Source organism: Python bivittatus, unplaced genomic scaffold, assembly GCF_059951505.1.
Source record: "Python bivittatus isolate LINGU-HERP-01145 unplaced genomic scaffold, Pbiv_v1 ctg000650_np1212, whole genome shotgun sequence".
Lineage (NCBI taxonomy): Eukaryota > Metazoa > Chordata > Lepidosauria > Squamata > Pythonidae > Python > Python bivittatus.
The window spans coordinates 1751838-1891733 of record NW_028277093.1 but is presented as its reverse complement, the minus strand read 5'-3'; the positions used below and the strand labels follow the sequence as shown (position 1 = coordinate 1891733).

The following is a 139896-nucleotide window of genomic DNA, read 5'->3' as shown; positions in this document are numbered from 1 at the left end:
TGGGCAGCATACAAATTTAATAATAAACAAACAAAGAAACCCAAAGAAATACAACAAGAATGTGGCTTGGATAAAGGAGGTAGATAAAAATAAAAAAGAAGCTGAAATGAAAGAACTTGTAAGAACAGCAGAAATGGTGGAGAAAAGGGCAAGGAAGATCAAGAATTCATCAGATGAACTGCATGGTTTTTGGCTGAAACATCTGACTGCTCTGCACCCACTCATTGCCAAGCAGTTGAACAAGATACTGCAAGGAGGTGAAATTGAAGATTGCTTAACATCTGGCAAAACCTACCTGATATTGAAAGATCCAGCAAAAGAGGCAGCACCAGGCAACTACAGGCCAGTTACCTGCTTAACCACAAGACCTGGCAACGGCTAAGAGCAGGAAAGTTGAAGAAAGAGGCAGAGGGGCTAATTCTGGCTGCACAAGGCCTCGCCATACAAAGCCAGAATTGAGAAGGCAGCAAATGCCGCCTCTGCAAAGAAGCTGAAGAGACAGTGGACCACCTCGTTAGCTGCTGCAAGAAGATCGCACAGCCTGTTGACAAACAACAGCATGACAAATAGCAACAATGGCACATTGGGATCTCTGCAAGAAATACCACTTGCCTGCAAGCAAGAACTGGTGGGATCACAAAAGAGACAAAGTCATAGAAAATGAAGAAGACAAAGTGCTCTGGGACTTCAGAATTCAGACAGACAAGCATCTGCGGCACAACACCCAGACTTAACAATTGTTGAGAAGAAAGACAAGAAGTCTGGATAGTGGACCTTGCAATACCTGGAGATAGTAGAAGAGAAGAGAAAGAACGGGAGAAAATCACGAAATACAAAGACCTGCAAATAGAAGTAGAACGACTATGGCAAAAGAAAGCGAAGGTAGTACCAATAGTCATAGGTGCCCCGGGTGCAATCCCAAAACATCTGGAGCACCACTTGAACACCATCGGCATTGACAAAATCGCCATCAGTCAATTGCAAAAGGCAGCCTTACTTGGAACAGCTAATATCCTGTGAGGATACCTTTAACACCATTAAACAACTTCTGCCTATCCCAGGTCCTTGGGAAGGACTCGATAGGCAGATAAAAATGCCAAATCCAGTCTAAACATCCGGTTGACTGTGAAACCAACAAGAACAACAATACAGGCAGTTGTCACTTACTGACCACTCATTCAGTGACTGTTTGAAGTTATGACAGTGCCGAAAAAATAACTTTACAACCATTTACGACCTTCGCAATGTCCCTCAGTCACATGCTCACCATTAGAGTCAGTATGCATTGTCCTGTGCCTGACCTGTCATTCTTCCTCCCCCCCCCTCCCCCAGCCCTTGCAAATCAGATGGATTGGAGAGGAAGGGATTACAAGACAGTAAGCTGTTTCCTCTTCTACACATCCAAACCAACGTGATCGTGCCGCCTGTGGGAAAGGGCCAGGTAAAGGAGAGATTGCCTACAGAAATTGCTTGCTTTTTCCTTCCTTCCCCCTTGCAGAGTGGAGAGAGTGGAAAAGAAGAGATTTCAAGAAGGCAAGCTGTTTGTGTAGTGCGCTCACAGTTCCCAGCCCAGGGCTGCCAGCACAATCGCATTGCTTTCGATGGGTACAAGACAGTAAGCAGGCACTCAAGCATTCCGAAGGGCTGAGGAGGGTTAGGAGGCAAACAAAAGCCGAAGGTGTGAAACTGACCAGCGTTGTCTCTTTCCAGCCAGAAAGCACAATCTCAGTCACGTGATTTCCCACTTAGTGACTGTTTCCCTTAGGGGCAGAGTTGCCAGTCCCAATTAGGGTCTTTCAGCGAGGACTACCTGTAATGTAACAAAGATGGAGACTGCACTCCTTCCCCCCCTCTCTGATGTGACCCAGAACCCGCTCTTTGCCTACTCCGACCAGACCCACACTCACCATCTCTGCCTGTGGAGAAAGTCCCCTGTAAACCTATCTGGCCAAGAGAGGAGGAGCCTCGCTCACCCACATCTAGCACAGTCCAACGGCAGCACTAAGAAAGAAACCACAACACAGCAGCCAGGTGAGAAACCGCAACATTCCAACCTCAATCAAGGACACGCCCCTGATTATCTCGAGGTTCCATCTCCCCAACAACGGAGGTCCACACTCTGTGGCTGCTTCTGAAAGCATGGCGTTCTCCCTAACAATGAGAATGGCCCATATACATCCACAAGGACCTGTGTAGCTTCCCAGATCCTGCTTTCCCATTGTTCCAGGGTCCTCTTTCATGCAAAACAGGGGCCCAACTATCACTGAATAAACAGTTGGTGTTTTCTTCTCAGTGCTGTGCTCTTTCCTTCTGACCTTTCCTATGATATTAGGAGCTTCCCTTCTGCCTTCAGCTGGAGACAAATAGTGGGTAAGTCCCTTCCTTCTCATTCAGCACTTTGGGGAAGGTTAGAGCCGTGACACAAAAGCAGTTTGGCAAGTACAACTGTGACATTCCTCCTAATTGCTGAGACACAGAACTCCCCATAACCTGAATACTTTCCCAGAGGAAAAGATTTTGGAGTGGAAGGAGCATCAGCAGGATGGCTTGGAGCAGGTGCTGTCTCAATGACATGGACACCAGGCCCAGGAGACACCAAAAACTGAACTTCCTCCAAGAAATTACAAAATGGATTTCTTTGATATCTCAGGAGCTTAACCTACCACAACATCTCAGCTGCTCTCCACCCTTGGACGGCACCTCAAGAAAGCAGGATGATTTCTCAGGAAAAATCCGTACCTGCCATGCTGGGATATTTTGTGCTCTGAGCCTGTCTGCACATCTAGGTCTCATCCTTTGGGTTCTCCAAGAGAGGGCTGTATCGATGGCCCTTGCCACAGCCTGCACAAGACTGGAAATGCGGTGGCTGTCCATGGACAGAGTGGTGTCAATAAACTCTTCAGTCAGGGCCTCCAGAATCCTCTCCTTCTTGCATCTTCTCCGCCATTTTACTGACAAAGCATGTTTTGAAAGCAAGCACTTAAAGGCTCCTAGTCCAAACTTGTTCATAGCACCGTAAAATGCTTCAGAATTCTCATTTTTAACCTTTTTCTCCTGATGAATTAAGAAAGAAAAAAAGCCATGGATTTGCTTGTTGGAGAACATGTCATAAGACAAATTCAAAGTGAGGTCCCACAAAGCTGTTGTGATCCAGATTTTCCCCACAATGGGTATACTGAATATATTGACCATGATCTGTAAGGTTTTTATGACACCATAAAAGAAACGAATCTCCCCATAATAAATGAAGACAGTGACATTGTTCCACATGAATAATATTTCAAAGGGCAATAATGGGATTTCCACCTTCAGTCCTTGGATCCTCAATGAGAAGGCGACACAAATTGCATCCCTGGTTAGGATTGGGGTCAAAGTCCTCGTGAACCTTTCTCCGTTTTCAGTGTCTGGAGAAACGAGGCTGACCCAATTCCACCCAAAGTGCACGAGTAATTTGGCAATCACTTGGTAGAGATGCTCTTCTTTGGGGACCACCCGATAGACAAACGGGAAGTGAGTTTTATCACTCAGAGCTTCAGAAACAAAACCGTAGCTGACCTAAGAGAGAGCAGAAAAAGGATTTTCTGGGGAGAAGATGATGCAGGTGAGAGAGGCAGGAAGGTCCAACATGGGAAGATCGGATATTGGCAGCTGGGCAATGGAGAGAAGGAGATGCGAATGGAATGGAGGGAAAGGTGTGGGTTCCCAAAAGAGAAAGAGAGAGAAGGAGAGAAGAGGGAGAGCAACAGAAGGGCTGATTCACAAAGACCAAACCGAGCACACCAAGCACATGTTTAGAACTTCAGTTTGAACCCATTTATTCTTCCACAATTTAACATCTTTTTTGTAGAAAGAAGAAAAAAATGGAAGAATTGGATAGATTGGAAGATTGCCAAAGGAATGATGTTCCAGAGCACAACATGTGGAAGAAGGAACTGAAGTTACAAAACAGCTATGCTAAAAAACAAAGATATATGTTCAAGCATACGCTGGACACCCATCCTTTGGAGATCCTTTCATTCTCATTCCGGCACTTAGCAGGGACACCAAGAAGATCCTTCACTGAGACAACTTCAAGAAACCAAACTCAGCCTAGGAGCACACTGGGCTTCCCAGGGGTCCACAAGACAGAGAATATAGGAACTCCTCCCCAGCGCTGTCCTTCTTTATGTAGAAGGGGAAACTAGCCATTCCCATGCACCCCTTGGCTTCTCTAGGCCAATCTGAGCACACCCCAGTTCCAGCCTACCTTGATTCATACCTGTGGGATTTTGTAGATGCTCGACATGATGGAAATCTGACTGGAAGCATCAGTTTCTGCCCCTTCAATCACTGCCACCAGGCTGCTCCTCCTTCCACAGCTGTAGTTGGGAACACTTGCTTCCCGGGTGAGAGCAGGTCTGCCATGGCATCATAGGTCATCCTTGCATCATAATAGGTATCATAGAAATTGTAGCCCAGAGTGACATTGGATAGGAGCCTGGGGTTTTGGTTGATCTCCTCAGTGGCAAAGAGGAAGGACAGGAGAAACCAGAAGACAAATGGCCCCGCCCTGAAGTAAAGCACAGGGGTCATCTGGTAATTTCCATTGCAAGCCAACTTATGACATCTGTAACATCACTGACACTCTTTCAACGCACAGTCCTATACACATCTGCAGCGTATTTATTCTGCAAATTACAGTGAGCCATCTTGGCTCTACGGGCAAGAAGAGGGAGGCAACTCACCAGCATTGCAGGACCCCAAGACAGACCCTTCTTGGCAACAAAGCATGTGTGGCCTTGGCTTAATTTAGGAGCAGAAGGGCTTGTTCTCTGAGGTAAAAAACTTCATGGAACCCTAAAACCAAAACCTTCAGAGCCCAGCTTGGTAGGCCCTGAAAAGTGGAAAACGGAATAGTCCTTGATGGACTGGGTGGTTCATGTCTATGAAAAAAGAACCAGTCAGTCATTCTCTCTCAGCCCAACCCACCGCACAGGGTTGTTGTTGTGGGGAAAATAGGAGGAGGGTGTATATAAGTTTGCTGCCTTATCTAAATCTAAAAAAATCTAATCTAATCTAATCTAATCTAATCTAAAAAAAAACCTTTCAGGGCATACCCAACAAGACTAGTGATGGGAGGCTTATAGAAGACTGCTGGGTGGAACTTAATTGGTGTTGCAGAAACAATCCCACCAATGTTTAGATCTCCTGACTGATAATAATTGTGCATCGCATTCCGGTCCTTGATGAAATTGAGGGGACATCTTCTCCCACCAGTTGCAGTGGGCGGCAGCAGAAGCAGCAGCAGCAGCAGCAGCAGAAGATGCTCCTGGGTCTTGATTACACCCACCAGAATCCCTTTTCTCATTGTAACACTTGATGGCATTTGAGAAAGCAGGCTCTGTCTCTCAGCAGAAGAGAAGGTGTCCACGACAGCTTGGCAGCAAAGTGGGGAGCCAATAGATCAAGTGGGAGGCTATCTCTGCCTGCTCCGAATCTCCTCCTGAATTCTCAGTGGCCTAAGATGAAGAATTTATCTGGGCATCTGCCTTCCCAGGCAAGGTTTGGCAAGACACTACAGCACATGGCTTTCCACGTTTGGGAACTCCGGGAGGATCTTTGGCCAAAATCCCTTGAGCTTTGGAGGAATGAGAGGGCCATGAATTAGTTTAATTACAAGGGAAGGAAGCATCTGCTACCTTGTGGCTCCAGAAGCAGGTGGAGGACTGGTGACAACATGTTTTTGAAAACTCACAAAATACAGAAGTCAAATGTGCATCTGTGTAAGATTGTAATGACCTTGAATGACATCCAAGATTGTCTTCAGCTGCTTCTCCTTAGGCAACTGTGGGACAAGGATGCTGATACCATGGTCCAAGAGTTAGGGCATATGTCCACTTTCAGCTTGCATCCCAGAAGATCAGGGAAGCAGGGTGTTTCTCTTCCTCTAGGAGAATCTAGGAAGACATTCAACAGTCTTAGACTTTTGGAGAACCTCATGAAAGTTCTTACAATCTTCTTTTGAATGATTTTCCACTTCCCAGGCTCCAAACCTCCAGGCCCAAGGAGGCCACAGGAGGATAGCAGGGAATCTCTTCTTTGATTTTCTCTCGGCAGAGTTGCCGTGAGCATTCCTTTTTCCTTGTCTTGCTTCCAAATGAGTCAGGATGGGCATGCTCCAGGTCCTGTCAGCCAAGGAATGTGGCTAGTGGGAATTAGGAAGTGTGCCTTTTCTGCTGTAGCCCCTGCCCTCTGGAACATTCTCTCTCCAGAGATTAGGATGGCGCCTAGGGAACCCGAAGATTTCGAAGGATGGCCACCACACTTCAGTAGAGAAGAGGGTGACCCGTTGAAGAGATGGGGGTTGCGGAAAGAATACAATGGGGACCCGGGAGAGTTGGCTAGTTTCCTGAATTAAGTCAGGATTTGCATGGGGACTTGTGGCCGGCTGTTCCAAAATGATGAGTGGCAGGTCCTGTACTTCTCACAATACCTAGTGGGCCACGTAGCCAAGTGGGTGGTCGACCTGCAGGAGGCAGAAGCGCCCGAGTTAGAGGACTTCCAAGGATTCATCAGAGCACTGAGAAATCGGTTCGAGGACCCTTGTGCCCGTGCCCAGGCAGAGGATGCTATCGTGGATCTCAAGCAAGGCTCCCGCTCGGTGACTGAATACACTCTGGAGTTCCAGCGGCTAGCGGCTAAACTTCATGACTGGCCCAAGGCATTTCTAGTTAAGCGATTCCAAAAAGGGCTGGACCCAAAGCCCTGCGAAATGGCTGTAGTGCGAGGCTGCCCGACCACACTAGCGGATGGATCGCTCATGTCTTGGTACTAGAGTCACAACTGTCTACTCTCCGGGGAACTGGTGCAGCAGCAGCACCGAAGGTGGCAAGTTCTCCCCGTCCACCGGCAATGAAGCAGACCATAAGAGTCGTAAGAGCGGGGACGAGCTCTCGGGCTGTGGGGAAGGTGTGTTTCCACTGTTTCCAGACCCTGGAAACAGATTGCAATGGATTTCATTGCGATCTCCCAGAGGGTAGAAAAAGAACAAAAGTGATTTGGACAGTTACGGATGTGTTTTCCAAACAGACGCACTTTATAGCTTGCAAAGCCATCCCCTCAGCATCTGAATTAGCAGCCTGTTCATCCAACACATCTATCGACTTCATGGATGTCCCGAAAGGGTGGCCAGCGACCGCAGAATACAGTTCACTTTGAAATTCTGGAGGGCGTTCTTGAGGCTGATTGGGACTAAGCAGGGTCTGAGTTCGAGTTTTCATCCACAGACGGACGGGGCGAGTGAACGACGGGATGCTGGACTGGAGCAATATTTGAGGTGTTTTGTAAATTGCCAACAGGACAATTGGGTGGACTTGCTACCTTATGCAGAGGTGGCATATAATAACGCTGTTCATGACAGTACAGGATTTTCGCCTTTCAAAATTGCTACAGGGCAAGACTTTGTGCCAATCCCGGAACTGCCTCATGAAGAAACAGGAGTCACCTCAGTGGATGAATGGGTTAAATAGATGTGAGGCCTGTGGCCAGTCACGCAAAAAGCTCTGGTTAAAGCGAGAGAAAGTTATTAAAAGTATGCAAACAGAAAGAGGGTCCCTGAAGAGAAATGGAAGGTGGGAGAAAAGGTCTGGTTATCAACAAAGAATTAAAATCTTCACAGGCATCCAAGAAATTAGGCTGTAAATATTTAGGGCCATTTGAGATTGAGAAAGTAATTAACCCCGTGTGGGTTCGTCTTAAATTACCAAAAAACCGAAGTAAGATCAATCCTGTATTTCACAGTGATTTATTGAAGCCATATAAAGAATCTGCTAAATGGCATCCCACACCACCCACGCCAGAACCTTAAATGATTCAAGGCAAACAACACTTCGAGATAAAAGACTTTCTGGATGTCAGGAGACATAGGGGAGACATACAGTACAGTTTTTAATACAATGGAAACATTTCCCCAAATCATTTGCAGAATGGGTAGCTAAGAAACATGTGAAAACACCCAATTTAATTAAGGAATTCTACAGGAGATATCCAGATAAACCCAAATAAATGTACAATGTAAATACTAACATATCTACAGTGCTGTGCAACCTATCCTAACCATATCCTATTATTTCAGGTCTCCCAAGACACTCATGGAGGAGCCACTTTCTTTGAAAGGGCGGCATGTCAGAACCTTCAGCAATCAATATATTGGCTTAGCAGTTGTTTGCTTCGTTTCTGCCATTCTTTAGAAGGGGGATGGGGAAAGGGAAAGTAGAAGGAATTGGTGTGATATCAAAGGCCAGGAAGATGGACTGTTATCAGTGGATAGGAATGTGCAAGGTCACACCTCAGTGAGAAAGAGAACTGGTGCGTGGAAAGAGGGGGGTGAGAAGTAGGGGGAAAAGTAAAAGGGGAAAAAGACATGGGTTCTAGTTTCAGCAATGCTTTGCTTAGGGTTGCATGTGCTGTGCCAATAAATGAAATCTTTTTTGAACCTGACCTGGGTTGCACAACATTCTTCTTCATTAGGATTTGAACATCACAAACCTGACACAACCCTGTTGACCTTTTGTAAGGCCTTGAAGACCTGGTGATGTGCCCAGGCCTGAGGTCTCGAGTGTGCTAAGAGCCCATTTCCTGGTTATGTTAATATTCATGGATTATAATTTTCTCAGCCACTGTACTTGTTTAATATTTTTTTGTATTGGGTTTCTAACTTGGTTTTAATTGATTTTATGATTGCTCACCGCCCAGAGTCCCTTGCTTGAGATGGGCAGCCTTAGAAAGTGAATAAATAAATAAATAAACTTCCATGGAAATTTCTACTAATTTTAGACTGGCCAACTCTCTTCTGTTTCATTCTCCTTGTCAGCTTCAAAGGTCAAAGATGCGACTCCCAAAGATCCCATGTGATAGTCGTATTCCTTCGAGGCACTGGCAGTTCTGGGGATTAGCCCCTGTAAGAACCGCTGTACTCAGTCCTCAATGAATGCAACTCTCATCGAAACTGATGGATGTTCAGAGACAAGTAGATGTATTGAGAAAACAGTAGTATACAGTTCTAAGGCAAAACGAAATAGCTGGAACTAAATTCCACACGTGCTAAACCCCAATTTAAAGTTTTCTCATTACCCCCTCCCCCCTGATCGTCAAATCCTTCCTGAGCAGGTTATCGGGACTCTTAGATTTCTTCCATTGCTGTGCCCTTAATTGTTCCTGAGCATTTGGAAATGGTTCATCAGCACCTAGCAGTCCTCGCTCTGACCTCCCCCCCAATCTGCTGGAATGGCAGAACCGCAGCAAACGAAGCAGTCGTGCGAAGTAGTGATCATGAGGATTCTGACATGCCACCCCTCCAGAAACAGGAGCAGCTTCAGTCTTCATGGCACAAATCTGGAAAGAGACTAGAGAAAGAGGATAAAACATAAACACAATTCCACCACGCTTGTTATTTAGGTTTGTCAGGGTATTTGCTATAAAGGTCTCTGATCAACCGGGGCACTTGGACATCACTCTCCGCCACCAACTTGCTCTGTGCCCCCAGGAAGTGTTTCCATCGCATGAGGAATTGCAATCTCCCCCTATGTATCCTGGCATCCAGAATTTCCTGCACTTCAAAGTGCTGCTGGCTGTTAACTATTATGGGGTCTAGTTACCCTTGCATGGGGTGCCATCTGGGTGATTCCTTAAATGGTTTTAAGAGGCTACAATGGGAAACTGGATGAATCCTCCTGAGGGACTTAGGTAATTTGAGTCAGAACGTAACAGGGTTAATAACTCTATCAGAAAGGGACCAATAAAATTGGGTCCTAACTTTTTTGAGGGCTGCAATATTTTAAGATAGTTAGTGGACAAGTACACCTGGTCCCCCAACTTCTACGGTTTCTCCAGGGAGTGTTTGCGATCGGCATACTACTTGTAATTATTCTGGGCATCTTGCAGTGCTGATTTAACTATTGGCCATAGGTCTGTTAACTGTGTGACCCACTCATCTATCGAAGCTATGTGGGGGATTTCTTGAGGAAGCTCGGGGAAAGCAAAAAAGTCCTGCCCCATAGCTACTTTGAACGGGCTAGGTCTGGTGCTCTGATGCACCGCAATATTATATGCAACTTCAGCGAATGGGAGCAACTGTGCCCACTTGTCTTGCTGGTAGTTTATGAAACATCTTAAATATTGCTCCAACACAAAGTTCAGTTGTTCAGAGGCTCCATCCGTCTGGGGTGGTTACTCCAACTCAAGGGTTGGCTTGATCCAATTAGCTTTAAGAACGCCCTCCAGAACTTTGAGGCAAACTGTACTCCACGATCGCTAATTATTTGGGTTGGGGTTCCGTGCAGTCTATAAATGTGTTGTATGAATAATTCAGCTAATTTGTTCACTGTGGGGATGTAGGCACATGCTACAAAATGCTCCTGTTTTGAAAACAAGTCTGTTAACACCCAAATCATTGTCTTTTTTTACACTTTTTTTACTTTTTTTTTACTCTTGGGTAGGTCCCAGAAAAGGACAGGTGCTGCCAATGGTGATTTAGCAGGCTGTATAGAGCCCCTCTTTAAATTGGTATTAATGAAGACTCTCAGTGCTCCCAACTCCTTGGTGGTCATTGACTACATCTTAGGCTTAGGAAATTTCACCCAGGTTCGATTTTGATCGCATAGTCTGTTGCCCGATGAGGGGGGAGTTGGACTGATTCTCCTTTGCTGAATACCTGCCCCAGGCCCCTGTGCTGCTCAGGGATTAAAGTCTTATCTCCAGTGTCATTAGGCTTCTCAACCTTCATGCTCACTGCCACCAGTGCCACCTCTGGTGGGTCTCCAGCCCTCTCCAGTGCTCGATATTCCCCATCTTTGAACCTCAAACTCCCACCTTCCAATTCACTTTGGGATTCCTCTGTTTCAACCACACTAGCCCAAGTATTCGAGCGTGGTTGGCCATCTGGGTTACTAGGAAGTTCAGAGTCTCCTGGTGCATAAAGATGATAGGGGTTTCCAATGTCTGCACCCACAGTCCAAGTCCATTCACAATTACTGGCCTAATCAGGCAACAGGTGCACCCGGAGTCCATTAGTGCAGTTAAATCTGCCTTGCGGTTGGTCCCTAACACCTTCAGTCTTACCCCAACCATCATGGGATCGCATTGCCTACTCACCATTTCTTCATGCCCAATTCCCTGCCTGCCCTAGGCCGTGCTTTAAAACAGGCAGCTGGAGTTTCCTGCCAGCAGAAGGTCTTTTGCAGATGAGTCACTCTCCATCCTCGCCAGGGTCTGGACTCGTTCTTCCCTTCCTGAGGCCTCCTTCCCCTTTCTCTCTCGTTTGGGTCCTCCTGTGGATTTCCCCACTGGCTTGCTCCCCACCGCAGTTCGCCGGTCCAACCTCTGAAGGCATTTCGCTGCATAGTGGCCTTCTGCCCCACCCTTAAAGCAAGTGCACGTCCCTTGTCGCGGCTCTTGGCCGCCCTCCTTCTGCTTCCTGGGTACCCACCTAGTTGCTGTGCCCGACGAGGTGGGGGGTGGCATCCAAACACTCCCACTTCTCCTTTTGACCACCATCCAGTCGGTCTCCAGATTTCTGGCAAAGGTGATCCACTGTCTCAGGGTCTCAGGGCATCCCCTGGCTAGCGTGTGCTCTAAGATCTCCAGCTGCAGCCCTTGTTGAAAACATCTGATCTTGACTTCTTCAGGCCAGTTCCATGCTTACCTGGCCAGTCTCTAAAACTCCAACACGTACTTGGTGACTGGCTAGGTCCCCTGTCTAATTCGCTCGTATTGCTCGTATATCAGTGGAAGTGTCATCGAACCACTCCCTCAAAGCCTTCATGAAATTGACAAAATTTTTCACTTCCCCTGCATCGGTTTCATGCATCTCTAGGATCCATTCTGCAGCCTGACCTTCCAGGAACCTTGACACCTCTCCTCGGAGGCACATTCACAGACGGACGGGGCCACGGAATGTCTTAACGGGGGATTGGAGCAGTACCTACGGTGCTACGTGGACTACCAGCAAGATGACTGGGTAGAGCTGCTGCCGTTTGCAGAGGTAGCATATAACAATGCAGTCCACAAAAGCACCGGCTTCACCCCGTTCAAGGTGGCAACTGGGCAAGACTTCGTAGCTATGCCCGAGCTATCCCAGCCGCCATCCCTGATTGGCTCATTGGACGCTTTGTTCACCCAGATAGACGCCACGAGGCAGGCCATCCAAACGGCGCTGCAGGAAGCCAGAGCAGAGTATAAAAAATATGCCAACCGAAAGCGACTCCCTGAATGGCAGTGGAAGGTAGGGGACCAGGTATACCTGCCACAAAAAACCTGAAACCGCACCAAGCGTCTAAAAAACTCAGCCCAAAGTTCATGGGGCCATTCCCAATTATCGAGATAATAAACCCGCTAACTGTCAAAGTAAAGCTTCCAAAAGCACTCGGGAAGATCCATCTGGTCTTCCATTACAGCCTACTGAAGCCACACCGACTGTCCAATGAATGGCACAGAGACGAGCCAGCCCTGGCACCGATCATGGTCAATGGGGAAAGACACTTTGAAGTAAAACAAATCCTGGACGCCAGGAAACACAAGGGCCATATCCAGCTACTAGTGCAATGGAAACATTTCCCAAGAGCGTACAGTGAGTGGGTAAACAAGTCCCATGTCAGCGCGCCCGAACTAGTCAAGGACTTTTACAAGATGCAGCCCGGGAAACCAAGGTAAAGGGAGGGGTTTCTCTTCAGGGGGGCAGTATGTCAGACTCAGCCGGCACGGCGAAAGCACCGCTCAACTTCGCCTAGCCAATTTCACCGCCTAGGCGCTAGCCGGGAAAAAGGGGAAGTGAAACCGTGAACTAATGACTGGCAGCCAGCAGCGTTTAACTCAAACTGCAAGCGGATACTTTATATCAGCGCCTGTTTCCCTCGAGCGCTGGAGACAAAGGAATGCGCAGAGACTCTGAAACGAAGCCATCAGCGAGCGATTGAGAACTCCCAGTTTTGCAAGCAACCAGGGAAACCAACAAAGACAATATCAGCACAACCCATAGACGGCAATCAGAAAGACAAAGCACCAGGCTGAATCTGCCATTTGGGCGAGGGGGGATTACTGCGGGTAATCTATAACTAAGCAACAGGGTAAAGCACGGGAACGGGGAACTATAGAATTCCATGTAAGCTATGTCAAGCCAATCCTGGCTTTGTCTGTACTTACTTACGTTACGCTTGAGTAAACTTCCTTGCTGAACACACATGTCACAAGAGTTTCTCTGAGACAAACGGGGTAAACCTTACAATGGGGAGGCGGGCAAGCGACGCAGAGCCGGAAGTTAAACGGACTTTCGTGGAAGCCGATGAGAAAGACTCTTGGGTGGCGGCAAATAAGGACTCTTTGCGGGGCATGGGGGCTTGTGGTGGCACGAGGGCAAGCTGTATGTACTGGAGGAGTGCCAGAGGGGGGTAATGGAGAGAGCCCATGACAATTTAAACACGGGGCACTATGGCTTCATGAAAACCTTCCATCTAATACGGAGGCAATTCTGGTGGCCAACCCTTCAGAAGGACATGGAAGCATGCACGGTGGGCTGCCCAACTTGTGCGATGGCCAAAGGGAGCAAGGGGAAGCCCCGGGGACTTCTCCAGCCGGTAGCGATGCCAGACGCCCCTTGGCAAGAAATCGCCATGGACCTTATTGTGGAGTTACCTGAGAGCAAGGGGAAGATGGCTCTTTGGGTAGTGACGGACTTGTTTTCTAAGCAAGCACACTTTGTAGCATGCCAGCAGGTCCCCACGGTGGAGAGACTGGCATGGATGTTCGTGCAACACATGTATCAATTGCACGGCACCCCCCGACAAATCGTGAGCAATCGGGGTGGGAACTTCGTCGCAAAGTTTTGGCGAGAGTTCCTGAAGCGAGTGGGGACTCAGCAAGCCCTCTCCTCAGGGGCGCATATACAGACGGATGGGGCCACGGAACGCCTTAACGGGGGCTTGGAACAGTACTTACAGTGCTATGTAGACTACCAACAAGACAACTGGGCAGAGCTGCTGCCATTTACAGAGGTAATTGATAACAACACGGTCCACAAGAGCATCGGTTTCACCCCATTTAAGGTGGCTACCGGTCAAGAATTCGGAGCCATGCCAGAGCTGCCCCAACTGGCGTCCCGGATAAACTCATTTGACAATTGGTTCACCCAAATAGACGCCATGCGGCGGGCAGTCCAAACGGTGCTGCAGGAAGCCAGAGTGGACTACAAAAAATATGTAGACCGCGAGTGGCTCCTTAAGTGGCAGTGGAAGGTAGGAGACCAAGTGTACCTGTCCACAAAGAATCTCATCTAAAAAACTTAGCCCGAAGTTCGTGGGGCCGTTCCCCATTGCAGAAATAATAAACCCTGTGACCGTCAGACTGGAGCTCCCCAAAGCACTTGGGAAGGTCCACCCGGTCTTCCATTGCAGCTAGCTGAAGCCGCACTGACCCTCCAACGACTTGCATAGGGACGAGCCAGCCCCGGCGTCGATCATGGTCAATGGGGAACAACATTTCAAAGTGAAACAAATCTTGGACGCCAGGAGGCACAGGGGGCAGATCCAACTGATGGTGCAGTGGAAACACTTCCCGAAAGCCTAAAGAGAGTGGGTAAGCAAATCCCACGTCAGGGCACCCGAACTGGTAAAGGACTTCTACAAATGACACACTGGAAAACCAATGTGGTGGGGGGGTTCTTCAGGGGCGGTATGGATTCAGCCAGCATGGCACAGCGAACGCCGCTGCTCAGCTACTCAGTTTCACCTAGTCAATTTCACTGCCCCAGGCACTAGCAGCGGAAAGGGGAACTTCAATCTCCCAACTGATTGTCGACAGGTGGCGGCACTTAACTCCAACCACAAGCAGATACATTGTATCGCCGCCGGCTTCCCTCAAGGGCTACAGATAAAGGGAAGCGCGGCGGCTCAGAAGCGCAGCAATCAGTGTGCAATCAAGAACGCCCGGCTTTACGTGCAACAGGAAAACCCAACAAAGACAACAATCACACAAACAATAGACAGCAATCATCAGCACAAAAGAACCGGACAGACTCTGCCATTTGGGCAAGGGGGGATTACTGCGGGTGATCGGTAATGGGGCATCGGGGTAAAGCGCGGGAACAGGGAACCTATGAAATATCATGTAAGCTATGCCAAGCCAACCCTGGCTTTGTTTGTACCTACCTACGTTACACTCTAGTAAACTTCTTTGCTGAACTTGCGTGTCATGAGAGTTTCTTTGGAGCTGAACGGGGTAAACCTTACACTCTCTATCTTGTCTAAAATCTTTAAAAAATAAGTCGTCCCACAATAGCGTATGAGAATTTATCTCATTCAACAGTTCCTGATCTAGCAATAATTGTGAGAATAGTTTTAGACACAAATTCACCCATCTACTACTGTTAAATTATTTGCTGAGGCATTGTTTTGCTAAAAAAGCATTGGACATGAGGACTAGTCTCCTATAATAGAAGATTATTGCTTTCTTTACCTTTATATTAATTGATGGAAGGCCCACTTCTCATCTCAGCGTTGCTGCTGGTATACATGGGGGTAAGGCTAAGATTGATCTCATGAATTTATTCTGGACCACTTCTAAATTCTTCTAGTTTACCGAAACCCCAAATTGGGGCCCCAAATGTCAACTTCCCCTGGAAGATCTCAAGCGCAAACTGTGCTAACCATCCTCCTTTTGAGTAGAAGAAGCAGCAAATGGCTCATTGATCTCAGGGCCGCTGTTCTCCTGATGCTTGGTGGGTTTTCCATGATAGTCTTGCAGTAAATGGGATACCCAGATACTTAAATGACCTCACTTGTTTGATCTCCTTACTGTTGGCCACAAATTGTGGTTTCAGCCCAGCCCTTTAATCCAATGAAAGACTGGACTCAAGAAACTCAGTTACTGATTTATTAATGCACCTTAGTAAGTGAGGACCCCTTCCCAAGAAGAGAGCCCCCAAAATAGAAAGCATAAATCTTTTGTACCTTTTCAAAAACAGCATCATAACCAGAGGTTACATGATTACCTTTTCAAAAACAGCATCATAATCAGAGGTTACATGATTGGTCACATAGCTGAGCATGTGCACTTAATAACTAACATCCCATAATAGCATAACACATTTTCCAATCATATCTGGTGGTGTCCATGACAGCTGGTGGTTTTCTGTATCTGGGACAGTTAGTGGTTTTAGAACATCTTTATTTTAGGCTTTATCTGAATACCCATCTACATCTCTGTTCCTGTTCTTCTGCTAACTGACTTCACACCTGATCAATATCTTCCTGTTCCAACTCTTTTGCAGACTTAACCACAGAGCTTGTTGGCATGTTTTGTTGAGGGGGGAATTAGCTCAATAGTCTATGACCCCAGTTTGACTCTAACTCTATCAATTAACTCCAATTTTGCTAATATCATTACCATCTAGTGTCCATCTATGTTTCTTTGCTCTATGATGGCAGCTGTGTGGCAGATTATAGGGACAGTCTCCAACCTGGAGGTGTCCTTGGGTAGCCTTCCAGGGGGCCATATGGGCCCTTGCCTGGGCCATCAGCAGGGATCCTTTGGCCCATGCCAGGTTCCACAGGGCCCTCCAGAAGGCCTCCTGATTCCATTTCCACTTGGGAGAATTTATCTTGCATCTGCCATACAGCTGCCTAAAATAAGGCCCAGGCAGTGAATCTAAGTCCTCATTGAACCATTTCTCCACAATGAGACAACAAGGATCACAAAGGTGACATGAGAGTGTTGACGGAGATTCTCTGCAGAACAGGAAGCATCAACACGTAAATCAACTTGAGGAACATCACCTGCATTCCTGCTTTTGCTGAAAAGTACTCAAGATGTCACCAACTTTGGCAGAGGGAAGAACACATCTGCCTACATAGATTCACCAAGTTTCACAAGGCAGGGCTTTACCTGCAGAATGGGTAGAACTCCACCTTGCGTGATGATGCCATAATATCCTGAAATAACGTCTTGGATCTGGAAGTGATCAAAGGTCAAGGAAAGTTCACAAAGTCCAGTAAGCCGTGTGTGACCTGTCTGAGATCTTCGAAACCTGTTTTTCCATTCCTGCAGCTGCTTCTGGAGCTGAAGATAATTGATGCTTCTCTACCTCGTAATTGGGAAAAATCTGTCCCTTTCTCTCCTCCAAACCTCAAGGGATTCTGCCCAGCCATCATCCCAGAATCCCTCAACGGGGAGGGCAGCCTGCTGCAGCGTCTCCTTGAATCATGCCTGGAAAGACAGATGACCAGATAAATGCTTCCTCTTGAGCTATCAAGTTCAGATAAGCGTTTGGAGAGGAGAGGGAGAGGCGCACTCGTGTGAGATGCAGAATTAACTCCCTGCCATCCCTGTGAAGCTGTGCTTGGATTCTGTCTCTTCTGGAGACGCCTCTGTTCCCTGAAATGCCACCGAGGGCTGCCACGAGGACTAAGCTGCTCCTGCTGCTCCTGCTGCTGCTGCTGCTTCTGCTGCCCAGCGGAGCCGTTGGGAGGAAATGCCCCCTTGATTTCAACGAGGATCGGGATGGGGTGTACAATTATTACCGCCCAGGAGATCTCTACCTGGGTGGGATTGTGTCTCTAAGAACAGGATGGATTTTGCCAGCACATTTCAACAGGCCTGACTTTAACCAGCCTGTATTGTAAGTGAATCTCTGGGGTGGATTTTGTACCACTTTGCACAGAACCTGCTTCCGTTTCCTTCTCCACCATCAACAATCCTCCGGGATGTTTTGTGGTCTCTTTTGCCTGTTTTCCTTCTGGAAAGTCACATATGAAACCATATTATTATTATGACTAGCACAGCAGCAGTAGTAGTAATGGTAGAGTTAGAAAGGGTCACAGTGGTCATCTCATCCAACACAGCTTAGCTAAAACACTGGATCAATGTTAAAGGCGTGTTGTTACTTTGTGGTTTTCTTCTTAATGCAGGAAAGGCTATAATTCGTACTGGTTCCTTCTGTCCTTTCTTTTTGCCATTCATGAGATCAACCAGAATCCCTGGGTTTTGCCCAATCTCACCCTGGGTTATGACATCTACGAGAACTATTTTCATACAAGAACAACTGCTGATGCCCTGGCAGACTTGCTCTCCACTGGGCAGGCAAATGTTCCAAACTACAGATGTGGAAGAGAGAAGAGGTTGCTGGCTGTGATTGAAAGGGCTGAATCTGACATTTCTGAGCAGGTTTCCACCATGTCGAGCCTCTACAAAATGCCACAGGTATGAATTGGGGTTGGGAGAAAAGCCAAACCTGGATCTGTCCTCCGCAGGAAGATGCCGTCACCATCCAGACGTCCTCACCAGGAAGCTGTCCTGGCCACCAAGACATCAAGTTGAAGGACACGTTTCTGTCAGACAGGGCAAACTCAGCTTATCCCCGGCCTTTGATTACCCTTCAAAACCAAAGGATGCTCATTTCTGAATTTTCCTTCCTTGGACACTTCTAGGGAAGTGATCTCTACAATCCCATAGAGTCTTAGAAGCACAGAATGGAAAGTTTGGGGATCTTCTTTCCAACCCCTGCCAATACAGGAATCTCCTGGAACAGCGTCCTCAACAGATGGCCACCCAGCCCATGTCAAAATGCCTCCAGCTCCTCCCGAGACAGTCCCTTCTACTCTTTGCCTGCTCTGATGAAATAACTCTTCCATAGATTGTAAGAATGGAGTGGAATGGATCGTGAGGGCATCTGCTCCACCTCCTGCCCTTTGCAGAAACCACTACTCCAGCATCTTGAAAAGACACTGTTTAAACACCTATAAAGCTCCCAATAGGGTTTTTTTTAAATATTATCTTCTTCCATCATAAAATGAAACCCTCCATATTTTTGCCTGAAAAATTTTCCACTTTCTGTTACTAGGTCAGTTATGGTTTTGTGTCCAACCGTTTGAATGACAAAACTCGGTTCCCATTCCTCTACCGGATGGTCCCCAAAGAAGATTACTTGTATTGGGGAATTGCCAAATTGCTCCTCCATTTTGGATGGAACTGGGTAGGCCTCCTTGCGCCAGACACTGACAACGGAGAAAGATTCCTGCAGACTTTGAACCCCATATTAACCAGGAGCACCATTTGCGTTGCCTTCTCAGTGAGCATGCCAACGACATACGAGATGTCCCCACAGAGTGCACCATTTAACTTGTGGAACCGTGTCAACGTTTTATTATGCTATGGGGAATTTCGCTACTTCTACAGCTTAATAAGCGTATTGCAAGCCTTTGTTGAAAGGCACGTCAAGCCTCTGCTGGCAAAAGTTTGGGTCACCACGGCAATGTGGGACCTCACCCTGAATTTATCCTACGAAATCCTGTCTCCCCGGCATCAACATGGTTTCTTCTCTTTCTTAATCCCGACTGAAAAAAGACCAAAATATGTTTATGAAACATTTTTCCTTCCTATGCAAAGGTTTGGCAGTAAGGCATTCAATTGTTTGTATTCCAGACACCTCTTCTCCATGAAAGGAAGGATGAGGTGCCGGGAGAAGGAAGGCCTGGAGACCCTGCCAGAAGAGGTGATGGAAAAAACCCTCTCTCTGGATAGCTACGGTATTTACAACCTTGCCTGGGCAGTTGCTCGGGCTTCACACGCTGCCTACTTGTCCCAGTCCAAGAGGAAAGCAATGAAGGAAAGGGATCACAGGCTGGTTCTTCAGACGTGGCAGGTATTTGGTTTCCTTCAGAAATCCTGAAGATGAGCCTTCGGGCTGGGAGGATATTTTAGATGGAGTGGTGAGGTTAGGCTTTCAATGTTCCTCCACCACATTGTGAAGTTTCTGGGCAGGCAATCTCCCACTCTACCCCCTTCTGGAGACTCCTGATCTGGAATTATATGGCACGGTGTCAACTCTATTTGTAGAACATCCTTTGGTTTCCTCTTTTCTCATGTTGTTCTTTTCTCTGCCATTTTAGCTTCATCCTTTCCTGAGAGATGCCCATTTCTACAATACTTGCATGGATGGAGTGTTTCTGGATGAGAAAGGGGACCTGGCTGCCAGATTCAATAGCATGAATTGGATGCCCTTTCCCAATCAGTCTTTCGGGGCTGTGAAGTTTGGGAGGATAGATAGACCGTGGGGGTCCAAAGATCTGGAATTCATTTTAGACCAAGAGGTCACAAATTGGTCCCAGCGGTTTAATCAGGTGAGCTGAGGCTGTTTATCTAAAGGCCTCCAACCTTTATCTCATTTTTCCAACCAGTTTTGAAGGGGATGGAAAATGGGTGGGGCTGGGAGGAAGCTTCTCTGGGGGTCACAATCTTTCCCAATGACATTGTTGGGCTCCGTGGATCAGAGAATGTGGTTCATTGGATCACAGAATGGGACTCCATGGTCAAGACTACCATGGATTAGCCAGGTTTTACTGCTAGTTGGACCTTCTTCCATATTTCTGTTCTTACTTTACAGAGCAAGTTGTGATTGGATGATTGCTGTCTACAACTTGTGAACAAAATTCCCCCTCCTAGTAGGCTAGTAGTTAAAACAATAAAGCTAGGTTAGGTGAGGCCGAAGGTCAGGAAATACAAAGGAGAATCCTACTGACATTGAATCCTAGAGCTGATATAGAAGCTGAATTCACACTTCACAGATCATTGATTTGATTAAGGTTAGATTATTGGGAAAGCAGTTATTGTGGTTTATACACCAGTAGTCATTATTTGGCCTTTGATTCCATCTTTCCCCCAGATGTTCCTATGGATGGGGTAAACTCAAGCCCCTCTCTCTAGTCCTAGCAAAATGGATTAAACACTGTACCACACTGCTGAAGCAATGAGGATGAAACTGAGCAAACTCAGGGAGGCAGTGAAGGACAAGAAGGGCTGGCGCAATATGGTTCATGGGGTCACGAAGAGTCGGACACAACTTAACGACTAAACAACAACCACACTGACAAATCTGCACAATTAACCAGTCATGGTTAATTCAATGACCATTATCAAAGTAGCTTTGATTTCATGTTGTGGGTGAATCCAGCTGTACCCAGAGCTACTGAGAGCTGGGTCATGAATGTCTTTCCCCTTTGAAAACCACCTCGCTTCTTGTCCATCATGATGTCTTCTAGGAGAAGGTTCCACAGATTATTATCAATGCTTCCACTGAAGATGCCACTCCTTTGATTCTTCCTGAATTTCCTTCCTGCCTCCCTACTGGTTCTCCTAAGATGGCTGAACTCCCATCCCCACATCAGGCATTCTGTTTACATATTCATCCTGTCCCACCCAATGCTGCCAATTCCTTGATTATTTGATCCTTGAGGTGGAAAGGGTTGGATCCTCTACTCTAATCCCTTCCTCAGTGCAGGATTCACTCGAGCATCTATAACAGATGCTCCTTTTTCTTCTTCCTTTTTCCAGCCTCCTTTTGAGAACTTCCAGCAAAGGAACAAGATGGTTCACCTTCCTTCTTCTGAGCTGTCGTTCAGTCGTTAAGTTGTGTCCGACTCTTTGTGACCCCATGAACCATATTGCGCCAGGCCTTCCTGTCCTTCACTGGCTCCCTGAGTTTGCTCAGTTTCATGCTCATTGCTTCAGTGATGCTATCTAACCATCTCATCCTCTGCCGTCCCCTTCTCCTTTTGCCTTCAATCTTTCCCAGCATCAGGGTCTTCTCCAAAGAGTCCTCTCTTCGCATTAGGTGACCAAAGTATCTGAGCTTGAGTTTCATTATCAATCCTTCCAATGAGCAGTCAGGGTTGACTTCCTTTAAGATTGACTGGTTTGACCTCCTAGCAGGCCAGGGGACTCTTAAGAGTCTTCTCCAGCACCACAGTTCAAAGGCATCAATTCTTCGGCACTCAGTCTTCTTTATGGTCCAGCTCTCACAGTCATACATTTGTTGTTGTTGTTGTTTAGTCGTTAAGTCGTGTCCGACTCTTCGTGACCCCATGAACCATATTGCGCCAGGCCTTCCTGTCCTTCACTGCCTCCCTGAGTTTGCTCAGTTTCATGCTCATTGCTTCAGTGATACTATCTAACCATCTCATCCTCTGCCGTCCTCTTCTCCTTTTGCCTTCAATCTTTCCCAGCATCAGGGTCTTCTCCAAAGAGATCTCTCTTCGCATTAGGTGACCAAAATATCTGAGCTTGAGCTTCATTATCGATCCTTCCAATGAGCAATCAGGGTTGATTTCCTTTAAGATTGACTGGTTTGACCTCCTAGCAGTCCAGGGGACTCTCAAGAGTCTTCTCCAGCACCACAGTTCAAAGGCATCAATTCTTCGGCGCTCGGCCTTTTTTATGGTCCAGCTCTCACAGCCATACATTACTACTGGAAAAACCATAGCTTTGACTATGCGGATCTTTGTCGGCAAGGTGATGTCTCTGCTTTTTAATATGCTATCTAGGCTTGCCATAGCTTTCCTCCCAAGGAGCAAGCGTCTTTTAATTTCATGGCTGCAGTCTCCGTCTGCGGTGATCTTGGAGCCCAAATAAATGAAGTCTGTTACTGCTTCCATTTCTACCCCTTCTATTTGCCAGGAATTGATGGGTCCAGATGCCATGATCTTAGTTTTTTTAATGTTGAGTTTCAAGCCAGCTTTTGCACTCTCCTCCTTCACCCTCATCAAGAGGCCCTTTAGTTCTTCTTCACTTTCTGCCATTAGGGTGGTATCGTCTGCATATCTGTGATTATTGATGATTCTCCCTGCAATCTTAATTCCGGCTTGTGATTCTTCCAACCTGGCATTTCTCATGATGTACTCTGCTTATAAGTTAAATAAGCAGGGTGACAGTATACAGCCTTGAGCTAGGAATCCCCATTTTTACAGCTGTCCATCAATGTTTAAGTCTCTCATGCTTGTCCTCTTGTGAGAAGATGACAAGATGAAAAAAGTGCCAACACTTTCCACAAAGCAGCAAACACACACACACACATTCCAGGCATAAACTCTCCTTTGACATAAAGAGAAACAGCCCAGGGAAACACAGATCCATGGAACAGATGAGTGTCTCATGACAGTGAAAAAAGCGGTTCATCCATGATTGATGCTCCTTCTCTTTTCGGTCAGTCCCTTCCTCGCTCCAGGTGTACCAACAGCTGTCATCCTGGCCAAGCCAAGGTGGTCCTGGAAGGAAGGCCTCTTTGCTGCCACGGGTGTGTCTTGTGTACAGAAGGCACCATCTCCACTCAGGAAGGTAGGGGACACCAGGGGGAGGGGCAGACCTTGAAGCATGAGCAGAAGAGTCAATGAAGCATTTTCCTTTAGGCATTTTCAGAAACAGGCTTGCCAACCTTGGGCAAAGGGTCTATAGAGAGGAAGGTAGATGACCTTGATGGAGGTATGCAGGAACCGTTACCGAGACAAAACAGGTAAAGCATTTATTAAGTCCACAACATCCAGATAATGTTTAGGAGTGGCTCAGACAGACACCTCACGTGGAGATGATTTCCTGGTCTGGTCTACCTTGTGGAGTCACAGGGCATCACAGGGGACGAGCAAGGCCAGAAAGCCCCACGGCATTGGTCAACAGAGGAAAGCTACCAAATCTGAATTGCAAACATCTGGATCATCACAAGATGGAAGCCAGGAGTTATTTTTAATATTTCTTGGCTGCCATCAAGTAATTGTCTACATTTACGTATCCCAGATCTGGCAGTTTCCAAAATAAGATAAATACTAATTTATAAACAATAATTTATCAATAAGCAACTTTTGGGAGAAAAGCTAGGTGAGTCACCATTGCCCTTCCAGCTGTCTGTGCAGAGTCCTCTGTGTTGAAGATCAGCCCAGCCTCTCAAGATCTTCAGGGGTGAGCACAGGCATTTGGTACAAATCACCATGATGTCAAAGTAATGGATCCTGCATTATGACATGACAACACAAATCCTAGCCTTTCGTAGCTGTGTTGCAATATGGCCGAAAAGGGCGTAAGTGGTTTGCATTGCAATGTCATGTTGTGGACTCTCATGGCTATGAGAATTGGGACTAGAGACTCAAAAAGGAGAGGATCTGCTCCTTTTTCTTTTTCTTTTTCTTCTTTTTCTCTTGCAAGCTTTATTAACTGGAGCTTGGCATTATAAGATCACTTGGAGACATGGTGGAAGGGGGAATGGACTGTGACTTGAGAGTAAATGCTGAGGCAAGAGCTAGCACAGGAATGCACTCAGGGACTGTGTAGCCTGGTCTTTGCAGGGAAAGAAGGCCAGCTAGGTGCTTACAATCAATTATAAAAAAAGAAAAAACCTTTAGCATCCCTGGCACCAGGAGCTCTACAACATTCAGGGGTTCTTAAACAGCCCAGTTTGACAGGCTACCAGAAGGCCATGACACATACCTCAGACACTAGTGATCAGAAATCCTTGCACCATCCCAGGATTTCACTGTAACTTTGTCAACTGAATCCCATCGGGGGGACGTATCCCAGTAGGGAAACTTGATTCAGCTAGGTCATGAAATATCTTCCCTTTGTGACCCAATTCTCCTGAAAGAGACCCCAGTAGCACACTAGCCACATCATTGAGAAAGGAGCGTGGATTGAGACAATGGAGTTCTGATTGACGAGAACCTGGAGTCGTATAAATTTGGCTATTAACCTACCTGGTGACATAGCTCCTAGGAGGCTCTTCCCCTCCTTGGGACATTTCTCTCACCTCCAGCCAGCCTGTTTCTGCTCCTGACTTCACTCAACCCATCATTTTGTTGATCTTGCCTGTTCTCCTTCCTCATCCCTACTAGGGAATTTTCAGCAAAACCTTCTCTTTTGACAGACCTGGATTTTGAGGCACAATACCCTACCCGTAACTGATTATATGCATCTTCAAAAGGAGTGCTTCATTATGGCCTGGTCAAATTAATATTAGAGGTCTTGACTGTTTTCTCTCCAGATGCAGAGCAGTGCACAAGGTGTCCAGAAGATCACCATCCAAATTTGGACCAAACCAAATGCATCCCCAAGGAGATAACCTTCCTGTCTTACAAAGAAGACTTGGGGATGATCCTGGCTTCCTTTGCCCTCTTCTTGTCTCTGGTGACAGCCTTTGTGTTAGCAATCTTCATCAAATTCTTGGAAACTCCCATAGTCAAGGCCAACAACCGGGACCTCTCCTACATCCTCCTGCTCTCTCTCCTGCTTTCCTTCTTGACTTCCCTGCTCTTCATTGGTCGTCCAAGGCCAGCTACCTGCCTTCTCAGGCAAACGTCCTTTGGCGTCATCTTCTCCATTGCTGTCTCTTCCCTCTTAGCCAAAACGATCACGGTGGTGCTGGCCTTCCTGGCCACGAAACCTGGAAACACCATGAGGAGATGGCTGGGAAAAACTCTGGCCCACTCTCTTGTCCTTTCTTGCTCTGGTCTCCAAGCTTTCATCTGTACCATCTGGCTGGGAGTTTCTCCCCCATTTCCTGAGTCTGACATGCACTCCCAGCCAGGAAAGATTGTCTTGCAGTGCAATGAAGGCTCTCTGACCATGTTTTATGGGGCCCTTGGCTACATGGGCTTCCTGGCTGCCATCTGCTTCATGGTGGCTTTCCTGGCCAGGAACCTGCCTGGGGCCTTCAACAAAGCCAAGCTGATCACCTTCAGCATGCTAGTCTTCTGCAGCGTCTGGGTCTCCTTTGTGCCCACCTACCTGAGCACCAAAGGGAAGTACATGGTGGCCGTGCAGGTCTTCTCCATCTTGGCCTCCAGTGCTGGGCTGCTGGGCTGCATCTTCTTCCCCAAATGCTATATTATTCTGCTACAACCTGACCTGAATACAAAGGAGCAGCTAACGGCAAAAAGTAAAGATGGCTTGAAAGTGAATGCAAAATAATCCTGTAATTGTTATAACCCTCTCAGGTGCCACCACATCACAGCTTGATTAGATATTCCAGGCAATTCAGTGGATCTGTTTGAAGTGATCCATGCCTTCCACCACTGGGGAAAGTGCATAGGACCAAATGTGCCTAGATCCTTTGGGGAAAAGGCACCATTGGGAGAGCTCTATTTCCTGACCCTCCGCCCGATGACTGATCTGATAATCTACCTTGAAGACAAGATGGAAATGGTAAAATCTTTTTCAAACATTAAAACACTCTGGCAAACTTCATTCATTGGGAAATGATTCCTTTTGATTGGATTTCTCAAGAACGTTCCAAAATTTGGATATTCAATATTTAGTTTAGTAGTTAAGGATGTAAAATGTGATCCTAAAGATCCTCCTTAAATACAGAAGTTGACATCACTCTCCTCACATAGAAGAAGAGAGACTGGCTCTACTTCTTGGAGATCCTGACCAAGAATGATGTATTTCAAGCCGAAGAAGGTGGATTCCAGTTGAATGGGAGGAAACAAATTCCTAAGAGAAGAGCAGCTGAGCAGCGGCACCAATGACTCTGAGATGTGGGTGAGGGACATTATTGGTTTTGACTGGGGATGGTACACTGCTGGAAGAGCTGAAGGACCAGGTTGGGGACAGATTGTCAGGGAGAAAATATATCTTTGTGGTTTTTAAGGGTAGACACCGAGGATGGCACAGAATCAATCGATCAGTGGACCCCCTAATGGTCATGTTTCAAAACTGATCACACCCTGCCTCCTGGGGGTCAGTTGAATATCCGAATCAAAGATATACTATTATATTGTGAGGAAAATATACCTTTGGGTGAAAGAAGCAAGTTTTTAGAGCCCTCAGATGAATGGGATCGCCTTAATCAAATTGAAACAGAAAGGAATGTGCAGCACCCTTGAAGGTGGTATGAACCAATTCCTTATCACAAACGTCCCTATAGCAACCAAGGCGTCTGTCTTGAGGGAGGATGCCTTCTTCCTGGCATTGGGCACCTTGAGCTAATTTGTTTCTTCTTCCTTGCAACACTATTGTTTTCCTTGTAGACAGCAGATAACAGAGGGGCAGAAAGTGACTTGAGAAGTATTGCTCATTTAGATATGCCTGAATCATCATACGAATATGTGTGCGTATGCGTTCTTTTTCCTTCCCATTCTTGCAGAACTGTATAAATCTCAGGGCCTCCATTTTGCCTGCAGGGGAGTGTCTCCCACTAACCCTTGGTGGGGTCCCTTTCCAGTATGTACTGTCTAATAAAAACTGCCGTGAAGCCTTGATTTTTTTGCATTTGTGTCCTGCGTTTTGATTCCACCATATTATGTAGGTTATACTGCTAATCTACTATGCAGCTTATCCTTTTAGTATACCACTACTATCCTACTATTACATCCATTACTACAAATACCCTAGCCTGCACTACTCTACCCTTTCCACTTACTCTGTCCTGTGCAACAATGAATTAGCCCGTCATCTGTCTCTTAGCTCACTTTTCTGTCCCACTGAGCTTGGCTGATGCTTTCCCTCCCCTCCCTTCCCCTCCCCTGGAGACTGGGTCCTTCTCTGCCTTTGGATACTGCCCTGCCTTCTTGTACTGTATTCAACTCTCTGCATTCCCGTGACCGGTCTAGATGGAGTTCCTGAGCCTTTTTTTGATGTCCTCAACCTCCGTGAAGTTCCTCAGACAGGAACAGCCTTGACCCTTCTGTTTGGAGGGGATTTTCTCTCCCTTTGGGGGGGGAGCACAGTGGGAGAAACGAGGAAACAATACAACACACACTTCCCAGCTTCCAGGAGCTGCTTACCAGGGGTTGTCGCTCAGCAGAAGACTTGGCTCGGCTGCAGGGTCCTTGGGGCTGTCACTCTGTCGAGTCACCCAGCGCTTCCCTCCTGAGAGCTCCAGAGGGGAAGACTAAGGGATGAAACTTCAAGGATCTCAATACAAATCAGACATGAGGAAGAGCTGTCCATCAGTGGAACAGGTTACTGGATGGAGGGGTTTCTTCCCTTCTTTGGAGGTTTTGAAACAGAGGCTGACTATCCATCTATCAGGGATGGTGTAGTCAATTCTGCAGTGTGCAGGGAGTTGGACTTGATTACCTCTTAGGCCATTCTATGAGAAGAGCCTTACCTATGTTGTACAGTGGGCCTCCCTGCTCTCAACATGCACAACCCTCCTTCTCCAGCTTCCCCATGCCCAATGCTTGAAGGCGCTGCTGTTTCACAGGCAGCTGTTACATCCTTCTGCTGGGAAAGGGCTTAAAGGGAGTGGAGGGCAACCGCTCTGGGGTTTGCCAACATTCAGACATTCTCTTCCTGCCACAATGGGCTGGAAAAACAAAGCAGTTGCCAGAACACAGGAAAGGAACTTAGGTGCCCTTTATCCATGTGAGATTAATTCAAGAATGAATTAGCCCATCACATGAATCCATCAAGAGAAGGCCTGCTTGGTGTCCTGTCCCCAGCTGAAGTGAGGGACATGGGCCAGACGGCAGGTCCTTCCAGTGGTGCAGCCCCAAGATGCCCCCGGGAGATGCTTGGTCCTCTCCCCTCCAGGGTTAAGCAGGACACCTCACAATATTTTCAGAAAAGGTCTTTGCTGGTGATGCCTAGCTGATGATTTTAAGGAACTACCTCGTGCACATTATGGTGTACAGTATGGAGATGTCGTCCATCACCCCATGTCACATGATTGGGGCAGTATAAAATTCTTTTCAATTAAATAAAATCAAACACTGCATCTCAGTCCTGTCCATTGTTTTAATGTCAGGGCATTTCAGATTTGGGGATAAAAGGAATCTATGAGTATTCATTAGGGATGTGCAAATCAGTGAAATCTACCTTGTAGCATTAATTCATTTGCAATTTCATTGCTCTTTGATTCACATTTCTGATTTAATTTGGAATATTGAGCCAATTGGACCTTGCCATTCCAATCAAATGGTCCACTCTTCATTTATTTAATTCAGGTATTTATTAATCAAATTTATATGGCCACCCATCTCCCACAAAGCGACTCTCAATTCAATTGATCAGATTCAGAGAAGAACATGTGTGCACATGGACAGAATCATCTGAACTGACCACATCAATTCAGAGCCATCCTATTCAATTTGGAAAGCTGATTCAAGCATTCAATCAAATATGAACTGAACCTTTGAAATGAATATTTGCACAGGCCTGTTAAGATGTCCTGAATCCAAAAAGACACCTGTGCAAGTTAGAAGTTCATTCTACTTGACAACATTCCTGTTGACAATGTTCCTGTGTGGGAACATGGATGCCAGCTGACCCAGCATATACAATTCAGCCTGAGTTGTGAAAGGCCAGAATTGATCCTGGGCTCTTCTCTTCCAAACATCTCTTGCAAACTCCCATGGGGGTGCAGAAATGTTGGCGGGGCTACCAGTTGCTGTACCTCTCCTGGTTGAGGAAGCATGTCCCAGTTCGTGGGCTTGTTGTACGAGCTTATTCTCATCCACTTCTCCTGTCAACTAGAATAATAATTTAGGTCCTCTGAATCACAGTCATCCAAACTGTTGCATATTTATTTCCAAAACAATCCCAAACAATCTTCAGTTGGGATTCAGGCCAGTTTATAGAACTGAGATGTCACCTTTGTGGATAATCTCTGGAGGGATGGAGATGGGAGTGGGAGTGGGGAGCACTGTTTGGAGAGGTTCTCCTCCTTCCTCTGTGGCCAGATGCAGTCAGTGTGGTAGGAGAGATCTAGTCCTCGGCCCCTTCGGTGTGGGGTGGCTCAGGACTGGGGTCTCTCACTGCTGCTTTTTAATAACAACATGAAACTAGTAGGCGAGGCCATTTGGAGGCACAGGTGGGTTATCACCAGTACACTGAAGATACTAAGTTATACATCTTCGTCCTTGGCCAGTCAGGCAATGCTGTTCTGGTGCTCACTGGCTGTGAGTATCTGGATGGGAACCCTAGCAAGACGGAGTGGCTTTGTGCTTTTGGCTCTCCTGGATCCAGCGTGATTTCATATTTGACTCTTCACAGGGTAGCACAGTCACTCATGCCTTGGCCCCTTCCCAGCTGGATTACTACCATGCACCCTACATGGGGCTGTCCTTGAACACCATCTGGCAATTAGAACTGGTTCAGAATATGGCAGTTCACACAGTTCTGGGCACCCCACAGCTCGCTTGTAAAGAGAGAAGAAACCAACAATGTCCAGAAAACAGGAAACCAAGTCTAATATTTCTATCCCGGTGTAACTACAAAATCTTAGGAGCTTCCCTTCTGCCTCCAACTGGAGATAGATAGTGGCCAAGACCCTTCTTTCCAGTAGTAATTTATGGCTGTGAGAGCTGGACCATAAAGAAGGCTGAGCGCTGAAGAATCAATGCCTTTGAACTGTGGTGCTGGAGAAGACTCTTAAGAGTCCCCTGGACTGGCAGGAGGTCAAACCAGTCAATCTTAAAGGAAATCAACCCTGAGTGCTCATTGGAAGGATTGATACTGAAGCTCAAGCTCAGATACTTTGGCCACCTAATGTGAAGACAGGACTCTTTGGAGAAGACCCTGATGCTGGGAAAGATTGAAGGCCAAAGGAGAAGGGGACAGCAGAGGATGAGATGGTTATATAGCATCACTGAAGCAATGAGCATGAAATTGAGCAAACTCAGGGAGGCAGTGAAGGACAGGAAGGCCTGGTGTGATATGGTTCATGGGGTCATGAAGAGTCAGACACAACTTAATGACTGAACAAGAACAACAAAAGACCCTTCTTTCTCATTCTGCGTTTGGGGAAGAGTTATATCGTAAATCATAATCATTTTATCATAATGAATTTGAGGTCAGTGTATTTCTGCAACTTAACCACTCATCAAACTATCACCATTCCCATTTGTTCATGAGTCTGAATGGCCCAACGATTTTTTCTACACTTCTCTTCTCATTCCCATCCACCTGTTCTGTCAAGAAGTGGAATAATTTAATTTCCCTGGATCACATTCATTCAGAACATAGCACGATTTCTTCCCCAAAATTCTTGTTCTTCCATATAATGCAGCAATCTCCCTCCAGGCTATGGATTCTAACATACATGGCTTTCTGATGCTCTATGGTGGAAGAAGATATGTTTAAAGTTTACACTCCCTATCTGGAAAATGCTTTAGAGCAGTGTATGAAACGTACCCAAGAGTTGTGGTTCCTGCTTACATGTCAAACCCCTAACAGCAGCTCATGACCAGAGAAGCAAGATTCACACAGAGTTTCATTAATCAGGTTTAATCAGGTTCTTGGAAACTGAATAAGCAAAATTTCTGCTTTTATGAGTGAATTCATTAAGGCAGAACCTCGGTGAGTTGTTTGCACCTCTTTTCAAAGAACCAGAAATTGAAGGGCTAATGGCCTTTTCCCCAAATAAGCCTGGCATTGAAACTGTCAGCCGTTTGAGGTAGACCAGACTTGAACACCAAAGTCACGAAGACTAAACTACTTTTATTATAGGGTTCCAGGAACAGAATCCTGCAACTCTGAATGTGCCTCCCCATGCCCCGCCTTTATCCTAAATAGAAGTAGGGAGGGTCAGCTCTGAGGTGTTTCTTCAATTACATTCCTGCTTTGCACTCATATTTCTCTTATAAGACCATTGTCCAGGCTGTGGCTCTTTCTCCTATCTGTCAGGGTTATTCTCAGCCCATTACAGAAACATCCATCTGATTTTCATGAGTCATGCTTGGAAACAGTCCCTTAACTTTCTCAGCCCCAGTGAATCTCTTATAGTGATGCTCCTTTCTATTCACCTCCTGTGGAATTTCATGCAAAATCTTCTCTGTCTTGGCTGCCCAGGATCTTCTTCAAACGGGACAGACTTGGCTGAGTTTGGGCAGAGCAACCTTTGCAAGTCTTCAGTCCACAAAGCTGGAGTGGGAACTTTGCTATGATCCTCCTGTACCCTCAGTGGGGAAAAAAGGGAGCAGCTAAAATGGCTTGCAGATGGTGAAGCAGTGATTTCTTTAAGCACTATGTAGAGCAAATCTACTTCTCCACCACAAGTACAATAATGCATACCTAGCTGACATTAAATTGCTAAATTAACACAGGTCCAGCGGTAAGTCCACTGCAGTTATTTGGCCTTCACTTTCAAGCCATCTCCAGTTTTTGCCATTAGCTGCTCCTTTGTATTTAGATCTGGCCTCAGAATGATAATGTAGCACTTCGGGATGAAGATGCAGCCCAGGAGGCCAGCACTGGAGGCCAAGATGGAGAAGACCTGCATGGCCACCATGTACTTGCCCTTGGTGCTCAGGTAGGTGGGCACAAAGGAGACCCAGACGCTGCAGAAGACCAGCATGCTGAAGGTGATCAGCTTGGCTTCGTTGAAGGCCCCAGGGAGATTCCTGGCCAGGAAAGCCACCATGAAGCAGATGGCAGCCAGGAAGCCCATGTAGCTGAGGGCCCCATAAAACATGGGGACAGAGCCTTCGTTGCATTGCAGGATGATCTCTCCAGGCTGGGAGTGCATGTCAGACTCAGGAAATGGAGGAGAGGTTCCCAGCCAGAATGTGCAGATGACAACTTCGATACAAGAACAAGAAAGAACAATGGAGTTGGCCAGGCTCTTCCCCAGCCATCTCCTCGCCTTACTCTCTGGCTTTGTCGCCAAGAAGGCCAGCACCACCATGACTGTTTTGGCCAACACAGAAGAGACAGCAATGGAGAATATGATGCTAAAGACAGTTTGTCGGAGGAGGCAAGTGGTAGTCCTTGGCTGACCAATGAAAAGGAAGGAGGACAAGAAAGAAAGGAGGAGGGAGATGAGGAGGACAAAGGAGAGATCTTGATTGTTGGCTTTGACTAAAGGAGTTTCCAGGAATTTCATGAAGATGGCTAACACAAAGGCTGTGGTTAAGCCAAAGAAGAGGGCAAGGGAAGTCAGGATGATCCCCAGATGTTCTTTGTAGGACAGGAAGGTTTGGATCTTGAGGATACATTGATCTTGGGCCTTATTTGGATGCTGATCATCAGGACATTTGGTGCAATGATCTGCATCTGAAAAGAAAACAGATGAGTGTAGCATGATTAATACCACCCTTCTGGAATAAATAGTATATTTTCCTCTACACATTTTCCATCTCTGGTTGAGTTCTGGTGCACAAAACCCAGACAGGGCATTGACTGACAAATGCTCCTTGACTGAGAAAATGCAGAGTACAAGGAACCTTGATCAAATTATTGTAATGAACACACTTTTGTCACTAGCAAAGCAATGGTACATGAAGAAAACCCAGAAGTTGACTTAAGGGAGAGAAGGGCTAGAAAGTGCTGGCTAGTGTCTTCAGCTTGATTTGGTCCCAGTGATGTTATAAATCCCAAATCCTACAAAGGGCGCCTGCAAACTTCGGTTGGTTACTTTTAATTGTGTCATTTGAGGATTGCGCCATAGATACTGGTTATTAATTTGGTTTGGGGTCCAATCCAACAGTCTGGGAGCAGGAGGTTTTAAGCTTCTCTTTCAGGGCTGACTCCAGTAAGAGAGGTCCTACTGTTCTTACCTGTCAACTGAAGCATGCTGCATGTGGACCAGAAATGGATTTATCCAGTGCAGGACCTTGCTAGTGGACCTCCATCCCCTAAGCAGTCACCCTGTCTATCTGCTTCATGAGCCTCTCCCTGATATTTGGGTTCAAACACTGTGTTTCAATCAGTTTAAAGGGACCTAAGGAAGTATTTCCTGATGTTGAGACCATATTGACTTTGTTTTGTTAACCTTCTGATGAAATTTTCATTTTAATCATTGTAAAATGATTTCCTCTTGCCAAATTTTTCAGTGCAACAATGGGATAGAATACTTGAACTGTAAATCTCTTGGAGCACACATTTCACATGTTCGTTAGTCAAGACAGTGAATGTTGTCTCAGAATACATCTCAGTGATTCTTGGCCCAGTTCACAAAGTCCTGCTCCTTGTTCAGGACATACCTACCTTCCTGAGTAGAGATGGTCCCTTCTGCGCACAAGGAGCAGCCGTAGCAGCAAAGCGGCTTCCCCTCCAATACCATCTTGGCCTCTCCAGGATGGCATCTCCCAGTACATCTGGAATGACGAAATGTCTAACAACAAGAACCAAAAAAACAAGAAAGGCATTGCCACCACCTGCTAGATGCTGTCCATGAAAATCCCCCCCTTATTGGGGAAAGATTCAGCAGGACAGGGAGCCAGTTTTCTTCTGGATTTTTGTAGGATGCTTTTTGCAATCCCGGACACCACAGAAGGAGAATTCTGCCATCCCCACCGAGAATTTCAATCAATTGAGAATACATATTTTTCTCTCTCTTGCCTCCCCTTTAAATCCAATGAATGCTTGTGGCTCTTCAACCCATCATTAACTATCATCTTCGTATAACAGAATAGCTCTTATTGCTTATCTATTTGATATGTAACCCGCATTTCCTCCAGAATCTCAGGATGGTGAACGTGGCCTTCCCTCCCCAGCTTTCCCCACGACAACACTATGAAGCTGATTAAGTTGAGCGTTAGTAATAGACCCACAGTAATTCAGTGAGTTTCCATGGCTGAGAGTGGTCTTGCACTCAAATCTCCTTAAACTTTACCCTATCACACTGGAACTTGATAGAACTTCCAAACAATTTACTCTTAAGGTTGTGCTGGGGATGGGGCTCTGATTTCAATACCCAGTCTTGCAGGCTCTTGCAGGGTAATCCAGAAAGATCCCCTTGACATTATAGAGGAGAGCTTAATAAAAACATCAACTCAGAGTGTGGCTGCTTTGTGAGGAAAAATAAATAAATAAATTCTATCCTGGAGGTCATTAGGAATGCCAAAGGGAAGGAGACTTCCAAAATACGTCTATTTTTGCTTTACTGATTACGCACAGGCTTTTGAGTGTGCAGACCATGCTGAACTGGGAATGGCCCTTAAAATATGGGTATACTGAAGAAATGTTGTGATGGCTTGAAAGCAACAGTTGGAATGGAATAAGGAGCAACTAGCTAGGAGGAGCAACTAGTTCAGAATTGGGAAAGGAGGGTTCCCCTTCTTTACTTAGCTTTTCTGCAGAATAGGTCAGGAGAAATGTTGGGTTAGAAGAAACAGACATTGGAATTAAACTTGCCAGGGAAAAAATCAGCCACAGCTACATGGATGATTTCACTTGGACGCCTGGACTTCAGAAAGACTTCAGAACTTTCTTCTTGACAGTGAAAGAAGAGAGGGCAAACCAGGTGGACTGCTCACTATTTAAAAAGCCAAGAATCTATCAATAGGCAAGGCCAAGCCAGTGGAAATAAACAGAGAAGAAATTGAAGAAGCAGATTTGATGGTTGTTGGCTTAAAAATTCACAGGGATGGTGATTGTGGACATGAAATAAAGAGATATCTGCTACTCAAGAGAAAAAAAATACGACAACTCTAGACATTTCTATACATATATGATAGAATTTGGGGTGGTTTTCTGAGTTTCTAGTCTTGTTTAGTGACTTTTCATTGTTTTTGTTGATTGTCATTTCCCCCCTATTTCTTAGGCATTTTTCTTTCGGATGTCCTTTTTAGGTAGTTCAATATAGAGTTTTTCTTTCTTTTCTCTTTCCTCTTTCCTCTGTAACCCTTCCTGTGAAACAGATTTCTTTCTCAAACTCTATATAACAGTAGTGATATAGTAATATAGTAATATTGCTAGTTACTTTAAATATAATATTATGTACTAGTACTTTTTTAAAAAAATGATCCTTCATGTCTTTTTGAACGTTAACAAATTAAAACAACTATTAGAATTTCACCCAAATGAGATGAATGGATTGTGCCTACCTGGTTAAAATGCCTGGACCACCCATCCTGGTCCAGGGTGAAATCCATCTCTGAGGAACCCCAACGTTGGTCTATTTGCCCAAACTTCACAGCATGGGTGGACTTATTGGGGTATGTCTCCCACTTCACAATATCAAATTCGGCCCTCAGCTCCCCTTTCTCATCCAAGTACACTCCTTTCAGAGAGGAATTGTAGAAATGGGTGTTTCCTAGGAAACGATGAAGCTACAGAGAAGAAAAACCAACAATGTCCAGAAAAACCGGAAACTAGGTCTAATATTTCCATCCTGGTCTGACTGAAACATCTTAGGTCTCATGGAAAGGATAATAACTTTTAATTGGTTTTTCCAATAATTTTTATTTTTAGTTGTTTATTTGTAACTGTTTATTATGTTTGTTGTTAATTGTGTGAGCTGCCCAGAGACCGGGCATCTATGTAAATTGAATAAATCAAATAATAAGAGTGAGATGGACAGTGACTAAATTTGAAATAGAAATAAATCATCATCATCATCATCATCATCATCATCATCCCCCAGTGAGCCACTACCTTGGCGTGATTGTGGGGCTTGTGTACTCTGAGGAGGATGAGAGCTATGCCAGAGGTCCAGCCATACTGGAAAGATCTCATCAGAGGAGCCAGGCGAAGTGTGTCTCTCCCATAAACAACATGGTGAGACATAATTTACAGAAAATAATACCGTATCAGCTGCCACCTGGATCAACAAGGACTGTGCTAGGTGTACTAGTTGCTGGACATCTGGTGACAAGTAGGGTACAGGACTCAGGACTGTTGGCCAGGCAACCAGGGGCAGCAGCTGCACAACTACTGGAAGAAAAGTTGATTACCCCTCACAAATATACAAAGAGTGAAAAGAAAGAAATAATGATCTGCTGTTACAAATCAAGTCCAATGAGAAGAGGATATCGGAAGAGAATGCACCACTTCTGGAAAGAACATCCAGAATCAGAAATGACAGAAGAGAGGCTAGCAGGTCAATGTTGATTTATAACACAAAATGAAGTGTTTACAGAACTGGAATTGGAAGAACTGCAAAGGTTTACCCAGGGCAAAGAAAGCCCTGGAAGCCTTGCCAGAATTAGCTCAGACAGTAGACCCTTCTCTTCAGAAAGAACAAAGCCCTCTCACTGCAAAACAAGAGGGATTGAAACAAAGAATAACCGAGCATCTAGAACAGCACAAAAACAACAGAATAAGGTTGCCTGCACTGAAGCTTGTTACAAAGAAACATGGAGACGTAGCCCAGGAGACACCAAAAATGGAACTTCCTCCAAGAAATTACAAAATGGATTTCTTTGATATCTCAGAAGCTTAACCTACCACAACATTTCAGCTGTTCTCCACCCTTGGATGGCACCTCAAAAAAGCAGGATGATTTCTCAGGAAAAATCCGTACCTGCCATGCTGGGATATTTTGTGCTCTGAGCCTGTCTGCATGTCCAGGTCTCATCCTTTGGGTTCTCCAAGAGAGGGCCGTATCGATGGCCCTTGCCACAGCCTGCACAAGACTGGAAATGCGGTAGCTGTCCATGGACAGAGTAGTGTCAACAAACTCTTCGGTCAGGGCCTCCAGAATCCTCTCCTTCTTGCACCTTCTCCGCCATTTTACCGACAAAACGTGTTTTGAAAGCAAGCATTTAAAGGCTCCCAGTCCAAACTCATTCATAGCATCATAAAATGCTTCAAAATTCTCATTTTTAACCGTTTTCTCCTGATGAACTAAGAAAGAAAAAAAGCCATGGATTTGCTTGTTGGAGAACATGTCATAAGACAAATTCAAAGTGAGGTCCCACAAAGCTGTTGTGATCCAGGTTCTCCCCACAATGGGTATCGTCTGTAGTTTAGAAACGATGATCTGTAAAGTTTTTATAACCCCATAAAAGAAACGTATCTCCCCATAATAAATGAAGACAGTGACATTGTTCCACATGAATAATATTTCAAAGGGCAATAATGGGATTTCCACTTTCAGTCCTTGGATCCTCAGTGAGAAGGCGACACAAATTGCATTCCTGGTTAGGATTGGGGTCAAAGTCCTCGTGAACCTTTCTCCGTTTTCGGTGTCTGGAGAAACGAGGCTGACCCAATTCCACCCAAAGTGCACGAGTAATTTGGCAATCACTTGGTAGAGATGTTCTTCTTTGGGGACCACCCGATAGACAAACGGGAAGTGAGTTTTATCACTCAGAGCTTCAGAAACAAAACCGTAGCTGACCTAAGAAGGAGCAGAAAAAGGATTTCCTGGGGAGAAGATGATGCAGGTGAGAGAGACAGGAAGGTCCAGCGTGGGAAGATTGGATATTGGCAGCTAGGGAGATGGAGAGAAGGAGATGCGAATGGAACAGAGGGAAAGGTGTGGGTACCCAAAAGAGAAAGAGAGAGAAGGAGAGAAGAGGGAGAGCAATAGAAGGGCTGGTTCACAAAGACCAAACCGAGGACACCAAACACACGTTTAGAACTTCAATTTGAAGCCATTTATTCTTCCGCAATTTAACATCTTTTCTGTAGAAAGAAGAAAAAAATGGAAGAATTGGATAGATTGGAAGATTGCCAAAGGAATGATGTTCCAGAGCACAACATGTGGAAGAAGGAACTGAAATTACAGAACAGCTATGTCAAAAAACAAAGACATATGTTCAAGCATACGCTGGACACCCATCCTTTGGAGATCCTTTCATTCTCATTCCGGCACTTAGCAGCGACCCCAAGAAGACCCTTCACTGAGACAACTTCAAGAAACCAAACTCAGCCTAGGAGCACACTGGGTTTCCCAAGGGTCAACAAGACAGAGAATATAGGAACTCCCCCCCAGCACTGTCCTTTATGTAGAAGGGGAAACCAGCCATTTCCATGCACCCCTTGGCTTCTCTAGGCCAATCTGAGCACACCCCAGTTCCAGCCTACCTTGATTCATACCTGTGGGATTTTGTAGATGCTCGACATGATGGAAATCTGACTGGAAGCATCAGTTTCTGCCCCTTCAATCACTGCCACCAGGCTGCTCCTCCTTCCACAGCTGTAGTTGGGAACACTTGCTTCCCCGGGTGAGAGCAGGTCTGCCATGGTATCATAGGTCATCCTTGCATCATAATAGGTATCATAGAAATTGTAGCCCAGAGTGACATTGGATAGGAGCCTGCGGTTTTGGTTGATCTCCTCAGTGGCAAAGAGGAAGGACAGGAGAAACCAGAAGACAAATGGCCCCGCCCTGAAGTAAAGCACAGGGGTCATCTGGTAATTTCCATTGCAAGCCAACTTATGACATCTGTAACAGCACTGGCACTCTTTCAACGCACAGTCCTATACACATCTGCAGCGTATTTATTCTGCAAATTACAGTGAGCCATCTTGGCTCTACAGGCAAGAAGAGGGAGGCACTCACCAGCATCGCAAGACACCAAGACAGACCCTTCTTGGCACCAAAGCATGTGTGGCTTGGCTTAATTTAGGAGCAGAAGGGCTTGTTCTTTGAGGTAAAAAACCTCATGGAACCCTAAAACCAAAACCTTCAGAGCCCAGCTTGGTAGGCCCTGAAAAGTGGAAAACGGAATAGTCCTTGATGGACAGGGTGGTTCATATCTATGAAAAAAGAACCAGCTGGTCATTCTTTCTCAGCCCAACCCACCACACAGGGTTGTTGTTGTGGGGAAAATAGGAGGAAGAAGGAATATATATGTTTGCTGCCTTGAGATACTTATACATACAGTAATAACAAATCTAAAAAAACCTTTCAGGACATACCCAACAAGACTAGTGATGGGAGGCTTATAGAAGACTGCTGGGTGGAACTTAATTGGTGTTGCAGAAACAATCCCACCAATGTTGAGATCTCCTGACTGATAATAATTGTACATTGCATTCCGGTCCTTGATGAAATTGAGGGGACATCTTCTCCCACCTGTTGCACTGGGCAGCAGAAGCAGCAGCAGCAGCAGCAGCAGAAGAAGAAGATGCTCCTGGGTCTTGATTACACCCACCACAATCCCTTTTCTCATTGTAACACTTGATGGCATTTGAGAAAGCAGGCTCTGTCTCTCAACACAAGAGGAGGTGTCCACGACAGCTTGGCAGCAAAGTGGGGAGCCAATAATGAAGTGGGAGGCTGTCTCTGCCAGCTCCGAATCTCCTCCTGAATTCTCAGTGGCCTAAGATGAAGAATTTATTTGGGCATCTGCCTTTCCAGGCAAGACTTGGCAAGAGATTATAGCACATGGCTTTCCATGTTTGGGAATTCAGGGAGGATCTTTGGGCAAAATCCCTTGAGCTTTGGAGGAATGAGAGGGCCATGATTTAGTTTAATTACAAGGGAAGGAAGCATCTGCTGCCTTGTGGCTCCAGAAGCAGATGGTGGACTGGTGACAACATGTTTCTGAAAACTCGCAAAAGTCAGACAAAAGTCATAGGTGCATCTCTGCAAGTTTGTGATGACTTTTAATGGCACCTAGGGCCATGCTTGGGGAGACATTGATCTGGGTCTTTGCTTGGATGCTTATCCTCTGGACCCTTGGTGCATTTCTCTGCATCTGGAAAGAGGAGAACCACTTCCATATCACAAACTCAAGCCTTACATACATAATAGTAATTTCTATAATTCTCTAATTGTAATAGATTATGTAAAGTCATGAGGAGTAGGGAAGTCAATGGTAGAGGACCAGCTTTAAGGTGATTGCAGTCCTTTTCTTGTTAACCCACGTATTGGCCCATATACTCACTGTGTTAGACTAAGACTGCGTCTTCTATGTGACAGCTCTTCAGATATTTGAAGACTGCTATCCTATCTCCCCTCGGTCATCCTCAGACCATGAGTAAATCCCAGGGCTGCAGGTTAGACTGGGAAGTCCAAAAAGCATCCTGGAAGAAAGCAATGGCAATTCTGTATGGTTGCCTGGAAAACTACACCTTTTGTATATCAAGTCACCAGGAATTGAGTTAGATCTGGAGGATATTTTTCCATTATCTTTCACACGTGATTAGAATACTCACCATTGTGACAGCAAGAGATGTGTTCAACATCACTTCAACAGACCGATAACCAAGTCACAAAGAACCCTACATATAAGCAAACATTGTGTTCAATGGGTAGAAATGGGGCAACTCTGAGGCTGAGATCAAGTTTGCTATGCAGAGATCCAAGAGAGAGCATTCCTGACCTTGGAATCCATGCTTGTTTAGCTGCAGCCAGCACCAACTGGAGGCTCATTTGAACTTGTAGACCTTCCATTCAATGGTGTTTTACAATGTCCATTCACTGAAGTTTGGATGATCCACCTGTTGTTAGGGATTTTTAAGCTGTTTTTTAAGATATGGGATATTTTTGAAAGGTATTATTATAAAATTATTTTGTCAATTGTTTTAATAGACTGGAATGTGTAACTGTCATTTCCCAGACTGATAAGGCTTCAGGAGACAGTTTTGTAAATAGCCACCTACAAGCTCCTCCATTATCAGTGCAAAGAATCATGTCCTCGCTGGTTCATAGGAAAGCTGTTAGGAAGAAATTACAAAAGCCTCCTCCCTAATATATTGTGGGATAAACTGGTTCTCCACTGGTAACTATTCAGTTATTAAAATTACTGTAACCCTATTGCTTTTACTGCAATAAATCTTGTTAAAGAAGACTCTGCAACAATCTTGTTTGAAAGAATTACTTTTGGTTGAAGGCAGCTACTTCTGAAACAGAGTAGACTTCTTGATCCTATCCCAAGAGAGGGTTATCTGCCTTACTTACTGCTCCCTCTAGCTTCTCTCTCTCTGGCAGGTACCTAAAAGTTTGCCTTCTTCAAAACGTGTGAATAATATAGAATCCCAGAGCTAGAAGGAGGCATGTCAGCCAACAAGCCCAGTCTCCTGTTCAGTGCAGAATCTAAATGAAAGCATCCCAGATGCTCCAGTTCTTCCAGTGAATCTATCCTTTCTGGGCTATTGGCTCCTCTGTTGAACTCTTCTTACTCATAGGAAGTTATTCCTGCCATTTAGAGTGAATGTCCAAGTTCTTCCCACTCTTTGGAGTCACCCACCTTCCACAGAGGAGATGGTTCCTTCTGTACACAAGGAACACCCATACCATGTTATTATTTTATTTTATTTATATGGCTGCCCATCTCAACCAGTGACTTTAGGCAATGAACAGAATGAAAATAAAATTAAAACAATTACAAAAATTAAAATATTGAACCCAAATTAGGATTACAACCAAGAAGCAGGTCCCTGCACACACACTCGGGGCCCCAAGCCCAGGCACAGAAACAGGTCTTCACGGACTTATGAAAGGCCAGCAGGGTCAGGGCCATCCTGATCTCCAGAGGGAGTATGTTCCAGACGGTGGGTTTGTTGTTGTTGTTCAGTCATTAAGTCATGTCCGACTCTAAGTGACCCCATGAACCACATTGTGCCAGGCCTTCCTGTCTTTCACTGCCTCCCTGAGTTTGCTCAGTTTCATGCTCATTGCTTCAGTGATGCTATCTAACCATCTCATCCTCTGCCGTCCTCTTCTCCTTTTGCCTTCAATCTTTCCCAGCATCAGGGTCTTCTCCAAAGAGTCCTCTCTTCGCATTCAGTGACCAAAGTATCTGAGCTTGAGCTTCATTATCAAAGAGGGTGGGCACTTCAGCAGAAAAGGCACGTCTTTACACATGGATCCAGTCATGTTCGGGAAAGGGAAATGTAAAGAGGTAGGGAAGAGAAGAACTGCTGTCTGTCTTTAGGGAAGTCAACACCTTTGTCCCAAACTTAAAACTGGGTAAGTATTCAACAGGCTAATTCCAGGGAACCTGGAACAGGAGTTTCAGCATAGAAAATGGGGGAGATTTTTCACTGGGTACCAAGATGATAGCAAGGGAATGATTACATGGAAGACAAAACTGCATAGCTACAGTTGTGGTGGCTATAAATTACTTCCAGTAAAGGCATCATGAGGGGTGTGGATATTATTTGGACTTCCTGGAAGCTGGAAGTAGAGAAAACTAGTAAAGATATTTCTTTATTCTGATCCTCTACAATTCATCTTACACTTCATTTCCTATTAAGTCTATCCTAACTGAAAATCTGCTAGCAGACATTGTGTTGTACCTAAGCTTAACCAATTTGACAACCTCCTCCTCCTCCTCCTCCTCCTCCTCCTCCTCCTCCTCCTCCTCCTCCTCCTCCTCCATTGTTGATGTTGTTGCCTTTACTTAAAGTTTAGAGAAACCAGAAAATGGATTACATCAATGCAGCTAGAACGGAAGGTAACCTAAAGAGGACGTCCAATCTCTACTATCAGAAAATGATACCGTCCCTAACCATTTAGTTAGTTTTAGTAGATGTCAAAAAGTTACAATGAAATGAATTCTCTTGCCCACCTGATTAAACCGCTTGGACCACCCAATCACATCTTCCCAAACTTCATGGTGCCAAGGGAGTGATTGGGAAATGTCACCCAGTTCATGCTATCAAACTTAGTGACCAATTCCCCTTTTTCATCCAAATACACTCCATCCATGGCAGTGTTGTAAAAGTGGACTCTGCCCAGGAAAGAGTGAAACTGGAATGAGGTATACAATGTCAGTGTTAAGAAAACAAGAATATTTGCTACACAGAAAGTCATAAAGAGGGTTTTTTAACTGGTGATACTGTTTTATCCAGGATATCAAGACAGGTAGAAACAAATGGAGATTTATAACTTTTATTGTTCACTTTCTGAATTAAAAACTTCACTCATACAATCACATGCCTGTGCATGTCTATCTTGCCATGTGTGCTAACTTGTTCTATTTGATGGCTGCAAAAAGCCATTGTGTCAGACTCATCTCCTAGCCTTGTAGACTGAAAACAATCATTCCAAAAAACAACTCTGTCAGGGAACTGATCAGTGATATTTAATAGAGGAAACTTAAGAATACAACACCAGAATTCCAGCAAGTACTCTACTCTCAAACAGGAGACCAATCTACAGGCAATCTAAAGCAGCAATACTCTGATCCATTTTCTTGGGTTTTGTTGGTCCGAAGTGGAATAGGCTTGGTTTGTTTTTGCTGGGTTGCTTCTTTTGTGGAAAAGAAGCAGCCTGCCCCTGTGGGTTGTTTTGATACTGCTAATAGAATTCTTATAAGTGTGAAAAATTATTTTCACATACCGTTCCATCTGGTTTTATAGTTCCCCGCATGATTTGACCAGTTCTACCTTGTGTTTTTTTTCCCCCACCTCATGATACCTTTCCACAGAGTAAGTGGTGAAGAGCATTATTAACAAATGAAATGCAAGAAAGAAAACAGGAGATGTTGTGTATTGATGATGTTACCTAATTGGGTAATGAAACATTTGCAACCAAACAACCAAGCTCAGGGAGCACCAAGAAGTCTATCATATTTTGGACACATAACATGGAGACCTGGTTCCCTTGAGAAGTCCATAATGCTTGGAAAAATTGGAGGAAAAAGAGGAACAGGATGGCCAATGGTAAGGTGGGTGGATTTGATTACCACAGCAATGAACGCACCACCAAGATATCTAAAAAGGCCAAATTGAAGACAGATCATTCTAGAGGGGGTCTATCAATATGGTCACTAAGATTCAACACCAATTTGATGGCACTTAATCAATTAAGAATAAAAAAACTGAATTGTGTCCACTAGACACCTGCAAGAATGTTTTACAAGGATTGGTTACTATGACCATACTGTTTTACATGTAACTCAGGAGTTTGACCATTAACTCTTATGATTTGGTCTTCTCTTATTACTGTGTTTGGAAATGACATCAGTGGAATTGTTAATATGATCCTGGATCAATCACTGTATGTTAAGGAGTTACATGTTCTTTATTATGTTTTCACTGGGAAGAAAGTTCTACACCTGACATGCTGCAATGGGTCATTGATATGTGTTGTTTGTCAACATTTGAATTAGTCCTTTTTCAGTGCAAGGGCAAAGAAGACTTTCAAGGAACATGAACTAAGTTTCTCGAGGCAATTGGTATTGCTAAAATAATTTTCCCCTGCTATGCTTATCAGTTCTGTTACTGCATTGATCCATCCTGACTCCAAATATCTCTGGAAATCATAGATATGGGTTTGAAATGCAGGACAATACAGTGGTTATGTGTACCTGTGTTTTTCCTTAGGATTTGCAACAGGAATGGCTCAGTCTCTTCATGGAAGGAGGCATGAACATTCCAAAAAACGTCAATTCCACTCTCCCAACAAAGCTTCAGTTGGCCACCTAAGGCAAGGTTCACATCTTAAGCCTAAATTAAACAACCACAACAGCTGAGTTCACATAACAAAATGGCTTACTATAAAATCCCAGAATGGATGGTTTGGAAGTGACTTTGGAAAGCATAAAGCCCAATTCCCGGCTTAGTGCAGAAATTCACTCAGTTGAGTCCTAGGTTGCAAAGATTAGAAGGGATCTTGGGAATTGTCTAGTCCAATTCTTGCCCAGTCCAGGAGTCCACCATACAGAAATGTAGAATGGAAGATTTGGAAAGGGTCAACTAGTCCTGGAATGGAAGAAATGGAAGAGAAATTATTGGATAATAATTTCCTATTATCTAGTCCAACAGCCTGTCTGGTCAGGAATCCTTGATGGTTTGGCCTGGTTCACACCGATGAGGCCCTAGAATATGCTAGTTTAATGCATTAACACTAATTAACCAACATTACTAACTCTCCATCAGAGTACACATATGACATCCCATTCCCTTTGCACCACCAATCTTTCTGCTTCTGATCCACAGTGGCTTAATGTAGAACTCACTAGGACCCTGGGTACCCCTGTTTAGGCTGGAAATGCTCCTCTACTATCCCACCAATTACTAAACTTCCAAGATAAATCTGCAACTGAAATTCAGCGAACAGCATGGTAGTTCAACCATTTTTTTTTTCAATTTTGTAGATGCCTGAGATTGGAGATATCAGATACAGCCCCTTCAGCAAGACAGAAGGTTACCCCTGTTTCCACAGCTGTAGTTCAGAATATTGGCTTGTCCAAGAGAGAGCAGGTCTGCCCTGGCATCATCAATCATTCTGGCATCAAAATAGTTGTCAAAATTATTGTAGCCAAGGGTGTTATTGGGTAACAATCTGGCATTCTCATTGGTCTTCAGGATGGCAAACAAGAAGGATAGAACATGCCTATATGATATGCCCCCTTTCCTGCAGTAAAACATATTTTTCATATATTTTCTATATTTGGTGGAGAACTCTGTATCACATTGCTGATTATTCAATTCATAGAATCACGGAGTGCCCAAACAGTGCAAGAATCCAAAGTAAAGATCCTCTAATAAATGGCTGCTTGGCATCAGCTTGAGGACATGAGACATGCCGCATGGAGATCCCACCAACTCCCAAGGTCATTGGATCCTTCCATGAACTTAAAGCTGCCTTTTCCTAACTTATTTCATGTCCTGCGCTTTGGGATGATAGAAAACAAGATGTAATTTTCATCTGTTTGAGATCCTTTCAGGAATCTGAAGAGCACCATCTTACCTTCCCTCTCCTGATTCAACTAAGAAGCCACATTTAGTTGTCCACATCCTGCTTAGTGCAGGAATCCAAATTAAAGTATTAACATTAATTAGACCATTAAATGTATTTGATGAAAGCATCCTTGAAAGATGTCTATCTAGCTTCTTCTTTAATACATCTGGTGAAAGGGAGTTCATCACCTGGTCCCATGTGGTATTTTTCCTATGTTGTCCAGAATGGGGCAAGTTTAAAAAGTTCTAAAAGAAGTAAAGAAATACATGGCTTTCAAGATCAAACTGCTCTGCCTCTTCAGAGGTTTTTCTATAACATTTCCTGTAACTGGAATCTATAACCTTGCACGCTAGAAACGTGGAGAGCAAGTCTTGACCTTCTTTTAGGTACAGGGGCTATCATATCCCCCCCCCCCCCTTTACATCTTTTCTCAGGTCCAACGGCCAATACTCTGTGCAGAGTCAGAGAGATGACCTTGAGGGAAATAGGCAAGAACCATTACAGAAGCAAAGAGGGGTAAACCATTCTTTAAGTCCTAGGAAGCGAGGTAGTATTTGGAAGTGACTCGGGTAGGGTCCTCCCTGATTCACTGGGCTATAAGATGGAGGGGAGGTAAAGCATGATTAGGCTTGCAAGATTCTGTTATTATAGTTTTTCTCCATAAGCATAGTTCTAGTCTTCCTATGCAGTCGATTTCCTGATCTTATTTACCTTGTAGGGCTGACACACTCCCAGTTCCTTCAATCTCTCAACACAAGGCTTACATGTCTACTCCCCTGATCATCCTTACTGCCCCTCTCTAAACCTGTTCCAATTTCTTTGAATCCATCTTAAAATCTGGTGCCCCAAATGGGACACAGTTCTAAGGGTGGAATTACAGAAGAGAGTAGAACCAGTACAGAAGAGAGGGCAGGAACAATACAGAAGAGATTAGACCTATTGCTTCTTATGACTTTTTGTGGTTTATTCTTATGAGCTAAAGATGCAGAGAGACTATAATCAATCTCCATAATTACTGGTGACTTTTGGAGGACAGGAAATAGTCCTGTTATATGGTAAAACAAAGATGAGAACAGCTAAGGTATATTGGGGGTGTTTTGAAGAAAGGATCTATATTGGAGCAGTTAGAGGATCACTAGATTTGGATACTGCTTTGAGTAAATTAAAATTTCCACTCTGACCCTTCCTCTGAGCAAAGTTGGGTTTCTCTGTCCTTTTTCCAGCAATGTAATTTCATACAATTATGAAATAGAATCTTAAACTCCTGTGAGTGATTGCGGAGAGACTGGGAAAGGAGTGGAAGAGAGAGTAAACAACAATCAAGAAATAGAGGATGAGTCAGTTGACAACTTAGCTTGAAAACAGCAACTCAGCCCAGGTGGAGAGAAATCTGAGAAGTTTTCAAACCATTCAGAGGGACAGTCTCTTAATTAACTCACCATAAATGAGGCTGAGAGATTCCTCTTACAGCCTCCAAGGTTCCGTATTTACCCCAGACTAGCATTAAAGAGACCTTACTGATGTCTGGGTACTTCTTGCCACCTTGACTGTGCCCAGTGGAAGGGGTTGGTCAACTTCTGTCATTGGAAGGAGCCCTTGAGACCATCAAGTCTAATGCCCAGCTCAGCACAAGGATCTAAATTAAACCCCCCTCTTGAACACATCTAATGAAGGAGATCCCAACACTCCAATTTAATTTTGGGAGGTGGTGATCAGCCCCCCAAAAGGATTCCATAACCGTAGCTTCACCATAAAAGGGCATGACTATGGAAGCAGTCCTAACTAATGTGGTCTCCTCAGTGTTCCTCTTTTCTACAGTACTATAAAAAAGCTAATATCATCTGGAGGTAGAAGTGTGTCCATAACAACCTGACACAAGGTCAAAATGATGACACAGGCATCAGGATGTCATCCAACCAATGACACCATTCCTGATTTGAATCATGGTGCAAATACAAAATGAGGTCATTGGTACGATGACATCATGATGCACATGTTAACTTTTTTGTGTGTGTCCTAGGTTCATAGGAAATATGTTACTGTAGATCGAAGATGACTCTGATCTACACTAATAGGATTAAAACACAATGGCAACCAAACTATCAATTACACAACTTTTAATAGGAGCCCCTTCTCTGGAACGATCGCAAATCATATCTTCCTCCAAAGGCCTCCAGAAGACCTAGGACTTGATGGATTTCTGGAATTCTAGCAGAGTTGGGATCACTCTAATATCCTGACTCTAATAGCCTGACACAGGAGTATTCCTTACAATGGGAAATAATTGGTGCCCACAATAATTCATCATGTTAGCCACTGCAAGGATGGACATACATGAGTTCTCATACACAAGATGCTTGAGAATGGAAAGTGGGAGTAGCTTTGGATGGGTGTTGGTTTTCAAATGCTAGTGCAGAGGCAAGTGAACAACATTCACACATTTAGGTCTTTGAGAAAAGGATGTCCCTGATGTTCAGACGTGGGTTCAAACTGTTGTCCAGATCTGGGTTCAGACTGTTGGAAGGGTGTTTGAAGATGCCAAAGGCAAAGATTAGCTGAACCAGAGAGTAACCATGTTTGAATGGAAAATAATTTCTTTGTAGGTTTGCCCAGCTCAGCAAGTAATCTCTTCCATAACTGTGCTGGATACTCAGCTTAATGAACTATACGATGAACAATCAATTCAAGGAAATACATAGAGTCTATCTGGAAGCAGAACCAGATGGGAAATATACTGTATATTCCCATCTGGAAGGGAGCAGGAGCATCCATGGGGGTGTGGGCAGGTACCAAAACTTGCAGCCATGACCACATGTTCAAAGCCACATTCCTTTTTTTTACCAGCATGATTCATACTGTGTGCATTAAAAAAAGGGCAAGGCTTTACTCATGCAGAAAAGTCACCATCTTGTCTTTTTTTACTTCTCCCTGTAGATGCCCCTGAAAGAGAGTAAGTGCAGCTCTAAGCTCGGATGATCTAAAAGAAGAAGCATCAATGGGCTGATCCAAGGAGGAGGAGGTCAAATTAGTCCTGACAGATACAAGTACCTGAGTTGAGTTGGGGCATGTACCGCCGTGATCAAGAACTGCCAGAGAATGACAGTTCTCCAAATTTCTTTTCCAAATTTCCTCCTTAAATGATAATAATATTCCGTGCCAAGATTGATGGAACCAGCTGGTCAGAATCCAAACTTTTTTGGTTATAAAATAGCAGAGGAAGAGTGTGTGTTGATCTCTGTGTGTGTGTGTGTGTGTGTGTGTGTGTGTGTGTGCTTAGCATATGAGAGCTTCCCCATCTGATAACTTGAAATCTCTCTGGAATCAAGGCGCGACAAGACAACTATTTGATTTGGCAGTTGCATCCATGCAATTGATGTGCAGGGCTGTGATCATATGAATGCAGTTGCCGTTTTGAGTTTTTTGAACCATACACACACATGTGGAGGTTGAAAAGGAAAGAAGGGAGGGAGGGAGGGAGGGAGGGAGGAAGGAAGGAAGGAAGGAAGGAAGGAAGGAAGGAAGGAAGGAAGGAAGGAAGGAAGGAAGGAAGGAAGGAAGGAAGGAAGGAAGGAAGGAAGGAAGGGTCATACTGTTCTCAAGCAACCCTTGGCTTCACTTAAGAGGTTTTTGTGCTCCTGTTCTCCCAGTGCCTTCTCCATGCAGCTGTCACCTTCCTGGTTTAGCCTACAGCTGAGGATTTCCTCATGGAAATGATGACCCCCAAGAACAATGGTATCCATCTTCCATTCTAGTGGCAACAGTGACCCACCAAGAACCAGTTTGGACTAGTGGTTAAGGCACCAGGCTAGAATCCAGGAGATTGTGAGTTCCAGTCCCACCTTAGGCATGAAAGGTGCCTGGGTGATTTTGGGCCAGTCACTCTTTCTCAGCCCAACTCACCTCACAGGGTTGTTGTTGTGGGGAAAATAGGAGGAGGAAGGAGTATTAGGTATGTTTGCTACCTTGAGTTATTTATAAAAACAATAAAGGTGGATAAAAAAATATTTAAAAAAAGGTTCTAGAACAGCCTTCTAGATGGTGAGAATGCTGAGGAAAGGGCCAAGGACATGAAAGGCATAAGGAAAAGAAGAGAAATGTTGCTGTCTTCTTTCTTTCATCTTTCTGCTTCTCCTCTTGTCCCTGTTAGATGTCACAGAACTAGAGAGAGAAGCCATTTTATGGTGGGGATGGGGGGAAGTCAGAAAAAAACAAACCTATGATGGCAGAGGAAAGGGGGCCAACAGGAGAAACAAATGGAAATGTTGATTGGTTCAAATAACCAGGGTTGTTAAAGCTTTCTGGGTAGAGTCAACCTGTTATAAAATGAGATTTATAAAAAGAAATTATACCAAAAGGGCCGGTGGTTTCCGCATTCATACACTTACAACGGTCATAGTAATTCAGTCAAATTTATTGATCATTCATATGAAGGGAAGGAAGATTTGTTGCAGTCAAGGAGGTCCTTATAGAAAACAAGAATACAGGTTTCAGAGTTTAATTGTTGTCATTAGCTGTTCCTCTCTGTTGAAATCAGGATTCAGCCTCCAGTTCTCTGCTGCCTAAAATATGGTAATGCTTATCTACAGCCTAGGATGGGTTAACATACATGAAACACTATTGCCATTATGTTGCGTTCACTTTCAAGCCATCTCTTGTTTTTGCCCTCAGCTGTTCCTTTGTATTCAGATTTGGTCTTAGCAAAATAATGTAGCACTTGGGGATGAAGATGAAGGCCAGCAGGCCGGCACTGGAGGCCAAGATGGAGAAGACCTGCACGGCCACCATGTACTTTCCCTTGGTGCTCAGGTAAGCGGGCACGAAGGAGACCCAGACACTGCAGAAGACCAGCATGCTGAAGGTGATCAGCTTGGCTTCGTTGAAGGCCCCAGGGAGGTTCCTGGCCAGGAAAGCCATCATGAAGCAGATGGCAGCTAGGAAGCCCATGTAGCCAAGAGCTCCATAAAACATGGTGACGGAGCCTTCATTGCATTGCAGGATGATCTCACCAGGTTGGGAGTGCAGGTCAGAATCAGGGAATGGAGGAGAGACTCCTAGCCAAATGCAACAAATGAGAGTTTGAATCCCAGAACAAGAAAGAACAATGGAATTGGCCAGAGTCTTTCCCAGCCACCTCCTCATGGTGTTTCCTGGTTTTGTGGCCAGAAAGGCAAGCACCACTGTGATTGTCTTGGCTAAGACCGAGGAGACAGCAGTTGAGAAGACGATGCTGAAAACTGTTTGCCGGAGAAGGCAGGTGGCTTTCCTTGGCTGCCCAATGAAAAGGAAGGAAGTCAGGAAGGAAAACAACAGGGAGATGAGGAGGATGTAAGAGAGATCCCGGTTGTTGGCTTTGACTATGGGAGTTTCTCGGAATTTAGTAAAAATTCCTAAGGCACATCCTACGGTGAAGGAAAAAAATAGGGCAAAGGAAGCTAAAGTGATTCCCAAGATTTCTTCATAGGACAAGAAGCTTTTAATCTTGGGGATACACTGAACTTGATCCTTCCCTGGATACTGGTCATCTGGACATGTGGTGCAGTGGTCTGCATCTGAGAAGAAGACAACAAATGATTTGACTATTAGGTACATACCTTTTCCTTTTCTAGTACTAAAGGGCTCAATGAGCTTTGTAGAACCTCAACATTTCCTGGGGGAGTGGACCATCTATATGACCCCTGATTTTAGGAAAAGAGCTGTTTTTAGTTGTAAAAAAATTGCAAGGAATTTCTGCTGAAAAGCTGCTGTCTCACTTTCTTTAAACCTTTTCTGAGTCTCAGTGTTAAATACTGACTACCATGAAAGAACTGGAAAAACATTTAATTTTCCAGAATGGTAAGAGTTGTATGAAAGTGAAGATGCCTCAAGCAGTTTCGCAAAGCATCTCTCAGGTTTCAACTGGATCCTACTCATTCAGGCTGAATGTCCTGCATATAGATAAATGGTGGGTTCCTTCTACAGGAGAATTGTGGGGAGAGCAAGAAACCTGAGTGTTTCCGTAGTGAAACCCAAAACAGTCTCTCTGGTGATCCAGATGGGATCTTTGCTTCTGGTCTTCAAGAAAGCCACACAAATGGAGCTGTTCAGGAAGAACTTTGGGGGTTCAAATTTGGTCAGTGGGATGCCTAAAGAATGTATTATGTTGGAGTGAATTGGCAAGAGACAGTTGGGTGAAGTGGTTAAGGTGCTGGACTAGGAGTAGGGAGAGAAAGGTTCTAGTCCACCCTCAGCCATGTAAGCTCCCTGGGCAACTTTCAACCAGAATCACCCTCTCTCAGCCCAGCCTACCTCACAGGGTTATTGTTGGGGGGTAGAATAGGAGGAAGGAAACACTCTGTATGCTCTCTTGAGCTCTTGTTTGAAGGGCAAGATATAAAGCTAACAAACAAATTATGAATTCAGAATGTTATGAATTTATTATATTTTGAATTGTGGTTTGAAGCAGTGTCTTCAATATTTGCTTTTAATTGATCATTGTTACGAGTCCTTGTAGAGTGTGGTGGAATAAAACTATACCAAATATGGTCATTCTTTACTGAAAATGTTGCATACAGATATGTGTGTATGTGTGCATGCGTGTATAATTTTTAATTGTTTTGCCCTCTTCCTTTTTTCCTTTTCTATTTTTTCTTCTATTTAATCAAATCAGTCAAACAGAATAGTTAATTTAATGGCATTTTTTAAAAAAAACATAGTAAATAAATTAAGTTAAAAAGTCACATTGCCTTGGGATTGTTTTGGATGCAGAAACAATGGGTTGAAATTATAAATAAATGAAAGCAACAGAAAGGCAAAACCCATTGGTCAATACCCCTGCAGACATTTTATTTCATCCAGAAATACCTGAGTAAAAAATTGTTCAGGTCTGAGGAGCCTTCCCTTTGGAGCCACCCACCTTCCAGAGAGGAGATGGTCCCTTCTGCACACAAGGCACATCCATAGCAGCAGAGAGGCCTTCCTTCTAGCACCACTTTAGTCTGGCCAAGCCGACAGCTTTCAGTACACCTGGACTGAAAGAAGGGCTACCCAAGAACACATTAAGCAAAGAAGATTAAGTGTTGTCCGGAGAAAGGAGTCGTCAAGGAGAAAAAGATTCAATGGGTATACCACTCCCAGGTCGTCTTTAATGCCACCAATGAAATGCAGGTCTTTTTCCTGAAATTAGCTATAGCCATCACTCTCTTTGGCAGCTGCCTGACACCAGAAGGGTTGGAGCAAGCAAGATTCTCACTGAGTCTTCTTTAGCAAGATTTATTGAGAGGAAGGAGATGGGGTTGCAAGAATTTTGGCAACTGAACTAGTTCCCATCTAGAAACAATATATTCAATATACATTAAGTCCTTCCTTCCTTCCTTCCTTCCTTCCTTCCTTCCTTCCTTCCTTCCTTCCTTCCTTCCTTCCTTCCTTCCTTCCTTCCTTCCTTCCTTCCTTCTTCCAAATTGAGAGTGATTAGGAAAAGGGTCAGCACTTTAACAACTGCCTGAGACTGAAAGTGATTCTTTCTGAATGAGATTCTCACAGAGGTCTCTTTAGCAAGATTGGTCAAGAAGAAGGAGACTGAGTTACACAAATTTCAATCAGTGAAAGAAAAGGGAAACTTTCTGCTCCTGAATGGTTGTTTAGAGTATGACTTTTGCAGGCATTGCTAGATTCTGGCCCATCTGGCCCTGAGGGACCGCCTCTCCCCCACTATTTCAACCCATCCCACCCAATCGCACAGAGAGGGCATGCTCTGAACCCCCTTGGCAAAAGAACTCTGACTAGCGGGGTCCAGAAGGCGGGCCTTCTCTGCTGTAGCCCCCGCCCTTTGGAACGTCTTGCCCCCGGAGGGGAGACAGGCCCCCTCACTCCTGGCCTTTCGGAGGGACTTGAAGACCTGGATCTGCCATCTGGCCTGGGGTGGGGAGGGAGGTAATCAGATGTGGGGTTGGCTAGCCCCCTAGAGGCCTGGTGTTGCTTCCATCGGCCTCCTGGATTTTTCCTTTTCCTTTTATTCTTTGTAAATCTGTCCTGTGATCAATTTTGACTGTATATTTATTTATTGTTTTAATATGTTGTAAGCCGCCCAGAGTCCCCATTGGGGGGAGATGGGTGGGGACAAGTTAAATAAATAAATAAATAAATAATCTTGACCTTTTTTTTCCAACTGTGAACCCAGTCAAACTTAGACAAGATAGGCCTGTAGTTTGATCTGCATTGTCTCCCTTATATCCCTCAGTTTTAGGTATTTTATAAAGTAAGAAAACTAAGCATGCTACAAGATACCAAACAGCTAGGTGATTTAGGACAGACCCCTGGAATGTATCTTTATGGTCCAGCCTCAATTGTGGCAATGTCACTGGAAAAGAAGAGGACCCCCATCAACCCGTTCCATCTTCACCTCATACAGATAACATTTCCAGCTTATTATTGAGTTTTAATAACAGATATTGAAAACATAGAAATGAATGGATTTTGCCTACCTGATCAAACTGCTTGGCTCCCATAGTGACATCCTGATTGAGGATGAATTCCAAGTCAGATGTGCCCAGCAGTCTATTGATCTTCCCAAATTTCACTGCACCGAAAGATTTATTGGGAAATGCCACCCAGTTTATGCTTTCAAATTTGGCAGTCAGCTCCCCTTTCTCATCCAAATAGATTCCTTCCATGGAGGTATTGTAGAAGTGGGCATTTCCCAGGAAAGGGTGAAGCTGTAATGTCAGAGGACAGAAGGAAGATGACATAAATATCTGTCTGGATACATCAGTGTGAGGGCCTCTAAGGACTCTAAGTGATGGTCTTAGAGCATTAAGCATGGGACAGAGAGGCACTGAAGGACTCAACAGAAGATTGCTTTCATAAACTATCAGTAGCTTATTGGTCAACCCAGTAACAGCAACCAAGAAAGGTGAATTCTCACTAGCAAGGAAAAGGGATTAGGTTACAGGATCTTGGAAACTAGGTATGCATGTACTTTAGCTCCATCTTTATTGGTAAGAAATCCAGGTGATTCCTCCATGATGCCTCTGGTCCTCTTTTTAACTCTCTCTTGACTGAGCTGGGAGCATTTACCTGTTTATGAAATACGGATCCAATATCCATCTGTTCTGGTTCTGCAACGTTTTTCAAGGGTCCTTTCTGGCTCCATAACTTATCTCTACAGTTGAAATTTTCATCCACACAGTAACTCCATAACTGAACAAGGGATTTGTGTTTTGTAAAGTTAGCTATGAGGAGAAAGGAATACCTGCCATGGTTGAATCTCTTGTAGCTGGTTGTCATCCTGCCTTATCATCTGCAAGGACCTGGAGCCACTTGCCACATTTAAAACTCGTGCCACAGCCTGGACAAGGCTGTAAATAGTATAGCTGTCCAGAGACAACATTTGTTCCACCTCCTCTGTGGACAAGGTTTCCATGGTCTCCTTCTCCTGGCACCTTGTCCTCCCTTTGACTGACAATGCATGCTTTGAATACAAACAGTCAAACGCTTTTCTTCCAAACTGTGTTATAGTGCTGAGTAAGGTCTCATCACAATTCATCCTTCTGTTCCTCTGGATTAAGAAAGAAAAAAACCCAAGGATTTGTTGGGAAGACAGAAACTCGTATGACAAGGATATGGTGAGGTCCCACCAAGCTGTTGTGATCCAAACTTTCCCCACCATGGGTCTCACATACATATTTGCTCTTCTTTGCAAAATAAATATTGTGCCATAAAAAACCCGAATCTCTCCATAGTAAATAAGTACACTGACATCGTTCCATTTCTTAAATTGTTCAGGGAGTAGTTCTTTCAACCAAAATGACAAGGATGGAATGCTTATTGAGAAGGCAGCACAAATTGCATTGCTGGTTAGGATTGGGGGCAAAGTCCTCAAGAAATTCTCTCCATTATCAGTGGCTGGAGCAATCAGGCCGACCCAATTCCATCTGAAATGTAGGAGCAACTTGGCAATGCTGAAATAGACTTGCTGCTCTTTGGGGACCATATGGTAGATGAATGGGAACTGACTTTTATCATTCAGCTCTTCAGAAACCACACTGTAACTGACCTGGTGTTGGAAGGAGGAGATTAATCATCTCAGCTCAACAAGAGTATTTGAGCCATTTTCTTTCCTGCCCTAATATCTCTCCTCACTAAGCACCCTTTGTAATTAAAGAAAGCATGAACCTTGTCAAGCAATGCCCCAAAAGACTTCTTTTTTCCTCATTTTTGAGTCCAAACGCTCCCCTCAGCTTTCTGGAAGAAACTCATGGAATTATATTCTCTTCCCATCACCTAGTACCTGTGGGATTTTGTAGATACTGGACATGATGGAAATATCTTTGGAAATGGCAGAAGCTTCTCCTTCAATCATCGCCATCAAGTTGCTCCTTCTTCCACAGCGATAGTTGGGAACATTTGCTGGACCAGGCGAGAGCAAGTCGGCCATGGAGTCAAAGGTTGTCCTTGCATCATAATAGTTATCATAAATGTCATAGCCAAGAGTGATGTTGGACAAGAGCCTGGGATTTTGGTTGATCTCCTCCATGGCCAAAAGAAAAGACAGGATGGGCCAGTAGGTTGCAAAATTTATCCCTCTATAATAAAGTATACGAGTCATGTTGCTTTTGCAGACGGCATTTTAAAAAGCACATCAAACCCCTAACAATTCAGTGCAGTGTTCTCTTTATGGTTCCCTCCTAGAATGAAGCTCGTGCTAGAAAAAGAACCTTCACTTTGGTTGGGTCTCAGCTGGAGGGTAGGAAAGAATTTCCCTTTGAGCAACAGGCATGCTCCTTCTATTGGGGATGATTGTCCTTTTTCACTGAGTATGCATCTTCAGGAGAGGTGCACCTGGAGCACTGAGCGGGGAGGCGACACCCACTTAGCCAGCCAGGTCAACCGAATCCGCCCTGGTGATTTATGGGGTGACAGATTGCCCTCCCAACCAGAATAAATGTAGGGCCCTTGCATAGAACTCTATGGGGAGAAGAAAAACTTCCCAAATAACTGAAACCAAAAGCAATGGGAGAAGATTTATGAAATGGCCAGGAAGTGCTCGAGAAGCAATGCTGGCATCAGAAGAGACTCACCATATTGACAAAAGCCTGGGATAGCCTTCATGCTGAAAATGATAGTGTGTTGCTATTCCATGTTTTTATCAGTGCTTGGGTGAGGGAGTTGATATAAGGTTTATCTAGTGAGCAGATGACCCAAAGCCAGGTGGGGTGGCTTCTACTTTAGAGGAGGGATAGGAGATTAAAAAAGAGTGAGAGAGAATTGAGCAGTTGGCTGAAACAAATAGGATGGGATTGATCAAGGACAAATATAAGGTTTTGCATCTGAGTAGGATAAATGAAAGGCATAAGTAAAGGATGAAGGAGGCCTGGCTTAGCAGCAGCCCACATAAAAGGAATCCGAGTGTCCTTGTCAATCACAAGTTAAACATGAACCAGTAATGAGAGGCAGTTGCTAAACTATCTTGGAGTGCATTAAGAGGAGCATAAAGCCCAGATCATGGGAAGTCATTGTTCGCCTCTCCTCTCCTCTCCTCTGCCCTGGTCAGATCAGATCAGATTTGGATCTGATCCTGTGTCCAGTTCTGAGACCCACAATTTAAAAAGAACCACAACAAACTGCAAAGGAAGGGTGTGAAGATGGTGAGGAGTCTGGAAACCAACAACAGTTAAAGATTCTGGTGATGTTTTGCCTACAAAACACATGTAACCAAGCGGATGTATGATAGCAGTCTTCAAATATTTTAAAGGCTGTCAGATAAAGGAGAGGCTAGATGCACTCTCTCTTGCCCAAAATGAAGCAGAACCAGTAGGACCAATCTATAAGGAAGGAGGTTCAGCCTAGAAGGAAGTTTCAGAAGGAACTTCCTGACTATTTAAACTGTCAACCTGAAGTTGTGAATCCTCCTTCACTGGAGGTCTTCCAACAGAGGTTAGATGAACATCTGCCAGACATGCCTTGGGAACCTGCACTGGGGAGGTGCTGGCCTTGATGACCATCCAGCCTCCTTAGTGCTACACCCTACGCAAAGAAATATTCTGGCTTAAAACGTTGCACCAATTGCGGGAACATTCTAGCAGCTTTAAAGATGCTTAGAACCGCGCAAAGTTCTAAGAATGGCACCCAGTGATCTGGCAGGCTGAGGTTCCTGCCTCAGGCCACTGATTTTGGAGGTCATGAAAAAACAGCTGATAGTTAGTAATTGCTAAACTGAATGGCTTCATCCATTACACAAGGCAACTGTTTGCTTTGATTGTGGCTTCTGGAACAAGTCACAAGAGTTGCATTCATACAAGATTCTAAGAAAGAACAATACAGATCACTTTATGACGTGCACACACGCATTCAGGTAATTCCAGGAGAGCCTAAAATCAAATATTTGCAATGATACTACTTGAAAAGCCAGTATTGTGTCATGCCCTAATGAGAGAGAGAGGGAGGGAGGGAGGGAGGGAGGGAGGGAGGGAGGGAGGGAGGGATGGACGGATACTGATGTGCGTGTGTGCGTGCGCGCACGCACACACACACACGACTGCCTCCACGGGCAGGATCAAGTAATGTTGGACATCTTTCTATTGCCAGCTGACTTACCCTTTAATTTGTGTAAAGGGAGGCTCATAAAAAACGGGTGGCCTGAACAAAATAGGAGTTATAGACAGGAGACCACCAAGATGATAATTTCCTGGCCTGGACCAACTGAGGGCTTGATTGGCATCCTGGATAAAAGTCAAGAGGCATTTGGGTTTTGGCCCCCCAGAAGTTGCAGATGGCAGCAGCAGCAGCAGGACCAGCTGCAGTTGCAGTTTATACCTGCTGGTAACCAGCAACTCCCTCAGGATTGCAACCAGCAACATGGCCTGCTCTCTTTTAGAAGCCAAAACTGACATGCAAGAAGACCAAGGTGCGGGGTTTTAAGCTTCCTGGGAAAGAATTCAGAACAGAGCCAGGATGCAATGAAATTTCACACAAGCCAAGAGTCCATCTGCCCAGAGACAGGAGTATTCAAGAACTGCTTCTCTCCCTTTGGGTGAAGCCTCAAGCAGAGATTTCATCTTGTTTCATGATGTTTGCCTTCTTGGATCCCAAGGGGATCAACTCCAGAGGAATCCCTCATGCTGTAGCAGGAAGCACAATGACCATGATTTTTGATAATTGCAACTGGGAAGCAGAATGTCTCCTGTGATATCCTGGTCTCTCTCTCACTCTGCATCCAGGGATAGGGGCAGAAGAAAGTTAACTGAGATGGTTCGGTGAGTTTCCATCCACCCTAACTTTAGGGACTTTCATCTAGGACTGGGATTTCTCAAAGCACGAAATCTCAAAGAAATAAAAAGAGATATGAGGGCTATGTCTGAAGTGGATTCTCCATCCAGACATAGCTAGTGGAGCTGTTCTACATACAACCACTGTTTCTTGGATGTTTTCAGAAGAGCATCTCTTTTGTCAAAGCCCACCTGGGTCATCACTTTCCAAGGCACATTTGAGAGACAAGGGAAGGTTACAAATGTTTCCTGGCCAAACGTGTTTAAACAAGAATATGCACAAACTAGCAGAATGGCATCGTGTCCATCTGGGACGTGCACACTCTGCCAGACCTTACTGGATGGGGAGAATGGTGCACTTAATTTGACAATCCTTAAAATCAAAGTTTTACTGAGCAGGCAATGGCATCTAAAATCTCATCTTTGGGCCTCTCCCCAGACCCTCCGCTCAGCATGGATGATGAGCAGACCAACACACTTCTCCAACAGAATGTAACAGCTAGAGAGCACCAGTCTGACCTAGCCAGGGCCCCAAATTTCCTTGTCAGCTAGAGGGAGCCATAGAGATGGTCTTGGAGAAGCTATGTGGAAACTGTTAAAACAACAGCAGGTACAGAAGCATGCTTCAAACCTAGGACAGTATTAGGAAGAGACATAGACTGGTTCCTTCCTGAACTCCCCAGCTTATAAGAGGAGGGCAAGAGAAAATGAGGTCAGGCTTCAAGATACGGTTACAACAGCCAACCTCAATAAAATGTAAGGGATGAGTGGAAGAAAAGGAAGAAGACAATTCCCATGTTGTTACTATGCTTAATCTTGCAATCGGCAGACGTCATTTTATTGCCGACCAAAGAAAGTTGAGAAAGAAGGGAGTCAGTTACGGGAAAGGATGTCCCAGGCAGGATGCGATAAGAGGGAGGCCAAGGAGGCAATAGAAAAAGGCTTAAGGAATGTGCCATATTTAGTCAAAAGATTGCTAAGAGTCTGGAGTCAGCACATGGAATGGGTTAAGTTTCGATGGGTTACCCTTGGTCACTGTAGCAAATATATACCATTTATTTGCTCTGTTTCTTTGTCTTCCTATTTTAAGGAACACACTTATCTTTTGTGCTAGAGAGAATAAATTTTGCTGAACTAAGCTTGGTTTGGTTTATGGAGTCTCCAGGTCAAACAGATCCAGGCTAACGCAAAAAGCCTGGTTATCTGCTCAGCCTGGATTTTTCCTGAACAATGTAGAGTATAATTCTAATCATCCTGTGGAGTCTGTTTCCCGATCTGGTTGACCTTGAAGGGTTGACATCAGCAAATCCATTGGGCACTCTGCATCAGGACCATCTGCAGGGCTGTGGTGAAGAGTGTTCATACTATTTAAGTGATAAAGTCGTTCGGATTCACTTGGAGTTGGACTCTAACCGAGCAGGGCCAAGTAAGGTAACTGAGGCACAGTTTTATTTATCTTTATTTATTTATTTATCAAATTTGTCACCGCCCATCTCACTGAAGTGACTCTGGGAGGTTTACAGCAGAGATAAAATTCATTAAAATAGAATATAAAACAGTCCTAGTAATTAATCACTTCCAAGAAAGGTGGAGAGTTGGCGACTAATTCAAGAGAGCATTGTTAGTGTGAGATTTGCCCCGTTCGACAGAGAAACTCTCGTGACACGTGTGGTTCACAAAGAAGGTTTACTCATGCGTAACGTAGTAGTCACAAGCAAAGCCAGGACTGGCTTGGTACGTTATATTCCCCCCTTCCCGCGCTTTTTTCCCGCCCCGCGATCACGTTGCTGCTGCGGATTATTGGCCCCCCCAATAATCCCCTTTGATTGTCCATGATGGCAGGTTCGGTCAGGGTCCATTGTCCTTGATGGGCAGTCCCCCCCCGGCTTGGGTTGGCCCCTCCCCGTTACGTGCAAGCCCGAGGGTTCTGTGCTGCGCGCGATCTTGTTTCGCTGCCTGCGGCCCCGTTCATTGTTGGCTCGCGCCGTTATCAGTTTATAGTTAAAAGCTTCCGCTGCGGTTTTCCTGTTTGGCTGGGCGCAGGTGGCCCGTTAATTAGCGGCGCTTTCAGTTCCTCTTTTCCTCGCTAGCTACCGCCGGTGGAGTTCGCTGGCTACGAGCTTCCCCGAAGCCCCGTGCTGACCGAACCTGACATACCGCCCCCCTGAAGACAAGTCCCCCTCTTAATTGGGCTACTAGGGTGTTGCCCCCATCTGCCATAACGGTGTGCCTTTCCTTGGCTAAGTCACTTATAGGATGGGTCCCCGAAGGTTCTCCTTCCCCTCCTTCCCTTCCTTCGCCGCTGCGCACGTCGAGCAGCTGGCCACGTACTCCCTCGTATCCCTCCGGAGAGACGGCCACCAGAACTGTTCACGCAGGAGGTGGAAAGTCCTAACAAACCCACAGTGTCCCGTAGTGTCCTCGGTGTGCCCTCTCCGGAGCACATCCACCCGGCAAGCTTCTGGAACGTAGAGCCTCCCCTTGTGCTCCCAGCAGGTCCCTTGTTTTGTCAGGGAGTCCTTGTTGTTTACTAACCAGGGGTCTCCCTCGCTCGCCTCTGTACAGCGCCGCCTCAGCTCCGGCTCGGCTCCCTTCCCCTGCTTCTCCCTTGGGGGTTGGGCTCCGCCTTTCGCCTCCAGCTGGGTCGTCCTTGTTGGGTCCCTGGATTCGAGCGGCGGCTCCCTCAGTGTCCTACAACCTTCCAGGTTCCCCTGGCCGTGGCCAGGTCCCGGTCTATCGCCGGTTGCTTCACTCACGCTTGGCGCGGACCAGTCGGCTCCCGGCGCCGCTCCTGCCCCCGCTCTTGATGCCAGTGTGATCGCCGGCTGCTTTGCCACGGGGCCCTCGGGTCCCGCTGCCACCGTCTCTGCTGTAGCCGACCCCTGCGTTGCTGCGGGGCCCTTCGTCGTCGATGCCACCGCCACCTTGGCGGTCTCTGACCCCTCTCGTTTGTTGGTCGCCCTCGGCGCCGTCCTCGTATTCGCCTGACGGGCGGTTGGTCGCCCGGGCCCCGCTGCTGTCGCTGCTGCGGCTTGCCAGCCCTCGGCTCTCCGTCGCGCAGTCGCCACCTCGCCTAGCTCCGTGGGGTCCTCAGCTCCCGCGCCGCCTCCGCGGCTCGACCCAGCTTCCCCGGTGGTGCCGTCGAATCGCACCGTCTCTGCTGCCACGCTCTCTCGTGCGCTTGCCGCCTCGGCTCCTCTGCCGGTCCCCACTCGGCGCTGCCCTCGCCGCGTGTGCAGTTGGTTTCCCGGGCTCTATTGCCGCCGCTGCCGCAGCTCGCCGGCCCTTGGCTCGCCGTCGCCCAGCCGCCACCTCGCCGGGTTCTGTGGGGCCCCCTGTTCTCGTGCCACCTCCGCAGCTCGACCCCGTCTGCTCGGTGGTGCCGCCGAACCGCACCGTCTTGGCCACCCAATCGATGTGCGGGTTCTGGCGCGTAAGCCATGCCAGCCCCAGCACTAGTGCATGGCCGGCCCCCGGGGCAACTACTAAGCCTAGCTCCTCCCGGCTTGTCCCCACTGTCAAACCGACCAGCTCAGTGCGATACTGCGCCGGTTCCCCCCCTGCCGTCGATCCATCCAACTGGCTGAGTGCGAGGGGCTTCCTGAGTCTCCTCAGGCTGAGCCCCAGCGCGGATGCCAGTACCGGGTGGATCAGGCAGCGGGTGCATCCCGAATCCAGCAAGGCATCGACTTTCGCCTCTGCTTCTGATCTCACCCCCTTGAGGTGGACCCTGATCCTCATGGGCGAGTAGCTTCTTCTGTCCCGCCCTTCCTCACGCTGCCACTCCGTTGGCTGCTCTGGGGTGCGCCTCAGCGTCGCCGGCCATCGCCTCCCGCTGGCTCGCTCTCCCCTCCTCGCAGAGCCGGGCTTCCTCGTGAGCCAGCCGGCTCCGCTGCACACCGCTCCACTAGCTGCTGTCTCCTCCCAGGATCGGTCGGGGTCCCTTATAGCCGGGAATCGCCGGCCCCCGTCCTTTGTGCAGCTCGCCAAGACCCCCTGCCTCGAGGGACACTGCACCATCCGATGCCCCTTGCCTCCACACCGGTAGCAGGTCCCTGCAGTCTGCCGGGCGTTTCCAACCTCGATCCTCTGCCGTTGGCTCCTGCGCCTCGCCTCCGGTGCCGCCTCACTTTGGTCCGCTGTGGCTGGTATCGGGGCTCGCGCCTCTCGCTTCCCCGGGTCTCCGGCATCCCCCGCCGTCTCCACCAGCCAGCTCCACTTCACTAGAGCCTCCAGGTCGTCCCTACTGGGTGCTCCCCCCTGGATCTCTGAGTGGAGCCTGTCCTGCACAGGGCGATAGGTTAGTGGCTTGGGGCGCCCCGAGAGCTCGCTCCTTGAGCTCCTGAATCGGGGCGCTTCTGCTGGCCGCCGCCCCCCCTTCACGCTCCCCGTCAGGCTGACCACTTCTGCTAGCCTGGTCTCCACGCCACCCTCTGCGGCTGCCCCAGCCAGGGCCCTGGGTCCGCCACTCCATGCCTCCCGCATGCCCGGTACAGCTGTCGTCTGCTGCTGGAGGTCGCCCTCCAGCCCGTCCAGCCTCTCCTCCGGCTCCTGGCTCCCGGACCCTGCGCCGCTGCTCCCGGGAACCGCACGTCCCGTCAAGCCCTCTGGCTCCGTCCCGCTGCTGAGCGCCCGCTTGGCGCCCCGCGAACTGGCCGTGGTTGTGGGTCCCCTCTTCCTCACGCTAGGGACTGGAGTCATCTGCGCAACCTCTGGTCTAGGCTCCGTGCAGTTTCTTGAGGTCATATCCTCACTGCTGCCGTTATCGCCCGATTCCTTCTTCGCCTGCGACTCTGCCCCTGGGGCCTTGCCCCGCCGGAAGATGGTCTGCAACATCACTTGGACAGCATCCATCCGCTGCTCAATCTTGGCCTCCAGTCGGGTGAATCGTTCCTCAAGCTCTCGGGCCTCGGGTTCCGAGTCACTACTCGTCGCGACCCCCCATGCTGGCGACCCGTTGGGGCTCCTGCCCCCGCCGAACGACCACCCGTCCTCTGGCGCCCTCTTGGCTGTGTCCGTGCGCCATTCGCCCCGGACTGGTCCCGCCATCACGCCTTCGGATCTGGGCTCCTGGTAGCCCAGCTGGCACGCGGTTTCCCCATCGCCTGCCATCTCCTGGTGCCGTTAATCAACTCCTCTCCGGTCTTGGCTGCAGGGAAAGAAAGGTGAGCGCTCCTCGGTGTGTACCGGGTAGCACTCAATGTGAGTCCTGGCTTTATGTGAGATTTGCCCCGTTCGACAGAGAAACTCTCGTGACACGTGTGGTTCACAAAGAAGGTTTACTCATGCGTAACGTAGTAGTCACAAGCAAAGCCAGGACTGGCTTGGTACAATTGCATCACTCATTATATTCCCCCCTTCCCGCGCTTTTTTCCCGCCCCGCGATCACGTTGCTGCTGCGGATTATTGGCCCCCCCAATAATCCCCCTTGATTGTCCATGATGGCAGGTTCGGTCAGGGTCCATTGTCCTTGATGGGCAGTCCCCCCCCGGCTTGGGTTGGTCCCTCCCCGTTACGTGCAAGCCCGAGGGTTCTGTGCTGCGCGCGATCTTGTTTCGCTGCCTGCGGCCCCGTTCATTGTTGGCTCGCGCCGTTATCAGTTTATAGTTAAAAGCTTCCGCTGCGGTTTTCCTGTTTGGCTGGGCGCAGGTGGCCCGTTAATTAGCGGCGCTTTCAGTTCCTCTTTTCCTCGCTAGCTACCGCCGGTGGAGTTCGCTGGCTACGAGCTTCCCCGAAGCCCCGTGCTGACCGAACCTGACAGTTAGGGCATTTGCCACCCCCAAGGACAATTAGAGCCCATATCGCCCCACACACACTGGCAGAGCCAGGTCTTTAATCCTTTTTGGAAAGCCGGAAGGGTAGAGACCCGCCACACCGCTGGGGGAGAATATCCCAAAGAACGGGGGCAACAGCAGAGAGGGCTCTCCTCCTGGGCCCTGCCAGATGACATCCTCTCACTGATGGGGTCTGCAACATGCCCTCTCTGCCTGACCAGGTGGGATGGGTCGATATAATGGGGGTGAGATGGTCCCTCAGGTAACCTGGACCCATGCCATGTAGGGCTTTAAACATGATAACCAACACTTTGAATTGGACCCAGAAGCAAACTGGCACCCAGTGCAGATCCCGCAGCAAAGGTGTTATATGTGCCATCCTAGAGGCACCTAATATCATCCGTGCAGCTGCATTTTGAACCAGCTGCAGCTTCTGGATACTCTTCAAGGGTAGCCCCATGTAGAGCGCATTGCAATAGTTTAACCAGGAGATGACCAAGGTGTGAGTGACTGACCGGAGAGCCTCCTGATCCAGGAAAGGGCGTAACTGATGCACCACACAAAGGTGGGCAAAGGCCCTCCTGGCCACGACTGCCACCTGCTCCTCAAGCAGGAGTCATGAGTCCAGGAGGACCCCCAGATTATGCACCAGGTCTGTCTGGGGCAGTGCTGCCCCATCCAAAACCAAAGATGGTAAATTATCGGATAGAGAGGCCTCCAATCCACAGGCACTCCATCTTACCAGGGTTCAGCTGAAGCCTGTTGTTCCCCATCCAGTTTTGCAAGGTTACCTGGTCTCAGTTCAATTTTGTGTCTCCTGAGGAAGTGGACAAGGTCCTCCAATCTGCCAGCTTGTCCATGTGTGTTAGATCCTGGTCTATCTAGAGTGTTAAGGCAGCCTTGGAGGTGACTAAGGGGTAGGTCCATGCAGTGGTATCTTCTTCTTTGAAGGAGAGGATGGTCCCTCCAGCCTTGAAGGAGATGGTGGTATACCCCCTCCTGAAGATACTGTCACTGGACCCCTCCATTTTGGACAACTATAGGCCACTTTCTGCTCTCTGTATATAAACAGAGAGCAAACCCCATTCCATTCTAGCACTAAAGAGGTGACCTAGCTGGGTAACGAAACGTTTGCAAGAAAACAACCAAGCTCAGAAAACCCCAAGGACTCCACAGTTCAACCCTGAGCTCCACATATTCTCTTCTGTTGAGACTGAAAATAATTTTATGAGAATTTATTCATGAAGATCAATGTGGGCTTTTACCTAAAAGACAGTTGAAAGGCAATGTTGGATTGTCCAGTTCTGTTGGATATTTTGGAATATTTGGATAATGAAAAACAAGCTGCATTGATCTTTCTAGATGCAGAGAAAGCTTTTGACAATTTGAACTGGACTTTCTTGATTAAGGTTCTGGAAGGTAAGAATTTTGGAGAAAATTTTACAAAATGGGTGAAATCAATTTATACTTCACAGATGGCATGAATAATTGTTAACGGAGATTAACTAAACCATGTGAGATACAAAAAGGAACAAGACAAGGTTGCCCACTGTCTCCTCTCTTGTTTATTTTAGTTCTTGAAATATTGAATTGAGATATAAGACAAGATGAGAGGACTGTGGGCATAAAGATTAAAAAAGAGTCATATAAGTTAAGAGCGTTGCACTTCCGGTGGGGGACCAATGGCTGCTTAACCAATTCCTTTGTCTGGGTATCGACACCACAGCTGTGAGGGCTATTAGGGCAGGATCCCTGTAGCCTGAAGAATTCTCCAGATGTGAAGGAGAATCTGTGAAATCAACCCAGATGCTCTCTGGATAGCCGTTTCTTGCGAGGAAACCCCAAAGCAGAAGTCTTTGTGACTTGTGATGAGTGGCTGGGAGACGGGGCTTTTCCATTCTGTTTGAGGCTGCAGCGTAGCCGAAATTTAGGACACTAAAGCCGGCCTCCCCATTTCTAAAACACATTTTAAATGGCCTATTACTCTTTCAGATGAAGAGAGGCTTTCTTCAGCAACAGATCAGTGCATCTTCTTGGCGCTTTCTGTATTTTCAACACTTACTTGAAAAAAAAAACTGATTTGGACTTTGGGATTTATATATTGAGCAAAGACTCGAAGGGCTGAATTATTGGGTGTTTTTATGAAACAAGTGAATTTTCTTTTTGGACTTCAAAAAGTTAATTTCGTTGAATCTGTACTTGTGCGATTGAAGCTTGAGACTGCTGGTTAAAGACTTCAGTGGGAAAGCTGCTTTTTTTTACTTGGCTGCGATGCTGATTGGAGGAGCTTTGTAAACAAAAGTACTCTGAGAGTTTGCTTTTACCCTTTTTTCCTCTGTCTGCAAGGCTTGTTATGGCTGCAGTTCAGCAAAGGGAATTTAAAGAGACACACATTTACTGGAAGATCTCACTATAGAATCTTATAGGTGATACAAACTAAATTTAAGGCCTTTGAGAAAAAACTACACAGATTTGATAGTGATATTGATTTGCAAACAAAATTGGATATTGAAAATAAGAATATTGATGAAGTTACATGATGTGAAGTAAGGTAGTCTTCAGAACAGGAAACTGGAATAAGAGATCTGGATTTGGATGGAGAGCTGGATGATTTCGTTTATTCTGAGCCCGGAGATAATGAGTTCTTTATAAAGCCCAAATTCACAACAGAAATCTTTTTTGACAATATCCAGACCATAAAGCAGAAGAGTATTTTGGAGATTTTTCCCTTTTTGGATGCACAGGAAGGACTTATTAAACCTTTGAAGACGTCCTTGATGGTAAAAAAGGGCAAAGTGACAAGAAATTACCACTTGAGATTTCACTTGAAGGAAAAGATTAAATGTCAAGTTCCCTGAGAAGAAGAAAAAGGAATTTAAAGTGGGACCAAGGTTAAAATGTACAAGTTATGATTTTGGATTGCTAATACTGGAATTTATTCTTGGATTGGGATAGTATGATAATGTTTATGGATTTTGTTGTTATAGAAAATAAATAGATGTAGGTGTTTAATAACGATAGATCAACGGATACTTCAGTTGTGGGTAAGGTCCTTGAGATAATATGTCTGTATAAATTTCTTTAACTTTGTTTCTATTTAGAAATTACTTTTGAGATTTTTGCTTGTAACTGAAAGAAATGAAATTTTGACTTTGAGATTTGATATTTAGAATTGTTTTTGTTATAGAAATATTGTGTTTTATTGATATTATTAGAGTAAGAAGTCAATGTATTATTTTACTTATAACTGTACCGAAGAAAGTCGGAAGTTGTTCTTTTCTTCTTTTCTGTTTTTCTTTCCTCCCCTCCTTTTTTTCTCTTTCTCCTTCACATTTCTTTATCTATTTCTTTCTTTTCTACTTTTCTTTTGATGTTTTTGTGTATTTTATTCTTGTTTTATTAAATTAATTTTTATTAAAAAAATATAAGTTAAGAGCTTTGTAGATGAGCTGATTTTCTGTAGCACATAAACCAACAAAATCACTCCAAAATACCCTAAGTAAACCAGAAGCCCAAGAAGAAAAAGCAGGAGTCAACTACAACAGACAGTGTAAGTAAGGGCTGTAACAAACACTACATAGGACAGACAGGCAGAAGACTGGCAGAGCACATCCACGAGCACCAACTAGCAGTCAGAAGACATGATGAAAATTCCTTAATCTCACAACACATGCACAGACTCAACCATAGTTTTAACTGGGAAACTGTCAGCATTTTAGACCAAGCTAAATCCAAAAATGCAAGAGAATTCTTGGAAGCTTGGTGTTCAGACAAGGCAGCAATTAACAGACACATAGAGATAAACAGCATCTACATACTGTTCAAAAGAGACAAAAGCCCAGAAGATCGCCTCACCAGCAAGCATCACCAGCAAGCATCACCAGCAAGCATCTCCCACTTGATTGTGTTACCACCAGGCATACAATCCAGCAGCAAACATGTGCTAATCAAGGAACTTCCAGAGGAGCAAAACAAAAAAAAACCCACCCCCACCAGCACTGGCAAGGCATGCCACAGTATATAAATAGAGAGCAAACCCCATCCCATTCCAGCACTGAAGATGTTACCTAGCCGGGTAATGAAAAGTTTGCAAGAAAAGAACCAAGCTCAGAGAACCCCAAGGACTCCAGAGCTGATTTTAGTTTTGACAGATCCCTTAAATGGAATTAAATTTTTAATGAGTAAATTCAAAGAATTTGGGGCCTTAGGAGGTTTCAAGATTAATAAACAGAAGATCAAGATGTTAACAAAAAATATGAAGATACAAGATCAAACAGAATTGATGAATAAAATGGATTTTAAGATTGAGAAGAAGGTAAAATACTTGGGTATAATTATGACAAATATGAATTGTATGTTATTTCAAAATAACTATGTTAAGACATGGAATGAAGTTAAAAAAGAGATGTTATGATGGGACAAGTTACAATTGTCCCTGCTGGGTAGAATTTCTGTGATTAAGATGAATGTTTTACCTAGAATGTTATTTTTGTTTCAGACAATACCTGTTTTGACAACTGATGTACCATTTAAGCAATGGCAGAAGATATATCTAAATTTGTATGGCAGGGGGAAAAAACCCCAAGTCAAATATAAGGTACCACAAGATGCAAAGGAAAGAGGAGGATGGGATTTACCAGATTTGAAACTTGCTGCTTGCTGTTTAGTCTGGGTGAAAGAGTGGGCGTTGCTGAGAAATAGAAGGCTATTGGATTTAGAAGATCATCATATGAGATTTGGACAGCATGGATATCTATGGTATTGTGAAGAAAATATACCTTTGGGTGAAAAAGACAAGTTTTTAGAGGCCTCGGATGAATGGGATCACCTTAATAAGATTGAAACATAAAGAAATGTGGAAACATCCTTGAAGCTGATGTGAACCAGACCGGTTGTAAACTTCTTATCACAAATATCCCCAGAGTAACCTAGGCATCTGCCCTGAGGGAGGATGCCTTCTTCCTGGCATTTGGCACCTTGAACTAATTTGTTTCTTCTTCTCTGTGACACTATTGTTTTACTAGCAGATAACTAGCAGAGAGTAACTTGAGAACTATTGCTTATTTAGGAATGTCTGCATCATCCTATGAATATGTATGCGTATACGTTCTTTTTCCCTTCCCCTTCTTGTAGAACTGTATAAATATCAGAGCATCCATTTTGCCTGTAGGGGAGTGCCTCCCACTAACTTCTGGTGGGGTCCCCCTCCAGTACGTACTCCTCAATAAACACTGCAGTGAAGCCTTGATTATTCTGCATTTGTGTCCTGCGTTTTGATTCCACAGTATGATAAAGCTAAAGGAATGTAGATTTTAAAAATCATTATATTAAACAGGCTATTCTTAGGGTATGGAACAAATATAAATCTAGATTTTGCCCAAAAACACCTTTGTGGCTTTCAGCATGGGAAGCATTCTATAGACAAGAAATGATAAGTAAACATAAACGGTTAACCTACCGTGATGTACTAGAATTTTCTCAACGGGATTGTAGAATGAAATCAAGAGAAGATTTGACGATGAAGGATAGATTTTATGGTTTTGAACAAAGTAAGACTGAATTTGAAATAGAACTGTGTACTAATGATGACTGTGTTATTGCTAAAATGTGTAAACTTTTGCTGAAATATGAGACAGAAGAAGAACAAGTGAAAGAATGTATGATAAAATGGGCTGTACATTTTGGCTGTAATATACAAATGGAACAATTGGAAAATATGTGGTTGGAAGGATTAAAATTTACTTTATGTTCTAGCCTTAAAGAGAATTTTTATAAATGTATCGTTGGTATTTATCACCAGAGAAATTGTCTAGAATGTATAAAGGTATTTCAAATCTTTGCTGGAAATGTGAACAACATGAAGGGACATTTTACCATGTTTGGTGGACATGTAAAAAAGCCACAAAATTTTGGATACAAATACATACACTAATTCAGACGATTTTAAAGGTTAAAAAAACCTGAAACCAGAGATGTTTCTTTTGGGACTAATGGACAGGCAATTAGAAAAAAACCATGGAACTTTGTTTTTATATATGACAACTGCAGCAAGACTATTATTTGCTCAAAAGTGGAAAAGTTCAACACTACCCACAAAGGAGGAACAGCTGGTGAAGATGATGGAACTTGCAGAGATGACTAAATTAACTTCCTTGATTAGAGAAAGAACAGTATCTACATTTATGGCTGACTGGAAACCCCTTATAGACTTTTTGCATGAAACGGGAAAAAATGCACTTAGATTTGTGATTTTGATGATTAGAAAAAATTGGCTAACAGAAAAAAGTGAGCCGTCTTTTTGTAATCCTAGACTAAGGGTTAATTTTGTAATTGGACTTGTAATTGCTGCAAAAGAAATCAGAAGCTTCTTCTTTCTTCTTTTTGTTCTCTCTCTTTACACTTTTTTGAATTTCTGTCTTCTTTTTCTCTTTCTCCGCTCTTTTTACTGTTCATTGGTTTGTGTTCGTTTTTATGTTCTTTGTAAAAACTTTAATAAAATTTATAAAAAACAAAGGAGCCACAGCACATCCCTGTCTCCATCGTCTGCAAGAAAACTTTAGGCATGCCCCAAGCATCACTTTGAGTGCCTAGGCGCCTTAGAGGTGTCTCTCAGCCGCTCAGATTTTCCCCTGCTGCAAACTGACTGGACTGTCGCTGTTCCCACCTCCGATGCTCTAGGAAGCTCCAAAAGAGGCGAGATGCCTGCAAACTGACGGAGGGGTGGGGGGAGTGGGTTTCTCTCTCACCCCCATCAAGCAAAGTTGCCGCTTCTCCATCCAACACCGTATTTGGGGGAGGGGCTTTGAAACTGCGGAAGAGAATCCAGGCAGCACGCGGTCCCGCTTTGCGACGGTGCGGACCCTCTCTGCCATTCCTTCCAAGAGGAAGCAGATTTGGCACAGTCCCTCTTTGTCCTCTTGGGGACCGTGGATGAGGACAGAGGAAGGTAGAGGGCATTTATTTATTTGTCCCTTTCCTCCCCCGCCCATTTCCTGTCCCCTTGGATCCGCAAATCGACCTGGTGAGTAGCAATAACCCTCCTCCCCCGCCGGCCCCTCTGCCATTGTTGCGGTGACACTTCGGGTTCCCCAGCGATGGCGGCGTCCCGCCCGCGTCGAAGGGGAGCCGGAAGCGTCTTCCTCCCGCAGCCTGCCCGGCCTCTGCTCCGCGGGCTTGCGCTGAGACTACGGGGCGAAGGTGGGCGCAGCGGCGGCGACGCTGCAGGAGGGTCTCGACCCCCCCGCAAAAGGATGCTGCTCCCGCCCCTCCCCGCGGCTGGGGAGGCACCGCAGGCCCTCCGGCGGCAGGGGCGCACGGGTTAGGGGCAGCCCCCTCGCTCCCCCCCCCCTTGCCAAAGCCTTGCCCGCCTCGGTGCAAGAACGCGGGGCGGGGAAGGCTCCCCCTTGGGGCCCCGGGGGTGGACTGCAACCCCCATCGTCCCCAGCCTGCGCAACGAGGGCCGGGGAGGCGGAGGAACGAAGGCGGCCCTGCAGAGCCGCTCCCGGGTCTCCCAGATGCAACCCGCAATTCGGGGATGGGAGCCTCGGACCTGCAGAATATCCCCCTTGTCAAAAAAGAGCTGAAGGCCAAGCACCCAGGGCATGTGCAGAGTGCCTTTTCCTTCTCTCCTCTCGGAAGTGGGGCACCCTCTAGAATCCCTTAAACAAGGATCTGTTTCTTTGTCTTGGGGTTTCCTTTGGGGGTGCAGGATTTTGACCCCCCCCCAGGCTGAGAGAAGGGGGCAGACAAGATCCCCCCCTCCTTGCCTTGATCCATGGCTGCAGTTTGTGCATCATTGGCTTGGTGCTTCTCTGGGCCTTCAGCCGCTGGTCCAGCTCACACCCCATCACAGGCATCGTCCCACGGGGTCCCCACCCCACACTTGCCCAGTTAGACCACGGACACACACTTAGAGACTGCGTTCCCCTCTCGTGGCCCCAGAGAGTGGGCTAGTTCCGAACGCAGATCCCGGGGGTTGTGGGGATGCAGGTTTTCTCGCAGGCCTGGCCGTGTGACGTCTCCCTCACCTGGAAGCCGCCCTTCTCAGACCGGGGTTCAGAAGTCAGTCGGAAGGCGAAACCCTGGAGAGGCTGGGGCCGAATCTCTCTTCTCTCCTTTGCAGGCGACGCCATGGCTTCCGGGCCACGTTCTGGACCGGCTCTTCTGTGGGCTGCAGCGGAAACTTTGGGGGTGCAGCTCCCCAAGGTAGGTTACAGGGGAGGAAGGAAAAGAAGGTGCATGTCGCTCACATCTGGTCCCTCCAGCCTCGTCTTTAGTAAAGCAGGTTGGTGTCTGGCAAGTGGGGAAAAGCACTCCGCGGACGACCAGCGATGCTTTGCCCCCAGCTATTTTTTCAGAGGCATATTTTTTCACCTGGGAAGAGAACTCTGTGCAAGCTCTGAAGCTCCCCATTCTGGTTGTGTAGAAAAAGCAGGTCCCAACAGCCAAGAGTCTGAGATAGCCTTCCATTTGCGTGCAAGCCCTCTTGACCGAAGCCATTCAGGGCAATAATCGGTAAAGTTTCTGTAAGGAACTGGCTTTCCCCGTTGGAACCCATTTGCACCCATTTCTGATGGACTGGAAGCAGAGAGGGACAGAGATATGCCGTTAAAGAAGGCTGGAAGTCTCGGGGTTTCTGGGGAGCGTTTTTGACAAGACAGCGCTCTGCAAATGAGGCTGTGGGAGAGTCTCCCAATCATTTTGTCCCCATTCCCCATGGCGCTCTTTTTTGCCCTTCTCTTTCTCTGCCCCCAAATAACTGAGCACCCAAGACCCCGCCTTGGGACCTACTCCCTGCATTTGAAGAAGCCTAGGTGCCCAAACATGGTCCAGACCTTGTATTTTCAGGGCCACCCAACTTTTTCTCTTTTTTCTGCAAAGAACAACCTGTTCTGCCCGTGATTCTGTGAGTTGCATTGTGGTTTCCTGGGGGGAAATAATGCTTTCTTTTGTTGAAAACATTGCGTCGCTGTAGAGTTTTTCTTAGCTCTATACTCCACCTTTTCTGAGAAGCTCACGGAAGTTCAAGGGGCACTCCATTTCCCTCCACAACAACCCCCCTGTGAGGTTGGCCTGAGAAAGGGTATCTGGCCCAAAGTCCCTCCGGAGCTTTTGATGGACTTGAACTGGTCTCCCTGGTCTCAGTCCTCCAGCACGACGCTTGATCCGTGCTTTTTATTTTTGTGTCAGCAGCCAAGGCCTCCTTAAATTCTCCTGGAAAATCTGCTGCAGTCCCGTCTGAACTTCTCTTCCAGATTGTGACTTGCTTTCTCTTTCAGGCGGTTGTGTCCTTCAGGGAAGTGGCTGTGTATTTCGCAGAGGAGGAGTGGGCCCTGCTGGATCAGGGCCAGAAGACCTTGTACAGGGAAGTCATGCTGGAGACGTACAGGATTGTGGCCTCTCTCAGTGAGTCTCCCCTCACCTGGTCAATTCCTGTCTGTTCTTTGTGGGGCTCTTGGTGGACTCCAGTGAGGCCATTTTGAGAAGTGTAAAGTCTGCCCAGGATGTGTCTGAGCAGGGACACAGTTGAGCCACCTCCTTCTTGGTCTGTTGACCATCTAGAGTTGAGGGGCCCATGGAGGGGGGTTGTCTGAAGTGTGCCCACCCTATCTGGCTCTCCTTTTGCAGAACCCAGTAAGGGCAGGGTGGGAGACGTTTCTTCTGCCAACTTCTGCTAGAGAAGCACTGAGATCCCTTGAGGCGATCTGGCATGGAGAAAGAATTGGGGGACTGGTGTGATTGCTAATTGTATCTCCCTATGTTTGGCCAAGGAAAAGGGACCAGTTCAGCCAACAGCGGCCAGAATTTCTTTCAAGTGCCAGTCCAAATACTCTTTTGTTAATATTGCAGAAGGACCATCCTTGTAGAGTCTAAAAGCTGCTGAATTGTAAAACGTCCTTGGTACAGTTTGATCCAGGCCTTCCACTTTTCCAAATCATACTCTTCCTCACCAGAGTTTGTGTGTGTGTGTGTTTCATCCTTTCAGCTGACGGTCACTCTACATGATTCCCTCACTCCCCACACCAGCAGAAGCTCCTTAGGAGGGGCCACAAGGCAAAGAAGCAGAGGAGTCTCACCTTCCCAGAACTGAAGGTCTCCTTAAGGAAGGGGTCTTTCTGGGGAAGGAAAATGAGCGGAAAGAGCTTCTTCCACCTGCCAAGATGTGGGCAGAAGAAGCATAGCTGGTGTCACCTCCATGTTTTAGCTCCCAGCTAGATTTTAAGCCCAAATGCTGGTTTTCAGGTGGACCTAATGAAGTTTAGAACTTTCTCTTGCTTCTTGGGAGCAACACACAGAAAGGGCTGTTTGGGAAGTCTGGATATTTTGTATTTAGAAGTTAACAACTTGTTTGTTTCCACCAAAGATTTTCCCAAACCTGAGATCAAATCCTGGATGGAAGAAGGGGAAGATCTATTTGTCCAACAGGATGAGGAAGAAGAAAGACGAGCAGCAATCTTCTCAGGTGAGTGATGGGGAAACTAGATGGAACTAGATGAATTCCTTGGGTTCCATTTTTAGTCTCCCAGGATGGACTTGTCCCAGTTGGTTTGCCGGGTCATTCCCACTTGGATGACCCACCTCTCTTTTCTTCTTTTTCTGCATAAGAACTTGTATGAGATATAAAAAGGGATTCCATCCTTACAAGTTTATTGAGAACTAAGACCTCAAAAGATCTCAAAGGATCTGAGAACAGTGTCCTTTGGGAAATGCCCCACTTTGTAGAAGACCTGAGAACTGGCACCACATGTTTGATTCCATGACAATATTTCATGAGAAAAAATGAAGTCTATAAAAGGAGGAAAGATTCCTTAGGACCCACCAAATGTTAGAAAGGCCTGGGCAACCTTTTATCTTCTTCAGAGTGGTACCACCATGGAGGATGTTTGAAGAGGTGGCCAAGTCCAAATAGGAAATTAGGCTTTTCTGACATTTTGGAAGGACATAAGCTAGTGGCTTCAACTTAGAGAAGGACAAATTTGGGCTGCATATTCCAAAAATGTAAATAGTAAGAGCTGATTGACCGTGGAACCAGTGACTAAGAGAGGTGGTCAGCTCCTTTTCATTGTCTGCATTCAGGCAGAGACCAGAGGCCATCAGGGATGCTTTAATATGGATTTCTGCCCTGAATAGGGGTTGGAATTCATGGCCTCAGGAGTTATCAGGCCCAGCCCAAGAACAACGATGAAACAGTCCAGTCAGTCGAGTATAGTTCCTTTATTTGCTTACACCTCAAAGACAGAATCTTGGCAAACTAAATCTATACTACAGCAACTAGTGGATATACCCTGGGAGATTCTAGGGAGTGGCTACCCTGAACCAATTTCGCTTCCCTCACTCCCCCTGTGGACTGTATTGTCTCCTTTCCCCTCCTTTCCCCCTCCTTCCTGATAGCCTTGATCTCCCACATCACTCTCCTCCTCCTAGACACATTCCATCACAGGAGTCCTTTCCAACTCTAGGATTCTATAGACCTCCAGAATTTTTGCACAATTGATTTTACTTCAAATAATCTTAACAACATAAACATGATTCCAAGCAGTTAGACACATTGCCCAGTATCAGGTTCAATTTTTCCATATCTGATGCATCCATACTTTTGGAAATCTCCTCTCACTTTCTCCTTTTTTTGTGTGTCTTTCTCTAATTATTAACATAAAGCTTTATAACAAGACCTAAAACCAAGCTGTTCTCTGGGGTCTTCCCAAGATAAAATGTCCTGCCCCTGGTCCCTCTGAACTTACAGAGAATTCTGCCTTGTTCCTTATCTGGTCAACCATCTCCTGTTCCATGGCCCCAGTACCCAAACCCAGAAGATTTTTTTCCTCAAAAGAAGTGAAGAAGTGAAAAAATGGTCCTTACATTTTTTCCCACTCCAGCTTCTCTGATGTAAGGGCTGTGATCTATCCTCTGCTGGCTCCAGGTCATAATAAGCTTTCTTTCTGTGCTGTGTATGAAATAAAGTTTTGGTAGGCCTGTCATAGTCAGCAACTGTTTCCCTGAGTGGCATGTTTTTGAGATGAGGATCGGAGCCCCAAATATGGAGCTCCAGATATGAGGAACTGGAAAGAGAAGAGCAACAAAGATGGAGGGGGGCTTGGAGGCTGTCCTACAAAGAACAGTTAAACAAACTGGATATGTTTAGCCTCAGGAAGAGAAAGATAAAGGGAGACCTGATAACAGCCATCCAATACTTGAAGGGCTGTCACAGGGAAGAGGGTGTGGATTTATTCTCCGTAGTCCCTGAGGGAAAGACGAGAACCAACAGGTAGAAGCTTTACAAAGAGATCCAAATCTGAAATAAGGAGGCATTTCCTGGCTGGGATTACTATTAAGTAGTGAAACAGCTTGTCTCCTGGAGTCACGGGGGCTCCATCACCGGAGGTTTTCAAGGAATGGGTCGACAGTCATTTGTCTGGGATGATCTGAGGATTCCTGCCCTGGGCAGAGGGTTGGACTACAAAACCTCCAAGCTGTCTTCCAGCTGGATGGTGTTTCATTTTTAAATGGTTAGACTTGCTTGGGCACCATTTGTGTCCTTCAAAAAAACCAAAACAAAATGGAAAGAGGAACCATTTATTGTAAAAGATGGAACACATCATAGGTACATTATGTCCCACAAGGTCTCTCAAACCTTCACCATAGAAGAAGTCATAGAGAAATGGGACAGAGATTCATACTTACATTAATTTACTGCAATGGTTAATTGAGCACAGATTATTTGTCCCACTTTTCAGTTTCATTTGTAATCTAGTCTTCTCTCTCTCTTTCTGAGCAGATTTGGTGATAGCTGATTCTCCTGCTCAAGAGCTGTACTGGATCTCATCAAGAACTGCAAAAGATGAAGAGCAGGAAGAGATCATTCGTGATCCAAAGGGATCAAGGAGGCACGAAGGGAAAAAAGCAGACAATGGGAAGAATCTGTCTGCCTTCCAGGCAGAAGACCCTTGTCGTAACCTAATCCAGAAAAAATATCAACAGGAGGAAAGGAACAAAGATCCTTCAGGTAGCAGGACATTAATCTCTAAATCCAAAGTCAACTTGCATCACAGAATTTATACAGGGGAGAAACCATATCAGTGCTCAGTGCGCACAAAGAGCTCTACCTGTAGCTCAAACTTTCTTTTGCATCGAAAAATCCGTCCAAGTGAGAAATCAGATAAATGCTTGGAGAGTGGAAAGAACTTCTATCAGACAGGTGACCTTTTGCAATATCAAAGAATTTATGGAGAAGAGAAATTATTTAAATGCTCGGAGTGTGGAAGGCAATTTAATCAGAGCGTCTCTCTGGCCAAACATCAGCACTTACACACAGAAGAAAGACCTTACAGATGCTTGGAGTGTGGAAAGAGTTTTGGTAGGAACACTTCCCTTACTTCACATAGAAGAGTTCACACTCAGGAAAAACTGTATAAATGCTTGGAGTGTGGAAAGAGCTTTAGCCACACCACACACCTAAGTCGACATAAAAAAATCCACTCAGGAGAGAAGCCATATCTGTGCTTGGAATGTCCCAAGACGTTCAACACTAGTGCAGGTCTCGTTTCTCATAAGAGAATTCACACGGGGGAAAAACCATATATGTGTTTTGAGTGTGGAAAGAGCTTTAGGCAGAGGACACACCTTACAACCCATCGAAGAACCCACACCGGGGAGAAGCCGTATAAATGCTTTGAATGTGGAAGGAGCTTCAGTCAGAGTTCCCACCTTACTTTGCACCAGCGCATTCACACGGGAGAGAAACCATACCAATGCTTTGCGTGCGAAAAGAGTTTCAGCAACAGGACGTACCTTAATTGCCACGAAAGGACCCACACGGGGGAGAAACCCTATAAATGCCTGGAGTGTGGAAGGAGTTTCAGTCAGAGCACGAGTCTTAGCATCCATAAAAAGATTCACCGAGGGGTGAAACCGTACACTTGCTTTGAATGTAGAAAGAGCTATTCCTGTAAGAAAAATCTCACTTCTCATCAGAGAATCCACAGGGAGAGAAACCCTATCAGTCCTTGGAGTGTGAAAGAGCTTTCGAGGAAATACGCATTTTGAATCCCATCAGCATGAAATGATCCAAACATCATAAACTTCAAAAGAGTTCAGAAATGATTAAAAGTCCTTTGAGAGGAGGCGTTTGTGGAGGGGATCAAGTCAAACGCATGCTGAAAATCCTGCCCCTTGTTATGTGCATCGTATGCACCACCCGTCATAGGCACAGCTGCCATCTTGACTTTTTGACCCCCCCCACAGACACCCCTCCTCTGAGGTTCACCTTTCTAGAAATCAAAGACTTTATGAACCATTGCAATAATTCAAGTATGATCATTCTTAATAACCGAGCAAAGTGTGTAATTTTTAAGCTCCCAAGGGTGTAAAGTGTTTTAGTTGGAAGAATAATCTTAATAAATAACTTATGTACGAGAAGTCTAATGAATATTTCTGGGGGCGGGGGAGGAATGCTTCTGTTGTGACACAGACATTAACAAATGGAAGCAGTGCACGATGGACATAAAGGGTGTTTGAGAATAAATGGAATGTTTCAACCCTAAACAGAGTAAGAGAAGGATATGTGAGGTCCCATTTTTTGTCCAAGGTATTTATGGGTAAATGTATAAAGGAAGCTTCTGGTGATATTTGAGGTTTCTTGGAGATAGAAATGTATGTGCACTTTGGTATCTAGATGATGCCATGTTGTTGGTTGAGAACCTGAATGATTTTTAGTGGATGTTAGATGGTATAATGCAATAGGGCTTATGGATCTGAACGGAAAGAATTTCAGCCAGAATGCTAGTTCGTCCATCCATCTCTCTCTCTCTCTCTCTCTCTCCCCCCCCTCCCTCCCTCTCTTTCTCTTTCTTTCTCTTTCTCGCTGTGTGTGTGTGTGTGTGATGCTGTTTTCCTTTATGGCTTTTATTTTATCCATGTATTTTATTAGAAACCCAGAGTACTTAATTAAAATGGGTGGCATGGATGGATGGAGATAGATTTATTTATTTTAATGGATAGATGGATGGATGGATGGATGGATGGATGGATGGATGGATGGATGGATGGATAGATAGATAGATAGATAGATAGATAGATAGATAGATAGATAGATAGATAGATAGATAGATATAAAACCCATACAGTGGAGAAGCGTTATTGATGTTCAGAATGTGGAAGGAGCTTCAGTCAGGGGTACCACTTTATTGTTCACCACAGATCCACACAAGTGAGAAAACTTTCAGATGTTTCATACATGGAAGAGCTTCAGCAATGAGTCATGCTTAATTTCCCATGAAAGAATCAGGCCGAAGCCCTGTTGATGCTTGGAGTGACAGCTTCAGCTATAGCTCGGGCCTTAAGAGACGCATGAAAACATTCACAGAAAGCAAGAAGCATCCACTCGCCTTGGAGTCTGAAGGAGCATCTCTTGCCGCTCCAACCCTTTTTCTCATCAGAGTCCACAGGGGGGAAAGGGCCATACAGATACATAGAGTGGGGAAGGAGCTTCACTCTTTCCAATCACCGTCCCATAAAAGGATCCTCACAGGGGAGAAACCATGTGAATGTATGGAGTGTGGAAAGAGCTTCAGGAAGAACAGCTCCTGAAGAGCCTGTTTATCCCTCCCCCAATGTATGCATGTGATAGATTAGTATATTATACATGTAGGCATACTGCCAGAAGCCACACCAAAAAGGGAAAAACAAAGCCAGGGCAATACAGATACATGTTTGTGTATATGTATACATGCTGGCTGGGGAATTCTGGGAGTCGAAGTCCACACATCTTTAAATTGTCAAGCTTGAAAAACACTGATCTAAACCTTTCTTGGCAGTTTCTGCGAAGGCGGTCTTGTCCCATTTCTTCATTGGCTCAACTGGGTCTGCGTACACGTAGCAGAGAGCAGTGTTTTATTTCTCCACCCAAGAAAAACGGCATCTGTGTAAAAGTTGCTCCCCCTTGCAGCATCTGGTACAACCTTTCTCCTCCTCTGCTGGGGTAGGAAGCTTTCAGAAGCACAAAAGCCAGGAAATTTGTCTATGAGATCCCTTCGGGGAGGTAGATAAGAAGTAAGCAAGTCGTTAAGGAAACAAAGGACCTGAACCAGACAAAAGAAGTTGGGCCTGAGCCCATGGAAACCCTCACCCCAATCCCATCAACTTGTGAATCAACCCAGCAAGGACTTTGGGGGATAAAAGGGGTCCCAAAGCCCGCCCACTCTGAGTTGTCTTCTCTGAGTCTTCTGAGTCCTCTGAGTCGTCTCTGAATCCAGACGTGGCAGCTTCCGTCCCTCTAGCTAGTCCCTGGTAGCCTAGTTGGGAAGGACGTGGGTAAGTGTGGGTGAGTGTGTGTGTGTGTGTGTGTGTGAGAAAGAGCAAATGTACCTTGCAACCAGTAAAGTTTTGCTGTTACTTTAAATCCTCTGGGTCTCCATGTATTCCAAAGAACCTCTTGTGCCTCAGTGTTCGGTTGGAAGTGATTTGCGTGTGTCCCTAATTATTTCCCGGCTGTTGACCAGGGCTGTGTGTCTGTCTGCTCCAGCCGCACCTCTCTGGAAGACCCAGGTACAAGGCAAGGGGGGCTGACAAGATCCGCGTGCCTCAACGGGCTGTGAGTGTGTGAGTGAGTGACCATAAGCTGAACCTGGGAGCAGCGTGTGTAACATTTTTATTGGTGTCAGAAGTGGGTTTGGACCCTCTGAATTTGTTATTTGAGTGATTAGTTATGCCTTTGTGGAAATGTGGGGTTGCCCAACAAAAGGGTGCTTTGTCACCGCCTGCCTCCCAGGTGACAGCTTAAGGCCCCCAAAGGAAGGGAGGCCCACTGAGTTTCCCCCATAGCAATCATGCCCATAACTCTTTCACCGCCACATTCAACTTCAGCTTTCAACACATTTTTGCACTGGCATTTTTTCCCCTTGTAATCATTTTATTTAAAACTGCGTTAAAAAATCTTGAAACTGCATTTTTTTTCTATCGTCCTAGTAATGATTGCTTATATTGCATACGTCTATTTAGTGTTAAAGACATACGTATTTTTAAAAGTTTATATGTACTATCGTTGTGGGATCTGGGCTGGGGGATGGCCGGGAAGAAAACTGAATTTTTAGTTCAACTTCAGCACTTACAGAGTCTTCATGTCTTGAAGTTAAGCAGTGGAAGAGCCAAGGGGCACCATTGCTGGGCATCAGTGGGCCTTAATCCGGCCTTGCACGCTGCTCATCATCTTAATTCCCCCTACCAAACTCCTCCTGATTTTTGGATACATAGGCCAACCCTGGCTTTCTTTCTACCATGTTTAAAAGGCAAAGAAGGAGAAGGAGCGATGCTACATTGCTTCACTGATTTCTTCCTTATCTGTAAGGAACAATGATATTGTTGTGGAATTTCTGCCAAAGGCAGGAGCGCAACGCTGAGGAGAAGAACCAGGTTTATTGCAAGGATCGTCGGGTGCCTGCTTTCAAGAAACAGGGACCCTGAACAAGAGAAAAGCATAGGATTTATACACTTTGGAGGTTGAGAGGCGGGAAATCTGAGTCGAGGATAGGTTTGGATAGGTGTGAAATGGGGGAGAAATGGTTTTTCTATTGTCAGATAAGAACCAGGGCAAACCCTGAAACAGACAGGCGATGGCGCTCCCATTGTTTTCGTGGGATAGCATTAAGAGGGCTATTTTTGGCAGTGGAACATGGTCACTCTTGGGTCTTGCAAGGGCTTGGGGCTGATCCTGCTTTGCACAAGCGAAGAATGGCAGGAGGAAGTGAAGAAAAGAGGTTGCAGGAGAGGCAAGGGGGAGGAGGGAGAGTTTCCAGCTTTATTTTATTATTTTTCCATCACAGTATCAAAGTAAATTCATTTATCGTAGTCCAAATAAACTTTGAGAGCCAGTTTGGGGTAGTGGTTAAGGCACCAGGCTAGAAGCCAGGAGACGGTGAGTTCTAGTCCCGCCTAGGCACAAAGCCCGCTGGGTGACTTTGGGCCAGTCACTTTCTCTTAACCCTAGGAAGGAGGCAAGGGCAAGCCACTTCCGAAACACCTCGCCAAGAAAACTGCAAGAATTAGTCCAGGCAGTCACCAAGAGTCAAAAACTGACTTGAAGGCATAGAAATAAACTTTAGGGGGAGAACCTGGTTAGTCTGTGGTAGCAAAAAATCAGAACCACTAGCAAATGTTATCAAAGGCATAAGCTTTTGATAATGAATAAATAAACATAACATAAAGGTAAACATAATAAAGTAATGATCCCAGACACCTTCTGATGATTATACCTCCATTGATGTCTGTACGCTTCCTCTGCAAGCAAGTAGACGCAGCCTACCGCTTGGCAATGCCTAGAGATATACATGCAAAACCCTCATATCATTATTCTTATTTATGGCTTGCCTGTTATTTTTATCATTAACTGGTGGCTTTGAATCCTACTGTGCAAGAGGCATGCACGGTGGTGACATGAACAATGCATTTTACACCATAATTATGCTATGCTAAAAAAAGGTCTTGCATGGACTTCAATTTTCCCCCAATTTGGTTTTTTTTTTTACTGGGGAACCCCCTCCGCCTTTTACGGTATGTGCAGCTGGGATCCAATAGGTGGCTCCCTCTGGGAAGTCTGAGGTCCTGGCAACCTTTCTGGCTTCAGAGGGAAACTGAGCATGCGCTGGAGAGCTTTGCCAGCCGTTGGTGTTTCAGGGCGGAGATAATGTGGCTTGCACGTGGGGGCTTCTCTGGCGGCGGCGGAAGTGGGGGTCGTCGCCTGGGGTTGTGCTACTCTAGCACCCCAGAGCACCTCTCTCGTTTTAACCCTTAAACTGCTCTCCCCAGCGCTAAAGGGATGATTTCAATCTTAGGGACCAGCATGTGAGTGTGTTGTGTTGTGTTGACTTGGGGGTGGAGGTCTGAGCGTGGATCTGTGTTCCTTAAACAAACAAAAGTAGCTACCTTTTTGTGCGTGGTGGGAGGGAAGGAAATCCTTGCATCTTCTTTTTAGGGGAGACTTGGGGGTGCCATGTCTGTGCCCCCCCCCACCTGCCAGCCTGCCCAATGCAACCTTTGCTCCAGCTCTTCTCATGCCTGTATGCAGCTGCAAGAGGAACAGCTTCTTTTATAGGGGTAGGGGGGTAAGAGGAGCAGATGGGAACCCTAAGGGTTAAAGTCCTAGGCAGGCAGGGGGCGTGGCCTGGACAGCCACCTTCCCTTCCATTCTTTGGGGAGATCTGAGCAGAGGTAGCTGGGAAGGGCTCTCTGTCCATCAGGAAACGTGGGAAGGGGAAGGTCCCAGGGGAAGGAGGGGTCTAGTCTGGCGTGGAGCTTGCCAAGCAGGTCCCAGTCTGGCTCCCTCCATCTCCATCTTGCAAAAAGGAAGCGGGAAGCCTTGGCCCCAGACCCATGTGGTCCCTGTGCCTCCTTTGCCCAGAGCTTTTGGGGCTGCTGAGAAAAATCTTTTGCATCAAGGGCTGATATGCAACATATGTGCATCATATATGCATGATATTCCCTTGTAGAAGAAGAGGGGGAGCTGAGTCCCAACTCAGAGGGCCCCCAGTTGAGGCTTATCCCAGGGGATCTTTATGAGAAGAGTTCAAAGAGAAGAGATTTTGGAACAAGAAAGTTTCATTGAAGCCACGGAGCACGGTTTCTCTGTTATTCTAACAGGTTTCCTTTTCTTTCCCTTCTCAAATTGAAAGCATCCTCTTGTGGAGGTGGTCTTTGGGTTTCCTTGAGAAGAAAATTCTTCTTTCCCAAAGATGGCTCAGGAGATCTCTTCCAACCAGGCTTGTCCTATGAGTGGAAGATGTTTTGCAGATCCAGGAGATCCTTTGGTGCTGTCGAATCATAAAGAGAACGTGGGGCCACGAGACACAGCAGGGAAAGGAGAAGGAAAAGGGTCCCATATTGTCTTGGTTGAGACTTGTGGGAAAGTCTGGGAGCAAACCAAACAGAACATCCTGGAAGAAGAAGCCAGTTGGGTTGTACAACATCGCTGCTTTCGTGAGTTCTGCTACCAAGAAGCTGAAGGGCCCCGAGAAGTTTGCAGCCGTCTCCACCACCTTTACCGTCAGTGGCTGAAGCCAGAAAGATACACAAAAGCCCAGATGCTGGACCTGGTGGTCCTGGAGCAGTTCCTCGCCATTCTGCCCTCAGAGATAGAGAGTTGGGTCCGGGAGTGTGGAGCAGAGACCAGCTCCCAGGCGGTGGCCCTGGCAGAGGGCTTCCTCCTGAGCCAAGCAGAGGAGAAGAGGCTGGAAGAGCTGCAGGTGAGAAATTCCCTTTTGTTGGTTCAGAGAAAGTGATAATAAAAACATACAATGACTTTTTGGGGGGACTATGAAAGAGATTTGTCTTCCTTTTTTGGCAAATTGTTTTATAGCTCCTTCTAAATAATTTTTACAGGAAGCCCAGTAACATCAGGAGGAGATTTCATTTCCTCTTTGATTCTGTTGCCCTTTTCTGGTAATTTCCAAGGATATATGAGAAGCTCAGGCCTTCTTCCCAGGAGGTACTATGAAGTTTGGGGCAGAGATCAATAGCACACTCTTTCCCTTTTTCTCTTGACTGTTGCTTCAGGTTCAGGAGCCCTTCATGGAGATGGCTGCTGAACCTTCTGAAACATTGGGATATATGTCATATTGTTCTCAGGATCTGGTCTTCCAAGGTATCTCCCGGGAGGATATATCTCAAGATACATCACCAGGTAAGGAAGGGTTCCTTCTGATGAAGTCCTCAAGAGTTTGCACTATCTGAGCTACTTTCATTCACAATGTTTTTCTGAATGCAGCTGCTAAAGTGCTTGTTCCAGAATGTGGTTGGTGTTTTAAGGGTGCTTTCTCCACCTTTGTCTTGCTCACAGAGAATGGAATGACACTGATGGTACCTGTGGAAACATCTCTTCTCTGTGAGGGCGCAGAAACCATGAATGTATTTCCAGCTCAGGTATGAGGACAATGCCCCAAAGCACAAATGTGAGCTTTGTATTCTGTCAAAACCAAATTGAATTTCTGTTGTAGAATTCCCTTGGAGCATGCTTATCATGCTAAGTTATCATGCTACTTCCTGATGAGCCTCTCACAAGAATTTCATGTAGGATTCATCAAGAAAGACTAGAATCACAGATAGATGTTGCTTCTTTGATCAGCCAAGTAACCCAGAAGGATAATGTCACTGTTGGCATTCATTCTCCTGCAGAATCAATAAACGTGATAAAACATTCCTCAACAACTCCTCAGTGAGTTATCAGTCAGAGGCTTGCAGCTCTTCTTGTTTTCACACATAGCATTTTCAATCCTGCAGAAAGCATGCATTAACTCTGTTATATATCTACTTTGGAGAGTTTTGAGGGAAGGGAGAGAACTTGAGAATCCTTCCTCAGCCTGTGTGTTAATAGGGAACTATTTCTTCCTCTTCCAGAGCCCCATGTCCTTCGAAGAGGTGGCCATCCATTTCACAAAGGAGGAGTGGGCTCTTCTGGATTCTAGCCAACGAGCTCTGCACAGGAAGGTCATGATGGAGACTTCTAGGACCATGGCCTCTCTCAGTAAGGGGCCCTCTTTGTTTTTGGTTCAGATAACTGAAGAGCATAAATCTGCAGCTAGAAGCTATTAGCCTGTCAGTTCCTTCCAAGAACTGCCCAAACCAGAGGCTGTCTTCTAACTGGAAGAAAGAGAAGAAGAAAACTCTTTAGCATGATGGCACCAAGGCCTGGCATAGATCCACACAGACTTTAAGGAAGTCCAAAGTGGTTATGTCTCCTCCTCCTCCCCCCCCCCTCTTCCTCCCAACAGCTCTGTAGTTCAGAAAGTTTTTTAAGATTATTTTTGAGGAGCCATTTTTTCCAAGCAGTTCTCAAAAGAAATATGAGGGCAGAGTGAGAATCAGGTTTTCCTTCCTGTCCTGGTCGGTAAGGAAGGGTGGTTGGGCATGTAAAAACAGAGTGCACATCTCATTTTTATTTGCACCATTGATCCACTGTTTCTTGTTTTGTTTTGTTTCTATTTGTTTTATGCTGTGGTTGGTTGTGAGAAATCCAGAGCAGTGGAAAACAGTGAACAACAAAAATAATTGACAGCAAAGCCAGTTAATCATAACATTTATTAATTTATTATTTTTGTTTATTCACTCGACTTGCATACTGTGAATCAGTGCAGAATCACTCTTTCTCAACATGAGGGGCTGCAGGACCATCTGCTTCAGGTTGGATCCTACCTGTTTCATATCCATGTCCTAAGTAGGAATGTGGATTCCTTGGGGTTCTCTGAGCTTGGTTATTTTCTTGCAAACGTTTCGTTACCCAGCTAGGTAACATCTTCAGTGCTAGAATGGACATTTGCAAGAAAACAACCAAGTGCAGAGAACCCCATGGACTCCACAGTTCAATCCTGAGCTACACATATTCTCTTCTATTGCTAAGTAGGAATGCTGAAAGTTCCTCTCACAAAAGAGATTGAGAGGGGAGCAAGGAATTGACCTACACTTTGTATGCCACTGGAAATCTGGGTGTTCCCATTGCTTCAGGAAAGCTGTTAAAATTGAGCTACTCAGAAGGCCTGCATTCAAGACCTAGGCATCAGGAGGCCTATTATTTTAATCTGACAATGAATGGTTAAACAACATGTTGCCTTTAATGTATTCAGTGCTGTGGTATTGGGTTTTTATTCATTTGGTTTTTAGGGTTTTGGTTTTTATTGGAGGTCACCGCAAGTCCTTCAATAATGAAATATTATGTCTCTTTTCACCTAGGGCTGCATGCACTTTGAAGATAATTTAGAAAAAAGGCAGTGGAGCCTGTGCAAATGGGAGTCTAGCACCTATAAGTGAATCTTGCATTTTTCAGACTGCCCACCAAGCATGAAACAAACTTACTATTGGAAGAAGGCGCAAGATCCAAGTGCCTTTTTCCAAATTATTCTGGGAGGATGCACAGTTCTTTTGTCACCATTGCCTTGAATAATTTGGCTGATCGCTCATATTTTAACATCACCTTTCTTGTCAGCAAAATAATACTGATAGAATCCAGAGAATTTCATCCAGTGGTTTTCAGTCAGCCTTCCAGAAACAAGATTCTTATGTTTCTGTGCAATGGTTTCCAGCATAATTGTAATCTAACCTTAACTTTATCATTCATTTATTCTTTCATCCATTTCAGAACTCAATAGTAATGTTTCCTTTTTTTGTTTGTTAATTCTTGCGTTAGTGTATTTAGTAAAAAGTCACCCCAACTTCTACTTGAAAAAATAATTTTAATTTCATCTGGGTATACAGAGAAGAAGGGAAATCATAGAGATGGTGGAATTCAAAGTTGGTTCCTTAAACACAATAGTCTGTTGTTTTTTTTCTTTTTCTCTCAAGCAGGAGCTGAGCGAGGGATAGAGGATTATAAAGAGCCACATCTGGCATCATGGCAAACCATCAAGAATGAAGTGGCTGAAGAGACATTTTGCAGTCAATGGAGACTAACGAGGGATGGTGGAAACCATCAAAAGTATGGAGAAGGGAAAGCCTCTGCTTCTCATGCTGAAATCCAGAATGTCCAAATCCTACCATATCCTAAAGGAGAAGGAACAGAAAAGTGTCCAGGGTGTGGGGAAATAGTCATGGATAAAACAAATTCATCTCAACATTGTGGGGCCCGGAGTAAAATGGAACAATATGAAGGCAAAGGGTCCAGAAAATGTTACAATCAGCCCAGCCCTGTGACTGTAACTTTCCACATAGGCGAGAAACCATATCAGTGCATGGAGTGCGGAAAGAGCTTCCGTCAGAATTGTCGTCTCAACTACCACAAACGGATCCACACAGGAGAGAAACCATGTAAATGCACAGAGTGTGGAAAGAGCTTTAGCAAGAGCAGTAATCTTAATTCCCATAAAAGGATCCACACCGGAGAGAAACCATACAAATGCAGGGACTGTGGGAAGAACTTCAGGCTGAGTACTGATCTTACCCGACATCAAAGAATTCACACAGAGGAGAAACCCTATAAATGTAGCGAATGTGGGAAAAGTTTCACTGTGAGCAGTTCCCTGACTTCCCATAAAAGGATCCACACAGGGGAGAAACCTTATAAATGCATCGAGTGTGGAAAGAGCTTCAGTAGAAACAGTTCCCTGACTTCCCATAAAATGGTCCACATAGAGGAGAAACCATATTAATGTAAGAAGTATGGAAAGAATATCACTCTAGTAGCCTTATTTCCTGTAAAAGGATCCATTCAAGGGAAAGTACATTAGTCAGAAGTACACCATTTTCTCCTAGCTGTTTTTTAGCTTTTTTATGGCTCACCTGGGCCATGCTCCAAAATGTGGGTAGGCCATGACAAAAGTCTAAAGTTGTCATTTCTTTTATTGTGAATTAAAAAGGTGAAATATGATTATTCCTGTTTATTGAATAATTCCCCTGCCTGGCACATTGTATTTTGATGCCGATCTCTCAGTGCCTGCCCTATAAAATAGTATACCACCCCCCACCCACCCTGTTGGCCTTCCATAAGACCTTGAAAACGGGGGCCAGGATGTCCAGCAATGATTTTGAATTTGAATATGTTGTGGTGGTTGGGGGGAAGGCGGAGGGTTCTATTGTTATGGGTCTTTTGCATTTTTGACTTACGTGTAAGCTGCCCAGAGTTGCTTTGGGTGAGTTGGACAGCCATATTAATCACCTAAATAAATAAATAAATAATCAATAAAAGGCTTTCGGGGAATCCCTTGCAGTCCTGAAGCCTCAAATTCTCTTTTAAAAAGGGAAAGCTGAGGAGCAATTATTGAGAAGTTTAGTTTCAGAAAAGAAAAGATTTCACACTGTCTCAGAAGGTCTTAACAAACACACGATCTTTAGCTCATTCCAGTTGTTCATTGATAAGGGACTTGTAACTTGCATCTGCATAATGACCTCTTTTTCCCTCCGCCTCACCCCAGTTTAAATCCTACATCAGTCCTGCCACTCCCCACATCTGATGGTGATCTGCAGCCTTTTAATAAAATTTATTAGTCAGAAAAAGACTCTTAATTTTTTTTTTCTTGCCACCAGAGTTCTACTGAGTAGATATACAGGTTTCCTTCATTAACTTTTTATAGGACTGACAACTATTTTGGAATAGCTTGATGGAATGTGACTTGGAACAGTGACGAGCTAAGATTTATTTGGGGGGAAAGAAAGACCTTCAGTTGATAATTTCTCCATAACAAGCGGCAAACAAGTAGGATTACCTGAGAGAAGAGCAATGCTTAATTATTTACCGCCTGGTTAGAAACATAGCCCAAAGTAGCTGACATTTCCAGCTATCAACCTTTTCTTTCTGTCTTGATGATGAGATGCAAATTTTCCCTTCTGACACATAAAGCCAAACTTTCATTTAGATCTCTCTATAGGTCATTTCCACACTAGTGATGTTTTGTGTCTTCACAGCATCACCCAGCCCATTGTTGAAGTGATACAAAGCCTGCCTTGTCCTCATTATTGTTATTTTGGCACAGTGATGGTTGGATGACTCCAGAAAAAACTATACATCGCTAGGATGGAAACTCCTATAATATGTCAGCCACCTCCGTGCAGATGACTCCTAGATGATGGTAGATGATAGCAATGCAACTGTAATTTGTTCTTCATGCTAGCTTAAACCAGCTCAACAAAACATATTCATCAAAAACTGGATTTTATCGATACAATACAATACAATACAATACAATACAATACAATACAATACAATACAATACAATACAATACTATTCCTGGGGGGGCTTCTCCATTTTCCTCTCTGGTCCCCCAAAACACTCTTGCCCCTCACTCCCATAATTCTTCTCCCCACCCATCCATTGCAAGGTCTCCAGGCAACGCGTGCAGAATCCACCAGGGGTCGCCATTGCAAGGTCTCCAGGCAACGCGTGCAGAATCCACCAGGGGTCGCCGTGGGAAGCACAGCATTAATGTAATAGCAGCTTCAGAGTGGAACTGAGCATGCCCAGAATGCTTTGCCAGGGCTTGGTGCATTTCGATGGAGAAATTCTCCGGAAGTGGAGCCACCATCTGCGGTCTGGCCTCTCTAGGATGGACTCCCTCCCTTTAACCCTTTGTTGGAACCTCCCTAAGGGCGAAAGGGGTCGCAGGACGTTTTGGGAGGTCCGGGTGGGAGCGTGCATCGAACAAGCAACGGCAGCTCCTCGTATTGTTGCAAGGAAATAAAAGCTCCAATTCTCTACAAAATATTTTGGGAATCCACTATTATTTAGCAAGCACAGTACTAATTCTGCAGGTTAGATCAGTGTTTCTCAAACTTGGCAACTTTAAAATGTGTGGACTTCAACTCCCAGCATTCCCCAGCCAGCTTGTCAAGTCAAAGTTGCCAAGATGGGGCTTTTTCTTCCCCTTTTTCTCTTCCATCATCTTTGCCCCCACCCTGGGAAAACGCCCCCATCCCTTCCCGCCATTGCAGAACTGCCCGCTGCCAAAACACGGAAGGGAGCCGCGCAGGCGCCTGAAAGCTTGGCTAGCACGTGCTTCTATTTGCAGAATGTACACTTTTTTTTTAATTGGGGGGGAAAGAAAGACAGGAAGTGAGTGCATCCGCTAGAATCTTCCCCCTCAGATTCTTTGCCCTCCCTCTCTTTTCACCCTCAACCTCCCCAAAGGCAAAGGGGCTGCAGCAAGATCTTGCAGGAACGGAGAGGCTCTGAGTGGTGCCCTTTTCCTCTGGAAAGAGAAGGGAGCCGCGGAGACGAAGCAAACTAAAGGCTTCATGCCGAGAAAGGTATTCTTTCAAGATTGCAAAACGGTCTTGGGGAGAGAGGACGAGGGTCTCCCCTCCCCCTCCCCCGTGCAGCCCCCGCGGCCGCTTTCCGTGCATTTCTGGGCGAGAGAAATCTCCCCTGCAAAACGGATCAGGTCCAGAGAGAGAATAAGAAAAGCCGAATCCGTGGGAAGAGAGGCAAATAGAGGGAGGACCAGGTGGTGGGGAGGGTCGGGGGACGAGGCAGCGACGGTCCCAGCGGCGGGGCTGCATCGCAACCCGGCCAGCGTCGCTTTCGCTCAGCGCTTTGGAGAGGTTGACTGCAAAGTTGGGTTGACCCAGGTTGGCTCTCAGCATCTCCCTCGAGAGCGGAGTTGGGAACCCGATCCGTGGACGCGGGAGAGTTACTTCTCATCCTGACGGGTAGGACAGCTCTCCCGACAGGGAAAAGAGGCAGGTGGCGGGGAAGACGGGCTCGGGCAGGCTGGCCTCCCCCGACTGCGTGTCTACAGGAGTCTCGTTCGAAAGCAGGGCACGTGCTGGAAGCAAAGATCCATCACTTGTGTCCCGATGACACAAGCCCCGCCCCTTTTGGACGTGCATGCGGTGTTAACCTGTCTGTACGAAGGGGCAGGCACTGTGTTCCTGTTGCCGTGCCTCTGGTGGTGAAGTAAGCGTCTTCCTAGCGAATACTGTCAGTCGTTAACAGGATGAGTAACAAAGCTGGGAGGGTTGTTAGGGTCTGGTTTGTTCTGCTGCTCCAGAGAGTGGCTTCGGTTGAGGACTTTTTGATGGCCAGGAGGCATCCGTCTGTTTTGGGAGAGGAGGGAGGGAGACCCCGAAGCTGTAAGTCTGTTCTTGAAGAATCAAGTGCTCACGGTTTGTGCCGTCTCTGCGATGGGGAGATGGGAATTGATTTTCATCGGCTTCTTGGCCTTGGTATCGTTACTAAGATTAGTCTTGCCTCTGGGTGGCATATCTAGACTAGGGAATAAACCGGATGTACATAAGACCTTACACAAGGAGCTGCTAGCTGGTCACCATCTGAACTTTTTCTTCTACTGTTAACCAGAATGCTTAGTTTTTAGTATTGGATGAGCTGCTTCCAGTCTAGATTAGAAGTTGTGACCCCCGTTTCATAACCTTAGGAGAGCTGCTGACTCCTTGTATGGCCCATGTGTTCCATTTCTGAGATGATTCTCCATGGCGTGGGTGGGAATATCTCCAAGAGTTTGCTGCTTAGAGCTGGAGTGAGCAGTCCCTGGATGGAAGGAGCTAGGGCTGGATTAAGCCCAGGGCCTTCTCCTCTCATTGAAGGCTCTCAGCATGCCTCTTCCAGCAGAGAAATAAGAAATGCTTCAAGTTTGGGTAGCAGTGGAATGGTGTCATGCCTGCAAACTCTCATCTTACTATGATTTTCTTAAAGAATCAAAAAGTCGAGAAGCTTGAGAACTTCTCGACAAGATCTGGGTTTGCAGGTCTTTTCAATTCCAGCAGTTTGTGGTCTATATCTGGAAGCATCTTATCTTGCTCATGAGTTTCTGTCTGCAGATGAAAATGACTCATAAGTAAGGAGGGGTGAGACTTTTCCAGAATCTCTTCATACAGTTGAGGTCCTATCAAGGAAAACCTTGGAGATTAGGAGAAAGTTGATCCCATATTGTATTTCATTAGAAAACACAGCGAAAATGCATATGGAATACCCAGCAGAGGAAGGAAGAAGAAAAGTTCCCCATGGTGCTCACCCAGAGACCACAGGAGAAAAAATTGGACAGAAGAACCTAGAGGACGAAGCAGTCAGTTCGCATGATCAGTGCCAATGTTTCAGGGACTTCCGCTATAAGGAGGCCAGGGGACCCCGAGAGCTTTGCAGCCAGCTCCACCACCTTTGTGCTCAGTGGCTGAAACCAGAAAGGAGCACAAAAGCTGAGATGCTGGACCTGGTGGTCCTGGAGCAGTTCCTGGCTATCCTCCCCCTGGAGATGAAGAGCTGGGTCCGGGAGTGTGAACCAGAGACCAGTTCCCAGGCAGTGGCCCTGGCAGAGGGCTTCCTCCTGAGCCAAGGAGAAGAAACAAAACAGGAAAAATTGCAGGTGAGAAGATTTTATCTTGATAGGACTAGATGGATGGTAACAATATTTGTGAATGATTAAATGTCTTACTACTTGAGCTTTCTGAAATTAGTAGCACAATGGCAATATTTAAGTACCTCTTTAGCCAAATCAATCCATTGTCACTTTCAGAGGCCATATTTGAAGCAAACTGTCCCCACTGATGAAGATTTGGGGCTGTGAAGTTGGAAGCAAAGGGCAAGAATCCACTAATATGAATACCCTTAACACCCCCACCCCCCCTTCTTGTATGGTACTTCAGGCCCAGGGATCCTTCATGGGAATGATCTCTGACAGCCCCACGGCAAGAGGGCATCCATCTCAGGGGCTACTCTTCAGCAGGATTTCCCAAGAAGGTCCAAGTCAGAGCCTCTTAACAGGTACAATAAGGTTCTTTTCATGCACTATAAGTTCCTCTGAGAGATTCCAGTAATCCCTTATTCTCTTTTTCTTGTCTCTAATATCTTTCTGGATATTGTTAATGATGCTTTCAAAAAGTCTGCTTCCACCAATTTTGTCTCCCTCACAGGGAATAAGACAATGCCACTGGGATTTGCAGAATCATCTCCTTTTGATAAAGCAGAAACAACATCTGTGCCTGTAGCTCTGGTAGGTAGAGAACATTAGAAAAGTTGCAGAGAAACATTTATAGACCTCTTGTTTTTTGACAGGGTTGTATGTACACCCCATCCCTACTAACAGTTTTTTTTTTTAATGGTTAGGACTTGCTTTTTTTTCTTATGCCTCTAGCATAATTTTTGAAACACTTTCAAGAGACAGCAATGCAATTAGCAAACAGGAGGCAATAATTGTAAACAAGGGGCTACATTTTATTTATTTATGCATTTAAAAGATGTATAGTTCATTTTTCCAAGCTTAATTCCATTTTGCACAGTCAGGGAAATAATCAAGCTAATTAGGAGTTCCAAGATAACCTCAAAACAGTGTGGTTTCTACCTGAAATTGAATGCCACCCAATCCATCTGTCTTACAATGGTGTAATTTCCTCCCAAGTCTTCCCTTTCTTACTTCTCATCCAGTCAGTGATTCAGAGCAGAAGAAGCTTCCCTAAAAGGTTGTTGAAGGCATTTTATACCAATCCCCCAGTGAGATCTCCTAGTACTTCCATGTATACGTTGAACAGCATAGGAGTAGCATTGATCCTTGAGAGACATCAGTGGTCTTGGTCCAAGGTGAAAATGGGACTTTTTTAGAAACACTCAGTAGGAAGGATCAGAGTCATTGATCAATGATACCTCCAAAGTCCTTCCACCAATCGATACTCTCATGGAATCATTCACATTCTAAACCTTTGGCCCAAATGGGTCCTCAGTCTGGAGGCTTGTCCGTTTTCTTTGACATAGTTTGAATCTTATAAGTAAAATGCCCATTCTTTTTAAGATATGTGAATTAAGATAGAGAACTTGCAAGGTCATCCCGGGTGTTATGTTCACTGGGAGTGTTATCTTTCAGAGTCATATATCCTTCCAGGAGGTGGCTGTCTTTTTCACTGAAGAAGAGTGGGCCCTATTGGATCCCCATCAAAAAGCTCTGCATGTGGAGGTCATGCTGGAGAATTCAAAGAATGTGGCTTCTCTAGGTAAGGGCTCTAATTTATTCTGATTTGTACATATATTTTCTGTCTCCTCCTTTTCCTTTTAAGATATTCCAAAGCAAAACTTGTAGTTTAGTTTTAAAGCTGAGAAAATCTATTTCTCTGGGGGCCCGAGAATAAGGAGAGATTGATAAGGGTATCTTTAAATGTTTTGGCCATTTCTCATTTAAGATTTGAGAGAGCATTTTGGTGGATTTTTCAGTTTCTGTTAAATCTCACCAAGAACAAATTAATATACAGTATGTGCACTAGATGATGATCATGATGTTGGTCTCCATCCCATGTGGCCTCCTTGTGCCTTCCTTTCTTCGCTGCCAAGTTCATTTGGTCTTCATAAGTTGGCAAGTTTGTTTGCATGAAAGCAGCAAGACAGTTGGGGTGGGAAATTTGCAAGAATGTGGAAAGTTAGAACTGTGAATTCCTGTGAAGAAATTATAAAATTGTGCACCTGCTATAACCCTTCAAAATCTGATGTCTTTCCCAAAGGCCATCTTCTGTAGTAAACTTCTGAATAGATTGATTTTCTTACCTTTGTATAGCCTCATTTTAAATCTGTTCATTCATTCTAATGGGAATTGATCCAACATTTATATCATGGGTGGGAAAGGATGCATTTGTGTATTATGAAACAAAAAAATTGGCCCAACAAGGAAATAATGTTGGGTCAGAATAATAATTAAAGCATAATCTTGGTTTCCAAGTATAGAAAGAGGGGAAAAAAAGATTTGAGATTTTGGAGAAAAATCACAACTCACAGAGTGCGATTTTTCATGGGATTCCATGTTTCTCCCTTATTTTAATAGTTGTTCCTCTTTTTTTTTCTTCTCCCATGCAGCTGATGGACAAGAAAACAAGAATAATGAGAAGACAAGGATGTTGCCATTGCAAACAGTTAAGTACGAAGGGCAAGAAGAGGTGTTTCAACATATATGGGGACGAGAACAATGCGAGGACAACCAGTCAAGTGATTGGGGTGAGAGGTTCTCAACTACTCAAAGAGTGGACATACAGGACTTCCTGACGCAAGAAAATCATGAGGGAAAGAAAAAAGGAGAAAGTCCAGGGTATGGAGAACTGTTCAAAGATAAACCTGATATAAGCAAACATTGCCGAATCCACATAAAAGAGAAAACTTATGAATGCAGAGAGCATGTAAAGAATTATTATCAGAACTTCCCTCTGACTTTATATCAGAGTGTTTCCACAGAAAACAAACCATATAAATGCATGGAGTGTGGAAAAAACTTCAGTCATTCCAGTTCCCTTACTTCCCATAAAAGGATCCACACAGGGGAGAAGCCATACAAATGCATGGAGTGTGGAAAGAGCTTTAGACGGAATACTGACCTTACATCTCATAAAAGGGTTCACACAGGTGAAAAACCATTTAAATGTATGGAGTGTGGAAAGAGCTTTACTATGAGCAGTAATCTTACACTGCATAAAAGAATCCACACAGGTGAGAAACCATTTAAATGTATGGAGTGTGGAAAGAGCTTTATTCAGAGAGGTCACCTTACTTGCCATATGAGGATCCACACAGGGGAGAAGCCATATATGTGCATGGAGTGTGGAAAGACCTTCAGGTGGAGCAGTCACCTGCCTAACCATATGAGGATCCACACAGGGGAGAAACCATATAAATGTGTGGACTGTGGAAAGTGCTTTAGAGACCGCAGTGCCTTTCAATCCCATAGAAGAATCCACACAGGGGAGAAATCTTTAAAGTGCATGGAATGTGGGAAGACTTTCAGGGGGAGTACTGATCTTACAATTCATAAAAGGATCCACACAGGGGAGAAACCATATAAATGCATGGAGTGTGGAAAGAGCTTCAGTAGGAGCAGTCACCTTTCTTCCCATAAAAATATCCACCCTGGAGAGAAGCCATTTAAATGTATGGAGTGTGGAAAGAGCTTTACTCAAAGTTGTTACCTTACCTACCATAAAAGGATCCACACAGGGGAGAAACCCTATAAATGTATGGAGTGTGGAAAGAGCTTCAGCAGGAGCAGTCACCTTTCTTCTCATAAAAACATCCACCCTGGGGAGAAGCCCTATAAATGTATGGAGTGTGGAAAAAGCTTTACTCAGAGCTGTTACCTTACTTCCCATAAAAGTATCCACATCGGGGAAAACCCATAAAAATACTAGGAGTGTTCTGTATCTTGTACTTTTTAATTTTTTGTACTCTGCCTTGAGTGTTTATAGAAATAGAAAGGCATGGTATAAATGTAATAATGAATAAAAATAATTATTGCCTGAAGGGAATCAGTCTTTATATCTTCTGTGATCTATTGATGGGTTCTTCTTATAGTCTATTGGACTTTTGGAACAATCTCCAAATCCATAATCTCTCTCTCACTCAGTGTCCAGCTTTCACAGCCATACTTTATCACGGGGAAAACTATTCCCATTTTTTACTATGATGCTAAACTGATTAACAAAAGAAAAGTAAAAATATATTAGCAGCATTATGGAATTTAATTTCAGAATTGATAAACACATAATAATTATTAAAAAGAGAGGAAAAGAGGCCTGGAAATTATATGAGAAAGAAAATCAAAAGTTTGACCCTACTACTCCATTTTTTCTTTCTCCCTGTTCTCCAAAAAACAAAACAAAACAACAAAATTCAGATGTTGACAAACCAAACGTATCAACTATCCACTGCTGCAAATCAGATACTTGCTGCTTCTTGGAGTTTTGTATGATCATTCTTTTTGCCCAGCCATGCCCAAATTAAATTGTATTCCCCGCTTCATGTTATACAGTAAAATCAATAAAACCTTTCAGAATCACTTTAATTTTTTTTTAATAGATGGCCCTTCAGAGCTGCTTTTCTTTGCTCCAACTGGACTAAATTGCCATTTTCCCCTTCTCTTACATCTCTGAATGCAGATGACTCATTTTAACTTTTTTTTTTCTCCTACATCTTCTACTCTCCTCCCTAGAATATTTTTCTTTATTTTTCTCTAAGGAACTTGCCTTCAGGATCCCAAGATATTGAGGCTGCCTTAAATTCTTAGGAGGTCCTTTAACTTCCTGTTTGTGGAGCTTTTTCAATTCTTTATTTAGTCCCTCAAAGAAATAGATGTTTCTCCTCACAATCCTCTCTTAAATTAGCTTTATTCTTGATCCAGCAGTTGGCTGCCATCTTTCTCTCTCTGCTTCTTTTTCAAGAATTCCACATTTTGATCACTCACCAGCCAGTTTCACCTTTAATTTCTCCAAATTTGTGCTTTTTCTGAGGGAAAATTTTCTACATCTTTATCCCTTCACATAGTTTTTCCAATCTGGGAATTGTTTTCTTTCAATATTTCTGCTTCTTTTTCTTCAGGATCTTATTTTTTTCTCATCCTTAACCTCTCACTTCATTCCATGTGTCCCAGACGCCATCCTCACCTCAGTTTTACATTTGCTCCCACTAAACTTTCAGGCACAAGTTAAAAAAATTAAAGTGTTTTTATCTTTCCATAACCTGATTTTAGTATTTTCTGTGTTGCCAGAACTTGTGTGCTCTCTTTTTAATAAATCCCCCCCCCCCCCATTTTTGGCCACACTGACATTTCTGAGAGGATTTTGCTTGTTCTTGAGGCCCCAGGAAGCTGCTCCTGGCAAAATTTAGAGCTACTATTATTTAAGAGGAAGAAAAATAATATTTATTCTGCAAATAGTTGTTTAATATGTACAGGATTCCAGACAATATAGATGACTCCTATTTTAAAGCTATTTTAAAGATACTTGTCCTCTACTTCAGATGTTCCCTTAAGGTTTATCAGATCCCTCCATTAGAAAGGTAAAACAAAATTCAGTCCAGATCTTTCCTTTTACATATTAGAAAAGATAAATTGAAACTAAGGGTTTCTAGTTGACAGTCTCCTCTGTATTCTGTATAACAGAAATGCATCTCCACACTTTATGTGTGAAAAAGAGACTCAATTCTGTTACACAGAATTCCTGCAATTCCCTTCAAAATCCAAATTAAGGAATTTAATTTTACATTAATCAAACCTTCCCAATTGCATTGGATCCTGTTCAAATTAAGAAAGCTCCCTGGCATTTCTACTCAATCCATATCCCTTTGTTCCTAACTCGTGATTTGATTAACCACAATCTGCTGAATAAACCATACTTGGCTGGGTAGCTGCGGCCCATCAAACTGTAAGACATGTTTACACGCTACACAGGCTGGTTTCAACGAAACTCAGAAAAGCCATTTTGTACTTTGGAAACTATGGTTTATGGCTGAGCATGTTCTGTGAATCCAACATGTCATGGTTTATCTCATAAACCACCTTCTCTCTCCTGGCTACCTTTTGGTGAGGTACATCCACGCCCACCCACATCCATGATGAGATGTGTATGAAATGTTACTGTGCTTCTACAAATTGTTAACAGAAGGCTCAGGAGCCTGAAATGATGACTTCTGAGCCATCCGCACCAAATTCACCGTTGCGTGGAAGTGGCTGGAAATGGCACTTTAGCCCTTCCCCAAATCCCTGCAGCTGCCGCTCTGCATTTAATTGCCCCCAGTTCTTGCCTCTGCCCTGGGGAGCATTTTTCTCCCACTCCCACCTTCTCTGAACTCTAGAGCAGGGTCCCTCAACCTTGGTGACTTGAAGATGTGTGGACTTCAACTCCCAGAATTCCCCAGCCAGCATGGCTGGCTGGAGAATTCTGGGAGTTGAAGTCCACACATCTTCAAGTCGCCAAGGTTGAGGGACCCTGCTCTAAACAATGCATCTTCCTCCCTGCCCTTTCAATTGCAGGCAGGGAACACTAGGGGGCTCCGTCGTTGGAGAGCTGAGCATGCGCAGGAGGCCTTTGCCCCACACGTGCTTCTGTCTGGACAAAGCTCCTGGAGAATGCCTCGCAAGTAGGGCAGGTAGTGAGCGCCGCGGCCAAAGTCTTCCCTCTTGCAATCAGTGCCCTCTCTCGCTTTTTTACAGGAAGCCCTTGCAGGAGAGGCTGGAAGTGGTGACCACCAAAAATGCTTAGTCCCGAGACAGGTATTGCTTGAAGATCGCAACTCCTGTCTGGGGGGCGCCCTGCCCAGCCGCCCTTGCTTCGTGCAACCCTTGCGGCATTTTTGTATGCATCTTCTGGGGGAGAGAAATCTCTCCTGCAACACGGATCAGAGCCACGCTGGCCATGCAAAGAAAAAAAAATCCGGAGCAAAGAAAGGCCAATTTGGGAGACTCCCTGACGGGGGAGGAGGGGCTGTTTCTGCAAGGCGGTGGGTCCCAGGAGTGTGGGGAAAGGGGGAGAGCTGGTTTGGCTCATCACTTTGCCTGCGGGTCCGAGGCCGGCTCCCAGCAGCTCCAGTTAGAGGGTCCCCCGCTCTCCTTTTCCCCCCAAGGGGCTCTGCCCTCCCTCTTGCCTTTGACAAAGGGCCCCTTTCTTCCACCCCTCGTGGAAGGGAATTGCACAGTTGCACGCAGGATCATCCGGGGGGGCGGGTCCCTTAAGAACGGTGTTTCTCAAGCTTGGCCACATTAAGATGTGCGGACTTCAACTCCCAGAATTCCCGAGCCGACCTCTGGGAGCTGAAGCCGATGCATTTTAATGTTGCCAAGCTTGAGAACCTCTGCTCCAGAAACGTGTCAGATGGGCAGCAAGCTTCAGAAGGCAGCTGCGCATGCGCCTGGTCACTTTGCTATTTCTGTTAGGCTGGCAGAAAGTGACGTCACCAACTGCCCTGTTTCTCTAGGACTCTGCACTTCCTCCCTTTAACCCTTTGCGCTTCTCAGAAGGCGAAGAGGCTCAGAAAAAGTCTCACGGGGAGTGACATCCAGACCTGACTCTGCGCAAGTGAGTGGGGAATCCTCGTGGGGAGGGGAGCAAAGGGGCCTCATGTTGGAGAAGAAAAGCAGACGTGCAAAAGTTGTCATTCAGGTTCAGTGAGTCCCCCGATCCCATGTTCCTCTGCCGCCCCTGTCCGTGCATATGGCAGGCAGGGGGGAAAGCAGAGCTCCAGACCAGCCGTGTTGCCCCCAGGAAAAAGCCCAGGATCCCCAGGAAGCAGGAAATCTGGGGGAGCCCTTCACCCCCCATTTCCTGGGAAAGCCTCTGAATGGGGGGAGACAGGGGGGATGGCATTGCAAAACTCAGGGGGCAAATAGAGATTTTTCAGGAATGGAGATGCAAAATAGAGATTGCATGGATGGGGTTGGGTCACCTGCTTTTCATCATGTTGGAACCCAGCCAGAGGCTTAGGAAGCTGTGTGAATCAAGACAGCCTGTTAAGCCTCAATGTGTCCTGTTCACTTGAATGTTGCATTTATGAGAACGTACCCATGGTGCTTTTTTGACCCATGCTTTGGGTTGGGCATATTGTATGAACCCTGCCTGTGTGAGAGTATAACTGTAGCTCTAGCCTTTTAAAAAACAAACAAGGTTGTTCTGTTGAGTGTGAGGAAAAAGAAATAGAAACCTCCTGAATGTTTTTATTTCATATTTTTAGTCCTTGATGGAAGCTCATCCCAGATCTGCTTAGAGGGATTCCTCTCCCCAAAAAGTGTCAACCACAAAAACCTCCTCTGGTGAAACTTGTCCAGGGTCTCTTTCTGCTACCAGGTCCTATGAATGAAGGGAGCTTTGGAGATCCAGGAGTTCCACTGGCCCCATTTGGTTAGAGAACAGATAAACAATGGACGCAGGTAAGAAAGCCAGGGAAAGGAGCAGAGGAGAAATCTGGGCAAGAACTGGGCAGAAGATCCTGGAGGAGGAAGTCATCAATTCAGAGGTCCAGCACAGGAGCTTCAGAAATGTCCACTTCCAGGAGAAGGGACCACGGGAGATTTGCAGCTGCCTCCACCACCTTTGCTGTCAGTGGCTGAAGCCAGAAAGACACACAAAGGCTCAGATGCTGGACCTGGTGCTCCTGGAGCAGTTCATGGCCGTCCTGCCTCCAGAGATGGAGAGCTGGGTCCGGGAGTGTGGAGCGGAGACCAGTTCCCAGGCAGTGGCCCTGGCCGAAGGCTTCCTCCTGAGCCAGGCAGAGCAGAAGAAGCAAGAACAGCTGCAGGTGAGAGGACCTCATCTTGCAATCTTGAAAGTGGTCCTTATATAGCAAACAATATGTTTAAATTCCTGAATGCTTCTCTCCCAGAGTCTTCTGGCATTAGTAATATGAACAATTTAACTTTTTAGGCAGTTTGTTCCATTGCTCCTTCCAGAGGTAGATGGACTTGCTACAAAGATGGCTACAAAGATGTGGGCAGAGAACAAGAATCCTCTTCTTGTGGGCTACTCCCTTAATTCTCCTCCTTCTTTTCTCCTTAGCTCTTCTTCTCTTTTCTTTTTATATTTCAGGGCCCGGCGATGGTCACCGAACATTCCAGAAAAAGGAGAGATTCATCAGATCTCTCACAAGAGCTGCTTTTCAGAGGATTTTCCAAAGAAGATCAAAGTCAGGAAACATCAGGAGGTGAGGGAAGGTGTTTCCAAGCAGTGTGAAGTTCCTCACAGACTCCAGCTCTCTCTCGTGCTGGGGTCCTCTTGTGTATAATATCTCCCTATATGTTATTAAATATGCTTTCAAAAACTCCATAAAAGTTTCCACTTCTATCTCCTTAGGGAACAGAACAATGCCACTGATCTTTGTAGGATCCTCTCCTTTTTCTAATGGAGCTAAAACAGCCGCTGAACCATCAGTTCAGGTAGGAGAGAAACTTCAGAGAAGTTGAGTAGATCATTACAAGGACTCCTTTTTTTTTTTTTTGGGTGGGATCCAGTGTTATCTATCTATCTATCTATCTATCTATCTATCTATCTATCTATCTATCTATCTATCAAGTTTGTCACCGCCCATCTCATTGGAACGATTCTGGGCGGTTTACAAAACAGTTAAAATCAATTAAAATTACAACATACAATGATCTTAACTAAATAGAAAATAAATAGAATTACATGTGACTTAGCCCACTACTCAAACTATTGTGGAAATTAAATAACTGTACTGTGAGATTCTTATTAAGGAATCTATTTTTTTTCCAAAAGTTCAGTACTGTTTGTTTCTTTTGTGTGTATTGGTTTACAATAACTAATTTTTTTAAAAAAATTAAAAATTACATTTTATTTAAAATTCAATGTATAGTAAATTATTAAAAAAAATAAGGGACAGAAATAAAATTAGTACACACATAGCTTTTACACTGTTCTCTTCACTTATAGTTCATTCATTCCCTTCTACTTTCAGACACCCTGAAGAGGGATGTATAACCTTTTGCCTCCCTTATGTTCTACTTAATCCAAAGGCTAGATAGGTGGGCCTGGGGCTTTGTGGTGCATAGTCTTTTGGGAGAGGAGGAATCTGTTAGTGGATACACTCCTACCCTTTCAACATAGATACATGAACTCAGAATCTTACACAGCAGAGAAATGCTCAAGGAAACACAGCACATGGAAAGTCTCTGTTGACCTACAAAAGCTTTATTAATTAAAATTGCTTAAGCATTGCAGACGCTCATGCACTCATTCTCACTAGCTCTGCTACAAAACTGACCAGGCGATGCATGACGGTTGGGGAAAGCCATCAGCAGATGTTATGACAGTATCCTTTGCAAGCGACATTCCATCATGCATCACTTCAGCTGTCCTTTCATTGACCATTAGGTTGTTGAGTCAAACATGGCTCACTGCTTGGCAGTCAGCCTCCTTGTTTTTGGTTGTTGGCATCCAGGCCTTGGATGATTTCAAAGTTGATCTCCTTATCTCCTCAGCTTGCTTGCTCCTGTACACGTACACATTCTTCTCTAAGGTCAAATTTTGATCATTACCATCTACTTCTCCCAACATTTTAGTTCTCACAGTCAAAATATCCTTCTATGTATTCACTTGGAAGACTTCAAATTTATTCTTCCAGATTTATTCTTCCATTCTATAGGACTGCTTCAAACTAGTTAAATACTTAAACTAGCAAATTATACTTTTTAAAAAGTATAAAGACAGTTTAAAGAAAACTATACTCAACAGAGGGTAAAATTGAGTTTGCCACTTAAAACGTCAGATTTTCTGAGCACAATAAAAGGTTATAAAGTTCTAATGCAAATGATCAGACAGAAGCACGTCTACATAAAAACTGTGTCCAATGAACTTCTAATGAAGCCACTTAAGAGCTTGTACAATAATTTCCAACCATCTGATCTGTAGCTTTTATTAGCTCCCATCCAGTCAATAATTCCAACCATGAACAGGTTCCCTGGAATTTGAGGAGAAACAGAATTGGAGTATGTGTCTTCTGCATCTTGAGGGCATCCTCACAAACCCCTGGATGAGTTGTCCCAGCACTTTCATAAAGGTGTTGAGTGTGGGCAGGATTGATCCTTCAGGGGATATTGCAGGCCAGTGTCACAAAACCAGCTGATCCAGAAAAAAACCTGTAGCTGGTTTCATTAAATGGCACTTCAGTCCTGCAGAATCAGTTAAGTTAATAACACTGATCCCAAATGTTATATCCATCAGCATCAATAAGCCCTGCCCATTTTCTTACATCAGTTTTTGAATTCTGTAGTAGATGCCCATTTAACCCATTAGAAGTCCCTGCATTTTGGGATTGGTGAACTAATGGAGAGAATTTGCAAATCCTTCTTGGGCCTCCCTGTTAACAAAGAAAGTTTATTTCCCTTTTCAGGGTCTTGTATCCTTTGAGGACGTGGCTGTGTATTTCTCTGAAGAGGAGTGGTCGCAGCTGAATATCAACCAAAAAGCTCTCCATAGGGAAGTCATGCTAGAGAACTCTAGGATTGTAGCTTCTCTGGGTAAGTGTTTCCCATTCTCTAGTCTAACCTTCAAGAAGACATACTATAGTCAGATGTAACCAGCTGTTTCAGACATGTCTTGGCTGGGAGGAGAGGAGATCCAGTCTTCTTCTGCTCCAAGAAAAGGAAGAAGTCAATATAGCTTCTCAGCAAGACAGACTAATCTACTGACTATAGATGACATTGAGATTAGTCTGACCTATAACAAAACATTGTTACCGATCTCATGTTCCATCTCCTCAGTCTCAGCCCCAGCACCCTGTCAGCAGACCTTCAGAGGCTCTGACTTCTGGCTGCTGCTTCTGAATGCCAGGTCAGTCTGTAATAAGGCCTCTTTCATCAGTGATTTAATTACTGGTGAGAGGGCTGACCTGGCATCATATCACTGAAACCTGGCTGGATCTGGAGAGGGGGGGGGTAGCCCTCTTGGAGTTATGCCCAGCCAGGTTTCAAGTGTGGCATCAGCCGAGATCCTGGGGCAGGGATGGAGGTGTGGTGATTGTTGGGGTGCTGTACCACAGGTCACCAGATGTGAGACCCCGTTCATTAAGCTGGTCTGTAGGGATCAGTTGGGTTTGCTGCTATTGTACCAGCCTCCCTGCTGCACAGCAAGTCCCCTGCCTAAGCTCCTTGACGCCATTTCTGGGTTGGCAGTGGAGTTCCCCAGACTTATGGACTTGGGGGACTTCAATCTGCCTTCTCTGAGGATGGGGTCAGAGGTGGCTCAGGAGTTCATGGCCACCATGATGACCATGGGCCTATCCCAAATCATCCAGAGCTCGACACGAGACAGTGGCCATACACCAGATCTGGTGTTCCTGTCAGAGCAGTGGCTATGTGATCTGAAATTTTGGTGTCCCCCCTGTCATGGTCAGATTATGATGGGATTCTCTAGCGCCGCTATCCACTGCAGGGAGGCTGGACCCATTAGATTGGTCTGCCCCCAGCGACTAATGGACCCAGATGGGTTCCAGAGGGAACTGGGGGTTGCAGTCCTGCTGTACGGTCCATCCAAAGCCTTGGTCACTGCTTGGAATAAGGGGATGACTGAGGCTTTGGATCAGATTGCACTGATGCAATCTCTCCTCTCAGGGATCCCGGCATTCTCCATGGTTCACGGAATTGCTGTGGGAGAGGAAGCGAGAGAAGAGACATCTAGATCATCACTGGTGTTAGTCAAGGAACAAACTTGACCGTACACGAGTTAGAGCTGCTATTAAGGCCTACCTCATGGTGATAAGGGCAGCAAAGTGTCATTACTCCTCCACTCTTATTGCATCCTCAGATAGCCACCCTGTGGCCCTGTTTTGCGTGACATGAGCCCTCCTGGGTCCTCAAACAAACTTCTGCAGGGGCGTGCGGAGGAATTTTCCCAGCATCTGCCAGATAAGATCGCTCGGATTCATTCTCAGTTGGCGCTGGCTTTGTTGCAGGTCCAGTGGAGATGCCTAGGGAGAAGTCTTGCCCTGTTCTCTGGGAATGGTTTGAAGCTGTTTGACCTGAGGAAGTGGACAGGGCCCTTAGGACTGTGAGCTGCTCTTTAGATCCATGTCCCTCCTGGCTGGTTAAAGTGGCCCGGGGGGTGTCGTGTGAGTGAGTTCTAGCAATGATTAATGGTTCCTTGAGTGAGGGGTTGTTCTTTCTCCTCTTAAGAAGGTTTTGGTTCACCCCCTCCTCAAGAAGCTATCGCTGGACCCCACTATACTGGACAATTTTCGTCCAGTATCAAACCTCCCCTTTTTGGGGAAGGTGATTGAGGTGATTGCGCAGCAGCTCCAGAGGACCTTGGATGAAGCGAATTATCTGGATCCCTTTCAGTCAGTAATCAGGCCTGGGTATGGGTCAGAAACAGCATTGGTTACACTTTTGGATGATCTCTGGCAAGGGCGGGATGAGGGTTGTACATCCATCCTTGCCCTACTTGACCTCTCTGTGGCTTTCAATACCATCAACCATGGTATCCTTCTGGATTGGCTCAGAGGATTGGGGGTGGGTAGCATAGTGTTGTGCTGGTTCACCTCCTTCCTCCAGGGCTGATTCCAGTCAGTGGGGGTTGGGGAGGAGAGATCCCACCCTCAGCCCCTATTATGTGGGGTGCCACAGGGTTTTGTACTCTCTCTCCTCCTATTTAACATCTACATGAAGCCACTGGATGAGTTCATCCATCACCGTGGGGTGAGACATCATCAGTACACTGATGATAGTCAGTGATACATCTCTGCCCCTGGCAAATTAAGTGATACTGTGAGTGTCTTATCCTGGTGTCTGGAGGCTGTGAGGATCTGGATGGGGAACAACAGGCTTCAGCTGAACCCTGGCAAGACTGAGTGGCTGTGGGTTCTGGGGCCTTCTGGTTCTAGGACTATGTCATCTTTGGTGCTGGATGGGGTGGCACTCCCCCAGAAAGACCCCGTGCGCAATATGGGGGCCCTTCTGGACTCACAACTCCTGCTCAAAGAGCAGGTGGCAGTTGTGGTTAGGAGGGCCTTTGCACAGCTTCGTGTTGTGTGCCAGTTGCACCTGTTCCTAAATCAGGCTCTGCTCTCTGTCACTCATGCCCTAGTCACCTCCTGTTTGGATTTCTGTAATGCGCTCTACATGGGGCTGCCCTTGAAGAGTATCCAGAAGCTTCAGCTGGTGCAAAAGTCAGCAGTGCGGGCAGTTATGTGTGCCTCTAGAGCAGTACACATTACACCTCTGCATTGGTTGCCAGTTTGCTTCCAGGTCCAATTCAAGATGCTGGTTTTGACCTTTAAAGCTCTTCATGGCATAGGGCTGGGTTACCTGAGGGACCGCCTCTCCCCGATTACATCTGCCTGCCCCATCAAGTCTGGCGAAAAAGGCATGCTACAGGTCCTTTCTGCCAGGGAATTACATTTGGCGGGTCCCAGGAGGCAGCCCTTCTCTGCTGTGGCATCCACCTTGTGGAATCTTGTCCCCCCCCCCGAAGTGAGATTAGCTCCATCCCTCTCAACATTCCACAAGTCCCTCAGGACCTGGCTGTCTGATCAGGCCTGGGGTCCCAGGGAACCAGGGAAATTTTGTGATGGCTCCCTTATTGTGGTTAATATCATCCTGTCTTGTTTTGTGTCCTTTTTATAATTTCCATTGTGATTGTTTTTACGTATTTATTGTTTTTAATTAAGTGCTGTACATCACCCAGAATCGCTTTTATGTGAGATGAGCAGCTATATAAATATGATGATAGATATATGAGGTAGGTAGGTTGGTAGGTAGGTAGGTAGGCAGGCCGACCGACTGACCAACCAACTGACCGACAACAATATAGTAGCTAGCAAAATGGTCATCCACTATCATCATTCAAGATCAAAGTCGGGTCACACTAGGACAAAGCAGCCTTATGGAATGCCAGGTGGGACAGGGTCATACATAACACCGGGGGAAGTGTGCTCCAGAGTGTAGGAGCTATTACTGAAAAGGTCTGCTGCCTTTTCCACATCCCAAGGGGGCAGGATGCTCAGCACCACCCCTCCAGATGTTCAGACAAGTGGGCAAAGCCAACTGTGACACCATGGTTCCTGATACATCCTGGTGCTACACTGTGTAGGGCTTTACTAGTAATAAAGTCTCTTTATTTCAATCAGCAACCGGCATAACATTCAAGAATAAAATCACAGCAGTCCCACTGTGGTAATAGTCTAACCTATATAGTATAAACATGACTAAACTTTAAATCAGTAACAAACTATAACATTGTAGTACCACTACCGTTAAGAGTGTAAGTTTAAGATTTTAAAAATGCATGTGAATAGAATAGCAATTTATATATTTTGGGTACAACTGTAGAATAGATACAAGTAATAACTAGCATTCTGAATTGCGCCTAGAAGCTTACTGGCAGCCAGTGCAGGAATTGTAACATTTATTCTGCAATAGCATGTTTGCACGCAGAACCACTGGCTGCATTTTGTACCAGCTGCAACTTCCAGATTGTCGCCAAAGGCAGCCCATCTGAGTGGTAATCAAGGCATGAGTTATATCAGGGCATCCTATCTGGCTTGTGCTCTATTGGCATTTTCTCAGACTAGCTATTTGGTTAATGTCCTTCCATCCCTTCTCTTTCACACTTTTCTTCTATAACCATGAGCTTTGAGATTCTGAGAGAAATGCCATCGTTTTTCTCCCTGAAAACATATGGCTTTATTTCCCACTGCAATCAACACTGGCTCTCATATGTTTCTGAATTAATAGAAAAACTAGTATAGTTTTTTTCCCCCTTTGCAACTATTTGCTTGTGGCAAGAGAAGAGCGCATAGTAAATGCTGATAGTAGGATAAGTAGGAAAGAAGGAGTAGAAAATTATATTTAGTTGGCTCTGTTCTCTACTCCAATTTTTCCACTGGTCACTCCAAGAATATATTTTTGTTAGCTTCTTTGCTCTTGATTCCTCATTCCCGTGAACCTGTTTCCTACTGAAATTCAGTATGAATGTGGAGAATTAATTTATGGAGAGAAAAGTTGTAACAGTACACTAGTGTGATGTGTGATTCTTTTTAAAAAATGATTTTTTAAAAGTTTCTACTGCTTATTAAATAAAAACAATCCATTTCCATATCTTACAGTTTTACACATGTGAACTTAAGTAGCAACCCACATCACAAGTCCAAATTTGGTAAGCCTCAGATCGGATTATTTAGTGTTGGTCAGACTTTTAAAATATTAGAGAGTATTTGGCAAAAATTCAGCAGGTAGTTCATAATTACTTGCTAGAATTTGATCTTCATTTCCTTTCCCTAGCTTTTCATTCTTTCTTTTTCCTTCAAGGAAGCAAGTGTGAGAAAAAACAATCAAAAAGTGGGAGTAAGAAGAGCTCAACTTCACAATCTGCTCAGAAGTTTTTTGCCCAACAAGATCACAAAGGAAAAACACCGAGCAAGTGCTTACAGAAAAGTATGAAAATATTCAAAGACAAGTTAGATTTAAATAAACATTATACAACTCATGGTAAAGGTAAACGCTATCAGTGTAGGGAGAATGAAAGAAATAAGACTCCGACTTTAAATATTTCTTTATGTGAGAAGGTCAAGATGGAAGAGAAACCATATAAATGCAGAGAATGTGGAAAAAGCTTCAGCAAGAACAGTTCACTAACCTGTCATACAAAAATCCATGCAGGGGAGAAGCCATATAACTGTAGGGAATGTGGAAAGAGCTTTACGTGGAACAGTCACCTTACTTCCCATAAAAGGATTCACACTGGTGAGAAGCCATATAAATGCACAGAATGTGGAAAAAGCTTTACTCAGAATAGTCAACTTACTTACCATAAGAGGATCCATACGGGGGAGAAACCATATAAATGTATGGAGTGTGAAAAGAGCTTTACTCAGATCAGTCAACTTACATATCATAGAAGGACCCATACAGGGGAGAAACCATATAAATGCATGGAGTGTGGAAAGAGCTTTACTCGGAATATTCAACTCACTTCCCATACAAGAATTCACACAGGGGAAAAACCCTATCAATGCATGGAGTGTGGAAAGAGCTTCACTCAGAACTGTCACCTTACTTCCCACAAGAGAGTCCACACAGGAGAGAAACCCTATAAATGTATGGAGTGTGGAAAAAGCTTTACTGACAAGAGTTACCTTACTTGCCATAAAAGAATCCACACAGGAGAGAAACCATACAAATGCATGGAATGCGGAAAAAGCTATTTTCAGAAAAGTCTACTTACTTCTCACAGAGGGATCCACAGAGTGGAGAAACCTTACAAGTGCATGGAGTGTGGGAAGAGTTTTACATGGAAGAGCCACCTTTCTTCCCATAAAAGAATCCACACGGGGGAGAAGCCATATAAATGTAGGGAATGTGGAAAGAATTTCCATGAAAATAGGTCCCTTATTATTCATGAAACAATCCATACACGGGAGAAACCCTTTAAATGTATAGAGTGTGGAAAGAGCTTTATATGGAAGAGTCAACTTATTTCCCATGAAAGGATCCACACAGGGGAGAAGCCTTATGAATGCAGGGAATGTGGGAAGAGCTTCTATGAAAATAGGTCCCTTACTATTCATAAAAGGATCCACACAGGAGAGAAATTATATAAATGCATGGAGTGCGGGAAGAACTTTATATGGAAGAGTCAACTTACGTCCCATGAAAGAATCCACACAGGGGAGAAGCCATATACCTGCAAGGAATGTGGAAAGAGCTTTACTCATAACAGCCAACTTAGTAAACATAACAGAATCCATACAGGGGTGAAACCCTATAAATGTACTGAGTGTGGAAAGAGCTTTACTCAAAAAAGTCAACTTAATTTCCATATAAGAATTCACACTGGGGAAAAGCCCTATCAATGTGTGGAGTGTGGAAAGAGCTTCAGCAGGAACAGCGAACTTACTTGCCATAAAAGGATACACACAGGGGAGAAACCGTATAAATGTGTAGAGTGTGGAAAGAGTTTTACTCATAGCAGTCACCTTATTTCCCATAAAAGGATTCATACAGGAGAGAAACCATATCAATGCATAGAATGTGGGAAAAGCTTTTCTGAGCATAGTCAACTCACATGCCATAAAAGGATCCACACAGGAGAGAAACCATATAAATGCATGGAATGTGGAAAGTGCTTCAGTCAGAGCAATTCACTCACTTGCCATGAAAGGATCCACACAGGGGAGAAACCTTTTAAATGCATGGAGTGTGGAAAGAGCTTTATTCGAAGCAGTCAGCTAAGTTATCATGAGATGATCCACACAGGGGAAAAGCCTTTTGAATGCATGGAATGTGGAAAGAGCTTCAGGAGGAAGAGTGACCTGCTTTCCCATAAAAGGAGCCACTCTGGTGAGAACCTCTAAGTAGTAGATTAAATTGGTTTCAGTCCATGCATACCCTCTTCCTGTTCTGAAGTAGAAAAGATGCTTGCTTTGAATCCTAAATTTTGTCCCTGACCTTTACTAAAGCTTGATTGAAACAGCCACAGAGAGAATTAATTGACTTAGGGAAAGATTATTACAAACAGGTTGTGCTGCCTTTTTGGGATGAGTTGGTTGGGATCATTTATGATATTGATACAGTTGCAGGTGAAGACTAGAAAACTATTTTGTTTTAGTGTTCAATTTTAAATGCTTGTCATTTCTACTTGTGCTTCAAAATCCAACGGAGTCACCGTTTGATGTGTCTCACAATGTGCCGTACCAGTTTTGATTGATTGATTGATTGACTGATTAGATGTTGATTGTTAGTGACCACATAGATAGATTTTCTCCATGACGATCTGTCACTGACCTGGTCCTTCAACTCTTCCAATGGTGCACTCATCGCTAGTGTAACTGAGTCTATCCACCTTGCTGCTGGTTGTCCTCTTTCCTTCCACGTTTCCCAGTATGAACATATAATTCAATCTAATAAGAAGGGAGCTTCTTGCTCCTCAGTTTGCTTGATGTTTCCACTTGACGTTGGCTTCGATAGGGATGTTGCGGGCAGAAGTTGCGGCATCCCCAGTCTTTAGAAGGAGCTTCATTTAATGAAAGCATCCCTGATGTGTTTCTATAAGTAGGAGCTCTGTCAACATTTCTTCCACTGTAACAACTGTTCTTCCACAATCCTTTGATCTTCCCTTCCTTTGCCTTGCTACAGTTCTGCCTTTCCAGCTTCACACCTTATTTTTAATCTTAATACAGCTACCCTTGTATTACATGTGGGGCAAAAAAAACCCCTAATCTGTCCTCATAAAAAGTAGGAAATGGCTCAAGCAGAGATAGGTTTTTGTACAAGAACATTTATTCCATAAGTATCCCAGATTTCATCCAATTGTATTAAGAGGAATGGGTGATGTTGAATTAAAAGAGGGTATGTGCCTTAAATATCTGATGAGCTTCTTTCTTTCTTTTGTGCCCAAGGAAGGGTTGCACATGAGAATGAGAATTAAAAGGAGTTGAGTGTGCTGAGATGGCAAACAATCAATCATGAATTCAGGAAAGAGATACCTGGAAATCAACGGAAGCCAAAATAAAATAAAATGAGGACAGCTGCTCCAGGAATGTGAAGGAGAAATCCTCCATTTTTATTGCACTACAATCCAGAAGTCTCTTCTGTCCAAACAAGATCAGAAAGGAATGAGAAACAGAAGTTAATAGTTTTATTGTGTATTTCACTGTGCCTCTTATGCCATGAATTTCTGTGAAGATATCAGTGGACATCTATCAAAGATAGAGTCCATCAGATCCATTCAAGGCAAGCTGTAAAGGTGGAAGAGTTTTTCTGCAGGATTTCAGCTTACGCAACCATGGGACTATGCCAGAATGAAAATTTCTAAAAAGACATGGCAGAAGATGGTTCTGAGAGCAAGAGATCTTCCATGTGAAATGAATGAGGTGGAAAAGTACCTGGAGGTATGAAAAGAGGACTACACTGGGACTGTCCAAGCTTTATTGGAAGTTATAAAAGTGAATGGGAATTGTAGTACTATGGAACCATTATGCAGAACATGGGTACTATGATGTTGGTGTCCTGCCTCAATTCTTCTGGAACTCAAATTTAATTAAAAACTCCCAGCCCTTGAGACCTGATTTATGATCCACTTTCCAATGAGCATGACTGTTTCCTTGCCTCCACTTGACCTGCCCAATCATCCCGGTGACCCTGTTGTAGCTCAAACTGATTCAGCTGTATCAGCCTGGTTGGCATGTTTCTCCTTCCCACTAAAAGTCCAGCTATTTATCTGGGGAGCCTCTTGTCCTCCGCCCTGGTTAAAGAATATGGTGTCTTGTTTGTAATTATTTATATAATTTTTCTCTGTTCTTTGGGGGGCATTTGGATTTAGGGATCTGTAAAAGTCTATTTTTCTTTGGCCCCTTGTGGTGAAGGAGACACAGGCTAAGTAGTCAGTTTTCATGTTGAAGACTCACATCCCAAGCTTATCTAAGGTGTGCATGGATGCCTGGCCTCCCTTAACTCTTAATGGTTTCTACTTCTCCGTTGGCTTGAATTTTTTGTTTTATATGGGTTGTATCAAAATATGCAAGCCAGACTGTATTTTGTCTATTTAAATATATGTATAATATTTTTATCTTTTATTCAGTTGGATTCTCATGTTTTCCACTGATTTTCCTAAAGAAGTTCAAAAATATAGAAAGTGGTTTAATAATATGAGAAATATTGATGGTGAGAAGCTACTTTCAAGTTTCCAGCCCCTTTTGTTCTGAAAATATCCAATGATGCTCAGAAATCATTTAAAAATTAGATGGAAGCTGAAAACTATCTTCTCCAAACTCCTGTTGAAGGAAAATAATTAATTTTGTACTTATTTTTTGCTGCTACATGCTGCAGTTCTTTCCAGACTCTTAAAGATTTTTGTTGCTTTTTTCTGACTCTTGAATATACATTTGCTTGTTTGTATGTTCTTAGCTATAAAGAAAGTTTATCAACTGCAGTTTCTTCCACGGATGTGTTTTATGTCTCTTTTTTAAATTTGCTAATTCCCTCTTCTCCTTTCTTATTTTCCTTCTTTAATTTGACCTTCATTAAAGATACTCTAGGTGGCTCACGCTTTAGGATGAAAAACAAGAATAAGCAAATAGGCAATCTAGATAATCCAGAGGAATACTCAGCAACATTATTGAGGGGAGAGGTCAAGCAAAATTCAGTCACAATCGTAAGACAGAAATCCACTACCAGGGGTAGATCATGCTCCATCCTAAGCTTTACAGAAGCCCAAGAAGGTTGGGGCCATGCAAACATCAGGTGGCATGCTGGCTATTAATGCCACAGAGATTAATGCCACATCTTCTAGGTCCCACTGGATGATGTTGCTTTCCAGCTGTGACCAGGAGCACGTCACCTCTGCCAGATCAGACAAACAGCAGGAGGAAGGCTATCCTGTAGGCACCAGGACATAAGCCAATTTTTGCTGCCTTTTAATTTTCACCATTTCTTGCTCTCTCTTGCCTATGTCCTTTGTGGCTATTTTTCTCAATGTCATGGAATACCTTTCTCTCATCCTGATTTTTTGAAGCAATCTTTTTTCAATATGCCTTTTTTCTCATGCACAACCCCTGCATGAGAAAAGAGTGCATTGTACAAGCGATGACCATACAAGCGATGCTGTTGAGGTTCTTATCCAGGGCCTGAAGTGGAGTGGCTCTGGGTTTTGGAGTCCCCTGGATCTGGTGATTTTTCATTTGTAATTCTTGATGCACCATCTGGGCATCTTGAAGGCCATCCAGACACTGCAGCTGGTCCAGAATGCAGCAACGTGTGCAGCTTTGGGCACTCCAAAATTCGTGCAACACACTGCTGAATGAGCTTCCACTATGCTTCTGGGTGCAGTTCAAGGTGCTGGTTATCACCTTTAAAGTCCTGCATGGCATGGGGCTGGGTTACTTGCAGGACTGTCTGTCTCTGAGGGTTTCTGCCCGTTCCACCGGATCTGACAGGATGGCTATGCTCCATGTCCCCTCTATTAAACTGCCATCTTGTGGGACTGAGAAGATGTGCCTTCTCTGTCAGAACACCTGCCCTATGGAACAGCCTTCAGATTTGGAGGGCCGTCTTGACTTTCCAGAAGGCTCTTTAAGACCTGGCTTTTTCCCAGACACTGGGGCCAGGAGCCAGGATGTTTGTTCTGTGAAATTGTTATACGGTGCCTCACATTATTTTTAACTTGGATCATGGGATTCTTTTATATGTATGTATGTTTGTTTGTTTGTAAATTGGTTGTTCACCACCCAGCATTATGTATTTAAGATGGGTGGCCGTATACATTTTTAAAAATAAAGTATTATTCTACAAAGCATCCTTTTTCATACGTCTATTGGCATAACTCCACACACTTAAGGGACATCTGTAACCTCATTCTTTTCATTCTGTTCCAAGCTGTTTCCATGTCCTCTTTCCTCATGTCCGTGTACTGTACTATGAATTCTCTTGGAAAACACTCTTTCATACAGGATCCATACTTCTTCCTGAAGTCATTCTGCGGCCACTTTATTTCCTTTTCTTTCATGTCCATTTTCCCCCAGATCTTCTCTTGACATTTTGAAAAAACGAACTCTACAGCAGAGGAATTAATGTCATGAATATTACATTAATTACATTATTACAGTAATGAATATACTTAGACTGAAACCACATACACAAGAGACTTTTTTTCTAAACAGATTCTTATTAACTGCTATGGTTCACTCTTGGGTCTCCAAATGGCCTAATTTTTTTTCGCTACCCTCTCCTCTTCTACCCACCCTTTCAAGTTAATTGAAGGTGTATTTTTTCCCTCTGGGTCTCATTTGTTGAGAATGTTGGACAATTTCCCCCGAAACTCATTCCTGGTTCTTTCATTACTACTATTTGGTGGAGTGTATCATGCAACTGTAATCAACATAAAGATCTTTTTCCTCATGTTGGTTTAGTACATCAGCCCACATTCCTGCTCCCATACTCAGTCTTTGCACCTTGCAACAAATTCCACATTTCCCCAGACTCACTCTCTGAGGACGTTTTACCTCAGAAAAAGTATGCTAGTAGAGAAGTTAAGGGTGGATTAACTTGATGATTCTGAGTCATTTTCCCATTCCAGAACATGTTTTCTTTCAATGTTGGGGGTGTTCTTTCTTCAGGATCATAATTTTCATAGCCCATCACTTTACCTCTCAACTCACAGCCACGCTTGCTCCCCATTTGAGATCAGGAGCTGCTCCTCATTAAAATTTTAAAATACATTCTTAATATTTAAGACTAATATTGAATGTTAATATTATTTTATTATTTAATATTAATATTTAATATTGATTGGTTAATTATGTGCCATCAAGCCAACGTCAACTCTTAGCGACCACACAGATTTTGTCCATTAATTTAATATTAATATTTCTTTATATTATTCTTTCATTCATTCAGTTTGGATGCCACCCAACTCCAACCAATTCTGGGTGGCTCAGCACACTAAAATAACACCAAAAAAACCAGTAAAATACAGAAAATTAACCAAAAGAAGTACAAAAATCATTACAAAATAATCACAAGATGGCAATTCAACAACAAAGCAAACATAATTTAATATTTAATATGGTATCTAGGAAAATCCTCTCTTGGAGAAGGACATCAAGGGAAAGAATATTCAGAAGTACTTTTATTATTTACTTAATTTGTTATTTATTTTAGTTTACCATAATTATTTCCTTGAATAGAGGGGGAAAAGAATCAGGAGGAGTCTGGTAGCACCTTTTCCAACAAACACATTTTATAAAAAGGCAGAAGCTTTTGTGAGCTCCCACTCACTTCATCATGCTATACATCTGTCAATGCTGGTCACAACTGTATTAGCTTTTTTTGCAGCTGCATCGCACCATTGGCTCATGTTCAGCTCAATATCCACCAGGAGACCCAGATCCATTTGGCATGTATGGTCTTCCCCATCTGACATCTATGTCTTTGACATTTTTCCCACCCAAATGCAGGCCTTTGCATTAGTTATTGTGGAAATTCATCTTGCTGGTGTCTGCTAACTCTTTCAGCTCTTGCATCTTGAGAGCAAAAATCAAGAGTCTGGTAGCACTTTTTCCGACAAGTAGATTTCAGCAAAAGGCAACAGCATTTGCATGATGGAAAAGGGGATAGAAGCATGAAAAGTGAAAGGATATAGGAAGAAAGTGAAAGGACTAAGGAGAATCCAATGGGTTTCTTATAAGACGACCCCCAGCACAGCACAACCACAATGAAACAACACAGGTGTGTAGATATAAATGCACCCACCTATAGATACAGTGGGATTTGTTCGATGTGCAAAGGAAGAACCTGGAGTGCCGACTTCTGAACCAGTCACTCCAGACACACCTTGCTGGAAATGGGGATTCAACTTTCTCGGGGCTGCAGATGCTCTGCAGCTGCATCTCCGCCTTGGCTCATCCAGCAACCATGCCTGCCTTCCTCTGGGGAGAGGGTGGCAGTTTCCTACCACCCCTATTGTCTCTGGGATCCCATGGAAAACGCACCCCTTTCTCCCACCCTTTGCAAGATCCCCTGGCATTGCAAGCCAGATCCACGGGGGGCTCTCTTTGCAAACGCTTTTTTTTTTTTTAACCAAAAAGGAGGTTTCATTGCAAACAAGTCCCAGGCTTGATCCCAGCAACTCTATAAAAGGACCCATAATTCTGCTTTCCCCCACTCCCATGCCCCCCCCGCAAGAAAAATGCACCCTTTCTCCCCCACACTCTTTTTCGCAGGATCCTTTGGCATTGCGCACAGATTCCACCAGGGGTCTCCCCTTACAAAGGTGGCCGGACTGGCAGTCTCCGAACTTCAGGCAGGAACTGGGCATGCGCAAATACGGTACAGTACTGGATCCTGGGAGGGTGGAAAGTGAGTGACATCACCGAAAAGTGTTGCCTCTCTAGGACTCTCTGCACTTGCTCGCTTTAACCCTTCGAGCCGTCCAAAACCAAAGAGGCTGCTGCAAAGACTTGCAGGGACGGAGATCCAGACGTGACGCTCTTCAGTGAGTGGGGCGTTCTTCTCGTGGGAAGGGAAGCAAAGGTTCTCGTGCTGGGGAGGGAAAAGATACATGCAAAGTCTTCTGAGTCCTGGGAGGGAGAGTGCCCCAGGTCCCATGTTCTCCTGCCGCGCCTTTCCGTGCACGGTCCAGGCAGGGGGGAAAGAGAAGCATCAAAGTCCAGGATCCCCAGAAAGGAGGAGTGATATGGGGGAGACACATCCCCATATATTTTTTGGGAGAGCCTCCAAGTTGGGGGGAGAGGAACATTTTTTTTTTTGCAAAACTCAATGTGGACAATATGAAAAGTTTGCAGGAAAGGAGATGCAAAGGGGATTCTGTGTCTGCATTCACACAATGGGTTGGATTAAGCTAAAATGGGGTTGGACCAGCGTGTTGTGGGAACCCAGCCAGTGTCTTAGGAGGCTGTGTGAACCAGGACCACATCTGAAGCTGTATTCTGAGTCATTGAGTCAAGCCTTGCACTTACCGTAAGTTAGCTCAGCCCTTGCATGGTGTGAACCCTGCCTGCATGTAATAGTGGGACTGTAGAACCAGGCTCTTAAATAGCAAATTTTGATGTTTTCTTCACTGAATAAAAAGAATTGCAAAATCCTAAGCCATATCTTAGGGCGCCATATGAACCAGAACGGCACATATGCCATAATGTGTACTGAGTGATGTGCTTGGATGTTGTATTTTGTATGAACTCAAACATGTATATGAACTCAAACAAGCGTTTTGGGTTTGGTATGTTGGGTGAACCCATCCTGCATCTGAAAGTGTAGCCATGGATCTGGTTTCCTAAAAAGGAAAGCGTTAGCCCTTTGAGGTAGTCTAGACAAGAAGCACAACCAGGAGCATCAGCACTATCTTTGTTGCAAGGTTACATTAAACAGAATCTTGCAAGACTGAAAGTATTTCTCCCCTCTTCTCTTTTTAGTCTCCAGAAAACTGGGGAGGGTCCCTTCTGAAATGCTTCCCATACTTTTCCCCCACCTGTGGACTGAGCTGCCTCTTATCAGACCGATGCCTAGGCTGTGGGTCTTCCTCCTGTCTCCCAAGATCATTCCCACATACCATCACAGAAAGTGATATTCTATTGGGGTGAGGAAAAAGAAATTCAAAATCTTCTTTTCAGTATTCAATTAGTGTTGTGAGTCCATGGTGGAAGAAGATTGTGGAGGTCCTGGATTTTCCTCCCAGATACGAAGACCGAAAACTGCCTGATGCAATTCCTCTTCCCTCTTCCCAGACATGAGCCTGTCCAGAAACATCTCTTCTTTGTACTGACTTTTTCTTGGAGGTGTAGGGTTTCTGTAATTCTGGATTTATTTTCTTTTTCAGGTGAGGTATATAATTTGGAAGCATCTTCTGTCTCCTTGTCTGAAAACAAAAATATCTCATGAGCAAAGAGGGTCCAATGGCCTGGTGAGAGTTCTCCAGGGACTCTTTGCATAGTTCAGATCCTATGGATGAGAAGACCTTTGGAGATCAAGAAGATCCATTGGCCCCATTTGGATCTGGATTAGAGAACAGAGAGAAAAAGCAGGCAAAGTACAGAGCAGATGAAGCTAGAAAAGGCCCTTCTGCTGCTCAGCCCAAGAGTTTTCAGAAAATGCGGGCAAGAACTGAGCAGAAGAACTTGGAGGAAGAAACCATCACTTCAGAGATCCAGCGCTGGAACTTCAGAAATGTACACTTCCAGGAGACCAAGGGGCCGCGAGAGATTTGCAGTCGCCTCCACCACCTTTGCCACCAGTGGCTGCAGCCAGAAAGGAACACAAAGGCGCAGATGCTGGACCTGGTGATCCTGGAGCAGTTCCTGGCCATCCTGCCTCCAGAGATGGAGAGTTGGGTACGAGAGTGTGGAGCGGAGACCAGTTCCCAGGCGGTGGCCCTGGCCGAAGGCTTCCTCCTGAGCCAGGCAGAAGAGCAAAAGGAGCAGGGAGAGATGCAGGTGAGAGACCTTCACCTAGCCAGCTCAAAATGGGATTTAAAATAATAAACAACAGTATGTTTGAATTCTTGTATATCCCCCTCTTATCATTTTTGGATACTAACAGATAATGTTGTATTCTTGTTTTCCATCCTCACTGATGGACATAGAAGGCTGCAAAGATGTAGGCATAGAACCAAAATCCACTTTTGTTAGCCATTCCTGTATTCACCTCCTTCTTTTCTCCTTCATTCTCCTCTTCCTTTTTTTTTTATGTCAGCTCTTGGCAGCAGTCACCCAACATCCTGAGAAAAGGGAGGGTTCATTGAATCTCCCACCAGAGCTGTTTTTAAGGAGAAGCTCCAAGGAAGATCAAAATCAAGAACTATCAGGAGGTGAGAGAAGATCCTAACAAGCAGTTTCAACTTTCCCAAATAATGAGATTCTGTCTAATTCTCATTATTTTCATAGCATTGTGTACAATATTTTTTCATATTTTATTAAATATTCTTTTAAAAGTTCTGGTTCTGCCACTTTTGACTCTCCTACAGGAAACAGAATGATATTTGCAGGATCGTCTTGTTTTTTGCATGGAATCGAAAGAGTGGCTGAACCTCCAACTCAGGTAGGAGGAGTAACTTCACAGAAGTTGCAGAAGTCCATTTGCAGACCTCATATTTTATTATGGTGGTCAGTGTAGAATCTCCTCTTCCAAAATTCAGTTTGAGGTTCATTCTCAGCTTATCCAGTCTCTCAGGACCATTATGGAGATACAATGGAATAAAATAACTATACCGAGAAATTCTTACTAGCAACCTCTCTCTCTCTCAGCCCAACCCAACTCACAGGGTTGTCGCTGTGGCGAAAATAGGAGGCAGGACAAACCCGAAAAAGGGGCAAATTTGAAAGAGGTTCATAAGGATAAAAAGAATTAATTGTTTATGTTTATAACCTTTGCTTTACAAAGGAAAATTCAAGAGCAAAACCATGAAAATAAATAATTAAATTAAATAAATCTAAAGAACAGCTTTCTGAAATAAATGGCTGTCCTTTATTATTATAAGGACAGATGGTCACTGTAGGTATCTTACAATAACTAATCTTCAGTAATCTTCAAGAGACAGGGATAATGCTACACAATAATATTAAATAAATAATATTAATATTAAATAATATTAAAACAAGGGGTCATTTTTAATATATTCAGCTGGATGATTTTGATCTTGCCTCTCCAAATGCATTTTCATTCTGCAGGACTGCTTAAAGTAGATACGTAAACGGACAAATTACAGTTTTAGAAAACCATCTGTGGAGGGGGCGCAGCTGGGCTTAAAATCACAAGCCAACCAGATGTGCCCAGAGGGAGTCACCTGACCCCTGAGGGCCAATGAAAGAAAACGAAGGGGTTCTGTCAGGTTTTGGGGGGAAGAATTTTGGGCGGCTTTTGTGAGAGAGTTGGCAGGACTGCTGGATGAGAGGGTTACCTCAGGCAAAGTTGAAAGTTATTTAATTTAGTTAGAATTGTTATTAGGGTTGGGTTTTGTTTTGTTTTGTTTTGTTGTTTGTATTTAAACTGTGTGTTGTATGTGTGGAACCTTATTTTTTTTGGTACCTTTAGTAAAATTTATTTTTTGTTTCAATCCAGATCATTTGCCTTCAGCTGGGCTGAGCTACAAACTCCCAAAGTTTTTTTCTTGTTTTCCCTTTTTGTCTTTAGTCAGACCCTCAGTAATCTTCAAGAGGGTTCCCCAGAAGGCTGGTGTGGAGGGAGAAATTACTTTCTAGGGAAAGGGGGTGGCAGCAAGGAGATCTAATTGGCCAGTCGCTGTTCACCCCCAAGCACCATTACCTCACAATTGAAGTATCTCTGAGGAAGGGCTGGTTCAACCCCAAGGACACCTTTTTCCCTCATTACAGCATCATTTAAAACCAGACAGAAATTATAGTATTTTTTTGTTGTTGTTCAGTTGTTAAGTCGGGTCCGACTCTTCGTGACCCTATGAACCATATCGCGCCAGGCCTTCCTGTCCTTCACTGCCTCCCTGAGTTTGCTCAGTTTCGTGCTCAATAGTATTTTTTACTAGGCTATAAAGAACAAATGATGGTGGCCAGATAGAGGAGTCTCTAAGTAAAAATAGTTCTTGAAGCATTTGTAATAAAGTCATTTACGGCTTCCAGAATAATTTCTCACAATGTGATTTGGGCCTAGGTTTGTATCCCAACCAATTCAGCTTTGCAGAATCAGCACAATTTTGTCCCTAGCTTGACTTTCTCATCTCCCATCCAGCCAATGACTCAGAACATGAGTAGCTTCCCTGGAATCTGAGAAGCAGAATTTGGTTTGCATGTCATCTGCATGTTGATGGCACCCACACAAATCCTTGGATGAGCTCTCCCAGCACTTCCATGAAGGAGTATAGGCAACACTGGTCCCTCAGAGGAAACCACAGGCCATTGCCTGAAATGTCAGGAGCCCCCCACCACTTCCTTCTGCAAACACCAGGAAGGATTGGACTCCCTGATAAGTATGGTGACTGTATCTTCTTGGAAAAAATAAAGGACAAAACTGAAAAAGCGGCAAATCTGGAAGAGGTTCATAAGGATAAAAAAAATTGTTTATGCTTATAACTTTGCTTTACAAAGGAAAATTCTAGAGCAAAATCAAGAAAAAGTTTACAAAAATGTATATTCTAATAAAAATATATAAAATCAAACAGTAAATGTAAATTTGCCCCTTTAAAAGGACCATTCAATTTCCATATTTTTCACATGAACATGAATGACAGTGCATTAAGTGGTACCATTTGTATGGTAAAAGTTAAGTGGTACCATTTGTACAGTAAAACAAATAAATCTTAAGGACAGCTTTCTGAAATAAAGGATTGTCCTTTATAATAAAGGACGTATGGTCACTGTACTGATAAGGGATGTTTCCAAGGCTCACATGCCAGTTGATCCAGAAGGAAGCTGGGGCTGTTTTCACTGAATGGCACTGAAAGTCCTGTAAAATCAGTAAATTTGTAAAAAAACTGCCCCAAATGTTATCTAACAGCAATGTATCCTGTCCATTTTGTCAGATAAAAAATTGAATTCTGCAGTAGCTGCTCATTTAACCCATTAGAAATGTCTGTTTGGGGGATCTGTGAACAACTAGAGAAAACGTACAAGTCCTTCCAGGGCTTCTCTGATAATAGAGAAACTGTTTCCCCCTCCTTCCCCAGCAGGGTCTTGTGTCCTTCGAGGAGGTAGCTGTGTATTTCTCCAAGGAGGAATGGTCTCATCTGGATCCTGACCAAAAAGCCCTCCACGGGGAAGTCATGCTGGAGAACTCTAGGATTGTAGCCTCTCTGGGTAAGTGTCCCCCATTCTACACTCTAATTATTAGAGCAAATATGCTATAGTCAGATGTAACCAGCTATGTCTCATAAAAAATTCAGAAAAAAATCAGACATTGTGTCCTGGCTAGGAAAAGGAGATGACTCAATCTTCTCCTCCAAGGAAGGGAAGAGACCAATAGTTATCTCCTTAGATAACTATTGGTCTCTTCCCTTCCTTGGAGGAGAAGATTGAGTCATCTCCTTAGATGTGCAATGTGACTGTTTCTCATCTAAAACTTGTGGGGTTATCCATAGCTTTAATTGATCTGCTGGAGGTCTACCACACTGATCACTGGATGCCTTGGCCCAGATTCCTGTGCCTGATTGTCCTATCAGCAGCAAGCATTTTCTTCAGCAAGCTACTTGGTTAATGTCCTTCTTTCCTTTTCTTTGATCTTTTTATTCTATAACCATGCTCTTTAGGATTCTGGACTGAATGCTATTTTTTTCCCTGTGGAAATGTGATTTTCCTGTGCATTTTTTTCCTCTGCAAATGTAATTGCAGAGGAGAATGCATAGCATATGGTAGGTAAGGACAAGGTAGACCAGACTAAGAAACTATATAGGTCAGGACTACTTTTATTGTAACAGCTATAGTAACAGAATCTTGCAAGTCTGAATGTGCTTTCCCCTCCCTCACTTTATCTTCATGTGAACTAGGGACAGGCTTGTCTGAGAGATTTTCTCAAGTTATTTTCTTGGCCCAAGCTCAAGCCCTACTTATCTGACTGTTGCCTTAGTAGCAGCTCTTCCTTCTGCCCTTCAAGGCCATTATCTATGCCCCTACAATTTCTCACTAGCTTAAATTTAAACCGAAAAGCAGTTCTCCACAGCCTACATAAAACAATAGACATACTATAATAAAATAAAACAATTAATAAAACAAAATGTCATACCGTGACTCATTCAATCTGTTGGCACGAATTCATCTTTTCAACACTCTCCAAAATAGCTCATCTTATAGAGTGTAAGGAGGGAAGGGACTGATTTGACTTGTGACTGGAGACTTATTCCAGAATGTAGGCATACCTATTAAGCATCCACCTGTCTTACCTTACAGAAATACAAGCAATTTCTCCTGATATTTTTGAATTGGGCTGGTTAGAACTAGGCAGAGAATACAGTCCCATTAGATTAAGTGGTAAGAAGTACACTTAATCTTACCACTTGATCTTTATTTTTTTCGCTACAGTTTTCATTCTCTCCTTTTCTTTCAAGGGAATGAATGGCAGGGGACCAAGAGTTACAACAAACCAATCAAAATGACCAGGCATGAAAAAGGACAACAGAAGTCTCCAAATCAAATGGAACTAAGAAGGTGTGAGAAAAATCAAATGAACAATGGAAGAAAGAAAAGCTCAACTTTCCAGTATGCCCAAATCCCAGACTTTTTTGTCCAACAAAAACAGAAGACAATAACAAGGAGTATGTGTTTAGGGAAAAGTATGAAAATACTCAAAGAAAAATTAGAGATAAATAAACACTATGGGACCCACACTAAAGAAGAACAACAGTTGTGGCAGGATGAAAAAATTCACAGTCAGCCTTTCACTCTTTCTTTGTATGAAACAGCCAAGGTAGGAGAGAAACCATACAAATGTATAGAATGTGGAAAAAGCTTCAGGAAGAACCATTCCCTTATTTGCCACAAAAGAATCCATACAGGAGAAAAACCATTTCAATGCAGAGAGTGTGAAAAAACTTTCAGATGGAGTAGTCACCTTTCTTTCCATAAAAGGATTCACACAAGAGAGAAAGCATACAAATGCAGAGACTGTGGAAAGAGCTTCCTTGCATATGGGTCCCTTAAGATTCATAAAAGGATCCACATAGTGGGAAAACCATATAAATGCACAGAGTGTGGGAGGAGGTTTACTCAGAACAGTAACCTCACTTCCCATAAAAGAATCCATACAGGAGAAAAACCATATGAATGTACAGAGTGTGGAAAGAGCTTCAGTGAGAGCAGTTCCCTTATTTCCCATAAAAGGATTCACACAGGAGAGAAACCATATAAATGCCTGGAGTGTGGAAAGAGCTTCAGTAAAAATGGGTCTTTTACTTCCCATATAAGGATCCACACTGGGGAGAAACCATACAAATGCATGGATTGTGGAAAGAGCTTTACTCAGAAAAGTTCCCTTAATTCCCATAGAAGGATCCACACAGGGGAGAAACCATATAAATGCTTGGAATGTGGAAAGAACTTCCGTAAAAATGGGTCATTTCTTTCCCATAAAAGGATTCACACGGGGGAGAAACCATATAAGTGTGTTGACTGTGGTAAGAGCTTTACCCAGAAGGGTTCCCTGACTTCCCATAAAAGGATCCATACAGGGGAGAAACCATATAAATGCATGGAGTGTGGGAAGAGCTTTACTCAGAATGGTGATCTTGCTAACCATAAAAGGATCCATACAGGAGAAAAACCTTATAAATGCTTGGTGTGTGGAAAGAATTTCCGTGACAATGGGTCATTTACTTCCCATAAAAGAATTCATACAGGGGGGAAACCATATAAATGCACTGAATGTGGAAACAGCTTTAGAATGAGCAGTTCCCTTACCTCCCATAAAAGGATCCACACAGGGGAGAAACCATACAAATGCATGGAATGTGGAAAGAGTTTTAGTCAGAATGGTAAACTTACTTCCCATAACAGGATTCACACAGGGGAGAAACCATATAAATGTTTGGAATGTGGAAAGTGCTTCCGTGAAAATGGGTCCCTTACTTCTCATAAAAGGATCCACACAGGGGAAAAACCCTATAAATGTTTTGAGTGTGGAAAGAAGTTTAGTAAGAGTAGTTCCCTAACTTCCCATAAAAGGATACATACAGGGGAGAAACCATATAAATGCACTGAATGTGGGAAGAGTTTTACTCAGAATGGTGGTCTTACTTCCCATAAAAGGATCCACACAGGGGAGAAACCATACAAATGCACAGTGTGTGGAAAGAGCTTCTGTCAAAATCGTTCTCTTATGTCTCATAAAAGAATTCACATTGTAGAACTGATGTAACTGTATGGAATGCAGAGATAGCTTTAGGAGAAGCAGTGACCTAATTTCCCATGGAAGGAGCCAGTAATGTGAGAATCCATGTGAACTGTAGTTTTAGATGCTTCTGTTCATTTAGATGCTTCCTGGTCTGAACTAGAAAAGGAATTTTATCCAAGTTAAATCCTGATTCTGACCTTTGCTAACTCTTGATAGGAATGACTACATACAATTAATGTCCTGAGGAAAAGGATAACAACAGGGATGTGCTATTTTATTGAAGATAAGTGGGTTTTTGAAGGGTTTTTTTTTAAGGTGCCAAAATTATTGTACTTCAATAAGCTAACATTCTTTTTTCTGAAGTTTTGATTTTAAGATGCTTGAAATTTCCATTTGTCTTCAAAAACTAGCTGACTCAACAATTTTAGGCAACTTAAATTCTGGGCCAAGCCAGCTTATAAACATTTTGTTCGGCCTAATATATGGCAATTGCTTAAAGTTTTCATCAAAAGGTACAGAGGGGAATAGGGGAATGGTCATGGTGAATGAATAGAGGGATTGTCCCTTAAATTTCTCAAGGGTGAGTTCCTTTCTTTTCCAAGTAAGAATGAGATCTAAAGAGTAGGGTCTGCTGATGTTGCAAGAAATCCAGCATTAATTGAGGAAAGAGATGTTTGGACAACAATAGAGATCAAAATAAAATTGAGAAAACCACTCCAAGGATTTGGGGAAGAAATTCTTCACTTCTAAATGTGTTGTAGTTCATGAATTCCTCCTGATCAAATAGGATTACAGAATAATGAGGAAGGAAACTACCTGTTGTGTCAAAAAAGTTGTGAAGTAATTTGGACTCACATCCACCTTGTAGAGATAGCCAATACTGAGACAGAAAGCATAGTACATTATTCAGCCAAAGGCTTCCTCTAACTTTATGTCAAAGAACCCAGACTGGAGAGAAAGGCATATAAATGTACATAGTATGGAAAGAGCTTCAGAAAGAAAAGTTCCTTCTCATAAAAGGAGCCACAGTGGCAAGAAACTCTACAAATGCATGTTGAAAAGGCCTTTTTTGGGCAGTGGGGCAAAATTTCACCTTTCTGTGGTATGACAAGGGCCAGGACAAAAATTACATTTGGTTTGATTACATTAAATGAATTAAATATTGTTGGTGTGATTACTTTCCCATCATGTACTTAAAGATTTCCTTCTTCACTCACACAAAAGATACAGGTGAGACTTTTTGGAAGAGTTTTAGGGGCAGACTTAAGAGTTTTGGAGTTGCATGCTAGCTTGAAAGAGTGCCCAGCAGTGAATCCTTATCAAATGAGATAAGCCACCAGTTTTATCTCTGGATCAGGCATATTCAGTTCTGAACAAGGAAGTAGAGGGAATGAGAATCAGATTTGCAGATGCACAAAATTGAGCAAGATGCCAATTCCCTGAAAGGCAGGCAGAATTCAGAGGAATCCTGATAGATAAAGAAATGGCCTCAAAAGTACAAGCTTTCCAAAAGGGTGACAAATTAATCCTATTCTTATATTTTGCTACTTTTTACATTCTGCAATAATTCACACCCCAGCTGAATCTCTTCATGTCCAAATACACATGATCTCTAAGTTGGGGACCTTTCCTGCCACTTCTGTTCTTTTAACTAAAACAGAATTTGTACTTTATTCTCTGAGACACTTTGGTTCTGTCATGACCTGAAGATGTTTAGGCTGCTTTAAATTCTCAGATTTTTACCCTCCTCCTTAGCCATTCATACTTCTGAGAACCATTTCCATTCATTTAATTCAATCCGGGAAGCATATTTCTCCTTCATATGTTAAATTAAAGCATGACCTTTATTTGTGCTCCCAAACTTGACGACTGCTGTCTTTTTTTCTTTTCAAAGAACTCCACTTCTGTACTGAAATAAGCCTTTTCCGGCCTTAATTTCCCCACCACGGTGCAATTCTGTGGTATATTTCCCAGGATATATTATTTCTTTGAGCAGTTTGACTCCTATAGGCTCTGATGTTTGTGCTTTTTCTTCCAGACCTGTTAAAGGCTGTTGCTATACAACTGTTGCAACCAAAAACTGACTCAAGAGCTGAAGGAAGATTTCAACCTGGTTTATTTACAATAGCTACAGGGCTACTCTTGGTCCTCTAAACTTACGGAGAGTTCCAGAAAACAGTACCTGCTTTGAAGTTGTACTTGGTTTATACCACAACAGTTTAAAAAAGTAAAAAACAAAATCACATTGTCACAAGCCTATATAAGCAAAGGTTGACATTGTGGTTTTCCTGTTTTTGTTTTCTGACCTCCTTAGAAAAGCCTACTTGGGGCTTTATTCAAACACAGAGACCCTCTAATGATCATTTGGATTATCAATTATATACTTGTTGAAACGTGTTGCTGGATGAAACCTCTTTCTAAGAAGAAGGAGGAGGGCAAAGATCACTCAGAAGAGCTCTTTTACAAGAAGGAAAATAGCCTTTCTTCTTAACGTTTGAACGGCTCCTTAACGTTTACAGGGTTCCTCAATTGTAGGATGTTATATCCTCATATAGGATTTTCAGACCAGACTGTTCCAGATTTTCCTTGTTTAGATATTAACAATGTTAATTTGAAGTTACGAGTTTCTCATTCTTGACAAGACTCCCTCACTCCTGAATTACATTTTATATGGGAAAAGTGACTTAGTTGTGTTATTCACAGCAGTTTCATGGGACCTTGGAAGTCTCCTAGTCCAACCCCCTGCCCTACCCAAAGACAAATCAGACAATAAAGAACAAGAACATTCATTTAAAAACCTTTTAGGAAAGAAAAAACCCACTTTTTTTCAGTGACTTCCTTAAAGATATATAAACACCAAGTGAGAAAAGAATATTTCCTTATGATAAACTTACAGCATAAAAAAGTTATGTTTTGACGTGTTACGCAGAGCTGCCCTACAAGGCATTTAAAAAAAAAAAACCAACAGCAAACAAGCAGAAATAAATCATTCTGAAATTAGAGAAATGTGCTTTGGAATACGACTACCAGATCTAGGCTGCAAAAAATCCAGACAACTGTTTAGAAAGAGTTGGTGTTGATAGAAGCGGTATAAAGTCTCATCAACAGAGTGTGATGGGAAAATAATAAAATAAAGCTGGAAACTCTCCCTCCTCCCCCTTGCCTCTCCTGCAACCTCTTTTCTCCGCTTCCTCCTGCCATTCTTCGCTCGTGCAAAGCAGGATCAGCCCCAAGCCGCTGCACGACCCAAGAGTGACCATGTTCCACTGCCAAAAATAGCCCTCTTAATGCTATCCCACGGAAACAACGGGAGCGCCATCGCCTGTCTGCTTCAGGGTTTGCCCTGGTTCTTAACACACACTAGAAAAACCATCTATCCCCCATTTCGCACCTATCCAAACCTCTCCCCGAACCAGATTTCCCGCCTCTCCGCCTCAAAAGTGCATAAATTCTGTGCTTTTCTCTCGTTCGGGGTCCCTCCTTCTTGCAGTGATCCTTGCAATAAACCCGGCTCTTCTCCCCCGCGTTGCGCTCCCGTCTCTGGCAGAAATTCCTCGAGCGGAGAGCAAGAAATGCCTTTCTTTGCGGCCGGCGTTCATACGCCACCTCCTTTTGCGAAAAACACCCTTCCAGACAATCCGCTATTAAGATGACCTCTAGCCTCCTAAAGGACGAGGGGGCGGGGGCTGATTTGACGGGGGGGGCAGGCTTGTCCGCTTGGTCTTTGCCGTCGTTCGTTAATTCCCGAGTCTTCCTCCCCCTCCTTACTGGCGCGCTTCTTTGGGTTTTTCGGCACGGGCGCTGCAGGACGCAGCCGAGAGGGGGCGCCCTCCCCCAAAGAATCGCATACCCGGCCGCCTCCAGCTCCGGACGGCAACCGAGCATGCGCGCGATGATTGCCCCGCCCCCTCCCTCTCCCGGTATTGCAGCCGCGGAGTCGGAGGGAGGCTGGAATTCTTTGGGGAGGAAGTGGGCATCCTTGCCCGGAGTTCTGCCACTCTAGGAAGCGGCACTCTCTCCCCTTAACTCTGAAGTGGGGCTGCGGGGGGGCGGGGGGTGCCAGTGCGGATCTTTTGGAAGAGCGAGGAGACGGACAGCAGCATCTGCGCCGTGCATCGCATTGCTCATCCCGAGCAGCCTGAATGTATGGATAGAGGTCTGTCTGTAAACATACTGTACCAGGATTCCCCACCCCCTTGTAAGGGAAACCCCTCCTTGCAGGGACTCACTGCTTGCAGTCCCCGGAGGGGAGGGGCTGCTCTGGAAGAGCCCTCCCTTGCTTGGGGGCCTGGCAAAAGATCAGGGTTGTGGTCTCACCTTTTCTGACCAACAAGGTTTATTCGAAGGGAAAAGCTTTGGTGGGCTGTAGCTTGGGTCATCAGCTGCACTTTGGGGGGCCGGGGGACCCTGGTGGGACGGGGAGGCTGCAGGAGAGACGCTTCTTTCCTGGAATCTCTTCCGGGGAGCAAGGAAACCTTGGGGGAGCTGGAAGGGGCCTGGTGGTCTCCCTCCTGACCCAACTGGAGCCCCCTTGGGGACCCCCCATCTGCCAAGTTGCAAGGGGGCTGCAAAACAGGGAGGAACAACAGGCTGACCTTGAGGTTTTCCTTGTAGGAGAAGGCAAAGAGGGAGCTTTGTCCTCTCTGAAAAGAGCCATGATGGAGACTCACCAACTCTTTTACAGAGAAGACAGCTCTGGAGATTCACGGGAGCCCTTCAAAGCGTCTGGACCTCTGGGGGAACTTGGAGAGAAGATGGAAGCAAATGACCCTGCAGGGAAAGGCCTTCATGCTGCTCAGGTTGAGAGCCAGGGGGAGTTTACCCAGAAGTCCAGGCAGAAGGTCCTGGAAGAAGGAACCCTCACTCGGAAGGTCCGGCACCAGCAGTTCAGGGGATTCCTCTACCAGGAGACCCAAGGACCCCGAGAGATTTGCAGCTGTCTCCACCGCCTTTGCCTTCAATGGCTGAAACCAGAAAGGAACACAAAGGCTCAGATGCTGGACTTGGTGGTCCTGGAGCATTTTCTGGCTGTCCTTCCCCTGGAGATGGCGAACTGGGTGAGGGAATGTGGAGTGGAAACCAGTTCCCAGGCAGTGGCCCTAGCCGAAGGCTTCCTCCTAAGCCAGGCAGAGGACAAAAAGAAGCAGGTGAGAGAAACATTATTTCTGATTTCTCCAAATGCCTCCCTACCAGGATTTGCTTGATACCTTAATTTGGGGACGTTTCATTGCCTCTTCCAGACATTTCCCAGGACAAGGAGGAAGTCCAAAATTTATTTCGCCCCCACTCATGGATGTTGGGATGGATTGTGGCTGGTAGAAAAATGCTCCCTCTCTATGTTCTGGCCTCCTAATTCTTTCTTCTTCACTGGTGTTTACGTGTAGGGAAGTTCCATCCAAGTGGATCCCCGAAGTCCCAAGCCAAAGGGAGATCCATCAGATCCTTCTCAGGGGACACTTTTGGGAGAGATTTCCAAGGAAAATCCCACTCCCATCATCTCACCAGGTAAGGAAGGATTCTGTCTTCTGTTCCAGTGAATTCCAGCTCTCTGACTTTATCTTTCATGTTCATCATCTGGTTTTATGATATTATTTATGTAAATTCTGTAGCTACCCATCCCAACCAAGGGACTCTGGGCAGCGAGCAATTCTAAAGCAATAAAAACAATTAAAAACAATACAAAAATAAATATATACAGTTTATTATATTAGTTTGAATCTGGATGAGTTTTTATAGAGAGTTTCCCTAAAAATCATTAACATTTTTAAAAGTTCTGTTTCCATCCCCTTTGTCTTCCGCACAGGGGAGAATACGATGTTGGTGGTACTTCTTGAAACATCTCCCTTTTCTGGTGGAAAAGAAACAGCAACTTCACTTGCAGCTCAGGTAGGAGAAGGGTCGGCAAGTAATATGTGCTGTCAACATTTGGAGACCTCTAGTTCAGTAAAGAGCACAAGAAATAATAATAATCCCATTGCAGCAACTGAAATAGGATATATAGGTGATGTGTGACTGCATCAGACCTCCCACCAGTTAAGGGGCAGGTGGATTATGAGCATAAATGAAGCAGAGATAACTGAGATCCAACTTGCTAGGTATCCCAAAGATCAATTGAATCCAAAATTCTCATCAACATAGGCTGTAAAGGTATGTTTCTAAAGAAGATGACAGTCTAAAACAGGCTGAAAAACAGGCTCAAGGCCACACAGAACCAAATGCTACTACTTATACCTCTGGCATTGCCTGGTGATCTCAGAACTAGATCTGCTTTGTTATGAAGCCCAGACAGAGAGACAGTCACTGTATCTTGACTCAACACTTGTTGAGAAAGTGCCATCTAAAAGAGGCTGAATCCCTATTTTGCTCACAGGGCTTCAGTTGATTAACTCACAGCTAGCCTAAGGTTCATAATGTGAGCCAGTTCCCTGAAATCCAAAGAAAAATAGGATCAGGTCTCCAGATCATGTGTATTGATGTCATGCAAAATTCCTTAAGTTATACAAAAGTAGATTTTATATGCAAACCCTTACGCCCCAAAGAAAGAGGGCAGCTTTCCAACAAGTGAACTCTGATGGACATCATAGGTCATTCACTAGGAGTCAAACAGAATTCCTACCTGTCCTAGCCAGGTGATTCATAAGATAACTGTGCTTTCTAGCACTGAAGGTCCAGGGGAATCCATAAAGTTATTAAAAAGAAAATGGCCGTCTTGCAGATACAACCACATACATTGAGTGCGTGTCGTTGCATTGCGTGGACATCCCATGTTCATGGGATGTGAGTTACACAGTATGTTGATTTGCAGGAAGGTCTCTGCAGTAGTTGACTTGCTTAGACTTGAGTGAGCATGCATGAGGTAAAATGGACTAAGGTGATTGGCCAAAATTGGCTGGAAATGTCTTGCTATTAGAAGGGAATGCTGTATGTGGCACAGTTATAACTAAGGCTGGTAACCTAGTTTATATCTTTTCTGTCTTACTAAAGAATGTTACGTGAAAGCTTAAATTGACTTAAGCCATGATGAACAGTGGAGGTTGATATCAATGGCGCCCTTTTTGTGCTTTGCTTAATGCTAAAGGAGTATAGCATGAAGTGTTTGCATATATTTATATACAGATATCTAGATATCTACTTTTGTATAAGTCAAGGAACAGAGCCTTCAAAACTTTCTTGAGTTTCCCAGTTAATCAGGAATGTTGTCCATCTTTCAGGCTCCGATGTCCTTCAAGGAGGTGGCTGTGTATTTCTCTGAGGAAGAGTGGGCTCTGCTCAGTTCTGATCAAAAAGCCCTGCACAGAGAAGTCATGCTGGAGAATTCTAGGAATGTGGCTTCTCTCAGTAAGGGTCGGTCCTTGCTCTGAATTCAAATAGCTATGAAAGGCTTTCTGTACTGTGAAGTAATCAGCCTGTTTGTTTCTTCCAAGAATTAGCCAAACCAGAGCCTGACTCCTGGCAGGAAGAAGGTGGAGATTTGTTCTTCTGGGGATCCAGGAAAGGTGAGAGAACAGCATTTACCTGCTGAGATATGTGGTAGGATCATTCCTTGAGAGTCCCCTTGGTGAATTTTTCAGGTTGTGTTACTTCAACATGAAAAGATTGATCATTGGCTGAAAAGAGGGAAGGGGAGTTTCTGGTCTCAGAAGTGTCTGGGCCCCCCAAGTCCCCTTTCAGGAGCTCTCAAAGATCCTCTCTGACCTTGATAGGTAAAACCAGAAGATGCCCCCAAACCCTAGCCCTTCCTCCATCTGACATTATTCTTCCCAATTCTTAACTCTTGGTCCTTGGCCACCCAAAGACTGTCTGTCCCTGAAATTGGTAGTGGCTGCCCTCTGCTTGTCTTGGATCCACATGCCCCTGATCCTATGTCAGTTCTGCTGGGAAATCATCTACCTTGGACTCCTCCTGATGTATGGCAGAATATTGCTACAGGGAAGGAAACAAGGTAATCCCATCGCTAGGGAGGTGGCCCTCTTTGGGGCTGTTCTGAATTGGAAGCTGGTTGACAAATATTCCATGCTACTGCCTGGGCAGTGGTCATCAGAACAGTATGGAGGGCAACTCTTAACTTTGAGAACAATGCCTACTTTTTCCTTCTGGCTGCTGCTGGATGTGAGGAGTGATAAAAGAGTGAAGCTCCCCCTACCTTAGGACCCCTTGAATGGAGATTCTTCAAGGCAGTTGCTCCTTCCTTCAGAAAAACAATTGACAAACCATACTGCTCTTCACCAGTTCAATCTAATGGCGTCCTAAAGGTAGAAAGGGCCTTGAAGGCTACTAAGTACGGTCTTCTGCTCACTTGAGGAATCCAGATTGAAGCATCCTGTCCAGCCTCCAGTTGAACACATCTAAGAAAGTCCATCACTCTCTGGGTCAGTTTCCTTGGTTAAACTGCTCGTACCCAAAAGGATCTTATGCAGGCAAGGTCAAGTCTGTTCTCTATTGCCCAAATTTAAATTACAGGAATATGAATTCCAGTTGCATGCTAGGAAAATAAAGATCCAATAGTAAGAGGAGTTCGACAGTGGAACCAAGGACTCAGAGAGCAGTGGGCTCCCATTCTCTGGGTGCATTCAGGTGGAAGCTACATAGCTGTCTGTTGCATGTTTTAATCTGGATTCCTGCACAGAGCAGGGGGTTACTCCACGACCTTAGGGGGCCCTTTTGTATCCTCCAAAGGAAAAAAAAAATCATGCTAAGTCAGTCATGCTCTTAATGTGCAGGAAAGTTTTGAAGAGGATTGCTTATTCTGTTGGGAATTACTTAATTCTATATAAAATTTTAAAATTGTATAGAAAAAACACCAAACAATTTATTGGCTTTTCGAAGAGAAAGAGAAGCTCTATACGTTAATACAGTGGTATAATGCTGTACAGTTTTAAAAAATAAAGATTTCCATCATATCTGAGGTTTTTGAAAGAAGCTTCATTTTTTAAAGAAATGAAATTCTGAGCTGAATCTAGATGCAGGTAGTGGTGATCAACTGAAATCAATACAATTGATTAACGCAGTTAAACTTTTAAAAAAAACGTTTTAAAGTTTAAACCTTTCCCCTTTGTTGCAACTGGATATACCAGTGGTTCTTAAGCTTCTTGTTGCATGGACTCCTTTAACAGTCTGGTGAAAACTACAGACCCTATCTTTAAAAAATATATTTAAATGCATAAAATAAAATACATAGATATAGATTGTATTACAAAGGAAACCAGTTAGGCTCAAATGTAGATATCAATATATTAAAAAATAAAAATATTAATCCAGTAAAGCAAGTTAACAAACATTTTCGGAGTCTAGAGGCCCTAAATTACCTTATCACCTACATTCATTATTGAATGAAAATCTAAATTTTAGTTAGAGGTTGGTGAAAATAAAGTTGTGATTTTTTTCCCACCAAGCTCACACACCCCTTGAAATCCATACACACACACACACTGGGATGTACTGTTTTTTAAATATTAAACCTGTTGTTGGAGGAGATTTATTTTCACTCCTCCCCATTGGGTTATTTCTCTCTTTCCTGATGTTAAGCAAGGTTATGGTATTTATAAATGTAAATTGTAAACCTTCGTCCTATCCCCTGGGCTCTTCTTCAGATATTGAAGGACGTATGATCCTGTTGATGAACATTTTCCACATAAATCCACATCCAACATACGTGTGTTATGGCTGTGAGGTCCTGACTGTTCCACTGTGAAAAGGTAGTCAAAATGGTCAGAAAAAGTCTTGTTTGCCCAGTCTACAAATCAGACCAGGCTAATGGAAACATCACAATCCCCCATGCCAAAAAGTGCAGTTGTCTGTTCATTTGCAGCTGGTCAAACTCCAATATCCTAACATCTGCAGGCAGCACTCAAAGCTTCTCAGTGTATTTGATTTTCATTTGAATTGTTTTCTTTTTCTTCCTGTTTCATTATTTTGTATTAGTCTTCATTTCTTAAGGAAAAAAAAAAGGATGAATCTTTGTTTCATGAGATCATCAGGAAATGGCCAAGCAAAGAAATCACTTGTGAGACTTTAGCATCATCAAAATGTAATGTAGGTTATGACAAAGCATGCAGAGAGGAAGCAGAGAATCTTGGAAATTATGATAAATTCCCATTAGAATTGACAACCATATTGATAGGAATGTATCCTTGTTGCTTTCCTTAGGTTATAAACATTAAAAAGATTTATACTTTCTTTTTTTCTTTCTCTCTGTAAAAGGATTTAAGCAGGAAAATGAGAATGATCAGGAACATGAAGTGGGAAAAGAGACAGCTGAAAATCCCTGGAGATCAGAAACACCGGAGGAAAACCACTCTAAATATCTGGGGGGAAAATTGTGCGCTTCTCAGCATGGTGAAATCCATACGTTCCTGACCCAAGAGGATCACTTGGAAAACAGAATAGGGAATTGCCTTCTACAGGTGACAACACTGACAGATAACTCAGAATTGTGTAACCAGTATGGAACCGAGATAGGAAACAATCAGTATGAATGGAGAAAGCACGGAACATTTTTCAGCCAAACCTTTCCTCTTACTTTATGTCAGCAAATCCACACAAGGGAAAAGCCCTATGAATGCATGCAGTGTGGAAAGTACTTCAGCAACCGCAGTAACCTAACATCCCATGAAAGGATTCATTCAGGGGAAAAACCCTATAAATGCACAGAGTGTGGAAAGAGCTTCAACCGGAGCAGTAACCTGACTTCTCATAAAAGGATCCATTCAGGCGAAAAACCATATAGATGTATGGAATGTGGAAAGAGTTTCAGTGACAGCAGTTCCCTGACTTCCCACAAAAGGCTGCACACAGGGGAGAAACCCTATAAATGCATGGAGTGTAGAAAGAGCTTCAGGTTGAGCAGTCAGCTTACTTCACATAAAAGGAGTCACACAGGGGAGAAACCATATAAATGTATGGAGTGCGGAAAGAGCTTAAGATGGAGCAGTGAACTTACTTTGCATAAAAGGATCCATTCAGGGGGAAAATCATATACATGTATGGAGTGTGGAAAAACCTTCAGCCAGAATTGTCACCTTACTTCACACAAAAGGCTCCACACAGGAGAGAAACCATATGTTTGTATGGAGTGTGGAAAGAGTTTCAGCAAGAGCAGTTCCCTTACTTTACATAAAAGGATCCATACAGGGGAGAAACCATATACATGTATAGAGTGCGGAAAGAGCTTCAAACAAAGCAGTAAACTTACTTCTCATAAAAGGATCCATACAGGGGAGAAACCATACAAATGTGTGGAGTGTGGAAAGACCTTCAGATTGAGCAGTCAGTTGACGTCTCATAAAAGGATCCACACAGGGGAGAAACCATACTCATGCACAGAGTGTGGAAAGAGCTTCAGTCAGAGTAGTAACCTAACTTCCCATAAAAGGCTTCACACAGGAGAAAAACCCTATATTTGTCTGGAGTGTGGAAAGAACTTCAGGCTGAGCAGTTTCCTTGCTTCCCACAAAAAAATCCATATGGGGGGGAAAACATACAAATATATGGAGTGTGGAAAGAGCTTTAGTCAGAGTTGTGACCTAATTTCTCATAAAAGAATCCCCAAGGGAGAAACCATATAAACACATGGAGTGTTTGAGTACAAATCTTACTCAATCCAAAGAATTCATACAAAAAAGCATCCTAGAAAAAACGTTTAATAACCCAAGCCATAAAGTGGACAACTGAAGAAGAAATCATGCAAACACATGGAGGAGCTTCAGCCAGAGAATGTCCTTTATTCTTCATAAAAGGAGGCATAAAGGGGAGAAGCCATATAAATGCATGAAGTATGAAAAGAGCTTCAGTGTTTGCAGTTCCTTTACTTCCCATAAAAGGATCCACATGGGGAGAATGCATATGAATATATGGAGTGTGGAAAGAGCTTCAAACATAGCAGTCAACTTCTCATAAAAGCGTCCTTGCTTCAGCATCAGCAGTACCCATAATTCCACAAAAAGGAACCATATGAGAGAGAATCCATACCAATACACGGAATTTAGGAAGACCTTCACTCAAAACAATCATCTGTTCACATCAATTAACTTGTACCAAAGCAAATCACATAACCATTGGTAAAATGGAGTCTGATCTAAGCCATGGCTCTGTGTTTCTTTTGAACAATTTAACCAGTTGTGAACTGCCTTGTCCTTCCTGATCTCCAGACCACAGAGGAGAGTGGCAAGAGAGGCAGCAAAGTGAAATGATCCCCACATCTTGCAAAGACTGATCGTGTTTGAGCAATCACATGACTTGTTGCTTTCAACAAATAAAATGCATGGAAGGTGCTGGGAAACTGGTTTGAGAGATGGAAGGGGTTGTAGTTTGGGAAAAGGAACCAATAGGATTACATAAAAGAATTTACTGAAAACACTTTTCCTACTTCTTGAAGTAGGAAAAGGAAGGAGGGTGACAAAGGAAGGTGATGTGTGCATACTAAGAAGTTTGATGATAATCTGAAAACAGGACAGTTCACCATAGAATACAAACAACGCTGGAGAAAGTGTCAGGAAATCTGGAACTGGAATGAACTAACGTGGTTATAGAATGCTAAGAGGTAAGTAAAAGACAACCCCATAGCTCTAATTCTGGGTCGGTCCTTGAAGAAGATGTTCCAATCGGCAACTGTGAAAGTTGAAGATGCAAGTTTGCATGCAGCTTTCCTCTAAAATTGAATCAAGGACAGTTTAACTGTGCCTTAAACCTCAAATCTTCTCATTCAGTTGGATCCTATTCATGGGGTCACTTTGGATCAGTCACTGAGGCCAACCTATCCCACAGGGTTGTTTTTGGGGAGAGAAAGTTGGAAATAAGCATTGCCTTAAGCTCCTAACGGGAAAATAAATTAAGAATTTTTTTTTTTTTTACTTTTGCTGTACTCCTGTCTTGTAGTTATGGAGGTGCAGATGTT

At 44.5% G+C, this 139896-nt stretch overlaps 8 protein-coding genes across 32 annotated transcripts; 6 read left to right on the top strand and 2 right to left on the bottom strand.

Annotated features, from left to right (window-relative positions):
• Window positions 1-13562: 13562 nt before the first annotated feature.
• On the top strand, window positions 13563-25749 carry LOC148214484 (vomeronasal type-2 receptor 26-like). The gene is made up of 7 exons (XM_088151203.1): window positions 13563-14264; window positions 14830-15083; window positions 17934-18225; window positions 18866-19666; window positions 19914-20144; window positions 23007-23133; window positions 24824-25749. The coding sequence occupies exons 1-7, from the start codon at window positions 13563-13565 to the stop codon at window positions 25747-25749; spliced, it is 3333 nt and encodes a 1110-aa protein (XP_088007329.1).
• Window positions 25750-31852: 6103 nt separating this feature from the next.
• Window positions 31853-38652, bottom strand: LOC148214483 (vomeronasal type-2 receptor 26-like). The gene is made up of 5 exons (XM_088151358.1): window positions 38491-38652; window positions 36971-37789; window positions 35553-35777; window positions 33712-33838; window positions 31853-32778 (listed from the first exon to the last, which is right to left on the bottom strand). The coding sequence occupies exons 1-5, from the start codon at window positions 38650-38652 to the stop codon at window positions 31853-31855; spliced, it is 2259 nt and encodes a 752-aa protein (XP_088007484.1).
• Window positions 38653-50656: 12004 nt separating this feature from the next.
• On the bottom strand, window positions 50657-56450 carry LOC112542887 (vomeronasal type-2 receptor 26-like). The gene is made up of 5 exons (XM_088151202.1): window positions 56298-56450; window positions 55260-56063; window positions 54493-54723; window positions 52926-53052; window positions 50657-51582 (listed from the first exon to the last, which is right to left on the bottom strand). Exons 1-5 carry the CDS (start codon window positions 56442-56444, stop codon window positions 50657-50659), a joined length of 2235 nt encoding a protein of 744 aa, XP_088007328.1. The 5' UTR covers window positions 56445-56450.
• A 15606-nt stretch (window positions 56451-72056) lies between these two features.
• LOC103058720 (uncharacterized) lies at window positions 72057-79523 on the top strand. Its single transcript, XM_088151402.1, has 5 exons — window positions 72057-72365; window positions 73171-73253; window positions 74327-74453; window positions 75412-75510; window positions 77824-79523. Exons 1-5 carry the CDS (start codon window positions 72143-72145, stop codon window positions 79089-79091), a joined length of 1800 nt encoding a protein of 599 aa, XP_088007528.1. The 5' UTR covers window positions 72057-72142; the 3' UTR covers window positions 79092-79523.
• Window positions 79524-83703: 4180 nt separating this feature from the next.
• Window positions 83704-90004, top strand: LOC148214482 (zinc finger protein 446-like). 4 transcript variants are annotated; one of them, XM_088151420.1, is made up of 6 exons: window positions 83704-83882; window positions 84710-85279; window positions 85590-85716; window positions 85873-85955; window positions 86430-86556; window positions 88371-90004. In XM_088151420.1, the coding sequence occupies exons 2-6, from the start codon at window positions 84770-84772 to the stop codon at window positions 89168-89170; spliced, it is 1647 nt and encodes a 548-aa protein (XP_088007546.1). In that variant the 5' UTR covers window positions 83704-83882; window positions 84710-84769; the 3' UTR covers window positions 89171-90004. The 4 variants fall into 4 exon arrangements, with proteins under 4 accessions (XP_088007546.1, XP_088007543.1, XP_088007545.1 ...); XM_088151417.1 differs by having other exon boundaries at window positions 88368-90004; XM_088151419.1 differs by lacking the exon at window positions 83704-83882 and adding an exon at window positions 84207-84248 and having other exon boundaries at window positions 88368-90004.
• A 1429-nt stretch (window positions 90005-91433) lies between these two features.
• Window positions 91434-97731, top strand: LOC148214481 (uncharacterized). Its single transcript, XM_088151382.1, has 6 exons — window positions 91434-91761; window positions 93415-93833; window positions 94114-94231; window positions 94381-94460; window positions 95325-95451; window positions 96302-97731. The coding sequence occupies exons 2-6, from the start codon at window positions 93429-93431 to the stop codon at window positions 97609-97611; spliced, it is 2040 nt and encodes a 679-aa protein (XP_088007508.1). The 5' UTR covers window positions 91434-91761; window positions 93415-93428; the 3' UTR covers window positions 97612-97731.
• A 2560-nt stretch (window positions 97732-100291) lies between these two features.
• Window positions 100292-130520, top strand: LOC103060324 (zinc finger protein with KRAB and SCAN domains 5-like). 14 transcript variants are annotated; one of them, XM_088151273.1, is made up of 8 exons: window positions 100292-100354; window positions 101180-101280; window positions 102046-102496; window positions 102784-102898; window positions 103048-103130; window positions 105104-105230; window positions 110016-112046; window positions 113109-115992. In XM_088151273.1, the coding sequence occupies exons 3-8, from the start codon at window positions 102119-102121 to the stop codon at window positions 113141-113143; spliced, it is 2769 nt and encodes a 922-aa protein (XP_088007399.1). In that variant the 5' UTR covers window positions 100292-100354; window positions 101180-101280; window positions 102046-102118; the 3' UTR covers window positions 113144-115992. The 14 variants fall into 14 exon arrangements, 11 of the variants coding, with proteins under 11 accessions (XP_088007399.1, XP_088007396.1, XP_088007398.1 ...); XM_088151270.1 differs by having other exon boundaries at window positions 101933-102496; XM_088151272.1 differs by having other exon boundaries at window positions 100310-100478; window positions 101220-101280; window positions 101933-102496.
• A 429-nt stretch (window positions 130521-130949) lies between these two features.
• LOC148214480 (zinc finger protein 202-like) lies at window positions 130950-138715 on the top strand. 9 transcript variants are annotated; one of them, XM_088151339.1, is made up of 8 exons: window positions 130950-131160; window positions 131619-132151; window positions 132389-132509; window positions 132808-132890; window positions 134216-134348; window positions 134429-134500; window positions 136595-136699; window positions 137205-137340. In XM_088151339.1, the coding sequence occupies exons 1-7, from the start codon at window positions 131151-131153 to the stop codon at window positions 136693-136695; spliced, it is 1053 nt and encodes a 350-aa protein (XP_088007465.1). In that variant the 5' UTR covers window positions 130950-131150; the 3' UTR covers window positions 136696-136699; window positions 137205-137340. The 9 variants fall into 9 exon arrangements, 8 of the variants coding, with proteins under 8 accessions (XP_088007465.1, XP_088007466.1, XP_088007459.1 ...); XM_088151340.1 differs by having other exon boundaries at window positions 130951-131160; window positions 134216-134342; XM_088151333.1 differs by lacking the exon at window positions 136595-136699 and having other exon boundaries at window positions 130957-131160; window positions 134216-134342; window positions 137205-138715.
• The last annotated feature ends 1181 nt before the right edge of the window (window positions 138716-139896 follow it).

What these genes read in the sequence shown, in the direction of transcription:
- LOC148214482 (XM_088151417.1), top strand. Translation starts at nt 84,770, where the DNA reads ATGGCTCAGGAGATCTCTTCCAACCAGGCTTGTCCTATGAGTGGAAGA. An exon ending in TGAATGTATTTCCAGCTCAG is followed by an intron (nt 85,956 to 86,429) that starts GTATGAGGACAA and finishes TTCCTCTTCCAG; the next exon opens with AGCCCCATGTCCTTCGAAGA. An exon ending in TAGGACCATGGCCTCTCTCA is followed by an intron (nt 86,557 to 88,367) that starts GTAAGGGGCCCT and finishes TTTTCTCTCAAG; the next exon opens with CAGGAGCTGAGCGAGGGATA.
- LOC148214484 (XM_088151203.1), top strand. Translation starts at nt 13,563, where the DNA reads ATGGCCAAAGGGAGCAAGGGGAAGCCCCGGGGACTTCTCCAGCCGGTA. An exon ending in TCCTTAAGTGGCAGTGGAAG is followed by an intron (nt 14,265 to 14,829) that starts GTAGGAGACCAA and finishes GATTGTCGACAG; the next exon opens with GTGGCGGCACTTAACTCCAA. An exon ending in GCCTCTACAAAATGCCACAG is followed by an intron (nt 18,226 to 18,865) that starts GTATGAATTGGG and finishes TTCTGTTACTAG; the next exon opens with GTCAGTTATGGTTTTGTGTC.
- LOC148214483 (XM_088151358.1), bottom strand. Translation starts at nt 38,652, where the DNA reads ATGACCTATGATACCATGGCAGACCTGCTCTCACCCGGGGAAGCAAGT. An exon ending in GGTCCAGGCATTTTAACCAG is followed by an intron (nt 33,839 to 35,552) that starts GTAGGCACAATC and finishes TCTTGTTGTTAG; the next exon opens with ACATTTCGTCATTCCAGATG. An exon ending in GACCATCTCTACTCAGGAAG is followed by an intron (nt 32,779 to 33,711) that starts GTAGGTATGTCC and finishes TTTTCTTTTCAG; the next exon opens with ATGCAGATCATTGCACCAAA.
- LOC103060324 (XM_088151273.1), top strand. Translation starts at nt 102,119, where the DNA reads ATGGACGCAGGTAAGAAAGCCAGGGAAAGGAGCAGAGGAGAAATCTGG. An exon ending in AGAAGCAAGAACAGCTGCAG is followed by an intron (nt 102,497 to 102,783) that starts GTGAGAGGACCT and finishes TTTATATTTCAG; the next exon opens with GGCCCGGCGATGGTCACCGA. An exon ending in AAGTCAGGAAACATCAGGAG is followed by an intron (nt 102,899 to 103,047) that starts GTGAGGGAAGGT and finishes CTATCTCCTTAG; the next exon opens with GGAACAGAACAATGCCACTG.
- LOC103058720 (XM_088151402.1), top strand. Translation starts at nt 72,143, where the DNA reads ATGGCGGCGTCCCGCCCGCGTCGAAGGGGAGCCGGAAGCGTCTTCCTC. An exon ending in CAGGATTGTGGCCTCTCTCA is followed by an intron (nt 74,454 to 75,411) that starts GTGAGTCTCCCC and finishes TTTCCACCAAAG; the next exon opens with ATTTTCCCAAACCTGAGATC. An exon ending in ACGAGCAGCAATCTTCTCAG is followed by an intron (nt 75,511 to 77,823) that starts GTGAGTGATGGG and finishes CTTTCTGAGCAG; the next exon opens with ATTTGGTGATAGCTGATTCT.
- LOC148214480 (XM_088151333.1), top strand. An exon ending in CAGAGGACAAAAAGAAGCAG is followed by an intron (nt 132,152 to 132,388) that starts GTGAGAGAAACA and finishes GTTTACGTGTAG; the next exon opens with GGAAGTTCCATCCAAGTGGA. An exon ending in CTTCTGGGGATCCAGGAAAG is followed by an intron (nt 134,501 to 137,204) that starts GTGAGAGAACAG and finishes TCTCTGTAAAAG; the next exon opens with GATTTAAGCAGGAAAATGAG.
- LOC112542887 (XM_088151202.1), bottom strand. Translation starts at nt 56,444, where the DNA reads ATGGCCGACTTGCTCTCGCCTGGTCCAGCAAATGTTCCCAACTATCGC. An exon ending in AAGAGATTCAACCATGGCAG is followed by an intron (nt 54,724 to 55,259) that starts GTATTCCTTTCT and finishes CTGACATTACAG; the next exon opens with CTTCACCCTTTCCTGGGAAA. An exon ending in GACCATCTCCTCTCTGGAAG is followed by an intron (nt 51,583 to 52,925) that starts GTGGGTGGCTCC and finishes TCTTCTTCTCAG; the next exon opens with ATGCAGACCACTGCACCACA.
- LOC148214481 (XM_088151382.1), top strand. Translation starts at nt 93,429, where the DNA reads ATGCATATGGAATACCCAGCAGAGGAAGGAAGAAGAAAAGTTCCCCAT. An exon ending in AAGTCAGAGCCTCTTAACAG is followed by an intron (nt 94,232 to 94,380) that starts GTACAATAAGGT and finishes TCTCCCTCACAG; the next exon opens with GGAATAAGACAATGCCACTG. An exon ending in CATCTGTGCCTGTAGCTCTG is followed by an intron (nt 94,461 to 95,324) that starts GTAGGTAGAGAA and finishes GTTATCTTTCAG; the next exon opens with AGTCATATATCCTTCCAGGA.